Here is a 144,179-nt window from a genome sequence, read left to right as displayed (position 1 = left end):
CACCAGAGGGCAGAGAGCAGAAACAAGAAGAACTACAATCCTGCAGCCTGTGGAACAAAAACCACATTCACAGAAAGATAGACAAGATGAAAAGGCAAAGGGCTATGTACCAGATGAAGGAACAAGATAAAACCCCAGGAAAACAACTAAATGAAGTGGGGATAGGCAACCTTCCAGAAAAAGAATTCAGAATAATGATAGTGAAGATGATCCAGGACCTCAGAGAAAGAATGGAAGCAAAGATCGAGAAGATGCAAGAAATGTTTAACAAAGAACTAGAAGAATTAAAGAACAAACAAACAGAGATGAACAATACAATAGCTGAAATGAAAACTACACTAGAAGGAATCAATAGCAGAATAACTGAGGCAGAAGAACGGGTAAGAGACCTGGAAGACAGAATGGTGGAATTCACTGCTGCGGAACAGAATAAAGAAAAATGAATAAAAAGAAATGAAGACAGCCTAAGAGACCTCTGGGACAACATTAAATGCAACAACATTAGCATTATGGGGGAGCCAGAAGGAGAAGAGAGAGTGAAAGGACCTGAGAAAATATTTGAAGAGATTATAGTCGAAAACTTCCCTAACATGGGAAAGGAAATAGCCACCCAAGCCCAGGAAGCGCAGAGAGTCCCATACAGGATAAATCCAAGGAGAAACACGCAGAGACACATACTAATCAAATTGGCAAAAATTAAAGACAAAGAAAAATTACTGAAAGCAGCAAGGGAAAAATGACAAATAACATACAAGGGAACTCCCATAAGGTTAACAGCTGATTTCTCAGCAGAAACACTACAAGCCACACGGGAGTGGCATGATATATTTAAAGTGATAAAAGGGAAGAATCTACAACCAAGATTACTTTAGCTGGCAAGAATCTCATTCTGATTTGATGGAGAAATCAAAAGCTTTACAAACAAGCAAAAGCAAAGAGGATTCAGCATCACCAAACCAGCTCTACAACAAATACTAAAGGAACTTCTCTAAGTGGGAAACACAAGAGAAGAAAAGGACCTACAAAAACAAACCCAAAGCAATTAAGAAAATGGTAATAGGAACATACCAATCAATAATTACCTTAAACGCGAATGGATTAAATGCTCCGACCAAAAAGCACAGGCTCACTGAATGGATACAAAAACAAGACCCATATATATGCTGTCAACAAGAGACCCATTTCAGACCTAGGGACACATACAGACTGAAACTGAGGGGACGGAAAAAGATATTCCATGCAAATGGAAATCAAAAGGAAGCTAGAGTAGCAATACTCATATCAGAAAAAAATAGACTTTAAAATAAAAAATGTTACACGAGACAAGGAAGGACACTACATAATGATCAAGGGATCAATCCAAGGAGAAGATATAACAATTATAAATACATATGAACCCAACGTAGGAGCACCTCAATACATAAGGCAACTGCTAACAGCTATAAAAGGGGAAATCAACAGTAACACAATAATAGTGGGGGACATTAACACCTCACTTACACCAATGGACAGATCATCCAAACAAAAAATTAATAAGGAAACAGAAGCTTTAAATGACACAATAGACCAGATAGATTTAATTGATATTTATAGGACATTCCGTCCCAGAACAGCAGATTACACTTTCTTCTCAAGTGCGCATGGAACGTTCTCCAGGATAGATCACATCTTGGGTCACAAATGAAGCCTCAGTAAATTTAAGAAAAGTGAAATCATATCAAGTATCGTTTCTGACCACAATGCTATGAGATTAGAAATGAATTACTGGGGAAAAAATGTAAAAAACACAAACACATGGAGGCTAAACAATACTTCTAAATAACCAGAAGATCACTGAAGAAATCAAAGAGGAGATAAAAACATACCTAGAGACAAATGACAATGAAAACATGATGATCCAAACTTATGGGATGCACCAAAAGCAGTTATAAGAGGGAAGTTTATAGCAATGCAAGCCTACCTCAAGAAACAAAAAAATCTCAAATAAACAACCTAACCTTACACCTAAAGGAACTAGAGAAAGAAGAACAAACAAAACCCAAAGTTAGCAGAAGGAAGAAAATCATAAGATCAGAGCAGAAATAAATGAAATAGAAACAATGAAAACAATAGCAATGATCAATAAAACTAAAACTATCTTCTTTGAGAAGATAAACAAAACTGATAAATCATTAGCCAGACTCATCAAAAAAAAGAGAGGACTCAAATCAATAAAATTAGAAATGAAAAAGGAGAATTTGCAACAGACACTGCAGAAATACAAAGCATCCTAAGTGACTACTACAAGCAACTCTATGCCAATAAAATGGACAACCTGGAAGATATGGAAAATTCTTAGAAAGGTATAATCTTCCAACACTGAACCAGAAAGAAATAGACAATGTGAACAGACCAATCACAAGTAATGAAATTGGAACTGTGATTAAAAATCTTCCAACAAACAAAAGTCCAGGATCAGATGGCTTCACAGGTGAATTCTATCAAACGTTTAGAGAAGAGTCAACACCCATCCTTCTCAAACTCTTCCAAAAGATTGCAGAGGAAGGAACACTCCCAAACTCATTCTATGAGGTCTCCATCACCCTGATACCAAAACCAGACAAAGATGTCACAAAATAAGAAAACTACAGACCAATATCACTGATAAACATAGATGCAAAAATCCTCAACAAAATACTAGCAAACAGAATCCAACAGTACATTAAAAGGATCATACACCATGATCAAGTGAGGTTTATCCCAGGAATGTAAGGATTCTTCATTATGCACAAATCAATCAGTGTGATACACCATATTAACAACCTGAAGGATAAAAATCGTATGATAATCTCAATAGATGCAGAAAAAGCTGTTCACAAAATTTAACACCCATTTATGATTAAAACTCTCCAGAAAGTGGGTATAGAAGGAACCTACCTCAACATAATAAAGACCATATACGACAAGCCCACAGGCAACATTTTTCTCAATGGTAAAAAACTGAACACATTTCCTGTAAGATCAGGAATAAGACAAGGATGCCCACTCTCACCATTATTATTCAACATAGTTTTGGAAGTTTTAGCCACAGCAATCAGAGAAGAAAAAGAAATAAAAGGAATCCAAATTGGAAAAAAAAGAAGTAAAGTTGTCACTGTTTGAATATGACATGATATTATACATAGAGAATCCTAAAGATGCTACTAGAAAAATACTAGAGCTAATCAGTGAATTTGGTAGAGTAGCAGGATACAAAATTAATGTACAGAAATCTCTTGCATTCCTATACACTAATGATGAAAAATCTGAAAGAGAAATTAAGCAAACACTCCCATTTACCATTGCAACAAAAGGAATAAAATACCTGTGAATAAACCTACCTAGGGAGACAAAAGATCTGTATGCAGAAAAGTATAAGACACTGATGAAAGAAATTAAGGATGATACAAACAGATGGAGAGATATCCCATGTTCTTGGATTGGAAAAATCAATATTTTGAAAATAACTAAACTACCCAAAGCAATCTACAGATTCAATGCAATCCGTATCAAATTGCCAATGGCATTTTTTACAGAACTAGAACAAAAAATCTTAAAATTTGCATGGAGACATAACAGACTCTGAATTTCCAAAGCAGTCTTGAGGGAAAAAAACGGAGCTGGAGGAATCAGGCTCCCTGACTTCAGACTATACTACAAAGCTACAGTAATCAAGACAATATGGTACTAGCACAAAAACAGAAATAACGATCAGTGGAACAGGATTGAAATGCCAGAGATAAACCTACGCACCTATGGTCAACTAATCTATGGCAAAGGAGGCAAGAATATACAATGGACAAAAGACAGTCTCTTCAATAAGTGGTGCTGGAAAAACCAGACAGCTACATGTAAAAGAATGAAATTAGAACACTCCCTAACACCATATAGAAAAATAAAATCAAAATGGATTAGAGACCTAAATGTAAGACTGGACACTATAAAACTCTTAGAGGAAAACATAGGAAGAACACCTTTTGCCATAAATCACAGCAAGATCCTTTTTGTTCCACCTCTTAGAGTAATGGAAAAAAAACAAAAATGAAAAAATGGGACCTAAGGAAACTTAAAATCTTTTGCAAAGTAAAGGAAACTACAAACAAGATGAAAAGACAACCATCAGAATGGGAGAAAATATTTGCAAATGAATCCACGGACAAAGGATTAATCTCCAAAATACATAAAAAGCTCATGCAGCTCAATATTAAAAAAAAAACAACCCAATCCAAAAATGGGCAGAAGACCTCAATAGACATTTCTCCAAAGAAGACATAAAGAAGGCCAAGAAGCACATGAAAAGCTGCTCAACATCACTAATTATTAGAGAAATGCAAATCAAAACTACAATGAGGTATCACCTCTCACCAGTTAGAATTGGCATCAGCAGAAAATTTACAAACAACAAATGTTAGAGAGGGTGTGGAGAAAAGGGACCCCTCTTGCACTGTCAGTGTGAATGTAAATTGATATAGCCACTATGGAGAACAGTATGGAGGTTCCTTAAAACACTAAAAATAGCATTACCATATGACCCCACAATCCTACTACAGGGCATATATACCCAGAGAAAACCATAATTCAAAAAGACACCTGCACACCAATATTCACTGCAGCACCATTTACAATAGCCAGGTCATGGAAGCAACCTAAATGCATATCAACAGACGAATGGATAAAGAAGTGTGGTACATATACACAATGGAATATTACTCAGCCATAAAAAGGAACGAAATTGGCTCATTTGTAGAAACGTGGATGAATCTAGAGACTGTCATACAAAGTGAAGTAAGTCAGATAGAGAAAAACAAATATCGTATATTAACGCATATATGTGAAACCTCGAAAAATGGTACAGATGGACCAGTTTGCAGGGCAGAAATTGAGACACAGATGTAGAGGACAAACGTATGGACACCAAGGGGGAAAGTGGTGGGGAGGTGGGGGTGTGTGTGATCATTTGGGAGATTGGGATTGACATGTATACAATAATATGTATAAAATGGATAACTAATAATAATCTGCTGTATGAAAAAATAAATAATATTTAAAAAATAAATAAATTGTGCTTTCCAAGCTGATGTTTTATGGAATACCAGTTCTAACAGGTATTTAAGGGATCTCTGAGAAAAAGGTGTTCTGTGGTCAAATACATATGTGAAAAGCTGGCTTAAACAAAGCTTTAAAAATTTCAATGCAGGTCTTGTCAGTGACTTTTCTGTACTTAATGTGCTTTGTGTATGGAGAGTTCCCTAGCTGATTCAAACAACAGAATCTTTTTCTCATGAGTGCTTTCATGGAACACATGTGGTAAAATATGATTAAAAGAAACACAAAATTGTGCAAACAGCACAGTATCTTTCTCACTGAACTTTTTTTTATTGTGGTAGAATATATGTAACATAAATTTTATCATTTTTACCATTGTAACCATTTTTTAATATACAGTTCAGTGGCATTAAGTACATTCACATAGTTGTGCAACCATCACCAACCTCCATCTCCAGATGTATTTTCATATTTACATACTGAAACTCTGCACCCATTAAATAATGGCTTCTCATTCTCCCCTCCCCTGAGACGCTGGCAACCACCACTCTACTTTCTGTATCTGTGACTTTGACTACTCTATGGTGCCTCATGCATGTGAAATCATGCAGCATGTTTGTGACTGGCTATTTCACTTAGCATAATGTCTTCAAGTTTCATCCATGTTGTAGCCTGTATCAGAGTCTCCTTCCTTTTTAAGGCCAAACAATACTACATTTGTTTATCCATGCATCTGTCGATGGACACTTAGGCTACTTCTGCCTTTCGGCTATTGTGAATAACGCTGCTATAACTCATTAAGTTTTATTTACCTCAGATTTCACTCTGGTTCTATTTATGAAGTTGAAAAAACTTAGGCCAAAGCATTCCTTTCACCCACAAGATCCTTACTTATGAGTAAGGGTTTCTGGCCCTGGCTAAGGCTCTTAAAAGCTTTGGGTAATCTGGTGTCAAAATGTCTCACAGACACTCTGTTCCACTCTTTCAGGGGAAGCATTTGGCAGCAGCATAGAACCTTCCAGAGAGCACATGTTCCTACTCCTCCACTCAGCTTTGTCCCCTTCCATAACAAGAAGTCCCTGATACAAAGTGACTTCAAACCCAAATGCGAGTCCTTAGAAGACTCACGTGGGCACTAGGCAGTAAGCTGTGTGACTTATCCTTGAGGATCAGTTGTTTCTAATTGGAAGAAGATATATTCTTCTCAAGGGAAAGGGCCTTTCATCAAGTAGTTAAAACCCGCAGTTAACATATTTAGTGGGACAGAATTTTACTGATCTCCATCAAAGACCTTTTAAGACTTAGAGAAAAAAGAGGAAGTACTATTTGGTGCTATGGGCTTTTTAAAGCCTGAGAAGCACGAGTCAGTATGATCTCCTGTTGTGTATTAACACAATGGGAAGAAAGTACAGGGGTTATTTTAGGAATTAGCAGAAAACCGTGTTGGCCAGTCAGACAACATAGTGTAGGAGGAAACAAGTCTAGGAAATACTAGAAGAAAAGCTTCCCTCTCTGGCTTCCGGAAAGTTAAGTTATTAACATCTTCCAAGAGGTCAAGGGGAACTGTAAGAAGTTGAAATATCTGTTCCAAAGGCAAGACACAAGGGTCTACTTATGCTGTCTTGTACTTGACACCCTCCTCTTCTTTAAACCAAACCTTGTAGCTCCTGACTGCACTGACTCTGGGTGCCCTGTGCTTTCAAGCCCACCTAGATTGCCAGTCCTTTGAGATTTAAATAAAAATGGGTTGAACTTGATCCTGCATAGTATGAGCACACAGCACTCTCCTTCCACCATGATCACTGGGAATTCTTAGTGACATATATTCCAGTCATTGTGATACTGAGCAGGACCCTGTGGGGCTCCTGGGCACAAAAGCCTTTCTGTGTCTCCCATTTCTTGATTACAGGAAATAGGCTTCATTCAGCTTCCATGACCTTCCCTGAGTTCCAAGGGGCAGGTTTAAACAGTTGCTAATTAAGGAAGAGAGGGGATGTGGAGACAAGGGAGGAACAGTCAAAAGAAACAACAGTGCAGCCTTGTGGCAGGGTCCTGTTTCCCCCTCAAGGGACACACATAACAATATCTTTGAGATGTTTTGCAGATACTGAAGCCCCCACCAGGTGGGAGAAATTAATGGTATGCTGCCCGCAAACACATAGATCCCAGACCGTTGGAACCCGAAGGTTAATGATGTTGACTCCCACTTACCTCACCACCAACCAATCAGAAGAATGTCCATGAGCTGATCACGCCCTCTTTGAACCATTACTATAAAACTCCTCACTACCCCCTCCAGGTTGGGACACACAGTTTTGAGGGCATTTGCCCACTGTGTCCCCCTTGGCCTGGTAAAGCAACAAAGCTATTCTTTTCTACTTTACCCAAAACTCTGTCTCCGAGATTTAATCGGTGTTGGGGTACAGAGGCCAGATTTGGCTTCAAATGCTTAATCCACCTCCTCCTTTCACAGAATTCTCGTACTCTCTGCCATCTTCCCTCGTGGAGTGCTTTTTCTTCTCCATCTTGCAGCAACCCAAACCTGGAGCTCAGTCCCTTTCCCTTGTTTTTCCAAAGCAACACCACATAAGCAGTTATGAAGAGAAAGGTTTTATTAAGGATCTTGGGACACAGGGAGGTCGCAGCCCCTACAAATTCCCCAAGGTTGGGTACAGAACCTCCACCTGCCTCTCCTCAGCTGTGTGCATCTTGCTAAGTCCTCTCCCCAATACCCCCTCTCCCTTTTCCTTTGATTATTCCTTGTGCCTTTGGTGGAAGGAGGAAAATAAAGGGGACGGGGCTGTCCTCACCTTTTCCCTTCTTAGGTTGTCCCTGGACACTCAAAATTCTGCTTTCATGATTTTTGCAGAAATGGTTTTGTCTTCTTTGATTGATGCCAGCCAGTCCAGAAAATTCTTTGAGGGCTACTCTTTCATGTCAAAACATAGCTTATCAAGACGTTTTTCTAAATATAATCCTTTCTCTGAGAGTCCGAGTTTACTCTTCATTAATCAATATTAAGCCTACTCTTCTTGATGATAACTGACCTTTGCTCAGATCTTACATATTTTTCTAAAGATACTGGGAGTTAGACAGAAATTAGGGCAAAGTCCTGGTTGAGTCTTTTGCTGGCAGATTGCCTAGAGAGGTGCAATCTATGTTTACATTGCAATCTCCCCCTTGCCTGCCTGCACCTCCAAGTCCAATTGTAAGGGAGCAGGACCCTATGGGGCCTTCCCAGGATAGGCTCTTCCCCCATATCCTCTGCCTTAGCTCCTCTCTGAAGTACCTAGATAACAGTATTTGACGTACATTTCCTGAGTGGTTTTACAGATGTGAACCCTCCTCCCAAATGGAAGATGTTAACTACATGATGACCCTGAGCACATAGCCCCGACATGTCCTGGAGTCTAAGGACTAATAATGTTAACCCCCGTGACACTACCCTGTTCCCTCATTAGCCAATCAGAGACTTGTGCACGAGCTGATCACATACCCTGTGACTCCCCTCCCTCACCTGGCTTTTAAAAATGCTTTGCCAAAACCGTTCGGGGAGCTCAAGGATTTTTAGGGCATGAGCCACCTGTCTCCTTGCGTGGCCCTGCAATAAAACTTCCTCTGCTCCAAAGTCCAACGTTTCGGTTTGTTTGGCCTCACTGTGCTTCGGGCACACGGACTTGTGCTAACACTGTCTCTGTGTCAACACTTCTCAGCCCCCTCTTGGAAGCCCAGTTACATTTTCTCATTGAGCATGGACTTCTAAGGGCTGCTGATTGAGGGCCTTCACCTCTGTACCCAAGGCAAAGTTAAGATGCCAGAAAAAGTGCTAATGTTCATGTCTTCAAAATACATAAGGGTGACTTGAAGAAGAAGAGGTGCAGTGCCAAAAACCAAGTCTGGAAATTACAAAGAGAAATTCTATTCTTTTGGTGGAGGCTGTAGGATTAAAATCCCACAGGGTAATTTCCAAAAGAATTTTCTTACTGACTCATCTGGGCTCCTCTCCCTGCTTTCTGCAGTTCTTTCATATTTATGGTAAATTCCACCTGATTGGCAGGCAGTATGTATCAGCAGAGAGGAAATAGCCTCTGCTCCAATAGGACTTCGGCCATACTTGTTAGCACTGACCTCTTGATTTCAGGATGCTTTTGGACTGACTTATGACACCTGCGTGTACTTTTTGGTTGGACTCCCTGTATTCATCCGGTCTAGAGCTCTCAAACTTACTGCTTCTTCTCCACCTAGAACTTCTCTCATCTGCCTAGAACCCATAGGCAATGCTTAGATGCTCACTCAGAGCTTTGACAGTTCTTATTTGATATGCAATTCTGACAAGGCTTAGTACCTGATTTGTAACCTACAGGTAGGTCATGGTTGATAAAGACAGGCAAATTGGCAGTACCTAGAAGTAACAAAGTACCAATTATCTCTAAAGGAGGAGACTATAAATCCTAAGTAGGAGACATGGAACAAGAAAAACAAAGGAATGGAAGCCATCTGGCTTCGAAACAAGTTAATCTATATCCAAATGAACCCCAGAGAGTATCATTACATTAAAAGTAATGGCTGTTTATATTGATAACCAAAAGTCAATAAGAAAAAGCCAAGTTAAGTTTGGTATTCTTTCTTTAGGAAGGCAGATAAGTAAACAATGTATTCTCCAAGTATTTATATTAAGATATTTAATATTATTAAAGTTATGCTCAAATCTGGGAGAGGAAAAAAAGATCATAAAAAGAAAATTAATTTTATTAAATATGCAGCTATACGCCAGATATTACGGTAGGTATTTTGAATACATACACTGATTTTACTTAATTTAATCCTCACAACAATCTTGACAAGTATAGGCTTTGGGTAGTTTTTCTCTAAGACCTTGGAAATTGGAGAAGTAAGTTTATCTTATGAGATGTAAAACTGAGAATCCACTAATTATGAAATAGAATAGAGATATTCTTAGGCATTACCTAAGGAGCAGAATTCCTCCTAGGTCTTAGGATTTGTGATGTTTAGAATCAGGAGGAATTCTGGTCTGCCTTAAAAGCATGGAAAGGAGGACCTCAGGGACACCATTTTGGAGAGTCCCCTCCACGCACCGTCCAGGTGCCCGAGACCCATGGTTAGTCTGGCACAGGAGGCAACTCCCATCTCTGTGTGGCTCTTTCTTTGTTTCTATAGCCTGTTCACTGAGCAGCCTTTGATAATTTAAATTCCCATGTGTCTTGACCACAATTGACAGAGTTTCTAGTCAGGCTAAAACTTGCATCTGGTCTTCTTGGCAGTGCCTTTCTCATTATAAATGATTAAATCAGCATTCTGATTTCATAAATTCTCATCTTGAGAGATTTGTTAGCATGAGTCAGTGTCCAAGCCCCATCAATCCTAATATATCAGGTCCTAAGACGGTAAGCCAAAGGCCAGACCTGCACCTCAGTGTACTCTGCAAGGTAAATGCCATAGTATATTGTGAGTCTTCTTCATGCTGAACTGGTCTTTCCCAGGCAACACCCCTCATGCCTTTCTAAGGGTACCTTTCTCCAGTTCAGGAAATAGAAACTACTTTGAGAATTTTAAGCAAGAAAGGATTTGGTTCCTAAGATTAGGTTTTTTTCAAAATCATTGGAAGGGCTTAAGGATCAGGTTCCAGACTGGTCCTCTTGGAATAATCCCCAGAAATAGAGAACTGATCCACCAGGGGAGCTATTCCTCTGAGACTGTCACTGTAGCTATAGAAGCAAAAAGACACTGCCCTTCCAACTACTTCTCATGCTCAGAAAATTGGAGAATGGACAGCCCAATCTGTGATCAGGATTAGAAGTCATACCAAGAAGCTGTGGACACTACCACTCTTTCTCTATCCCCAGGAAACTGGAGACTTGACCCTGGAACCATCTGTAGGGATGTCGTGTGTTTCTACAAATTTTTTTCCCAGATAATGGCCTCCTTTTACCTCTAACTTTCTAAAAATCATACAAGTGTATCAAATTGGTAAAATCAAATTCATATTTTGAACTGAGAAATCTGAGAAATGTAATTTTTAGTCTTCCAGCCTCTCCAGTGAGAAGAATGCTAAAATGGAGACTGGGTGACCCAATCCAGAGCATCCAGCACAGATGCTTTTATGCCCATTTTACAGATGAATTTTCCAAAGAGGGAAAGTAACTTAAACAGGTCTAGTAAGTGGAAGAACTGGAGCTTAAAAACAGGTGTCTAATTCATATTCTTTTTACTCCACTGCTGTGATATTCACATATCTGGATAATTCACTTTTACAAAGGCTCTATTCCCTGAACACGAGGTGACTGCTGCAGTTCAGTTACCATCCTCTAATGGAGTCTTGCCTCTTGGTGGTACTACACTTGTGCAGGACCCAGGAATGCAGAGGAGGAATGAATAGACTGACCTCAATTGCTGTAACAATGCTGTGCCTCTTCGTGGACTCACCCACCTAATGCTAAACCCCGTACGTGTGTCTCTGACTTCGCCCTCTGATGTCTACTCTGTTCACCTCCTTCTGAGTCCCAACCCCTGGAAGTGTTCCCAGCCATCTCACTCCCTGCCTGTTCCCTCCCTCCTCCGTGAAATTTACATACTGATTTCAGCTTAAGGCTTTGGGTGTGTGTTATTTACATGCCTCTCCTTAGAATGGCTGACCTCCCATGCTCATGAGAATCTGATTGGCCCCTGTTTTTCCCTGCCTGAGGGTCACCTACTAGCCTGGATAATATCATTAGTATCTGATAAATGAGGTCAGAGATTAGATTTACCTACTCTGTGGGCCATGGTAAGAAGTTACATTTTATTCCAAAATAAATTCTGTGTGTGTGTTTAGGGGAATACAAAAATTAAAACATGGAGACCAGCAAAAAAAACTATTGCACTGATCCTGGTAAGAAATAATTGTGTATATAGTGGGTTGAATGGCATCTTCCCACCCCCACAAAAGATATGTCTACATTCTAACCCTTGGAACCTGTGAATGTGAACTTATTTGGAAAAAAAAGATATTTGCACACATAATTAAGTGAAGAATCTCGAGATGAGATCATCCTGGATTACTCAAATGGGCCCTAAATCTAATGACAAATGTTCTTATAAGAGACCGAAGAAAAGACATAGAGACAGAGAATACTGTCAAGTGAAGATGGAGGCAGAGGTTGGAGTGATGTAGCTACAAGCCCCCTCCTTGAAACAGCCATGACTGAAGGAAAGGGAAAAGCTGCAAACACACAGGGACCACCTGAGACTAGGACTTTTCAAGACCTAGAGGGGGCTGATGAGAACTTAGGCTTGACTACTTCTCTAGGGAAATGTGGCATGTCTTATGGCAAAGGTATGTATATATGCAGGGTGTGTGCATGTGTCATGTAAAAGGGATTAAGGGAAAGGGCAGCAAGAAAAGGGAAGAGGAGAGTTAAGAACCCCCTTCACATGGAACTCCACCACCCAATATTTCATAGACCTGGCAAGGAAACTAACCTCTTGCTCAGGATAAAACAGGGAAGCATGAGAGCAGAACCCATGACACAGTGCCTGGTTTCCTGCCACCACCATCAGCAGCCCCACCCTGTAAAACTTTACAGCACAGCCCTAAGCTTTTCTACAAAGATCTGCTCACTGCAGTATCAGGATCTACTGGTGAAAGACAGGTGAGAAAGACAGTGAGGTAGATCTTCTAAGTTTTCTGACCCCAGAGGGCTTGTGGAGGCTTGTTCTCTGTCAGAAAAATGAAGCCATTTACCCCATGAGTTACTCTGTTATTGCTTAATTATCTCTTCCCTCCCAGACTGTCAGCTCCAGGAGAGTAGGACTGCACCCGGTCAGCTCATCACTGCCTCTCCAGCGCCTTACGAGTGAATTTCAGAAATGCAGGAGCCTCAGTCAGCCAGAGGCCTTTAACCTCACAGCAACGCTATGAGACAGGGACTGTAATTAACTCCCATTTTACAGATGAGTAACCTGAGGCACAGAGAGGTTAATTTTTCAATATTGATTCAACTTCTTGAATGTTCCAGGAAAAAAAAAAATTAAAAGAGTGGTAAAAACCTATCTATAAGGGTGCACATTATTCCTTTGGCCCCAGGCACTGATGTGGCTTAGCATGGTGCTGGCTTTGATTAAGGAGGAAGAATGTGACTCAGCTTTGGCCCCCAGGACCCCTGGAGCAGAGACAGAGGGAGACACTCAAGAGGTCCCCAAAGTCACAGTTACCTCTTCATACAGCACTGAGTAGAAGCAGAGGAGGAGAGGGAGAAAGAGATGAAAATTACAGAGTAACTGAATGGACTGGACACCAGAGGTGGAGAGGGTGTTTTTCAGGAGGCTGATAGTCCAGTGTTGGAAATGAGAGCAAGAGCCAGCAACACCAGGTTTCACAGTGATGGGAGAATCAATTTTCCATATAAGACAGCAAGTAGGACAGGCCCACAGCCACCTAGTCAGGGTCTGGTTTCCTGCCAAATGTAGGTGGTGTGTTACCTTCAAAATAGATCATCTTCCTCTCAAATGTCCTGTTCTGCAGGTGGAAAAGGAACAGGATGGTTTAGCCTCAGCAGCTTTTTCTCCCAACCCTTTCTTTGTCACTTTTTCTGCCTACAAATTTCCACTGCTCCCAGATTCCTTCTGTTCTTTCATCATAACTCTTCTCCAGCATCCACATCTACATCTTTTATTCTATCCATGGGGAAAATGGCAATAGAGTGGGGGCCAGTGTATGCTCCCATTACTTAACCTTAATAAATATGCCCTGAAACTGGATCCTTAAAATTAATGTCCTCCTCCATCCACCTCCCTGCGGCTGCCCCGCTGGCCGAAAAATGTCTCCAGGTGCGGAATTCCGGACTTGGCAACTACCAGCACAGAGTGTGTTTGCCAGTCAGCAGCCAGCCTGCCTGATGGCTCGAAGACTAGCACCTAGTAGGATCTCATTATTTGGTAGCTCTTACAGGACTTAGCGTAGTTGCTTGCACACAGTGGATGCACATTTGAGGAGACAGTATGGCATAAGAGCGGCCTCTATGTGGACAGGGCAACTGATATGTCAGAAACTGAAGCAAGAAAGTACTCGGCAGAGGGCGGAGACAAGATGGCTGACTAGGAGGATGCAGAATTCATGTCTCTGCACAACTAGGGCACCTACCAGGCACCAGTGGGGGACCAGGGACCATGGACACCTAAAGGGACAGGAGGAACCCCAAGCCACCGACTTGTCGGATCTTGGTTCCCAGGCTGGAGGTCGGGCCCGAGTTCCTGTGGAGGGAGCTCTGAGTCCAAACCGCTGGACTAACAGAGAACCTCAGACCCCAGGGAATATTAATTGGAGAGAGGCCTCCTGGAGGTCCTAACCTCAGCACCAACACCAGGCTCTATCCAACTGCCTGCAAATTACAGTGCTACACGCCTCAGGCCAAACAACCAGTAAGACAGGAATACAGCCACACCCAGCAAAAAAAAAACAAAAAACAAAAAACAAAAAAATATGTTACAGATGAAGGAGCAAGGTAAAAACCTATAAGACCAAATAAATGAATATGGAATAGGCAACCTACCTCAAAAAGAATTCAGAGTAATGATAGTAAAGATGATCCAAAATCTTGGAAACAGAAAGGAGAAAATAAAAGAAACATCTAATAAGGATCTAGAAGGACTAAAGAGCAAACAAACAGTGATGAACAACACAATAACTGAAATTAAAAATACTCTAGAAGGAATCAATAGCACTATAACTGAGGCAGAAGAATGGATAAGTGAGCTGGGAGATAAAATGGTGGAAATAATGGCCAGGGAGCAGAATAAAGAAAAAAAAATGAAAAGAATTGAGGACAGTCTCTGGGACAACATTAAATGCACCAACATTCGAATTTTAGGGGTTCCAGAAGAAGAAGAGAAAAAGAAAGGTTCTGAGAAAATATTTAAAGAGATTATAGTTGAAAACTTACTTAACATGGGAAAGGAAATAGTCAATCAAGTCCAGGAAGTGCAGAGACTCCCATACAGGAAAGACAAAAAGAAAACATGCCAAGACACATATTAATCAAACTATCAAAAATTAAATACAAAGAAAACATATTAAAAGCAGCAACGGAAAATCAACTAATATACAAGGGAATTCCCATAAGCTTAACAGCTGATCTTTCAGCAGAAACTCAGCAAGCCAGAAGGGAGTGGCAGGACATATTTAAAGTGATGAAAGGGAAAAACCTACAACCAAGATTACTCTACCGGGCTTCCCTGGTGGTGCAGTGGTTGAGAGTCCCACTGCTGATGAAGGGGACATGGGTTCGTGCCCTGGTCTGGGAGGATCCCATATGCCACATGGAGCAGCTGGGCCCGTGAGCCATGGCCACTGAGCCTGCACGTCCGGAGCCTGTGCTCTGAAACGGGAGAGGCCACAACAGTGAGAGGCCCACGTACTGCAAAAAAAAAAAAAAAAGTAATCTACCCAGCAAGGACCTCATTCAGATTCGATGGAGAAATTAAAACCTTTACAGACAATCAAAAGTTAAGAGAATACAGCACCACATAATCAGCTTTACAACAAATGCTAAAGGAACTTCTCTGGGCAGGAAACACAAGAGAAGGAAAAGACCTACAATAACAAACCCAAAACAATTAAGAAAATGGTAATCGGAAAATACATATCGATAATTACTTAAATGTAAATGGAATAAATGCTATAAACAAAAGACATAGACTAGCTGAATGGATACAAAAACAAGACCCATATATATGCTGTCTACAAGAGACCCACTTCAGACCTAGGGACACATACAAACTGAAAGTGAGGGGATGGAAAAAGATACTCCATGCAAATGAAAATCAAAAGAAAGCTGGGGTAGCAATTCTCATATCAGACAAAATAGACTTTAAAATGAAGACTATTACAAGAGATGAAGAGGACAGGACATAATCATCAAGGGATCAAACCAAGAAGAAGATATAACAATTGTAAATATTTATGCACCCAACATAGGAGCACCTCAATACATAAGGCAAACGCTAACAGCTATAAAAGGGGAAATTGACAGTAACACAATCATAGTAGGGGGCTTTAACACTGCACTTTCACCAATGGACAGATCATCCAAAATGAAAATAAAATAAAGAAACACAAGCTTTAAATGACATATTAAACAAGATGGAATTAATTGATATTTATAGGACATTCCATCCAAAAGCACCAGAATACACTTTCTTCTCAAATGTTCATGGAACATTCTCCAGGAGAGACCATATCTTGGGTCACAAACCGCACCTTGGTAAATTTAACAAAATTGAAATCATATCAAGTATCTTTTCCGACCACAATGCTATGACACTAGATATCAATTACAGGAAAAAAAACTGTAAAAAATACAAACACATGGAAGCTAAATAATACGCTACTAAATAACCAAGAGATCACTGAACAAATCAAGAGGAAATCAAACAATACCCAGAAACAAATGGCAATGAAAACACGACAACCCAAAACCTATGGGATGTAGCAAAAGCAGTCCTAAGAGGGAAGTTTATAGCAATACAAGCCTACCTCGAGAAACAAGAAAAATCTCAAATAAACAACCTAACCTTACACCTAAAGCAACTGGAGAAAGAAGAACAAAAAAACCCCAAAGTTAGCAGAAGGAAAGAAATCATAAAGATCAGATCAGAAATAAATGAAAAAGAAATGAAAGAAACAGTAGCAAAGATCAATAAAACTGAAAGCTGGTTGTTTGAGAAGATAAGCAAAATTAATAAACCATTAGCCAGACTCAACAAGAAAAGACAACAGAAGACTCAAATCAACAGAATTAGAAAATAAAAAGGAGAAGTAACAACTGAGTCTGGAAATACAAAGGAGAATGAGAGATTACTACAAGCAGCTATATGCCAATAAAATGGACAATCTGGAAGAAATGGACAAATTCTTAGAAAAGTGTCACCTTCCAGGACTGAACTAGGAAGAAATAGAAAATATAAACAGACCAATCACAAGCACTGAAATTGAAACTGTGATTAAAAATCTTCCAACAAACAAAAGTCCAGGACCAGATGGCTTCACAGGCGAATTCAATCAAACGTTTAGAGAACAGCTAACACCTATCCTTCTCAAACTCTTCCAAAATACAGCAGAGGGAGGAACACTCCCAAACTCATTCTGTGAGGCCACCATCACCCTGATACCAAAACCAGATAAAGATGACACAAAGGAAGAAAACTACAGACCAATATCTGTGATGAACATAGATGCAAAAATCCTCAACAAAATACTAGCAAACAGAATCCAACAGCACATTAAAAGGATCATACACCATCATCAAGTGGGGTTTATCTCAGGAATGCAAGGATTCTCCATTATATGTAAATCAATCAATGTGATACACCATATTAACAAACTGAAGGATAAAAACCATATGATAATCTCAATAGATGCAGAAAAAGCTTTTGAAAGAATTCAACACGGATTTATGATAAAAAAAAACTCTCCAGAAAGTAGGCATAGAGGGAACCTACTTCAACATAATAAAGGCCATATATGACAAACCCACAGCAAACACTGTACTCAATGGTGAAAAATTGAAACCATTTCCTCTAAGATCAAGAACAAGACAAGGTTGCCCACTCTCACCATTATTATTCAACATAGTTTTGGAAGTTTTAGCCACAGCAATCAGAGAAGAAAAAGAAATAAAAGGAATCCAAATCATAAAAGAAGTAAAACTGTCACTGTTTATAGATGACATGATACTGTACATAGAGAATCAAAAAGATGCGACCAGAAAAATACTAGAGCTAATCAATGAATTTGGTAGAGTAGCAGGATACAAAATTAATGCACAGAAATCTCTTCCATTCCTATACACTAATGAGGAAAAATCTGAAAGAGAAATTAAGGAAACACTCCCATTTACCATTGCAACAAAAAGAATAAAACACCTAGGAATAAACCTACCTAAGGAGACAAAAGACCTGCATGCAGAAAACTATAAGACACTGATGAAAGAAATTAAAGATGATACAAACAGATGGAGAGATATACCAAGTTCTTACATTGGAGGAATCAACATTGTGAAAATGACTATACTATCCAAAGCAATCTACAGATTTAGTGCAATCCCTATCAATCAATGGCGTTTCTCACAGAACTAGAAAAAAATTTCACAATTTGTATGGAAACATAAAAGACCCCAAATAGACAAAACAATACTGAGAAAGAAAAACGGAGCTGGAGGAATCAAACTCCCTGACTTCAGACTATACTACAAAGCTAGAGTAATCAAGACAGTATGGTACTGGCACAAAAGCAGAAATGTAGATCAATGGAACAGGATAGAAAGCCCAGAGATAAACCCATGCACATATGGTCACCTTATGTTTGATAAAGGAGGCAAAAATATACAATGGAGAAAAAGGCAGCCTCTTCAATAAGTGGGACTGGGTAAACTGGACAGCTACATGTAAAAGAATGAAATTAGAACACTTCCTAACACCATACACAAAAATAAACTCAAAATGGATTAAAGACCTAAATGTAAGGCTAGACACTATAAAACTCTTAGAGAAAAACATAGACAAAACACTCTAGGACATAAATCACAGCAAGGTCCATTTTGACCCACCTCCTAAAGAAATGGAAATAAAAAGAAAAATAAATAAATGGGACCCAATGAAACAAAAGATTTTGCACAGCAAAGGAAACCATAAACAAGACAAAAAGACAACCCTCAGAATGGGAGAAAATATTTGCAAATGACACAACTGACAAAGGATTAATTGCCAAATATACAAGCAGCTTGTGCAGCTCAATATCAAAAAAACAACCCAATCCAAAAATGGGCAAAAGACCTAAATAGGCATTTCTCCAAAGAAGACATACAGATGGACAAGAATCACGTGAAAAGCTGCTCAACATCACTAATTCTTAGAGAAATGCAAATCAAAACTACAATGAGGTATCACCTCACACCAATTAGAATGGGCTTCATCAGAAAATCTACAAACGGCAAATGCTGGAGAAGGTGTGGAGAAAAGGGAACCCTCTTGCACTGGTGGTGGGAATGTTAACTGATACGGCCACTATGGAGAACAGTATGGAGGTTCCTTAAAACACTACAAATAGAACTACCATATGACCAGCAATCCCACTGCTGGGCATATACCCTGGGAAAACCATAATTCAAAAACAGTCATGTACCACAATGTTCACTGCAGCATTATTTACAATAGCCAAGACATGGAAACAACCTAAGTATCCATGGACAGATGAATGCATAAATAAGATGTGGCACATATATACAATGGAATATTACTCAGCCATAAAAAGAAACGAAATTGAGTTATTTGTAGTGAGGTGGGTGGACCTAGAGTATGTCATACAGAGTGAAGTAAGTCAGAAAGAGGAAAACAAATACCATATGCTAACATATATACATGGAAACTAAAAAAAAAAAAGGCTCTGATGAACCTATGGGCAGGACAGGAATATAGATGCAGATGTAGAGAATGGACTTGAGGACATGGAGAGAGGGAAGGGTAAGCTGTGATGAAGTGAGAGAGTAGCAGTGACATGCACACTACCAAATATGAAATAGATAGGTAGTGGGAAGCAGTCACATAGCACAGGGAGATCAGCTCAGTGCTTTGTGACCACCTAGAAGGGTGGGCTAGGGAGGGTGGGAGGGAGACGCAAGAGGGAAGGGATATGGAGATATATGTTTGTATATGGCTGATTCACTTTGTTGTTCAGCAGAAACTAGCACAACATTGTGAAGCAATTATACTCCAATAAAGATGTTAAAAAATAAATATATAAATAAAACAATGACACTATTTTTAAAAAAAGAAAGTACTCAGCGGTCTAAGTCAGTGTCAGTGACACTGTGACAATATGACTTACTGAGAAATTGAGGGAAAAACTAAAGGAAATGCTTTCTGAACAGGGCTAAGAAAAAGATAACTGTTTTTCGATCCACAAAATAATCTGTCTTAAAAATGTGAAATGTAATATTTAAAGATTCTCTTGAAAGTTTGTGGATAAATATATACATGTAATAAAATTTGAAGGATATGGTAAGCATGCATTTAGGAGTACTGTTTGTAATGAAGGAACTCAGCTACACTTTAAATAAACCTTTACATTATGAACACTTTTTATTTTCTTATTAAAAGTACTATAAATCAGTATTCTTAATGCATCTATAAAATGATGCTTTACACATCTGACATGGGACTTTTCTACACCTGCAGAGAGAAAGCACTATTTTTCCTAAACAGAAAGGCTGTTATTTACAGATCTACTCTACTGCTCTGAGTCATTGATGGTTACAGGCTTTTATATTTAACCTGAAATGCAAAGCATTTTTCTCCAAGGCCTAAAGTACAATCGTTTGGCAAAGTGCAAAAAAAACACAAAAATTTAATTTCCTAAACAAGACTTTCCATGTAGGCTTAGAAAAGCATTTGCATGGGGATGGCAGGTAGCAACTGTTACAGATAGTCTTCAGACTTCAAATTTAAAAGTAAGACTCGTATACACTCCCAAACGTAAAATAGATAGCTAGTGGGAAGCAGCCGCATAGCACAGGGAGATCAGCTCTGTGCTTTGTGACCACCTGGGTAGGGAGGTGGGATAGGGAGGGTGGGAGGGAAGGAGACATAAGAGGGAGGAGATATGGGAACATATGTATACGTATAACTGATTCACTTTGTTATAAAGCAGAAACTTACACACCATTGTGAAGCAATTATACTCCAATAAAGATGTATAAATAAATAAATACATACATACATACATACATACATAAATAAGACTCGTATTTGTAAAAACTGTCTGCAGGTAAAAAAGGTGGTGAGTTTTTACCAGCTTGGGGCATTAACTACCACACCCTTAACACATTCATGTTTCCTTCCTACATAAATATAATCCAAGAATCCTCTGAGAATTTCCTTGAGTTCAACAGAGGAGGAGGCCCCAGAAAGGGCAGATAAGACCTCAGCAGGAGGGTGGGATTAGATTTTGCCATCATAAATTAGATAATTTCCAAATAAGCTATTTGAAATGGGTGCTGATAGCAAACATTCAAAAGAAGACATGTATTTGCCCAATAAATAATAAACATCTATAAAGGCCTATGGCATTTGTCCAAGGGAGTAAAGTATTGAAGCTCTATAAAAGAGTCAAAGTATTTTTCCAGGAGAGTAAAATGGTGAAGATCTATATAAAAGTAAAAGCAACCAAGAGAATAAAACATTAAAGATACTGTGGTGATTGAGATTTTATCTTTAGAATCAACTGGGACTGGCCTGGGCAGACTGGAATGGAAGGTCATGCTACACATATGTCACATTTAATTGCATTAGTGACTCTGACTCATTGAGAAACCCACAAGGTTGCCTGATTCAAATTCAGCCAAGAGCAAGAGAAGCCTCTGCAATTAGTCCAATTAATGAAAGCTGCTTGGCCACTTGGGCCTGGTAACCCAGAAGATCGTGCGATGATCACAGTGTCTGCAGCAGGTAAGGATACTGAATGGAATTTCTGTCCAGCCCCAGTAGAGGTACAGAACCCTAAGGTTTTGAAGCAAAGCCATGTCCTCCTCTTCAAATGTCTATTCTCCTTTGAGAAACAGCTTCTGGCTTACTACTGAGCCCTAGTTGAGACTGAATGCCTGACCATGGAGCTCAAGGTACAATTCCATCATGGCTATTCATTATGATCTGGGTATTATCTTTTTTTTTTAACATCTTTATTGGAGTATAATTGCTTTACAATGGTGTGTTTGTTTCTGCTGTATAACAAAGTGAATCAGCTATACATATACATACATCCCCATATCTCCTCCCTCTTTCGTCTCCCTCCCACCCTCCCTATCCAACCCCTCTAGGTGGACACAAAGCAACAAGCTGATCTCCCTGTGCTATGTGGCTGCTTCCCACTAGCTATTAGTAGTGTATATATGTCTATGCCACTCTCTCACTTCGTCCCAGCTTACCCTTCCCCCTCTCTGTGTCCTCAAGTCCATTCTCTATGTCTGCATCTTTATTCCTGTCCTGCCCCCAGGTTCTTCAAACCATTTTTTTTTAGATTCCATGTGTGTGTGTGTGTGTGTGTGTGTGTGTGTGTGTGTGTTAGCATACAGTATTGGTTTTTCTCTTTCTGACTTACTTCACTCTGTATGACAGTCTCTAGGTCCATCCACCTCACTACAAATAACTCAATTTTGTTTCTTCTAATGGCTGAGTAATATTCGATTGTATATATGTGCCACATCTTTATCCATTCATCTGTTAATGGACACTTAGGTTGCTTCCATATCCTGGCTATTGTAAATAGAGCTGCAGTGAACATTGTGGTGCATGATTCTTTTTGAATTATGGTTTTCTCAGGGTATACGCCCAGAAGTCAGATTGCTGGGTCATATGGTAGTTCTATTTTTACTTTTTTTAGGAACCTCCATAGTGGCTGTATCAGTTTACATTCCCACCGCCAGTACAAGAGGGTTCCCTTTTCTCCACACCCGCTCCAGCATTTGTTGTTTGTAGATTTTATGATGAAGCCAATTCTGACTGGTGTGAGGTGATATCTCATTGTAGTTTTGATTTGCATTTCTCTAATGATTAGTGATGTTGAGCAGCTTTTCACGTGCTTCTTGGCCATCGGTATGTCTTCTTTGGAGAAAGGTCTATTTAGGTCTTCTGCCCATTTTTGGATTGGGTTGTTTGTTTTTTTAATATTGAGCTTCATGAGCTGTTTATATATTTTGGAGATTAATCCTTTGTCTGTTGATTAGTTTGCAAATATTTTCTCCCATTCTGTGGGTTGTCTTTTCATCTTCTTTATGGTTTCCTTTGCTGTTCAAAAGCTTTTAAGTTTCATTAGGTCGCATTTGTTTATTTTTGTTTTTATTTCTATTACTCTAGGAGGTGGATCAAAAAAGATCTTGCTGTGATTTATGTCAAAGAGTGCTCTTCCTGGGCTTCCCTGGTGGCGCAGTGGCTGAGAGTCCGCCTGCCGATGCAGGGGACACAGGTTCATGCCCCGGTCTGGGAAGATCCCACATGCCACGGAGCGGCTGGGCCTGTGACCCATGGCCGCTGAGCCTGCACGTCCGGAGCCTGTGCTCCACAATGGGAGAGGCCACAACAGTGAGAGGCCTGTGTACCGCAAAAAAAAAAAAAAAAAAAAAAAGTAAAAAAAAAAAAAAGAGTGCTCTTCCTATGTTTTCCTCTAAGAGTTTTATAGTGTCCAGTCTTAAATTTAGGCCTCTAATCCATTTTGAGTTTATTTTTGTGTATGGTGTTAGGGAGTGTTCTAATTTCACTCTTTTACTTTAGCTGTCCAGTTTTCCCAGCACCACTTACTGAAGAGACTGTCTTTTCTCCATTGTATATTCTTGCCTCCTTTGTCATAGATTAGTTGACCATAGGTGCATGGGTTTATCTCTGGGCTTTCTATCTTGTTCCATTGATCTATGTTTCTGTTTTTGTGCCAGTACCATATTGTCTTGATTACTGTAGCTTCGTAGTATAGTCTGAAGTCAGGGAGCCTGATTCCTCCAGCTTCGTTTTTTCCCCTCAGGACTGCTTTGGCTATTCGGGGTCTTTTGTGTCTCCATACAAATTTTAAGATTGTTCTAGTTCTGAAAAAAATGCCATTGGTATTTTGATAGGGGTTGCATTGAATCTGTAGATTGCTTTGGGTAGTAGAGTCATTTTCACAATATTGATTCTTCCAATCCAAGAACATGGTATATCTCTCTATCTGTTGGTATTATATTTAATTACTTTCATCAGTGTCTTACAGTTTTCTGCATACAGGTCTTTTGTCTCCTTAGGTAGGTTTATTCCTAGGTGTCGTATTCTCTTTGTTGCAATGGTAAATGGGAGTGTTTCCTTAATTTCTCTTTCAGATATTTCATCATTAGTGTATAGGAATGGAAGAGATTTCTGTGCATTAATTTTCTATCCTGCTACTTTACCAGATTCATTGATTAGCTCTAGTAGTTTTCTGGTGGCATCTTTAGGACTCTCTGTGTATAGTAACATGTCATCTGCAAACAATGACAGTTTTACTTCTTCTTTTCCAATTTGGATTCCTTTTATTTCTTTTTCTTCTCTTATTGCATGGCTACGACTTCCAAAACTATGTTGAACAGTAGCAGTGAGAGTGGACATCCTTGTCTTGTTCCTGATCTTAGAGGAAATGCTTTCAGTTTTTCACCATTGAGAATGATGTTGCCTGTGGGTTTGTCACATATGATCTTTATTACGTTGAGGTAGGTTCCCTCTTTGCCCACTTTCTGGAGAGTTTTTATCATAAATGCGTGTTGAATTTTGTCAAAAGCTTTTTCTGCATCTATTGAGATGGTCATATGGGTTTTCTTCAATTTTTTAATATGGTGTATCACATTGATTGATTTGTTTATATTGAAGAATCCTTGCATCCCTGGGATAAATCCCACTTGATCATGGTGTATGATCCTTTTAATGTGTTGTTGGATTCTGTTTGCTAGTATTTTGTTGAGGATTTTCGCATCCATATTCATCAGCGATATTGGTCTGTAATTTTCTTTTTTTATAGTATCTTTGTCTGGTTTTGGTGTCAGGGTGATGGTGGCCTCATAGAATGAGTTTGGGAGTATTCCTTCCTCCACAATTTTTTGTAAAAGTTTGAGAAGGATGGGTGTTAGCTCTTCTCTAAATGTTTGATAGAATTCACCTGTGAAGCCATCTGGCCCTGGACTTTTGTTTGTTAGAAGATTTTTAATCACAGTTTCAATTTCATTACTTGTGATTGGTCTGTTCATATTTTCTATTTCTTCCTGGTTCAGTCTTGGAAGGTTATACCTTTCTAAGAATTTCTCCATTTCTTTTTTTTTTTTTTTTTTTTTTTTTTTTTTGCGGTATGCAGGCCTCTCACTGTTGTGGCCTCTCCCATTGTGGAGCACAAGCTCCGGACGCGCAGGCTCAGCAGCCATGGGTCAGGGGCCCAGCTGCTCCATGGCATGTGAGATCTTCCCAGACTGGGGCACAAACCCATGTCACCTGCATCAGCAGGCGGACTCTCAACCACTGTGCCACCAGGGAAGCCCAGAATTTCTCCATTTCTTTCAGGTTGTCCATTGTATTGGCATAAACTTGTTTGTAGTAGTCTCTTAGGATGCTTTGTATTTCTGTGGTGTCTGTTGTAACTTCTCCTTTTCATTTCAAATTTTATTGATTTGCATCCTCTCCCTCTTTTTCTTGATGAGTCTGGCTAATTGTTTATCAATTTTGCTTATCTTCTCAAAGAACCAGCTTTTAGTTTTATTGATCTTTGCTATTGTTTTCTTTGTTTCTATTTCATTTATTTCTGCTCCGATCTTTATGATTTCTTTCCTTCTGCTAACTTTGGTTTTTGTTTGTTCTTCTTTCTCCAGTTCCTTTAGGTGTGAGGTTAGATTATTTATTTGAGATTTTTCTTGTTTCTTGAGGTAGGCTTGTAGAGCTATGAACTTCCCTTTAGAAGTGCTTTTGCTGCATCCCATAGGTTTTGGACTGTCGTGTTTTCATTGTCATTTGTCTCTAGGTATTTTTTGATTGCCTCTTTGATTTCTGTAGTGATCTCTTGGTTATTTAGTAACGTAGTGTTTACCCTCCATGTGTTTGTGTTTTTTACGTTTTTTCCCCTGTCATTCATTTCTAATCTCATAGTGTTGTGGTCAGAAAAGATGCTTGATATGATTTCAATTTTCTTAAATTTACTGAGGTTTGATTTGTGGCCCAAGATGTGATCTATCCTGGAGAATGTTCCATGTGCACTTAGAAGAAAGTGTAATCTGCTGTTTTTGGATAGAATGTCCTATAAATATCAATTAAATCTATCTGGTCTATTGTGTCATTTAAAGCTTCTGTTTCCTTATTTATTTTCATTTTGGATGATCTGTCCATTGGTGTAAGTGAGGTGTTAAAGTCCCCCACTATTATTGTGTTACTGTAGATTTCCTCTTTTACAGCTGTTAGCAGTTGCCTTATGTATTGAGTTGCTCCTATGTTGGGTGCATCTATAATTGTTATATCTTCTCCTTGAATTCATCCCTTGATCATTATGTTGTGTCCTTCCTTGTCTCTTGTAACATTCTTTATTTTAAAGTCTATTTTATCTGATATGAGTATAGCTACCCCAGCTTTCTTTTGATTTGCATTTGCATGGAATATCTTTTTCCATCTCCTCACTTTCAATCTATACGTGTTCCTAGGTCTGAAGTGGGTCTTTTGTAGACAGCATATATATGGGTCTTGTTTTTGTATCTATTCAGCAAGCCTATGTCATTTGGTTGGAGCACTATTCCATTCACGTTTAAGGTAATTATCGATATGTATGTTCCTATGACCATTTTCTTAATTGTTTTGGGTTTGTTTTTGTAGGTCCTTTTCTTCTCTTGTGTTTCCCACTTACAGAAGTTCCTTTAGCATTTGTTGTAGAGCAGGTTTGGTGGTGGTGAACTCTCTTAGCTTTTGCTTGTCTGTAAAGCTTTTGATTTCTCCATCGAATCTGAATGAGATCCTTGCCCAGTAGAGTAATCTTGGTTGTAGGTTCTTCCTTTTCATCACTTTAAGTGTATCATGCCACTCCCTCTGGCTTGTAGAGTTTCTGCCAAAAAATCAGCTGTTAACCTTATGGAAGTTCCCTTGTATGTTAGTTGTCATTTTTCCCTTGCTGCTTTCAATAGTTTTTCTTTGTCTTTACTTTTTGCCAATTTGATTACTATGTGTCTCGGCATGTTTCTTCTCGGGTTTACCCTGTATGGGGCTCGCTGTGCTTCCTGGACTTGGGTGGCTATTTCCTTTCCCATGTTAGGGAAGTTTTCAACTATAATCTCCTCAAATATTTCCTCTGGTCCTTTCTCTCTCTCTTCTCCTTCTGGGACCCTTTAATGTGAATGTTTTTGCATTTAATGTTGTCCCAGCGGTCTCTTAGGCTGTCTTCATTTCTTTTCATTCTTTTTTCGTTATTCTGTTCTGCAGCAGTGAATTCCACCATTCTGTCTTCCAGGTCACTTATCCGTTCTTCTGCCTCAGTTATTCTGCTATTGATTCCTTCTAGTGTAGTTTTCATTTCAGTTATTGTATTGTTCATCTCTGTTTGTTTGTTTTTTAATTCTTCTAGGTCTTTGTTAAACATTTCTTGCATCTTCTCCATCTTTGCTTCTATTGTTTCTCCGAGGTCTTGGATCATCTTCACTATCATTATTCTGATTTCTTTTTCTGGAATGTTGCCTATCTCTGCTTCATTTCATTGTTTTTCTGGGGTTTTATCTTGTTCCTTCATCTGGTATGTAGCCCTCTGCCTTTTCATCTTGTCTGTCTGTGGATGTTGTTTTTGTTCCACAGGCTGCAGGATTGCAGTTCTTCTTTCTTCTTCTGTCTGTCCTCTGGGGGATGAGGCTATCTAAGAGGCTTGTACAGGTTTCCTGATGGGCGGGACTGGTGGTGAGTAGAGCTGGGTGTTGCTCTGGTGGGCAGAGCTCAGTAAAACTTTAATCCGATTGACTGCTGATGGGTTGGGCTGGGTTCCCTCCCTGTTGGTTGTTTGGCCTGAGGCAACCCAACACTGGAGCCTACCTGTGCTCTTTGGTGGGGCTAATGGAAGACTCTGGGAGGGCTCATGCCAAGGAGTACTTCCCAGAACTTCTGCTGCCAGTGCCCTTGTCCCCACGGTGAGCCACAGCCACCCCCCTGCCTCTGCAGGAGACCCTCCAACACTAGCAGGTAGGTCTGGTTCAGTCTCCCCTGGGGTCACTGCTCCTTCCGCTGGGTCCCGATGCTCACACTACTTTGTTGTGCCCTCCAAGAGTGGAGTCTCTGTTTCCCCCAGTCCTGTCAAAGTCCTCCAATCAAATCTCAGTATCCTTCAAAGTCTGATTCTCTAGGAATTCCTTCTCCTGTTGCCAGACCCCCAGGTTGGGAAGCCTGACGTGGGGCTCAGAACCTTCACTCTAGTGGGTGGACTTCTGTAGTATAAATGTTCTCCAGTCTGTGAGTCACCCACCCAGCAGTTACGGGATTTGATTTTGCTGTGATTGAACCCCTCCTACCATCTCATTGTGGCTTCTCCTTTGTCTTTGGATGTGGGGTATCTTTTTTGGTGAGCTCCAGTGTCTTTCTGTCAATGACTGTCCAACAGCTAGTTGTGACTCTGGTGTTCTCACAGAGGGAGTGAAATCACATCCTTCTACTCCACCATCTTGGTTCAACCTCTCAAGAATTGTCTTTTCATCTTGTTTATGATTTCCTTTCATGTGCAAAAGCTTTTAAGTCTCATTAGGTCCCATTTGTTTATTTTTTGCTCTTATTTCCATTTCTCTAGGAGGTGGGTCAAAAAGGATCTTGCTGTTATTTATGTCAAAGAGTGTTCTGCCTATGTTTTCCTCTAAGAGTTTTATAGTTTCCGGCCTTACATTTAGGTCTTTAATCCATTTTGAGTTTATTTTTGTGTATGGTTTTAGGGAGTGTTCTAATTTCATTCTTTTACATGTGAGCTGGGTATTATCTGAATCCCAGTTTATAGCATTGGGCATGCATGACACCAAGCTGTAACTGAGTAGAAATGGTTCTAAAACATAAGCAAGTTTGATGATGGGTGGCTCAGTCTTCCATGGCACCTACTCCAGCTATATCACTGCTACAACTGGAACTACATCTGATTAACTTTCCAAAAATGTACAGTCATTCTCCAAGATGCATCTGCCTTATGGCCAGACCAGCATGCAAATTAAGTAAGGATATGGAAGGAATCACCATTTCTGCATCTTTCCAGCCTTTAATGGTAGTACCAACAATTGCAGTTCACCCAGGGATTAGTAGGGAGAGGAAGCCCCAGCATCTTCTGCTTGGATCTCCCTACTTTAATAACCCTCAGCCCATAAGTGAAGGAACGAACTTGGTGATTCTGCCAGTTACCAGTGTGTCTATTCCAATCATGCATTTGGGAACTTAGGAAATAACCTGAGGTAAATTCAGACTTTCTAGGCCCACTGTGAGGTCAATTTAGACTAAAACTCTGCTTATCACCCAACCTCCACAGGCCCCCACTCTGGCAGACTATGGATGCATTTCAGGTCCCCAGGGATTAACATTTATTCCAACTTATTGTCTACAATTCCTAAAGATATTGTTATTTTTCTTTCCTCAATTCACTATCATCATGCTATATGGATGCAGGTCCTTTGGGGGAAATCTTGGAGGAATATTTACACTCTATAACTCTGGTCGTGTCACGGGCTCCTTCCTCAAGGAGACTCCGTCCCTTCTTCATTCAAGAGGCTACAAGTCACTGAACTGGCTTGAGTCTGGGATCAGGGTGAGAGCACACTGTTCTACAAGATCTGTGTCCAGGTCTCAAATGTTTTTGATTAAATTTATTACTTTCGTTGAATGCCCATCTATCAGTCCTAAGGACACAGATCAAATTGTCACAATGGGTCACAATATTCACATTGCTGTCCCATCCCTACTGACCATTTCAGGACCTGGGCCCATGTTGTCTCAGGCAGTTAAGTGCTGGCACTTGGCCTCAGCCACTCTGGGGGTGTATTGTAAAGTGGCATCTATCACTTTCATGCCCAGGTAGCAAGAGACAGACAGTACAGAGCTTTACAAAATTATGGTGTTTCCCTCCTCAGTGCGTTTCTCAATGCTTTGGGTCTTCCTCGAGACACAGTGGAATATAGGAGGGTCACACCTGAAAAATGTATTCCAACTTTCTTCTCCCTAAGCTTTAGGATTTCTTCCTTTCTGTTTCACCAAAGAAGTTATAGCACCTCAGATTCATTGAATTAGGCCACTGTTGAGTCCAGGTTTCAGTCAACTAAACAAGCAAGCTGATAGCAATCACTCCAGCTGCTCATGATAACACAGAGTTTTCAAAATCTCTGGCAATTGTGCCTATAACACTAGATGCAGTTTGATCCAATATGAATGCCATCATCCTTGGTAGCAAATACTGTGTCCATCACGATTTATTCAGAAAAAATGGAAATCACCTTAGGTATTTTCAGCTCAAAGTGATTTAAGGCAGGAGATGTTGCTTAAAAGTGTTAAAAAGGACTAGAGAACCAAAGTGGGGAGAGGTGGGGAGAGGTACTGTCACCCAGAGATCAGGCACTACAAAAGTCACTACCATCTGTATTAGTCTGCTCCGGCTGCCATAATAAAGTTAGAAAGCTACTGTAATCATCAAGGGGAGTGATCATGGCAGCTGTGATTGGGGTGATAGCTGTGGCAGTGGTTAGAACATGGATTTGTTGATGAATTGGATGTGGAGTGTATAAGAGAGAAAAGTTCTCGATAGCTCCAAGATGGCTCAGTGGCAATTTTTACAACAAAAGCCAGAGTGCCCTTGATCCACAGACCTCTTCTCTGACCCCTCTACACTCACGTCCATAGTGATCACACCCAATCTCATGGATTTAAATGCCATATATTTCTGTATATACCTCCAGCCCTGATATCCAACTCATATACAGTATCTTCAGACGTGTGCATCCAACTGTCTTCCCAATAATTTCACTTGAATAACTACTAGATATATCAAAGTTATTCTACCCTAAACTGGACTCAATTCCTCTTCTACCTTTTTAAAAATGTTTCTCCTCAGATAGTCCCCCATCACAGTTTCAATCAATTGCGCAGGTCAAAAAACCCAAAAATCTTAGCATTATCCTTAACTTCTCTATTTGTCTCACACATTACATCCAACCCATCAGCCATGATATTGGCTCTACCTTTAAAATATAATGTAAATCCAAGCACTCCTCACTCTCTCCATCACTGCCACTCTGGTTCTTGCCACCACCCTATCTCACCTAGACAACTGCCCTAACCCCTGGCTGGTTTGCTTTGCTTTATATTTGAGTCCTTATTGTCTATTCTCCAAAAAGCAATCAGAGTCATTCTTTTAACACTTAAGTTTGCTCATGTCTGGCACCTGTCCACTTGAGCGCCTTAATGGATAGAACATACTGTGTTCTCCATTGCTCACCATTCACCTGAGGCTAAGTCAAGGAACCACAAAATTCTTCCAAACACTCCCAAACCATCAAAACGTAAGCCTAGGCATCAGGAGGTTTGCCAAATCTCCCTGTATTTGATTCTCAGCCTTTTAAATAAAATGATACTTCGTAGTCTTTCATCTTCACATTAGCCTTTTGAGCTCCACACCTCTCTTGCACCATCTTCTCAACAAATCCCTTAAGATTTGTTGAGAAGGGTCATAATCCTTCTCACCTTTTATTATTCTCCAGGTAGTAACAGAAAGAATACAGGTTTGGTAGTTAGCCAGTCTTTCAAACCTCATAGCTTTCATCAATATTATGGACATAATACCTACTTATCAGGGTTTTATGACATTAAATAGGATAAAATATACAAAATGCCTGGCTATAGTCAGTTCTTAATAAAGGTTTCCTTTCCCACTCCCTTCCCCCAATATCTACTTACTCTCCCTTTCTTCTTTTTTTATCCTGCTTTCTTCTTGAATAGAGTCAACTTTGTATACACTCAGCCAAAGGAGATCTGCCAAGATAAAAAGGAAATTGAAGCAGATGGCCAAGTTGCTTTGACGTTCTCAAACCCTACTTTTAATGATGGGAAGTAAGACTCCCAGGTTAAAGCAGCAAATGGTGCCATTTGAGACTAACTTAATTCTTTGGCTTCACTTGATTTGAGGAGACCAGGTTTTACTCCCCAACCTGTTCAACCTGAATTACTGTAAAAATAACCAGTTTCTTCTGTTGCCAAAAGTAGTAAGATCTCAGAAATATGGTGGCTCAGAGAGGGGAAGTCAATGTGGAGTTGATTTCATTTGATAGGATACTTAAATCTCAATGCCTGCCGAGAAACTCTATTTTGTTGAAATATGAGTGTATTTGGCTCACACCATATTTTTATTTATATAATATAGCTTAGTATAGTGATAAAGAGAAAAAGCTATTATATGCACACCCTCTCAAAGAAACCTATTCTTAAAATGTTTCCCCCGTTTTATGACAGGAAATGGGGGAGCAGTATATATACTGCTGCAGGGCCCTGAAAAAATTAGGTTCCTGAAGATCTTTATATGTGGAAAAAATATGATTGTAAATACAACCAGCAAACTGAAGGCAGACAAGGTGATTTGTGGCTCAGTTTAGCAGAGCAGAACCCTGATTACACCTGCAAAATGTTATCAGGGGACTGAAACAGATTAAACAGACCATCTATCACTTAGTAGCAGTTTTCTTTGTTTATAATCTATTCCTACATGTTATTTATCCCTGATTTAATAATATAATAAATTATTGTTTGGAGTTTTCAAAAGCATCATTTTGTTTCATTTATAAAAAACAGTTGTTCGGGCTCAGGTGTGGGCCCTGGAAAACCCTGTTACATGGAGCTGAGGTACTAACCCATAACCCAGTGTTTCCAAAGCCTGGCACAATCTCTTACCTGAAAGCACAGCTCAGGGAGGAGCTAAATCTCCAAAAAGTGTGAGCGACTGCCCCACTTCCTGGGCACTTGACTCCACACCCACTGGAATAAATCTGTGGCGTAAAAAAATGACACAGCTCCTATCAAAACAGATGACCTGGAGAGCTGTATTCAGCAACAACCCAAGCAACTCAAATAAGTGGGTCCAACTAAGAGAGCAGAAATCACTGAGCAAACTTGAGTGGCTCATTCATTGAGCTCAGGTGGGATCTTAACTACAGTCTTTGGACTAAGTATGCTCTATCACGCAGCTTATTTGCCATGTTTAATGAACAACATAATTAAAAACAGCAGGGGCAGAGAGCAGCTACCACAGATACTAAAAGGAACAAGTCTTCATTCATAGGAAACCTGGATTCATTTTCCGTCATTTAGAGGTTGAGCTGGAGCAATGGTAAATCCCACATTTCCTATACTAGTGCAATAGTATCTATATTCTTTGCACATGCAGTGAATAATTCTGCAAAAGCACCATCATGTTTCCACACAAATCTATGACACAACTTACTACAAGTTCTGTGCCAGTAATAATAATTTTTAAAAAGCAAAACATGTCAGGTATCTTGCTGGAGATCAATAGGCAGTAGTGGGGACCATGACAAACTGTACAGCATATTGGACGGTGTGTACTTAGAATAAAGGGGGTAGCTGCCAATCAGCTCCCACTTATTGTTGTCATGTGGAAATTCAGGTTTAAAGGGTAAATGAAAATCTGGATTTTTGTGATTTTTCATTTATTGTAAACACTATTTAGTTTAAACAAACAAAATATTCCTGAGGCTCCATAATTTGCAACCTCTGATTCAGCCAATCACTCTGACTTTGCAGAGACCCCTGATGTTGGGGAGCAGTTGAGGTCCCAGACCAGTCACTGATGGTGACCACAGGAAGACAAGGTATGAAAGGAAGATTAGGAGTTCAGCTTGGGGCCACTGAGTTTGGGGGAGGAAATCAGGGACCTGAGGGCATTTTCCTGGGAGCCCACCAAGACTTAGGAAGCAGGAGGAGGAGGAATGGAGACTGAGAATTAACCACACAAGAAGTGGAAAGAAAACCAAGGCAGGGGACAAACATCAAGAGAGAAGAGGGGGTTAAGGAGGGAATGGTCAGGTGAGAGAAATCATACATGGAGTAGAATCCCTTATTTGGTATCTTACTGAGTTTGAGCTTCTGTAACAAAAATGTCATAGTCTTGGTGGCTTAAACAACAGAAATGTATTTCTCACAGTTCTGGAGACTAGGAAGTCCAAGATTAAAATGCCAACCAATTTAGTTCCTTGTGAGAACACTCTTCCTGGTTATGTCCTCATACGGCAGAGAGAGAGGAAGCAAGCTCTCTCTCGTCTCTTTTTTTTTTTTTTTTTTTTTGCTGAACGTGGGTCTCTCACTGCTGTGGCCTCTCCCGTTGCGGAGCACAGGCTCCGGACGCGCAGGTTCAGCGGCCATGGCTCACGGGCCCAGCCGCTCCGCAGCATGTGGGGTCTTCCCAGACCGGGGCACGAACCCGCGTCCCCTGCATCGGCAGGCGGACTCGCAACCACTGCGCCACCAGGGAAGCCCTCTCGTCTCTTCTTATGAGGGCACTAATTCCATCATGAGGGCTCCATCCTCACGATATATTTACCTCCCAAAGGTCCCACCTCCTAATATTATCACAATGGGGATTAGGGCTTCAACATATGAATTTTGGAAGGACGCAAACATGCAGTCCATAGTACTTGAAAAGGACAGTTAAATGTCTGCTGTTTTGGGCCAGTAAGAGGTCCTTAATGGTGACCTTAGTGAGGGTGGTGAACAGACTGAAAGATGGACCCACTGATTCCACCTGCTGGTATTCACACCCTGTGTGGTCCCTCTCACATTGTGTCAGGTTGGTCTGTGCATCAGATGGAAGGATGAATTTCTGAGTAGATAAATGTGTGTTTGGACTGACTGACAGAAAGGAACTCTGGCAATTTTGTCTAACCTTGGAGCACCCCCATAAGCAGAATGTATTCCTTAGGATTATCTTACTTCATTTTTGCATACCTGTGGGGAACACATGAGACAATGGCATTAAAGATCATTTTCAGTTCTGACAGCTAGCTGTCACTCATTGGGAATTAGGTGAAGGTCATCCTGATAATAAGCATCTAATATCTCTGCAGTTCCAGTTCTTCGTTTCAGAGGCCCCCATGGCTGTGTGTTTTCCACTTCAAACCTGCCAAAATGAGAACAAGTCCCACAAATCGACTGCTGCAGAAGAGGCAAGAATCTGTCAGCATTCAGAGGCTTTCCTAGTCATCACAATTCGTTTTCATAGCTACTGTGTGAGATCAGTTAGGCAAGTGTTAATCCCATTACACAACAAAGCTTTGACTAAATTCCTTTCTGCCAAAAATACAGTAAGTCCTCTACATATGAACCTTCAAGTTGCCAGCTTTCAAAGATGCGAACATGCCCTTGTATGCTAGCTGTTGTACTGTACCACTGTACTTTTCAAGGTACTGTACTGTAAGATTAAAAATGTTTTGTTTTTGTTTGTTTTTTATGTATTATTTGTGTGAAAAGTATTATAAATATATTACAGTACAGTACTATATAGCTGATTGTGTTAGTTGGGTACCTAGGCTAACTTTGTTGGACTTAAGAACAAATTGGACTTACAAACATGCTCTCCAAATGGAACTCGTCGGTATGCATGGGACTTACTGTAGGTATATTCATTATGTTAGTAGCCTTTCACTTTTTTCAGGGACACAGTCACATGTGCTTATGGTGTTATTCTTATTTGAGCAGAGTTCCGCTTCTCCCTGCTTTAAAGTTGGGGGGGAAAGCAGGAGGTACATGGAAGGTCTCAGACAAAAAGGAAGGGAATGAAAATCTGCACTAATGTACGTGAGCCTACAGTTTATAGAATGTCTACCGTGCCAGACACTTGATGCGTATGTCACTTGGACCCTCATAACAACCCTGAAGGGCAAATATTGTGATCCTTGCTTTACAAACATGAAAATTTAACCACATTGCTCAAGGTTACATAGTTTAAAAGCAGCCCAGTTAGGATTTGAACCGGGTGGTCTTTCTCCAAAGGTTTACCATTTGCCACTACATCAAGCTACTGTATTTCCAGTTCATGGGTGTAAATAGAACCCCATTCCCTGTACTTTTATTACTGTGCAATATCTTCACCAAGTCTTTGAAATTTAGTCTTTTCAAAAACTGTCTCACACAATATAGTTTTCTCATTTACTTTTTATGATTAACGATTTTTAACATAGAGAATAACGCACAAGATTAATCTATGTACCCAGTGACAACTTTAACAAATTCTAACAATTTGCCACTTTTCCTCCCAATCTGTTTAAGAAAATAAAACGTTAATAATACAGTTGAAGTCTCTAATATAACTCTTCCTAAGCTCATTTTCCTCCTTCCATTCCCAGAGGCAATAATTATTCTGAAATTGGTTTGTATCATTCCTGTGTTTTTATACTTTCACTGTATATGTATATTCATAAACAGCATTTGTTATTTTTCTGTGGAGTTCTTAAAACATTAAATGAATGGTATCACACTTTATATAATATTCTATAACCTGTATTTTTTGCTTAATGTACTCTGCATAATATTCCATAACCCATGTTTCTGAGTTTTCTCCTTGCTTACATATGTAACTCTAATTTATTTATTTTAATTTTGTATAGAATTTCATTTCATGGGGACAAATTATTCATAGCCCTATTGATTAACATAGAGGTTGTTTCTAAATTTGTGACTGCAAACGATGCTGCTATAACCGTTCTTGTACGTGTCTTCTTGAGTAGATGTGTGAGAGTTTCCCTAGACCAGCGCTGTCTAGTAGAAATATAATGCAAGACACACATGTAATTTAAGATATTCCAGTAGCCACATTTTAAAAATTAAAACTAATAGTTTGAATTTTAATTCTAATACTATATTTTATTTAACCAATATATCCAAAGTATTATCATTCCAATAAATAATCAATATAAAATTATGAATCAGATACTACACATTCTTTTTCTTATACTAAGTCTTTTCAGTCTGATGCTTATTTTACACTTATATTACATCTTAATTTTTCAAGTGCTCAAATAGCTACATGTGGCTAGAGATTACTGTAACAGAGAGTGCAGCTATAGGGCACATGCCTAAAAGTAGAATTGTCGAATTGTAATGTAAGCAAAGTGACCTTACCAAGTATTGCAAATTGCTCTTCAAAGCGATTGTCCCAGTTTCACTCTCAACAGGAATGTACGAAAGTTTCCGTTTCTCCACATCCCTGCCAACAATTTATTATCGAAAGATTTTTTAATTTTGGGAAATTTGATGGGTGCAAAATATCTAATTTCTGTTTGTTTTTCCCTGATCAGTCATGAAGTTGAACTTCTAATCATATGTTAATTGTTAATTCAGATTTCTTCCTCCATGAATTGCCTATTCAAGTTCTTTGCCATTGGAGGATTATTAATTTGCGGAAGTTTTGTATACATTCTTGATTACTGTTCCTTATTGGATATATTTATTGCTAATATGTTTTTTCAGGCTATGGCTTATCTTTTTACCTTCTCTATGGTATCTTTATTCCACAGAAGTTGCGGGGTTTTTTAAAAAGTTAAGATGTTATCAACTGTTTTCTTTCTTGCACTTTTTTTGGTGATGTTTTTAAATAATTTTTTTTCTATTTCAAATTCATAAATATATCCTTCTATAATTTTTTTAAGAAGTACCTTTCACACATTTAGACCTTTAATCTATCTGTAATTTTTTTTGTATGAAGTGAGTTAGGAATCTAATTATTCTCCCAAATGAACAATTAGTCAATTATCCCAGAAAAGTATATATTTTAAAGAGCTCATCTTTCCCCCATTTATAGGAACTGCCATTTCTGATTTTATTTATATATATAAATATATAAAAACACTCATCATCACCACCACATTCATCTTCATCATCATCACCATCATCATCATCATCATTGTGAATTTATTTGTTTCAAGGTCCATATTCTAGGGCTTCCCTGGTGGCGCAGTGGTTGAGAGTCCGCCTGCCGATGCAGGGGACACGGGTTCGTGCCCCGGTCTGGGAAGATCCCACATGCCGCGGAGCGGCTGGGCCCGTGAGCCATGGCCACTGAGCCTGTGCTCCGGAGCCTGTGCTCCGCAAGGGGAGAGGCCACAACAGTGAGAGGCCCGCCTACCGCAAAAAAAAAAAAAAAAAAAAAAAAAGGTCCATATTCTATTCCAGTAGCCTAGTTGGTTCTCCCCAACTCTATTGCATGCTTACCTTAATACCTGTACCTTCAAAATAAGTTTTATTTCTGCTTAGAAAAGGCTCCTAAACTTGTTCTTTTTTTTTTTTTTTTTTTGCGGTACGTGGGCCTCTCACTGCTGTGGCCTCTCCCGTTGCGGAGCACAGGCTCCGGACGCGCAGGCTCAGCGGCCATGGCTCACGGGCCCAGCCGCTCCGCGGCATGTGGGATCTTCCCGGACCGGGGCACGAACCCGTGTCTCCTGCATCAGCAGGCGGACTCTCAACCACTGCGCCACCAGGGAAGCCCCTAAACTTGTTCTTCAAAATTGTCTTTGCTCATATTGGCCTTTGTTTCCTATGAATTTTAGAATCATCCCATCAAGTTCCATGAAACACCCCGTGTTTTTTACCAAAAATGAACTGAATTTATGAAGTGATATGTGGACATTTGACATGTTCATACTTTTTAGTCTTCTCATCTAGGAACACAGTATATCTTCCTGTCTATTCAGGTATAATTTGGCCTTCAATATGTTTTTTAATATTCTCTAAAAAGGGCTAATACACCTTTCATTTTTAATGAGAGTTATCCCTAAATGCCTTTTGGGTTTTGTTACTACTATGAATGGCGTTTTTTTCTATTAAATATTGATTATTCCTAGTGTAAAGGAAGGTCATTAATTTCTGTATGTAAATCTTTTAACCAAAAAATTTGCCTAATTCTCTTTATTTCTACTAACTGTATTTAAATTCTTTTAAATTCTATGTAAACAATAATATATCTGTAAATAAAGATGGTTTTGTGCATTCCATTTCAATTTATACCTTATTTTTTTCCTATCTTATGTTATTGTCTATAACCTCTAATACTATATTGAATTGTAAAAGTAAGCATACTTCCTGAATTTTAGCTCTTAAATGTGATGTTTTCTGTAGTATTTGAAAGGCATTGTTTGTCAAATTAAGAGAGGGGTTTCTTTTATTCTTAGTTTATTAAGAGTTTCTTTTTAATCATGAATGAGTATTGATTTCTCAAATGCCTTTTATGCACTTATTTGAATCATCATATAGCATTTCCTTTTATCTGTTAATGTGAAGAATTAAACTAATAGATTTTTTGATGGTGAACCATCCTTGTATATGTGGAAAAATCCCTTTTATTGTGATGTACGACATATATAAATATATGATATGCAAATATTTTATTTGAGATTTTTGTATCTATACTTATAGATATGATTTATAATTTTGATAGCAAGGTTACTCCAGCTTCATAAAATGAGCTGTGTAGCTTTCCATTTGATACAATTTGCATAAGATAGAAATCACCTGTCCCTTGAAAGTTCAAAAACCTGACTATAATTCTCTCTGGGTACATTTTGATTATGGCAATTTTCAACTAACAATTCATTTTAATAATGGTCACTGCTAGTGTGTGGACCCTGGCTATTACAAGCAATATACCTTTTTAATCACTGAGTCTCAATTTTACCATCTGTACCTACTCCTAAAGCTAGTTATTATTCATTTATTTAATCTTCCTTCTTCTTAAGACAATTCAAGTTTGTAATATTTTTAGAAAAAATAAATTGTTATACTTACTGGCATATAGATTTTGTTATCATTCGTCATACTGATTTTCTATCTGTAATTATGCCTCTCTTGAATTGTATATGTCTTCTTTTCTTCCCCACAGTCTTGCTTAAGGTTTGTCTAGTTTTTCTCTTCAAAGAACTAATTTTTAGTCTGTTGAGCCTATCTAAATTTTGTTTTCATAATTCATTACTTTTTATCTTTGTAATTTCCTTGCTTCTATGTCCACACAAGGACTCATACACAAATAATAGTATCAGCTTTATCTGTAGTAGCCAAAATCTGGAAATAATCCAATTGTCCATCAACAAGTGAATACACTATGGTGCATTCATTCAATAAAATATTACTCAATTAAGAAAACACTATTGATATACACAGCAGTATGGCTATAACTCAAGAACATCATGCTGATTGAAAAAGAGTAAATACATGATTCTATTCATATGAAATTTTAGAAAAAACAAACTAATCAATAGTGACAAAAACACTTCTGTGGTTGTCTGAAGTTGAGGTAAGAGTGGGATCATTATTGACTAGAAAGGCGTACGAGAGTGATGGAAACATACATATACATGCATATGTATATCAATATATATATACACACACATATATATCTTGGTTGTGGTGGTAGTTATATAGGTGCATAAATTTTCAAAACTCATTGGCTGTATACTTAAAACTATATATTACTGTGTGTAAATATACTGTCATAAGCTTTTTTTTTTTAGATACTATGAGATACCACTTCTAACCCACTGGAATGGCTACTATTAAAAAGATTTGAGAAAGTAGTGCTAAAAACTCATTGTGTGAGTGTAAAATGGTCCAAACTCTTTGGTAGTTTCTAATAAAGATAAACATACACCCACCTTTCCAAACATTCCACTTCTATGTATATAGCTAGGAGAAATGCAAATATATGTCCACAAAAGGTCTTTTCCTAATAGCAGCTTTTTTCACAATAGCCAAAAATGGAAACAACCCCCATGTCCATCAACAAGTGAAATAAGAAAAATAAATTGCAGTATATTCATACCATAAAATAATAGTCATTAAAAAATAATAAATTAATGATACACACAAAACTATAGGTGATTCTGCATATATAGCTGTATCCTATGTGAATCTGTGTCAGCAGGGTGTAAATGGTAGGTCACATGTTCACCAGCCTTGGATATCATCCCTCTATTTCTACCCATCTCTCTTGGGTTTTAGTATTCATTGTCTTGTGAGTGGTTTGGGCTGGTAAGATCACTCTGTTGTTTCCTCTTGTTTGGAAACCCCTTACTCTGTCCTCTGACCTGCTGGGAAATTTGGACACTAAGTAAGAAGGCACAAATAAATTGACTTAGGTGACCTCTGAACCAGACCTTAGCAGGAAAACCCCTTCCTCCTTTAGCCTTTAATGGGCTTTTTCTTGACTTTACATGTCTTAAACTTTCCTCACTGGGGAGGCTGAGAATAGGGAATGGCCCAGGACAAGGGATCAAAAGACCCCCTTACCTGCTTTTGATGTCAGTGTTAACCCACTCTGAAGCTGAGTAGTCAGCCAGCTCACCACGTATTTGAGGGAAAAACTGCAATAATACAGTGTTATTGCCTGGAGCTTTTCCTCTGTATAGATCCCTGCAGAACCTGTGCTGGCCATTGTGGCTAATCTTGGGGGATCCTGGGAGTTGGCAAACGGTCAGTTCAGTTGAACAAACAGCTACATAAGAATTAATTCTCATTCCCCAAACTCATGTTCACTTTTACAACAAAGTCACCATGTGGACAAAAACAGCATGGCAAGCATCTTTCTGCAATCCAATCTTCTTTTCCAAAGCACTTTCTTTCTTTTGCCCATCCCAGGAGACATCAGCTTAGGCAGCCTTTTGCCATTCAAAAGGCCCTGAATTGGCCCTTTTAGAAGAGGATCAATTAGCAAACCAGTATTAGACTATTCTCCTTTATTCCAGGCTGCAGCAGTATAAGGCACTCATTAATAAAAGAGTCACATTTAATATCCATTAATAAAATGGATAGAGTAAAAGGAAAGACCCATAGAATAAATTAGCTGTCATATTGATTATAATTTTTTTGCACAAACTGTGGACTCTGTTTCTGATAATGAAGACTCACTTAATAGAAAGAAGGTTGAGAGGGATTACATCAGATTTCCTTTTACCAGATCTCTTGGTTCCAGAGCACTTTGCTCTGCGTTTAAGCTTCAGATGTTTGTTTACTGGAGAAAAGCTTCAGTGAGCCATGAAGAGGCCTTTAAACATCAATTCCCTCTTTGTTGCAATGTTCTAAGCAGATGCAGCAGGCAAGTTACTTGGTACAGACATAAGCTTGAGGGGCAGGAGACCCAACAAGATTTTAGGTTCTCCTTGAAGGAGAAATAAAACAACTGATAGTTTAAAATAGAGACAACGTGTTAAGAGAACACACACCACCCTCCCCACTACTCCATCAGGTATATCTTTGGTCAGATACCTAAATTTCCAAGGAAGGAAAAGTTCTACTATTCATGCTCGTGGGAGGAAGATTGGGACTTGCTCTACCACAGGCATTAGATCTACACCTGGTGAGCTGAGAATTGTTTGCAGGAAAGTGTTCATAAACTTGCAAATCCCTTCAGGAAACTCCTTCAAACTCCAAGAGCACAACACATCTAAAGAATTCCAGGCAACAAATAAATTACCCCTAAAGGGCTTGCACATAGGCTCACTCAACAAAAACCAGTGCAAAAATACCAGATTGAAAAGCACATGAACTATAAGTGAAGGGAACCCACTTACTAATCTTGAAGCATCTGCCAAAAAGGCAGGAACCAGTTAGGACATTTCCCAGGGACTGAGTCTCTCCTGGGAGCCATTTATATGATCTCAGGCTACCTTGATAATACCAGCACTGGTGGACACCATTTTGGAATTCTCTATCTAACCTGTTAGCACCAATGGGTCTGCCCCATCAAGAGCCCCATCTACTCCTGCACATTGGCCAGGCCTCACAGCCAACTGAGCAATAGCCTCACCCACCAACACACCATGGCAGTTGCCACTGGGCCCTGCAGCCATTCCAGGAGCCAGCCCCACCCACCAATGTCCCAGTGGCAGCCATGGACCCACCACAACAGAAGGGCACACACAGCCCACATAGGGGACATGCCTTAAACACTTGGGTTTGGTGACGAGGGAGCCCCAGAGGATATCTGAGCCCCAAAGAACATCTCCTAAATAAGGCCACTCCTTCAAGGCTGGGAGAGAGAGCTGACTTACCTAATGCATAGGAACAAACACAGAGGGAAAAGGTAAATATATAATAAAGGTAGTAGATCCAATCACTTATAAAACAAGCATGAAGGTTAAAAGACAAAAGTAGTAAAAAAAATAATTAAAATTACAATAATTAGTTAAGGGATGCACATAGTAAAAAGATATAAATGTGTCATCAAAAGAATAAAAGGTGGGGGTGGCATAAAATGATAAAGCATTGGAATGCATTCAAATTTAAGTGCCTACCAACTTAAAACAGACTGCTACATACATAGGATGTCATAGGTGAACCTCATGGTAATCACAAGGGAAAAAATATAGTAAATACACAAAAGAAAAGCAGAGAGGAATCTAAATATAACAATGAAGAAAACCACCATAACACAAGGAATGAGAGAAAGAGAATAAGAAAGGAACAGAGAGGAACTACATAAAAAACCATATGAAATATGACATATCAAAATCTACAGGATGCAGCAACAGTGGTTCTAAGAGGGCAGTTTATAGCAATACAGGCCTACCTCAAGAAACAAGAAAAATCCCCAATAAACAATCTAACTTTACATCTAAAGGAACTAGAAAAAGAAGAACAAATGAAGCCTAAATTAGTAGAAGGAAGGAAATAATAAAGATCAGAGCAAGAATAAATGAGAGACTGAAAAAACTTTTTAAATCAATGAAACTAAGAGCTGGTTCTTTGAAAAGATAAACATAATCAACAAACCTTTGATTAGCCAAGAAAAAAAAGAAAGGACTCAAATAAATAAAATCAGGGATGAAAGAGGAGAAGCAGCAACTGATAACACAGAAATACAAAGGATCATAAGAGACTATTATGAACAATTATACGCCAAAAAAATGGACAACCTGGAAGAAATGCATAAATTCCTAGAAACACAATCTTCCAAGACTGAATCATGAAGAAACTGAAAATCTGAACAGACCAATTACTAGTAAGGACATTGAAACAGTTACCAAAATCTCCCAATAAACAAAAGCCCAGAACCAAATGGCTTCACTGGCAAATTCCACAAAACATTCAAAGAAGATTTAATACTTATCCTTCTCAAACTTTCCAAAAAAATTGAAAGGAGGGAATCCTTCCAAACACATTTTACAAAGCCAACATTACCCTGGTACCAAAACCAGACAAGGACACCACAAAAAAAGAAAGTTACAGGCCAATATCCTTGATGAACATGGGTACAAAATCTTTTTTTTTTTTTTTTACATCTTTATTGGAGTATAATTGCTTAACAATGGTGTGTTAGTTTCTGCTTTATAACAAAATGAATCAGTATACATATACATATGTTCCCATATCCCCTCCCTCTTGCGTCTCCCTCCCACCCTCCCTATCCCACCCCTCCAGGCGGTCACAAAGCACCGAGCTGATCTCCCTGTGCTATGCGGCTGCTTCCCACTAGCTATCTACCTTACGTTTGGTAGTGTATATATGTCCATGCCTCTCTTTCACTTTAGGTACAAAATCTTCAACAAAATATTAGGAAACAAATAAAACAATGAATTAAAAGGATTATACATCACAATCACATTGGATTTATTTCAGGGATGTAAGGATTGTTCAACCCCCACAAATAAATCAACACAATACATCACATTAACAAAACGAAGGATAAAAATCATATGATCATCTCAATAGATGCAGAAAAGGCTTTTGACAAAATTCAACATCCATGTATGATAAAACTTCTCAAAAAAGTGGGTCTAGAGGTACCTCAACATAATAAAGGCTATATATAACAAATCCACAGCTAACATTATACTCAAAGGTGAAAAGCTGAAAGTTTTTCCTTAAGATCAGGAACAAGGCAAGGAAGCCCTCTCTCACCACTTTCATGCAACATAGTATTGGAAGTCCTAGCTAGAGCAATTAGGCAGGAAAAATAATAAAAGGAATCCAAACTGGAAATGAAGAGGTAAAACTGTCACTATTTGCAGATGAGATGAATCTATATATAGAAAACCCTAAAGATTCCACCAAAAAACTCTCAGAACTAATAAATGAGTTCATTAAATTCCAGGATAAAAAATCAATATACAGAAATCTATGGTGTTTTTATACACTAATAATGAACTATCAGAAAGAGAAAACAATCCCGTTTAAAATCACATCAAAAAGAATAAAATATCTATGGATAAAGTTAACCAAGGTGGTGAAAGACCTGTGTACTGAAAACTATAAGACACTGATGAAAAAATAGAAGATACAAATAAATGGAAAGATATTCTGTGTTCATCAATTGGAATAATTAATATTATTAAAATATCCATATTACCCAAAGCAACCTACAGATTCAGTGGAATCCCATCAAAATTCCAATGGCATATTTCACAGAACTAGAACAAATAATTCTAAAATTTTATGGAATCACAAAAGATCACAAATAGCCAAAACAACCTTGAGAAAGAAGAAAAAATCTGGAGGTATCATTCCCTGATTTCAAACTATACTACAAACCTATAGTAATCAAAACAATATTGTACTGGCACAAAAACAGATACAGAGATCACTGGAACAGAACTGAGAGCCCATAAATAAACCCATACATATATACAATTCATGTATGACAAAGGAGCAAAGAACATACAATGGGGAAAGGATAATCTCTTCAATAAATGGTGTTGAGAAAATTGGACAGCAACATGCAAAAGAATGAAAGAAGACAACTATATTACACTATACACAAAAATTAATTCAAAATGGATAATGAACCTAAGACCCGAAACTACAAATTCTCAAAAGAAAATATAAGCAGTGACATTGGTCCCAGTGATGCTTTTGTGGATCTGACTTTAAAGGCAAGGAAAACAAAGCACAAATAAACAAATGGGACTACATCCAACTAAAAATTTCTGCACAGAGAAGGAAGTATTGTCAAAAAAAGAAAAAGTAACTTACTGAATGGGAGAAGATATTTGCAAATCATATATCCAATAGGGGTTAATATTCAAAATATATAAAGAACTTATACAACTCAACAAGATAAAAACAAACAACCAGATTAAAAAATGAGCAGAGGATCTGAATAGACACTTTTGCAAAGAAGACATACAGATGGCCAACAGGCACATGAAACTATGTTCAACATCACTAATTATTAGGGAAATACAAATCAAAACCGCAATGATATGTGACCTCTCACTTGTCAGAGTAGCTATTATCAAAAACACAAGAAATAACAATGTTGGATAGGATACGGAGAAAAGAGAACCCTCATAAACTGTTGGTTGTACTGTAAATTGGTGTAGCCACTATGGAAAACAGTATGGACGTTCCTCAAAAAATTAAGGATAGAGTTACCAGCTATTCCACTTCCGGGTATTTGTCTGAAGAACATGAAACCAGTAATTTGAAGAGATATATGAACCTCTATGTTCATTGCAGCATTATTTACAGTAGCCAAGATATGGAAACAACCTAAGTGTCCACCAATGAATGAATGGATAAAGAAAATGTGGTATACATATACAATGGACTACCACTCAGCCATAAAAAAGAATGAAATTCTGCCATTTGCAACAACATGAATAGACCTTGAAAGTACAATGCTAAGCAAAATAAATCAGACAAAGACAATACTGTATGACTTCGCTCATATGTGGAATCTAAAACAAACAAGTGAACAAACAAAATAGGATAAAAACAAAGATACAGAGAACAGGTTAGTGGTTACCAGGGGGTGAGGGGATTAGAGGGTGGGCAAAATGAGTGAAGGGGGTCAACTGTGTGGTGATCGATGGCAGCTAGGCTTGTGGTGGTGACCACTTTGTAGCATACACAGATGTCAAATTATAATGCTGTAACACCTGAAACTTAGAAAAAGAGAAGATCAAAGAGGCAAGGGAAGAAGAGTGAGTTGAGGGAATTCTGAAGCAACCTATCAAATCAGCAGCAGTTACTGAGCCCTGTATGCCTTCACACAATGCTTTGTGCTAAAAGTATATTGAAGTGTGAAACACGTGCTCTAGAACTCAGAGGGGACTAGACATGGATCCATAAAATGATCGAGAAACCATCCTAGGCAGGATGTAAATCATGACCAAGTTGTGTGGGACCACTGGGAAATTCATGAACTACAAATCAGCAGAGGGAGGGAGTCTGGGGAACTTGAAAGAAGAGAGTGACACTTGAGCAGGATTCTGAAGAAGAATTTGAATTAGCTGAGGAGAAGAAATGCAGTGGGGGAGACATTCCTAGTTTGGGTAGAAAAGGAACAAAAACTTGAAGGGGTAATTGAGTGAAGAATGTTCATGTGACAAGAAGGAAGTAAAGTATAGAAAGAGTGGATAAGGGGTTCATAATAGTCAAGCCATTGAAGATCTTGTAAGCTGATAGGTTTGTTTGATTTCATGTTTGGGGAAATACAAAGCCTTATTAGTAAATCTATCAATTTAGCTGCTATAAGGGCCAGGACTAGAATGAGGCAAGTGAGGTGAAAGAGGCATTTGCCTCTACTGCAAAATTTAAGAAGGCACAAAAAACTCAGTAATCAAATAATATTCTAATGCAGCATTTAAAAGACAAATCAATGTACAAAAAGTCCATGATGAGCAAAATATCAAGGGTTTTTTTGTTTTGTTTTGTTTATTTATTTATTTATGGCTGTGTTGGGTCTTCGTTTCTGTGCGAGGGCTTTCTCTAGTTGTGGCAAGCAGGGGCCACTCTTCATCGCGGTGTGCGGGCCTCTCACTATCGCGGCCTCTCTTGTTGAGGAGCACAGGCTCCAGACGCGCAGGCTCAGTAATTGTGGCTCACAGGCCCAGGTGCTCCGCGGCAATGTGGGATCCTCCCAGACCAGGGCTCGAACCCATGTCCCCTGCACTGGCAGGCAGATTCTCAACCACTGCGCCACCAGGGAAGCCCTCAAGGTTTTAAATAAAGGCAGAATCAGTAACAGTGGCACACTGAGCCATATTAAAGCCTTAGACAAAAGCAAAAATAAGTAATATCTTGTCCTCTTTTTGGAAACTCAGAACATGTATTAGCATATTAAAGGCTTTGAAAAATACTGCAGAAAAGAACCCTATTAAAGTTTGCTTAATCCTACAGATTCCGAACATATTTAACCACACAACATTTTTGCAAGCAACATCTCTTATCACTGTAGAATATTTTTCAGGGAAGGCCAGTATAGTCTAACTTTTTTTAAAACTGGTAATAAAACCGAGGCATTGAGAATCGGCAAGATCTTTCTAGTTAACTAGGAGTAAATCAATGAAAAATGTTATAGATGTATAAGTTCTTTTCTTCATTAATAAGTGTGGTATAATGAACAGTTTTTTAATTTTTCTTTAATTATTTTTTACAGACTTTAAGTCATTATACCTCTTGATTCATTGAGAACCATCTGTGAAATACGGCCGTATAAATCATGAGTGGTTGGGTTAAACCCATGCTGACTTCAAGGTAAAATATTACCTTTAGTTTCTGCTTACTGTATTGGTAAACGAACACCTAAAAACCTGATCTTGCTGCAAGTAAGAGTTATAAAATCTGGACAAAATATAAAAACAACTACCCGAGACTCTAGAGATGGAACAAAAGCAGGCAGTTTTTGGAGGAGAGTTGAAGTCTGCTGTATGGAAAACAATAACATCCCCTTCTTGTGGCTTTCTTCTGAAAGCAGTAACTTGAAGATGGATCAATAGAAAGTATACAGTCTAAACAACAGGAAAAAAAGTCAACACAACCTCTTGAATATATGGAACAATTTCAAAAGGTCTAACATATGTGTAAATGTAATTAAAGACAAAGAAGAGAGAGAAAAGGGAGCAGAAAAAATATTTGAAGAAATAATGTGCAAAAACTTCCAAAATTTGGTAAAGGATTTAAATTTACAAATTCTGTAGTTTCATGAACCCCAAACAGGATAAATTTGAAGAGGCACATGAGGTTCAAACAGTTGAAAAACAAAGATAAAGAGAAAATCATGAAGTATGATTTCCGAAAAAAATGACACATAACATTCAACAATTATTTGAATGATCACAACTTCTCATCGGAAACCAAGGAGGCCAGCATACAGTGAAACATCTTTACAGCACTGACAGGTTAAAAAAAAACTGTTGACTATGAATTTTGTGTCCCACAAAAAATACTTTTCAAGAATGAAGGTGAAATAAAGATACTTTCAAATAGTGGAAAACTAAGGGTACTACCACACTTGCACTATAAGAAATGTTGCAGTGAGTTCTTTAGGCTGAAGGAAAATAATACAAGAAAACTCAGGAAAGAGTAAATATAGAGATGTAGGTACAAGACTATTTCTTCTCTTAAATCCTTTATAATAAAGATGGCTATTTAAAGAAAAAATTTTAACATTGCCTTACAGAGTTTACTATGAATGTAGATGTAATACATATGACAACTACAACATAAAGCATGGTGGGGGCATAAATGAATGGACCTTTACAATTGCAAGGAATATAGATAGATAGATGAAGTGATATAAGGTTAACTCTAAGTTACTAAGTCTAAGATTAATTCTAGGACCATAAAAAGCTAAGGAGGTATATGTAATCCCTAAAACATTAACTAAAAATATAACACAAAGAAATATAACTAAAAATCCAATATATAACATTAAAATGGATTTCTAAAATGTATATAAACAAGGCAAAAAAAGGATAATAGAGGAACAGTGAACAGAGGGAACAAATCAAATAAATAATAAATGGGTAGACCTAAATCCAATCATAATAATAATTTCATTAAATGCTAATGGACTAAACATACCAAAAATTATCAGACTAGATTTTTTTAAAGGCAAGATTAAACCTATGTTGCCTACAAGAGGCATATATATATATATATATATATATATATTTTTTTTTTTTTTTTTTTTTTTTTTGCGGTACATAGGCCTCTCACTGTTGTGGCCTCTCCCATCGCGGAGCACAGGCTCCAGACGCGCAGGCTCAGCAGCCATGGCTCACAGGCCCAGCCGCTCCAAAGCACGTGGGATCTTCCCGGACCGGGGCACGAACCCATGTCCCCTGCATTGGCAGGCGGACTCTCAACCACTGCGCAAGAGGCATATTTTAAATATAAAGCCACAGAAAGACTGAAAGTAATACATGGGAAAAGATATAGCATGTAAAAGCCAGCTTAAGAAAGCTGGAATGGATATACTTAAATCAGATAAAACAGACTCTCAGATAAAGAGTAGAGTATTGTCAAATATAAAGAGATGCATTTCATAATGTTAATGTTACCTATTAGCTTTTTAGCTTAATTAATTAAGATATAACAATAAAACATACATATGTATACACACACACACACACACATACATACACGTGCCTCAAAATACAAGAAGCAGAAACTGATGGACTTAGAAATAAACAACCTCATAATTATAAAAGGAGAATTTAACAACATTCTCTCAGTAATTTATGGAATAACTAGTCCAAAAAATCATTTTAAAAAGTAGAACCTGATATTGATCATTTTCGTTTAATTTGTACTCGTAAAACACTATAGCCAACTATGGCAGAATACACATTCTTTTCAAGTGCACATGATCATTTACAAGCATAGAACATATGTTAGGTCATAACAGTTTTAATAAATTTAAAAGGATTCAATCCATACAAAGTATGTTCTTACCACAATGGAAGCAAATTAGAAATCAATAACTAAATAAAACATTTCTAAGCAGTCCAAGGCCAAAGAAGAAAACATAAAGGAAATAAAATATTTGAACTGAATGATAATGGATATACAACATACCAAAATTTGTGGGGATACAGTAAAGCAGTGCTTACAGGGAAATTTATAGCATTAAATACTTAGAAAATAAGAAATCTAAAATTCTACTTTTTAAAATTAGGAAAAGTAAATTAGAGTTCAAAACAGAATCCAGAAGTTATAAAACAGTGCCATTTACAATAGCATCCAAAAATGGACTACTTTGATATAAATTCTACAAAATATGTACAGGATTTGTATGCAGGAAACTACAAAACACTGATAAAAGAAATCAATTAAGATCTAAATAAATATTTATGGATTGAAAGCCTCAATCTTATTAAGATATCAATTCTCTCCAGATTGAGCTCTAGTTACAGTGAAATACAAATAAAAATATAAAAAAGGGTTTTTTGTAGAGAATAATAAGCTGATGCTAAAATTTATATGGAAAGGCAAGTGATTTACAATAGCCAGAATAATTTTGAAAAAGAAAACAAAGTTGGAGTATCCCACTGTTTGATATTGAAACTTATAAATCTAAAGTTATCAAGACAGTGTGGTATTAGTAAAAAGATAGACACACAGAACAGTGAAACAGAATAGAAAGTGCAGAAATAGAACCCACAAATACAGTCAACAGGTTCTTGGCAAATATACAAAACAAATCAATGGAGAAGAGAGCCTTTTCAACAAATGGTGTCTGAGCAATTTGATATTAATATGTGAAAGAGTTCACCTCAACTCATATCTCACATCTTACAAAAAATTAACTCAAAATGGATTATAGACCTACATGAAAAACATAAAACTACAAAATGTCTAGAAAGAAGTAATGATGCAGCCACTTTGGAAAAACAGTTTGGCAGTTTCTTCTTTTTCTAAAAAATAAAACCGTTTAAACTAAAAAAACAAAAACAAAAACCGTTCAGCCATTTCAGTTTCAGAATCAGTTTGGCAGTTTCCTGTAAACATATGCATATCATAATCCAACAATCCCTCTCCTATGCAGCTACCCAAGAGAAATTAAATTTGTGTTTGTACAAAAATCTATACATAAATGTTTATAACAGCTTTATTTATAATCACCCAAAACTAGCAACCGTTCAAATATCCATCAACGTGTGAAAGGATAAATAAAATGTATATATTTTGGCAAACTTAATGCAATATTACTTCGCAGTAATAGGGAATGAACTACTGATCCACACGGTAACACAGATGAGTCTCATGACTGCTGTGTTATGCCCAGTGAAGGAATCAACACATACTAGAGTATACACTGTATGATTCCATTTAGGTAAAATACAAACTAACCTGTAGTGAGGAAAATCACATCAGTGGTTGTCTGTGACTAGCGGTGAAGGGAAGAATGGGCTGCAAAGAAGCATAAGGAATCCTTTATGAGGATGAGGAAATATTCTGTATCTTGATTACAGTTGTAGTTTCACTGATGTATATGACTGTCAAACTCATCATATATACACTTGAAACAGATGCAATTTGTTGTAAATAAATTATTTCTTATCAAGTTGATAAGGAAAAGACATCTTTACTATCATTTTGCTTTCTTATGTTCTTCTTTCTCCTAAAAATGAATGAAAAAGAAAAGAGGTTGTCTAATAAAGTGATTTACATAATCAAGTCACTGATATATCATCTTTCTAGAGCCTCTTCTCCTCTATCACAGTTTCTCCATCTTTTTTCCTTCACTAGTTCCCTTGAATGCAAGTAGTACAGGTGTTTTGGAGCACCAACCCCACTTCTGTAGACAGAAGTTCTGTAGCTGTTGTCCAGAATCTGGTGCTCCAGGAGGTACAACTTTCCCTGGAACTGAGCTAAACTTCTTGAGTCCTGCATTTTTCCATCCACACACATCCAGGTGTTACTGGTCAGACTCAGAACCCGATGCAACTGAATTACTGATGCCTTGAGAGATCCTAGGCAGGGCTGGATTGATTTCCATAAACCAATTGGAACTGTAGGCCAGGTTGGCCCAGGAAAACTTGTCAACCAGGAATTTTGTCAATGCCTAGGACTTAGAGTCAGAAACTTTGAAGGGCCTAGAGAACACTAGTCTAAACCCTGGCTTCCATTCAACCTGACCTTCCCCAAGTCATCTTCCAGCCTCTTTTTTCTTTTTTTAATTTTTATTTATTTAACAACTTTATTGGAGTATAATTGCTTTACAATGGTGTGTTAGTTTCTGCTTTATAACAAAGTGAATCAGCGATACATATACATATATCCCCATATCTCCTCCCTCTTGTGTCTCCCTCCCAACTTCCCTATCCTATCCCTCTAGGTGGTCACAAAGCACCGAGCTGATCTCCCTGTGTTATTCAGCTGCTTCCCACTAGTTATCTATTTACATTTGGTAGTGTATATATGTCCATGCTACTCTCTCACTTTCCCAGCTTACCCTTCCCCCTCCCCGTGTCCTCAACTCCATTCTCTATGTCAGCATCTTTATTCCTGTCCTGCCCCTAGGTTCTTCAGAACCATTTTTTTTAGATTCCATGTATATGTGTTAGCATACGGTATTTATTTTTCTCTTTCTGACTTACTTCACTCTGTATGACAGTCTCTAGGTCCATCCACCTCACTACAAATAACTCAATTTCGTTTCTTTTTATGGCTGAGTAATATTCCATTGTATATATGTGCCACATCTTCTTTATCCATTCATCTGTCGATGGACACTTAGGTTGCTTCCATGTCCTGGCTATTGTAAATAGAGCTGCAATGAACATTGTGGTACATGACTCTTTTTGAATTATGGCTTTCTCAGGGAATATGCCCAGTAGTGGGATTGCTGGTCGTATGGTAGTTCTGTTTTTAGTTTTCTAAGGAACCTCCATACCGTTCTCCATAGTCCAGCCTCTTCTTTAACGTTCCAGTGATGGGTAATTCACAGCCAGGTTCTTTGTCTTCCTTATAGTTAATCAAATCTCTCTCCCTTGAGGTTTACCCCTTGTTTCATTTCTGGCCTCTCTCCCCCAGTCCATGGGGTGCCCATAATTCTCATCCCAACCCCCAGTTGTCCACAGTCCCTGCTGCACGTCTAAACAATCCCCACCAGAGGGCACTCCAAGCACTGCCCAGTCTCTCCCCTCTGTCGGCTCCTCCTCTGCTTCCAATTCTTTGCCCTGCTGCAGGCCGACCCTGTGACAAAGGGTCAACCAAAGTAACCCCTGCCAAGAGATATTTAACCGAGTGTCATTTCAGGTCACTTGGTGCTTTAACCCAACTAGAAGAAGGTAAATACCTAGACTCACTGGGTTATAGGGTAACCTAAGTTTAATATTTTCAGGAACATTTCAGGAACTGCCAAACTGTTTTCCAAAGATGCTGCACCATTTTGTATCCCTACCAGCTATGTATTAGGGTTCTGATTTCTTCACATCCTCATCAACCCTCATTATTATCTGTCTTTTTGATTATAGCCATTCCAGTGTGTGCGAAACGGCATCTAATTGTGGTTTTGATCTGCATTTCCCTAATGACTAATAATGTTGAGCATCTTTTTATATCCTTATTGGACATTTGTATATCTTTTTTAAAGAAATGTTTATTCATATCCTTTGTCCATTTTTAATTGGGTTATCTGTCTTTTTATTATTGAGTTGTAAGAGTTCTTTATATATTCTGGATATAAGTCCATTATCAGGTATGATTGGCAAATATTTTATCCCAGTCTGTGGGTTGCCTTTTTACTTCCTTGGTGGTGCCCTTTGAGGTACAAAAGGTTTTAATTTGGGGGCTTCCCTGTTGGCGCAGTGGTTTAGAGTCTGCCTGCCGATGCAGGGGACACGGGTTCGTGCCCTGGTCCAGGAAGATCCCACATGCCGCAGAGCGGCTGGGCCCGTGAGCCATGGCCGCTGAGCCTGCGCGTCTGGAGCCTATGCTCCGCAACGGAGGAGCATACCGCAAAAAAAAAAAAAAAAAAAAAGGTTTTAATTTTGATAAAGTTCAACTTGCCAATCTTCTCTTCTATTGCTTGTGCTTTTGGCATCATGTCTAAGAAATCATTGCCTAATCCAACATCATAAAGATTTATTCCTATGTTTGCTTCATTGGGTTTTATAATTTAAGCTCTTACATTTAGCTTTATGACTCACTGTGAGTTAATTTTTGTTCATTGTGTAAGATAGGGACTCAAATCCATTCTCCTGCATGTGGATATCCAATTATCTCAATATAAATTAGCTTAATGAATGAAAAATTTGATATGACGTTTCTTCAGCAATCACCAGACATCTGGGTTTTTCTTACAGTTCTTATAGGCTAAAGGAAAATGATGAATCTATCAAACTAGTACAGGGCAGAACAAATCTGCTTTTACCTAACATATTTCTATGGCTTTTAGGGTGGGGGAGAGTGCATTAGAACTGTTGATAAAGTGTGGTGGTGTTTCAGCTACATGAGGCTCTGCTTATAATTCTGCTAGTGGCCAAGTGGGGGATGGAGAGGGTTAGAGCATTCCTAGCACCTATAAATTTGGGAAGAGTAATGCCTCATATGTCAGGGAAGAGTAGACTTCAGTTGGATTGAGAAGACCAGATAAGGATTAGATAGAGCCCCCAGAGTCCAAATGACTACTGTATAGAAGGCTACAGGGCTCATTTTCATTCCTTAAATTTTTCTATCTCAAATTTTCAATAAAATATATTGAGAGTTTTGTCCATATTTAAAATTCATCTCTAGTTTCATAATGGACATAATGAGGGCCCAGTTTATGTGGCTGCCCCTGTGAACCCTTCCCAGACTCCTCACAAATACCATCTCACTATTTTCTATTCTCTCCTTCTGGGTTTTTGGTTTTTTTTTTTTTAATTTCTTCTGCTTTTACTGCACTATTTTGGGATTGAGTAGTTTTTTGTGATTGTTTTTCTTTTCCACTATTAGTTAATTATTTATATCTCTTTTTTAAATTGTTGCCCTAGAGTTTGTACAATATATATCTTTACTTTAACATGATTTACATTTATATTTATACCTCTCTCTGTGTAGTGTAAGAATCTTACATTATTGAAAATGAATTAATGCATTAATGAATTGATTAACAAAATTTAATGGATTTTTATGGTATTTGCTTTCTAGTCAGTGCTGAAAAATGCACCCCAAAAGAATCCTCTTCTCTGAGGCCTCTGGAGTAATGGAAAACAAAGACCATGACAAGGGAAAACCCTGATGGATGTTGACTCCTCCGGCTGCTCTCCCTCCCCACTGGCCTCACGGAACTTGGATGCTGCCATACGCTTCTCAGAACAATTCCTTGACCTCTTTTTCACAAGTGTCACTTCTGCACAGACTTAAAACCATCTTTATGAGGTGAGCGGACAGAAATACAATTAAATTATTTATCGTGAGGCACAGGCATATGGCTTGTGTTTAAAGAAACTCAGCTTCTTCCCTTATAAAAAAGAAGCTCCAAGAAGAGCTTATTTTCTCTCTCAGAGGGATTTTTTTTCCCTGCAAGGATAAGGAAAGGATCTGGCTTATGCAGACCTGGACACAAGGGAAAGAGAAGAAACCACTCTGCCACGAGAGGCCACCCTCTCCCAAGGCCCTTTGCCTCACTTCACTGCAGACCTTCCGCCACCGCAGCCCATTCCTCCCACGTAAGTCTCCACCTTCCTCCACTTTCTCTCTCTGTTCCCCTCCCCCTCCCAGCCAGGCTGCCACGTGGGAGAGGACACCGTATATCCTTCACTTAGACTCTGACTACAGTGAGCAAAGCCAAGCCCTGCACCCACAAAGGTTAGAACAAAAGGAACTAACACAGCTTAGTACATACTTTAACCTTCCCCAAAAACATATTTCACTCATCCAAATCCCAAGCTATGGTTAGTGGGAAGAAATAAGACACAAGTAACACAGAACCTCTTAAGATCAAGCCTCAGTGGACTTATAGAGAGAAAAAGCAAATCTCTTATTTAGAAATTAAATCCATTCAATGGCTATTAAATCATCCAAGCACCCACATTACCAGGTGGCACCATGCCTCTTTCTTTTATCATGAGATAGTATAGATGCTATAAAACAATCAGCAGCCTTCTCTAGAAGGTTTTGCCTTACATTTATTGTTACCCTGCTTATTTGCCATGCCCGGACCTCAGCCCACAGCCTATTAGAGAATCAAAAAGGCAGGCAAGAACGGAAACGACTCTTCACAAGTCCATTCTTTCACATGCCAAGAGCTTTCTCTTGGTGAGATTGCCATGAGGTTACCACAAGAAGTCAAGATGGCTAATTGCAAAACTATAGGACAGTAAAATCATAGGTTTATTTACTGGCTTTTGAAAGAGTTTAAAGCACCTAAGTCACTATTTAATTGCAAATTTCTCATTAGCAGTCTTTCCTCCTTCTGAACATGATAGAACCAACGTTGCTCTGTATGAAGATAAGTGTTTGGGATGAGGGGAAGTCGTGACTTAACATCTTTTCCATGCTGAACAAAAATGTCATCTCTACTACACCTTCATTTTATCAAATAGGTTCAAGATAAGGGTATCAGCCAGATCCTCCCCCACAGAGTGAAAAAAAAGTTTCCACCCAATGCCCAGGATAATCAGTGTGCATCTGAATTGTGACACAGCACTTAAGCTCTGGCTATTTTTCTCCAGCATGAGTTCTTCAGAAATCCAAATGGCAGCCCCTAAATGGCAAAAGTCATGTCTAATTCAACAATATCCTCCCACCCCTTACCATTTTTCATATCATAAATACTCAAAAATGATTGCTGAGTGAATGATCATGTGCAGGCCTTAAATTCACACCTATCTGGGTAGGCTCTGCTGGGTCTCTCTTGTAAAAGTCTGCTGTGTGAGACAGGGGGAAGATGGCGGAAGAGTACGACGCGGAGATCACCTTCCTCCCCACAGATACATCAGAAATACATCTACACGTGGAACAACTCCTACAGAACACCCACTGAACCCTGGCAAAAGACCTCAGACCTCCCAAAAGGCAAGAAACTCCCCACGTACCTGGGTAGGACAAAAGAAAAAAGAATAAACAGAGACAAAAGAATAGGGACAGTACCTGCACCAGTGGGAGGGAGCCGTGAAGGAGGAAAGGTTTCCACACACTAGAAGCTCCTTCGCGGGTGGAGATTGCGGGTGGCGGAGGGGGGAGCTTCGGAGCCGCGGAGGAGAGCGCAGCAACAGGAGTGTGGAGGGCAAAGCAGAGAGATTCCCGCACAGAGGATCCGTGCCGACCAGCACTCACCAGCCCGAGAGGCTTCTCTGCTCACCCCCCGGGACGGGCGGGGGCTGGGAGCTGAGGATTGGGCTTCGGTTGGAGCGCAGGGAGAGGACTGGCGTCGTGAACACAGCCTGAAGGGGCTAGTGCGCCAGGGCTAGCCAGGAGGGAGTCTGGGAAGACATCTGGAGCTGCCGAAGAGGCAAGAGATTTTTTCTTTCCTCTTTGTTTCCCGGTGCGCGAGGAGAGGGGATGAAGAGCGCTGCTTAAAGGAGCTCCAGAGACGGGCGCGAGCTGCGGCTAACAGCGCGGACGCCAGAGACGGGCATGAGACGCTAAGGCTGCTGCTGCCGCCACCAAGAAGCCTGTGTGCGAGCACAAGTCACTCTCCACACCTCCCTTCCGGGGAGCCTGTGCAGCCCGCCACTGCCAGGGTCCCGAGATCCAGGGACAACTTCCCCGGGAGAACGCACGGCGCGTCTCAGGCTCGTGCAACGTCACGCCGGCCTCTGCCGCCGCAAGCTCGCCCCGCCTCTGTGCCCCTCCCTCCCCCCGGGCTGAGTGAGCCACAGCCCCTGAATCAGCGGCTCCTTTAACCCTGTCCTGTCTGAGTGGGGAACAGATGCCCTCCAGCGACCTACACGCAGAGGCGGGGCCAAACCCAAAGCTGAACCCCGGGAGTTGTGAGGACAAAGGAGAGAAAGGGAAATCTCTCCCAGCAGCCTCAGGAGCAGCGGAGTAAATCTCCACAATCAACTTGATGTACCCTGCATCTGTGGAATACCTGAATAGACAACGAATCATCCCAAATTGAGGAGGTGGACTTTGAGAGCAAGATATATTATTTTTTTCCCCTTTTCCTCTTTTTGTGAGTGTGTATGTGTATGCTTCTGTGGGAGATTTTGTCTGTATAGCTTTGCTTTCACCATTTGTCCTAGCGTTCTATCCATCCTTTTTTTTAACTTAAAAAATTTTTTAATAATTATTTTTTTATTTTAATAACTTTATTTTATTTTACCTTACTTTATTTTTTTTTCTTTTATCCTCTTTCTTTCTTTCTACTTTTTCTCCCTTTTATTCTGAGACGTGTGGATGAAAGACTCTTGGTGCTGCAGCCAGGAGTCAGTGCTGTGCCTCTGAGGTGGGAGAGCCAACTTCAGGACACTGGTCCACAAGGGACCTCCCAGCTCCATGTAATATCAAACGGCGAAAATTTCCCAGAGATCTCCATCTCAACACCAACACCCAGCTTCACTCAACGACCAGCAAGCTACAGTGCTGGACACCCTATGCCAAACAACTAGCAAAAGAGGAACACAACACCATCCATTAGCAGAGAGGCTGCCTAAAATCATAATAAGTCCACAGACACACCAAAACACACCACCACACGTGGACCTACCCACCAGAAAGACAAGATTCAGCCTCATCCACCAGAACACAGGCACTAGTCCCCTCCACCAGGAAGCTTACACAACCCACTGAACCAACTTTAGCCACTGGGGACAGACACCAAAAACAACGGGAACTACGAACCTGCAGCCTGCAAAAAGGAGACCCCAAACACAGTAACATAAGCAAAATGAGAAGACAGAAAAACAAACAGCAGATGAAGGAGCAAGATGAAAACCCAGCAGACCTAACAAATGAAGAGGAAATAGGCAGTCTACGTGAAAAAGAATTCAGAATAATGATAGTAAAGATGATCCAAAATCTTGGAAATAGAATAGAGAAAATGCAAAAAACATTTAACAAGGACCTAGAAGAACTAAAGATAAAACAAGCAACGATGAACAACACAATAAATGAAATTAAAAATACTCTAGAAGGGATCAATAGCAGAATAACTGAGGCAGAAGAACGGATAAGTTACCTGGAAGATAAAGTAGTGGAAATAACTACTGCAGAGCAGAATAAAGAAAAAAGAATGAAAAGAACTGAGGACAGTCTAAGAGACCTCTGGGACAACATTAAATGCACCAACATTCGAATTATAGGAGTCCCAGAAGAAGAAGAGAAAAAGAAAGGGACTGAGAAACTATTTGAAGAGATTATAGTTGAAAACTTACCTAATATGGGAGAGGAAATAGTTAATCAAGTCCAGGAAGAGCAGAGAGTACGATACAGGATAAATCCAAGGAGAAACACGCCAAGACACATATTAATCAACCTGTCAAAAATTAAATACAAAGAAAACATATTAAAAGCAGCAAGGGAAAAACAACAAATAACACACAAGGGAATCCCCATCAGGTTAACAGCTGATCTTTCAGCAGAAACTCTACAAGCCAGGAAGGAGTGGCAGGACATATTTACAGTGATGAAGAAGAAAAACCTACAACCTAGATTACCCAGCAAGGATCTCATTCAGATTTGATGGAGAAATTAAAACCTTTACAGACCAGGAAAAGCTGAGAGAGTTCAGCACCACCAAACCAGCTTTACAACAAATGATAAAGGATCTTCTCTAGGAAACAAACACAAGAGAAGGAAAAGAACTATAATAACAAACCCAAAACAATTAAGAAAATGGGAATAGGAACATACATATCAATAATTACCTTAAATGTAAATGGATTAAATGCTCCCACCAAAAGATACACACTGGCTGAATGGATACAACAACAAGACCCATATATATGCTGTCTACAAGAGACCCACTTCAGACCTAGAGACACATACAGACTGAAAGTGGGGGGATGGGAAAAGATATTCCATGCAAATGGAAATCAAAACAAAGCTGGAGTAGCAATTCTCATACCACACAAAATAGACTTTAAAAATAAAGACTATTAGAAGAGACAAAGAAGGACACTACATAATGATCAAGGGATCGATCCAAGAAGAAGATATAACAATTGTAAATATTTATGCACCCAACATAGGAGCACCTCAATACATAAGGCAAATACTAACAGCCATAAAAGGGGAAATCGACAGCAACACATTCATAGTAGGGGACTTTAACACCCCACTTTCACCAATGGACAGATCATCCAAAATGAAAATAAATTAGGAAACACAAGCTCTAATTGATACATTAAACAACATGGACTTAATTGATATTTATAGGACATTCCATCCAAAAACAACAGAATACACATTTTTCTCAAGTGCTCATGGAACATTCTCCAGGATAGATCATATCTTGGGTCACAAATCAAGCCTTGGTATATTTAAGAAAATTGAAATTGTATCAAGTATCTTTTCCAACAACAATGCTATGAGACTAGATATCAATTACAGGAAAAGATCTGTAAAAAATACAAACACATGGAGGCTAAATAATACACTACTTAAGAATGAAGTGATCACTGTAGAAATCAAAGAGGAAATCAAAAAATACCTAGAAACAAATGACAATGGAGACACTATGACCCAAAACCTATGGGATGCAGCAAAAGCAGTTCTAAGAGGGAAGTTTATAGCAATACAATCCTACCTTAAGAAACAGGAAACATCTCGAATAAACAACTTAACCTTGCACCTAAAGCAATTAGAGAAAGAAGAACAAAAAAAACTCAAAGTTAGCAGAAGGAAAGAAATCATAAAGATCAGAACAGAAATAAATGAAAAAGAAATGAAGGAATCAATAGAAAAGATCAATAAAACTAAAAGCTGGTTCTTTGAGAAGATAAACAAAATTGATAAACCATTAGCCAGACTCATCAAGAAAAAAAGGGAGAAGACTCAAATCAATAGAATTAGAAATGAAAAAGAAGAAGTAACAACTGGTACTGCAGAAATACAAAGTGTCATGAGAGATTACTACAAGCAACTCTATGCCAATAAAATGGACAACCTGGAAGAAATGGACAAATTCTTAGAAATGCACGACCTTCCAAGACTGAAGCAGGAAGAAATAGAAAATATAAACAAACCAATCACAAGCACTGAAATTGAAACTGTGATTAAAAATCTTCCAACAAACAAAAGCCCAGGACCAGATGGCTTCACAGGCGAATTCTATCAAACATTTAGAGAAGAGCTAACACCTATCCTTCTCAAACTCTTGCAAAATATAGCAGAGGGAGGAACACTCCCAAACTCATTCTACGAGGCCACCATCACCCTGATACCAAAACCAGACAAGGATGTCACAAAGAAACAAAACTACAGGCCAATATCACTGATGAACATAGATGCAAAAATCCTCAACAAAATACTAGCAAACAGAATCCAATAGCACATTAAAAGGATCATACACCATCATCAAGTGGGGTTTATCTCAGGAATGCAAGGATTCTTCAATATATGCAAATCAATCAATGTGATACACCATATTAACAAATTGAAGGAGAAAAACCATATGGTCATCTCAATAGATGCAGAGAAAGCTTTCAATAAAATTCAACACCCATTTATGATAAAAACCCTGCAGAAAGTAGGCATAGAGGGAACTTTCCTCAACATAATAAAGGCCATATATGACAAACCCACAGCCAACATCTTCCTCAATGGTGAAAAACTGAAACCATTTCCACTAAGATCAGGAACAAGACAAGGTTGCCCACTCTCATCACTCTTATTTAACATAGTTTTGGAAGTTTTAGCCACAGCAATCAGAGAAGAAAAGGGAAAAAAAGGAATCCAAATCAGAAAAGAAGAAGTAAAGCTGTCATTGTTTGCAGATGACATGATGCTATAAATAGAGAATCCTAAAGATGCTACCAGAAAACTACTAGAGCTAATCAATGAATTTGGTAAAGTAGCAATATACAAAATTAATGCACAGAAATCTCTGGCATTCCTATACACTAATGATAAAAATCTGAAAGTGAAATCAAGAAAACACTCCCATTTACCATTGCAACAAAAAGAATAAAATATCTAGGAATAAGCCTACCTAAGGAGACAAAAGACATGTATGCAGAAAATTATGACACTGATGAAATAAATTGAGGATGATACAGATACATGGAGAGATATACCATGTTCTTGGATTGGAAGAATCAACATTGTGAAAATGACTCTACTACCCAAAGCAATCTACAGATTCACTGCAATCCCTATCAAACTACCACTGGCATTTTTCACAGAACTAGAACAAAAAATTTCACAATTTGTATGGAAACACAAAAGACTCTGAATAGCCAAAGCAAGCTTGAGAACGAAAAACGGAGCTCCCTGACTTCAGACTATACTACAAAGCTACAGTAATCAAGACAGTATGGTACTGGCACAAAAACAGAAATATAGATCAATGGAACAGGATAGAAAGCCCAGAGATAAACCCACACACATATGGTCACCTTACCTTTGATAAAAGAGGCAGGAATGTACAGTGGAGAAAGGACAGTCTCTTCAATAAGTGGTGCTGGGAAAACTGGACAGGTACATGTAAAAGTATGAGATTAGATCACTCCCTAACACCATACACAAAAATAAGCTCAAAATGGATTAAAGACCTAAATATAAGGCCAGAAACTATCAAACTCTTAGAGGGAAACATAGGCAGAACACTCTATGACATAAATCACAGCAAGATCCTTTTTGACCCACCTCCTAGAGAAATGGAAATAAAAACAAAAATAAACAAATGCAACCTAATGAAACTTCAAAGCTTTTGCACAGCAAAGGAAACCAAAAACAAGACCAAAAGACAACCCTCAGAATGGGAGAAAATTTTGCAAATGAAGCAACTGACAAAGGATTAATCTCCAAAATTTACAAGCAGCTCATGCAGCTCAATAACAAAAAAACAAACAACCCAATCCAAAAATGGGCAGAAGACCTAAATACATTCCTCCAAAGAAGATATACAGACTGCCAACAAACACATGAAAGAATACTCAACATCATTAATCATTAGAGAAATGCAAATCAAAGCTACAATGAGATATCATCTCATACCAGTCAGAATGGCCATCATCAAAAAATCTAGAAACAATAAATGCTGAGAGGGTGTGGAGAAAAGGGGACACTCTTGCACTGCTGGTGGGAATGTGAATTGGTACAGCCACTATGGAGAACAGTATGGAGGTTCCTTAAAAAACTACAAATAGAACTACCATAGGACCCAGCAATCCCACTACTGGGCATATACCCTGAGAAAACCATAATTCAAAAAGAGTCATGTACCAAAATGTTCATTGCAGCTCTATTTACAATAGCCAGGAGATGGAAACAACCTAAGTGTCCATCATCGGATGAATGGATAAAGAAGATGTGGCACATATATACAGTGGAATATTACTCAGCCATAAAAAGAAACGAAATTGAGCTATTTGTAATGAGGTGGATGGACCTAGAGTCTGTCATACAGAGTGAAGTAAGTCAGAAAGAGAAAGACAAATACCGTATGCTAACACATATATATGGAATTTATGTAAAAAAATGTCAAGAAGAACCTACGGGTTAAACAGGAATAAAGACACAGACCTACTAGAGAATGGACTTGAGGATATGGGGAAGGGGAAGGGGAAGCTGTGACAAAGTGAGCGAGTGGCATGGACATATATACACTACCAAATGTAAAATAGATAGCTAGTGGGAAGCAGCCGCATAGCACAGGGAGATCAGCTCGGTGCTTTGTGACCACCTAGAGGTGTGGGATAGGGAGGGTGGGAGGGAGGGAGATACAAGAGGGAAGAGATATGGGAACATATGTATATGTATAACTGATTCACTTTGTTATAAAGCAGAAACTAACACACCATTGTAAAGCAATTATACTCCAATAAAGATGTAAAAAAAAAAAGTCTGCTGTGCTTTACAAAGAAAAAAGGACTTCTGATCCTAAAAGGGACAAGTTAAGACCAGCTATGCAACACCTTGGAAGGCATTTAACACTGGGTCTTAGTGTCTGCATCTGTGATACAAAGGGGTGGACCTAGCTGATGTCTTTTTGTTTAACTATTTTGTTTTGTTTAGATTGTTTTATTTTACATTTTTTGCTTGTTTTTATCTTTTATTTTATTTAATTTTATTATTTTTTAATTTTTATTGGAGTATAGTTGATTTACAATGTTGTGTTAGTTTCAGGCATACAGCAAAGTCAGTCAGTTATACATGTACATATATCCACTCTTTTTTAGATTCTTTTCCCATATAGGCCATTACAGAGTATTGAGTAGAGTTCCCTGTGCTATACAGTAGGTCCTTATTAATTATCTATTTTATATGTAGTAGTGTGTATATGTCAATCCCAATCTTAGCTGATGTCTTAAATGTGCTTTGGCTCTTTAATTCTGAAAACAAAACATTACAGCACCTCCTACAGGCCAGTAGGAAAACATTCCCACCAGGAAAAGCCACTGTCATATTTTAGCCCCTAATTTCAAAACCACTCCACAGAAGCCTAAATTAACCATATTTTTCTTGCACTCCAGTTTTAGGAGAAAGGGGAAATACGTTTAGGGATGAGCAAGGCTCCAGACCTTTACTGTATTCCTTCTGCATACATATTCTAGACCTAAACAGAGTAATCGACTTGAATAGCCCTACAGCAGAGAATACCTCAGTTATCAAAAAAATATTTAAAATTACATAAAAGTTATTCTACCCTATTTTTAAATTAAGGAGGTCCACGATCATGTTAACTTGAAATGACAGTAGAATTTCTTAAATTTCCAGACATGCATTTCCTAAGTACATCAGGGTTGGCCTAAATAAAATTCTAGAGAGCACCCTCTAGTGGCAAAAAATGCAATTGCTGAATAGCAGTTTCGTCCTGAGATTGCACACACTGGGCAAATAGTAGCTATCATTTGTTGAGCACTTATTACATTTCAAGGACTGGCCTGGATGTTTTACACGGTAATAAGATAAAGGATTTAATAAAGGCAGTTTTCAATGTCACGGAGAGAACAGAGAGTCTTTTATTTCACAGAGGCCAAGCTACACTTTAAGATTTATTTCAGAGTGTGTTTCTCCCACTCCCCCGTGTATGCCTGAACACTAGGAGGGGCATCCAGCCTTAGCACATTCTCCTGCGCCTTTATTGCACCTGCTTGGAGTTCTTAGCTGTGTGACAAGCTCTATAAGTCATATTTCTCTTTTATTTTCAGCTCAGAGCCCTGAATTTCAAGTTGGCAAAATGAAGAGAGAAGAGAAAAAAAAGGAAGCAACACTTGGAGGAAAAAAAAAAAGAATAAAGGGGGAACAAACACAGCTCAACACTTTAGGAAAATCTTCATGAGTCTGGGGATCTTTTAATTCAAAAAAGTTACTTTACATGATTTGAGAGGTATTTAAACAGCAAAACATGTATCTATATGATTACAATTTATATTTTTCAGTAATCTACATCATCTTCAGATCTTTTGAGTGTCCTGTGTGATTTATCCTAGTGAATTTCTGCACTTAGCACTACATCTGATAAAACTGGTGCTCAAAGGGGTTTGCTAAATATTACCAATGCTGACTACAAACCTAGACCTACATAGACAAATATCATCATACATTCTAATTATGAATGTTCAGCCCCTTCCTTAAAGAGCCCAAAGTCTCAGCACCAATGCAAGGGTGACCTCTCCACCGAGGTTGCAAACTCTGATGTCTACCAGTTGATCAGTCCCAGCTCTTAGCTGGCTCCATGGGTCCAGATCCTCCAACTTTTTAAAGGACACTAGAGAATGCAGACACCTCCTAATCTTTAAAATTTGGAAACTTTGAATGTAAACAAAAAAAGAAAACCAGACTATGTGAGAAACACTGTCGGAGCCAAACAAAGCAGGTTTTCTGCCTAGAGGCATCCTTCCGGTTGCAATTTTCAGCCTCTGCTCCCAGGACTGTTGAGAACTGATGTTCAAGGCACCCGTAGGGAACACCTTCTTGATCAGATCCTACTGACTGTGATGCAGAAACTCCAGAAGGGAAGAGTTGTTGGGTGCTTCTGAGATGCTTTACCATCATTGTACATGTCTTGTCCTGGCAAACAACATGTGCTCTTATTCGGTGACTTCCTTATCTGACACTCATTATTTGGATATTCCCACCAGTTTATAAGAATATAAGAATTTGCGGTCTATTGTAAAACACTTTTTTGCTCTTTGTAGTCAACCAGAGTCATCTCTTCTTCTTTGTGGTCATTAACATCTGACCTTAAATAAAACCCACACCAGTTTTCTGGATTAGTCTATGATATCTCTAACAGGGACTGTGGACTCTTCAGGAAGACAGAGGCACTAAGACAATGCACAAATTTGAAATGGGGTCAATGCGTTGTTGCATTTTCAGCAATATGAAGGCAGAGCTCCCCTATTAAAAGTCTACATAATCATTTCACATTTTTCACAGTTAACTAAGGAAAACCCACGTTGAGTGGGTTTTCATTTGGAAGAAAAATTGCTCTGGGTCCGTGAAGCTTCAGAATTTAAATTGCTGCGGATCTGTATATGTGTCAAATGTGCACCTTTAATAAATTCTATAAGCACTGCCCTCAACTCAAAATTTTCTCAACTACCGAGCTGTCTTACACTGATACAGAGCAGGTATAAAGCCACCTGTACTTGGGTCTTTCAAAGAAAGAAATACATAGGGAACCTTGCACTTTCTAGGAGAAATAGCTAAGTAGATGTCTTTGCGTTAAAAAAAAAGGGCCTTGTTGAAGCTTCAGTAGGAGATCAGGACAGGGAGGATGGGAGGAAACACTAAGGGAGCCCATGCAGAATCCTCAGGCCAGCTGCCAGAACACCAGAGGCCTACTATTACATATACACGATGGGACTTTAAAAAGTTATAGGTTCAGCAGCTTGATGGTTTTCAACAGGATTGTGGGAGCTTTGTTCCCTTTTTATTTGGTTTCTTTAAAAGATGACTGGAATGAGGGCTTTCCGAGACTTGGGGTAGTCCTCAAACATCTTGAGGTAGAATCTAAAAGACAAGAGAGGAATAATTATAAATACAACCAAGCAGTGGTCAACGACTGAGGTTTGATCTGTTTGGAATCCCTGTTACAAATCAACCTGCAGTTGTTCAGGGCCTGACTCTTTCAGATAGCCATCTATCTTCTTCCTCCCTCCTGCATCCTATCTCTTGTAGATGTTGAAGCTTCTCATGTTGAGAAATAAAAAGTAATAGCCAGGGCTTCCCTGGTGGCACAGTGGTTGGGAGTCCGCCTGCCGATGCAGGCGACATGGGTTCGTGCCCCGGTCCAGGAGGATCCCACGTGCCGCGGAGCGGCTGGGCCCGTGAGCCATGGCTGCTGAGCCTGCGCGTCCGGAGCCTGTGCTCCGCAACGGGAAAGGCCACAACAGTGAGAGGCCCGCATACTGCAAAAAAAAAAAAAAAAAGTAATAGCCAGAGGACAGCAGTGGTGGCTGAACAATATGATGAGTGTACCTGATGCCACTGGATTATACACTTAAAATTGTTAAAATGGTAAATTTCATGTTATGTATAGTTTACCCAATAAAAAATACATCATAGCCAGAAAGAAGTACTCAGTGGATTCAACTGAGAAATACAGGGAACCAGAGACCCCAAAGAGCATGGGCAACGTTAACCCTAGAGAACTGGTCATGTTCCCAGGAAAAATATCCGTTCATGAGGCCTGGGAACGCCAAGAAAATGTTACCTTGTATTATGGGTTGAATTGTGTTCCCCCCAAATATATGCTGAAGTTCTAACCCCCAGTTCCTGAGAATGTGACCTTATTTTGGAAATAGGGTCACCGCAAATATAATTTATTAAGATGAGGTCATACTGGAGCAGGGTGGGCCCTTAATCCAATATGAGTGGTGTCCTCATGAGAAGGGGAAGAAGAGACACAGAGACACACACACATGGGAGAAGGCCACGTGAAGACAGAGGCAGGGATTAGAGTGACGCCGCTATAAGCCATGAACACCAAAGACTGCTGGCCACTGCCAGAAGCTAGGAAGAGACAAGGAAGGATTCTTCCCTCAAGCCTTCAGAGAGAGCCTGGCCCTGCCCACACCTTGATTTCAGACTTCTGCCTTCAGAACTGTGAGAGAATAAATTTCTGTTCTTTAAGCCACTCGGTTTGTGGTCATCTGTTTCAGCAGCCCAGGGAGACTAATACATCTTGTAAAAAGGCTTTCCCTTTAAGTGACCAGGCTGTTCTCTTACCCAGTTGAAGCTGGCAGCTCTCAAGTTATAATTAAGATGATACACTCTGTGCAAGTCCCATAGTTTGAACTGAGGGACAAATAGTATTAATATGTTACAGGAGGTGGCTCGTTTTCCGTGCTGTGATTTGAGGTCTGCTGAGCTGCCTCCCACAAACCCCAGTGAGCCCTATGAAAAGATGCCCTCCGCCCTTCCCTCTGAAGCAGGCTGACATAATAGGACAGGGCCTCAGTTTGGATTCTGCTGTTGTACTAGCTTGAACCCTCTGGTGGGATTGCTATCCCTCCCCTGACCAAGCCCAGCACAGGCCACCCTTCTCAGGGCCCCTCCAACTGCTGGCTGATGCCCTGTCCTCTCCCCCGCCCCTCTGACTCTGGTGGGCAACAGGCCTACCTGAATGAGGGAGAACTATTACATTGACCCCCTTCCAGGCTGGGGACCCTCTGGCGCCCTTCCCCACTAAGCAAAGGAGGGGGGAAGAATAGGTCATGAGGAGTTGCTGTTTCATTCATTTCTCACAGGTCTCTGCATAAATTCCACTCCAAGGAAAAGAACACATTCTTATTTAAACCTTCAAAACTGTGAAATTAATCATTAGTGGGACTAAAACACCTATGCAGGAGTATAAGGGGTTCCTTCAGGGTCCTGGTTCCAAGCCCATTCTCTCTTTGGGCATCCATTCCCTCTGTTACCAGTAACCACAGGCTTTCTCTTTCCTCCATCCCCATTTCAGCGAAGGGATCTGACATTTGCCTTTACAGCCTGATAGCAACTTAGTATGTAACCCTTTCCCTTCCAGTGATACTTTTCCTTAACTCTTTTGTCCCTACCCCATCCCAGGCTCAGGGATTGGGAGGGAGGGAGGAGTTAGTAAAGCTTTAGGCTAGACCTACAGGGGAATGGGTCTAAACCCCTGCAATTCCCAGCATTCCCCAACAGATGGCACAGTCCTGAAACTGCACCACACAAGTACATAATTGTTGACCCTATCTTCCCAGGAAGCCAGCAATGACCTTGGTAATGATTTATGGAGGATGGAGGTAGAGGAAGGAGGAGAGTACCAAAATAAGCCCTGGTATCACACAGATTCCAAGAAAATAATCCTAGAGTTTCCAGGGCTCTGTGATTACCTGAACAGTTAGCACCAAACCCAGAATTAAAAATAGTAGGCACACTAGGTACAGGGCTAGTACTTTTCCCCAGTGGTTATCCATCCTGGCTGTACCTCAGAATTACCTGTGAAGCTTTGGAAAGTGCAACCTGGGCTCCCACCTATGGAACACACTTGAAGAGATGTGGCGGAAGTGAATTGAAGCACGGAAATGGAATCTACGTCTTGTACCTCCTCTTACCTGTTGTCCACTGCCAAACAGCAGCCATTGCCAGATAAGCCTGATAGAAGGGCACAGAGCCTGGGTCAACTAACTCATGTGGACACTGAGTGCTTCTCTCTGGGAAGCCTTCTTCAACAAGGAGGCATGTGGCTTCCCAAGTCACTTTGGTGCTCCTGTCTACCTGGGTTTGTTTTTGCTCACAGGAAGAAAAAAAATTGTTACTGTTACAGTCATCCAGCTAAATTTCAACTTCAGTGAAAATCCAAACAGTCAGAATTTATCCGTCTGGATAATTGTATCAACCTTACCTTGTAAAAAAAAAAAAATCTCTTCGGTGTCTATATCTGACTCCGTGTGTTAATAAAAGCCTATTTGGAGAAGAAAGCTATGTGGATGCTGCCACCTTGATTGAAAAGTTTACCTATGGTGGTGAAAAGCTCGCAGCCCAAGGAAACAAAGTGAGAAAAATGCAAATGCAAGTGCTGGGAGGGACCAAGTGGCCAGGGCATAGCCGATCCATTCAATGATCTCGCCAAGGAAATTGGCTCCAGAAACGTACGTGAACAAGCCACCTGCGTGCAGAAGAATCAACAAGTCAACCATCAGTGCTAGATCATTGCCGCATTAAAACCCCTGTGTTTTGTTCCAAAATACATAAGGGAACCTAGGATGAATGTGGGGCTGGAGACTGCCTTCAGAGTAATGGGAGTTTGGTGGAATCCTCTTGGGGAGAAGGGAAAACAGCATCAGCATCCTGTAGCCCTCAGAACATCCTGGAATTGTGAGGAGTGGCCCCAACTGCTGGATGGGCTCCATCTAAATCTCCAACAACTGCTGGACTACTGGCTCTGGACAGGACAAGGATGCGGTGCAGGAGGTTGGGGATGGTTTCGTTCTATTAAGTAACATTTCCAGCTACCACTCACCTTCTCACTCCTTCCCTGGACACCCACACAGCACGTCCACCACACACAAGTTAAAACAACACACCACGTGAAAACAATAAAAACCTGAACTGATGTGAGAATTAGTCAGATTCTCCTTTGGCATTTGCCCTCCCACTTCTGCAAAGCAGTACACTCCGTTCGAGTTTAAAGTACAGAGTGGGAGCTGCAAGGGTTTTGCCCTACTGGAGGCTGGTGAAGTCTGTTTCTATTGATTTTAAAGATTTCCTTTTCTACCCAACCTCTATTTCTGACCTCAAAACTGTATCTAGAAATCAACACATTTATAATGTTAGGAAATATATCCACACTCAATATTTCTGCCCCACACTAAACTGGGCAAGTTTCACCCCAAACAATTTTTTTTTTCCATACTTATACAAAGAATATTTTGTTTTTAAGTCACTATCTAACATAACTTAATAGTTGGAGACTAACCTTGGCAATTTCACTTTTAAGAGCTTTCTCTGCTCTTCTCTATTTGTCTAGTTACTGAATGAAGACTTAAAAAATCAAAGCCCCTTAAAGCTATCTTCCTGAAGGATGATATTGCATCAGCAGTTCCTGACCTGTAACTCCCCAGGAGTTAACACTGGCCTACCGCAAAGGGTCTATAAATAGTCTGTGAATAGAGCAAATGGTGTATCTCAACCTACAGTATTATTTTTGTTTGATGTAGGTACTGAAAGGATGTTAGCAACATTCAAATTCATTTAAGTGTTACCAAATTCCAAGTAGCTTTGTCATTATTTTTTTTAATCAGTGGATATTAGCCTGTGCTAACATCACGTCATAATTCAGTAATTTTTAAATGTAAATAAAGAGTTGTATTTACATCAAAAAGGGTGAGAGCCATTGACCTACACAAATACCCACCTAAAAATGTTGAAGGGTGACTTGGACGAATTCACTCCCACCTGCTTATACTTGTCAACCTCACACCTTGGTTACTTGGGAACAGTTAGGACTTCAAATATTCTGCACCTTTATCTCTGAAAATGCACTTGTACTTGTTAGACTTCCCATCCTAATTTTTGATTAAGTAAATATGGTTCTCTACACCTTTTAGAACATACGAGTGGCAGGAAATAAACAAATACTACCCCCTGACTACTCACTAGGTAAGTCTAGTGAGACTTACTGAAGAGGACACATTTGTTGGTCATGCATGATTAGGCTTCATTTGCTAACCTAGGAAGGATCGACACTCCGTACATATGATTAATTTTTTGTGTCAAGTTGACTGGCCATGGGGTGCCCAGATATTTGGTTGACCGTTATTTCTGGGTGTGCCCGTGACGGTGTTTCTGGATAAGATTAACATTTGAATCAACAGACTGAGTAAAGCAGATTGTCCTCCCCAGGGCTGATGGTTATCCAATCCACTGGAGGCCTGAATAGAACAAAAAACAGGGTAAGGGAGAATTCACTCTCTGTTTTTGAGCTGGGACATTGGTCTTCTCCTGCATTCAGACTGGAACTTACACGGAAGCTCTCCCAGTTCTCAGGCCTTGGGACTCAGACTGGAAATTACACTGCCTACTCTCTGCGGGCTCCACCCTGTAGATGGAAGATCATGGGATTTCTCAGCCTCCATAGTCATGTGAGCCAATTCCTCATAATAATCCCTTTATTTATCAATGTCTAAATCTATATTCTATTGGTTCTATTTCTCTGGAGAACCCCAGTACAGCACATAATAATCTTACCTACTGCAACTAAGAGGCAGCCTACTTTCACCCTACACCAAACCCCTCCCTCCCCCCACCTGCAGGGTATTGTGATCAGGAACCTTCCTGGGGGCTCTTCTCTTGAACTTCCAGGTTCAGATGAGGACTGCAAATGTGCTGTGGGGTAGGATGGGATGTGGAGGAGAAGTCAGGGACATATTGGGATATATTGTGTCATCTGGGCCCTCTCTGCCCCCTGTCCCTTTGTTACTCATAGTGTAATTCCTGAGACAGGCTCTCAAGGAGGAGTGGGAATCTGGAGGGCAGGGGAGACATTACCTTGTGGAATCCTATAGATGATTTCTCCAGGCTTCCTGAGCTGGCGCAATATATAGTCACTGTGAATGTTGATTCCCATTCCCAAAATAAATAAGAAGACACCTTGGCAAAGAAGAGAGGGAGAAGTTAAAAATATATCCTGTTTTTGGTGTTTTTCTCACAATCTAAAGTTTTTGTTGTTGCTATTGTTTTTCTAAAAATGAAGGGAAGGGCATTTGACTTCAAATTTTAAGAATGAAACTAAGGCAAAAAAGTGGGGGAGGGGGCAACTAACCCTGGTCCTAAACTTGAATGAAGGGGCTGTGCTCTTTCATAAACCAAAGGGCTGAAAATGCACAGTGTCACGTGATAGAGACAAGTGGGAAAGGAGAGAGGGAGGCCCTACCATCATGCAATACTTAAATAAGTAAATAAACAAATAAATGAATGAATAAATAGCAAGCTTTCGGCCCATTCACAGATAATCAAACCATGGTCGGCAAACTCAATAGCCAACTCTAATCCCTTCTCCTTTGCCACCCCCACTACAGAGGCTGAGAGACGGTCTTGTGACCTAGTTCTGCCAAGAGGATGTAAAAGGAAGTCTTCTGGAGGTTTCCTTGGAAATCTTTTGCTTTTCTGATAAAGGGGGCTAAATGGGACCAGTGCCTCTATGGCCTCCCTCTTCCTTTGTTGCCAGATGCGATGCCTTGAGCTACAGGAAATGTCTTGCAACCATGAAGTGACTGTGATGAGGACTAGAAGTAAATATTCTCACAACAGTGGAGCAGAAAGTGCCTGGGGTCTTAATGACACCAGCAAGCAGCTGAAGGAATGCAGAAGCCACCTACCCTTGGACAGTCTTGTTATGTAAGAAATATAAATTCTTAATTATTTAAGTCACTAAGAGTTGGGTTTCTGTGACTTATTGCTGAGAGCACTACTGATTGATATACCCACGTTCATGGAAGTAGTCGGAGAGCTTGGCACCTAGCAAACTGGTTTCCACCATGGCCAGTTCACACACACACTCCCCTTCCCCATTCACAGGTACAGAAAGGACCCTGGTCTGAGATGAGCTCGGGTCAGGGATGCTATGTATTACATCCCAATGGGCCCAGAATCACTCACTGCGCCACATAGACGCCCAACCCCAGCTCTCAGCCAAGTGTATTTGTGCTGATCAAAATACATCAGGCAGGGGACTTCCCTGGTGGTGCAGTGGTTAAGAATCTGCCTGCTAGTGCAGGGGACATGGGTTCGATCCCTGGTCTGGGAAGATCCAACATGCTGTGGAGCAACTAAGCCCGCAAGCCACAACTACTGAGCCCGCTCACCACAACTACTGAAGTCTGTGTGCCCCAGAGCCCATGCGCTGCAACTACTGAGCCCACATGCTGCAACTACTGAAGCCTGCACACCTAGAGCCCGTGCTCTGCAACAAGAGAAGCCACCACAATGAGAAGCAAGTGGACCGCAACAAAGAGTAGCCCCCGTCTGCCGCAACTAGAGAAAGCACACATGCAGCAAAAAAGACCCAACGCAGCCAAAACTAAAAATAAAATAAATTTAAAAGAACAAACATCAGGCAAAAAGCAAGAACAGCTGAATTAAAAACAGTCACATCTACTCTCACCTCATTTGCTATGAAATGAAACAATGATTGTTAATGTTGTCTTGTCAAAAGATTATTAGCCTGGAAGAAAGGAAACCTGGGAAGGGACACCAGTGGAGGGAGGACAAGGGGGTGGGAAAGGGAGGGGAGATAGCATGCACAACAGTGGAAAAGCAGGCACCTTAGATCCGATGTCTGTGTGTCCTTGGACAAGTCACTTAACCTCTCTCAGCCTCAGTGTTCTTATCTGTAAAATGTAGATTCTAACAGTACCTATCTTACAAGGATGGTATGAGACTCATTCATGTGTTGATTCTTTCATTAACTTATTCAGATAACATGTGTTGAGGTCTTACTAAGTACCAAGCACTGTCCTAAACACCAGGGATATAGTAGTGAGAAAAACAGTCAAGGTGTCTGTTCTCATAGAGCTTACATTTCAGTGGAGAAACACAGAAATGAATTAAAATAATGAAAAATTTTAAATCACATAATATCACTACAAAGCAGAAAATCAAGGTAGGATAAGGAGATAAAGAGTGAATTGGGGTGGGGAGGAAGTGTCTCTACTTTAGATGAGGTCAATAGGGAAAGCTTTTCTGAAGATCTGGCATCTGTCCTATGATTTGAATAATGAGAATACAAAGATCTGAGGAAGAGCATTCTGGTAGAGGAACTAACAGATGCAAAGGTCCTGAGGCTAGTATAGGTTTAGCATGTCTAAGAAACAGAAGGAAGGTGCTACAGTTAATGCTTTAAGATAGATGGTGGGGGGCAGGGGGTGGTGGTAATGAGGAGATGAGAAGAGGATGGAACTTTCAAAATCCCATCAAGCTCTACAGGATATGGTGAGGAGTGTGGATTTTTAACTGCAACAGGAAGCCGATGGCAGGTTTTAAGCTGGGGAGAATAGGATCTGATGTCAGTTTATTATCATTATAAAAGAAGTATATATGTTTTGTGGAAGATGAAATGCTAATTAGCAGAAATAAGAAAACCAAGACACTTTGTTCCTACCACCCAGGAACTACCACCATTAAACACTTTGGTGCATGTCCTTCCAGATCTTCATCTTATGTAACATCTAGGCATATTCCAATTTCCTCAAATGTCCCCAGAATACCACTTCTAGCTGGTTCGTGTAAACCAAAGTCCAATATAGGGCCACACCTGACATCTGGTCATTACATCCTTTAAGGACATTTTCATCTAGCCCAGACCCCTGTCTTTTTTTTTTTTTAGGACACTGACTTCTTAAAAAGACCAGACAGTGGTCCCTCAGAAAGCCCCCCTTTTTAGATAAGACTGGCTTATTTCCTCATGGTGGCATCTAACTTATTTTATTCTTTGTATTTCCTGTAAACTGGCATAAATCATTTTCTTGTGTGGTTATGGGATCAGTTTAATAACTATACAGTTAGGTACATTTATTTATCTCTTCTCAGTGTTGAGCAACTTTCATTTGGATTTTTAATTAAGTTATGAAGTTTCATGACTCCAAGGACAAAACTGTATTAAAAGAAAATTTCTGCCCACCATCCCATTCTCTTTTCCCCAAACTCTACAGATAACCTTTTTAAAAAGTTTCTTTTTTATCAATCCAATAGTTCCTCCTTCAATTTTTTACACAAAAAGCAGCACACTATACACACTGTGCACACTTTATTTAACCACATGTTCTAGAGATGTCTCCAAATGAGCACAGAGACATTTCTTGCTTTTGTTTTGCTTTGTTTGGTTGCTTTTGTGGCTCCAGAATACTCATTGGGTGCATGTATCAGCATTCGTACAACTAATCCTCTGGCCATTCGTGTGTTCAAATGTTCCCTCTGACCTCTGTGTGGAGAAGGAGCTACTGAAGGTCAGGACTGGAAGTAGGACATTTAGCTTGAAGGTCACCATGGCAGTCCAGGCAAGAGGTCATCCTGGCTCAGACCAGGATGAAGTTAGTGCAGTCATGGAGAGCTGAGCTCAGTCGGCACAAGTTTTAGAACTAGAGGCAGCTGTACTAAGCTGATGGAGAGAACGTGATATGTGATGTAAAGAGAGGGATTAAGGATAACCTCTGCCTTTTTCCTTTGAGCCAAAAGAATGTACAAACAGTTGAACCTTTACTTTAGTAAAGAACTTTAGTTCCTCTTGCAGATAATGAAAAAAATTCAATGATCAGTGTTTTCTACTATTCTGGATAGGTGGTCAGGAAAAGTCTCTCTGAGGAGGTGTGAATTAATAGACACCTAAATAAAGGGAGGGAGCAAGCTCCCCGAGTATACAGGGACTGAGCATTCTACACAGAGGCTGTAGTCTGTACGACAGCTCTGGAGCAGGACAAACTTGAGTATTCCAGGTCCAGCAGGAAAGCCACTGAGGCTACAGCGCAGTGAGATGGATGGAGATAGGAAATGAAGTCAGGAAATGGGGCAGGACAAAGAACATTTCTGATTCATAGGCAGTGGTAAGAAATTTGTATTTTATCCTGAGAGTAACAGAAATGCATTGGAGGGTTTTGAGATGGGTAATGACACAATGTTTTTCAAAGATCTCTCACGCTGCTATACAGAGAAAAGACCAGGGTGGAGGTGGTCGTGGGGTGGGGGGTGGGGGGAATGGAATCCTTGGAAGGTTATTGCAGTAGGATAGGGAGAGGTAATGGTGATTTAGCCTGTGGGAAGGGGTGTTAACTGGGGTATGGGTGAGAAGCAGTCAGATTCACTTACCCAAGCTAAACCGTATGTCTGTGTACCACTCAGCAGGGTATTCAGCACAGTAAACCAGATAGTAGCCTTGGAGGAGTCCATTTCCCATGCAGAAGACAAAGCCTCTGAAAAGGAATACAACTGGAAACGGCCTCCCTCTAGTGAGCAGTGAGTAAACGAATGTCCTAGGGTATATGGGGGAGAAAGGTCAGGATCCATTGTTAAAAAAAAAAAAATCAATCAATGAGGTGAAGCAACAGGCAATCACATCAAACCTATTTTTAAAAACCATTTTCCTTAAATGTATGCAATGAAAGAACATTATTATCTGGTTCTAGAGCAATCATTTAGGCTATTATTTGTCTTGTTTCATTAAAATGCATAGTAGCTACCATGCATTTCAAGCCACAACAGCCTTGAAAGGTAAATTTCATCCTTATAAATTAAGTTAATAAATTCAATCCTATAAACACAGGACTGGAGATCAGCTTTACATGGATCCAGAAGTGAAATCCAGATTACACTGGAAGAAAGATAAAGCCAGGCTTATCCCACGTAGCAGTGGAATGGAATTGTGATAGGAGTCGTTCAGACATATGTGGCTTTCCATATGTCTCTCTAATATGATTTCATTACTGATATTGTAGCATTCCCTAGAAAGTGGGCTGCAGAACCCCTTGAGAAAAGTGAGAGATTCCTTTAAATGCTAGGAACTATGAATCTAGAGGAATCTAGGAAGACGTTAAAAAATATAAATAATGTCAAAATTAAAATTTGCCCAAGATATAATGCTAAATACTAGACAGCAAACTATGTCCTGTTTTTGATTTTTCTTCTTTTATGGTGCAATATAACCATCATACAGGAAAGTTCATAAACCTATGTGAATAGTTTAATGAATTACTATCAAATAAACACCCATAAAGTCACTAACCCAAGTCAAGAAATGGAATATTGCCATCACCTGGAAGCCTCCTATGCGTCCCTCCTGTTCATAGTACCACCATTACCCCAGAGGTAACCACCATTCTGATTCCTGTAATAATCATTTCCTTTTGCTTCTTTACAATTTTACCTCATTTGTATGCATCCCTAAAAATATAGTTTATTTTGCTCATATTTAATTCCATATGAAAGGAAACTCATCATTATGTTTCTAAGACTTAATCATGTTGTTGTGGATGGCTATAGTTCATTTATTTTCATTGTTGTATATTATTGTCATGTATGAATATACCACATGTGCTTATGTATTTTACTTTGATGAATATTTGAGTTCCTTCCATAGTGTTCTACTTACTCAAAGATAATTTTCCCAACCCACACACATATGGTCGCCTTATTTTTGATAAAGGAGGCAAGAATATACAATGGAGAAAAGACAGTCTCTTCAATAAGTGGTGCTGGGAAAACTGGACAGCTACATGTAAAAGAATGGAATTAGAACACTCTCTAACACCACACACAAAAATAAACTCAAAATGGATTAAAGACCTAAATGTAAGGCCAGACACTATCAAATTCTTAGAGGAAAACATAGGCAGAACATTCTATGACATAAATCACAGAAAGATCCTTTTTGACCCACCTCCTAGAGAAATGGAAATAAAAAATAAATAAACAAATGCGACCTAATGAAACTTCAAAGCTTTTGCACAGCAAAGGAAAACATAAACAAGACCAAAAGACAACACTCAGAATGGAAATGAAGCAACTGACAAAGGATTAATCTCCAAATTTTACAAGCAGCTCATGCAGCTCAATATCAAAAAAACAAACAACCCAATCCAAAAATGGGCAGAAGACCTAAACAGACATTTCTCCAAAGAAGATATACAGATTGCCAACAAACACATGAAAGGATGCTCAACATCACTAATCATTAGAGAAATGCAAGTCAAAACTACAATGAGGTATCACCTCACACCAGTTAGAATGGGCATGATCAGAAAATCTATAAACACCCAATTCTAGAGAGGGTGTGGAGAAAAGGGAACCCTCTTGCACTGCTGGTGGGAATGTAAATTGATACAGCCACTATGGAGAACAGTATGAAGGTTCCTTAAAAAACTAAAAATAGGACTAACATATGATCCAGCAATCCCACTACTCAGCATATACCCACAGAAAACCATAATTCAAAAAGACACATGCACCCCAATGTTCATTGCAGCACTCTTTACAATAGCCAGGTCATGGAAACCACCTAAGTGTCCATCGACCGACAAACAGATAAAGAAGACGTGGTAAATATATACAATGGAATATTACTCAGCCATAAACAGGAACGAAATTGGGTCATTTGTAGAGACATGGATGGACCTGAGACTGTCATACGGAGTGAAGTAAGTCAGAAAGAGAAAAACAAATACCGTATGCTAACTCATATATGTGTAATCCAGAAAAGTGGAACAGTTGAACTCGTTTGCAAGGCAGAAATAAAGACACAGATGCAGAGAACAAATGTATGGACACCAATGGGGAAAACGGGTGTGTGGGGGGTGTGTGTGGGATGAATTGGAAGTTTGGGGTTGATACATATATACTAATATGGATAAAATAGATAACTAATAAGAACCCGCTGTGTAAAAAAATAATAATAAATAAAATAAAATTCAAAAAAAGCTAAGGAGAAAAAAATAGATATATTGGACTTCATCAAAATTAAGAGCTTTTGTTCAGCAAAGAACATTATTAAGAAAGTAAATTGACAACCTACAGAATGGGAGAAAATGTTTCCAAAGCAATATCTGATTATACTTTTATATCCAGATATATAAAGAACTACAACACAACAACAAAGACAAACAACTCAATTAAAAGGGCAACGGATTTGAATAGACATTACTCCGAAAAAGATAAACAAATGTTCAATAAGCACATGAAAGGATGCTCAACACCTTTAGAGATTAGGAAAATGTCAACCAAAACCATAATGATATACCACTTTAAGGCAACTAGGAGGGCTACAATTTAAACAAAAAAGAAAAGAACAAGTGTTGGTGAGGAGAAATTAGAACTATTATACATTGTTGGTGGGAATGTAAAATGGTGTAGCCACTTCAAAAAAAACAGCCTGACAGTGCCTCAGAAAGTTAAACAGAGTTACCATATGACCCAGAATTTCCACTCCTAGGTATCTACCCTAAATAAATGAAAATGTATGTTAACACATAACTTGTACACAAATGTTCATAGCAGCATTATTCATAGTAGCCAAAAAATAGAAACAATGTCCATCAACTGATGAATAAACAAAAATGTTATAAATCCATACTGATGGCATATTATTAAACTATAAACCACATGGATGAACCTTGAAAACAGTATCTTAGGTGAAAGAAGCTAGCACAAAAGCAACATATTTTATGATTCCATTTATATGAAATATCCAGAATAGGCAAGTCCTTAGAGACAGAAAGTAGATTGAAGGTTGGCAGGAGATGGGGAATTAAGGAACGGGGAGTGACTGTTACCAGGTACAGGACTTCCTTTTGGGGTGATGAAAATATTCTGGAATTAGATAGTGGTAATGATTGCACAATATTTTGGATATACTAAAAACCAGTGAATTGTACATTTAACATGGTGCATTTTATGATACGTGAGTTACATCTCCATTTTTTAGGTTAAGTAAGAGAAAATTCTGGCAGTGGAGCCCAGAGGTTAAATTGTAGGGCTTCTTCCACTTACCAGATGGATGACCCTGTCACTTAACTTCACTATGTCTGTTTCCTCCTCTGCTCATTTCATAGCATTGTAAAGGTTAAGTGAATTAATATACTCAAAGTGCTTAGAACAGGATAAATAATAAAAGCTGATTAAATATGTTGTTTTTGTAAACATTATCTTTATTAGGTTGTTGTTGACATTACTCTTCTATTCAGGTACAGGATGTTCCTTTCCACATATTTGGGTCTTTTTTTGTGCATCCCTCAGTAGGTTTTACAGTTTTTTCATATATATTTTGCATATTTTTAATGTTTAAATCCAAGGGTTTTTTAAAAGGGTTTTAAAAAGGTTTTATTCTTTTTTAAATTGTGTTACTGTAAATAGGATTTTCCATTTACATCTGTAATTGTTTTACATATACAAGAAGGCCTTTGATTTTTTAACATTAATTTTGTTCCCAGCCACATCCTGAACTCCCTTATTATTTATAATAGTTTTTCAGTATATTTTCCAGGTCTATCAGCATTTGCAAATAATGTTACACTCCTCTCTTTAAAAAGAATCTGGAAGCATTTGTTCCTTGACCATGCTCTGGAATGACATAAATAGCACCAGAATTACCCATATTTAAATATTTGGCAGAAGCCCTTTGTGAAATCTACCTTGGACTGTATTATTGGGAGGAGGAGTTGTTAATATTATTGATCACATTTCTATTTCTCTCATGGTAATCGGTTTGTTTAGATTATCTATGCTTTCTGGGGCATCCTAATAAATTCTGGAAAATTTATATTTTCATGGAAAATCATGCATATTATTCAAGTTTTTGAATGCATCTGTAAAAAACTAAGATAGTATTTTATGACACTTTTAAACTTCAGTATATTTGCTTATTACTCCATCACCACAAGGATTCTACATACTGTCTTTTCATCACCACAGATGTATGCCTACCCTCTTCCAACCCCTGGTAACCACTAATCTGTTATCCCTTTCCATAGTTTTATCATTTCAAGATATTATGTAAATGGACTCATACATATGTAACCTTTGAAATCAGCTTTCTTCACTCAGGATATCTCTCTCGAGATTCATCCAAGCCCTAAGACATATTTGTTAGTGAAAAAAGAAAGCTGTAAAATAGTATCTAAAATTTGCCACCTTTTCATAATCAAGAAAGGGAAATAAGAATATATATACATATTTGCTTATTTTTATAAAAGCTTTATTGAGATAAAATTAACATACCTAAAATTCACCCTTTTAAAGTGCACAATTCAGTGTTTTTTAGTATATTCACAAAGGTGTGCAGCCATCACCACTATCTAATTCCAGAACATCTTCATTACCACAAAAAGAGACTCCATACCTAGTGGCAGTCAATCCCAATTTCCCCCACTCCCTAGCCCCTGGAAACCAGCAATCTATTGCTAATATCTGTCTGAAAGGATTAGCCTGTTCTGAATATTTCATATAAATGGAATCATATAATATGTGGTCTTTTGTGACTGACTTCTTTCATTTAGCATAATGTTTTCAAGGGTCACCCACGTTGTATCACTACTTAATTTCATTTTTATAGCCAAATAATAGTTAATTGTATGGATATATGACATTTTGTTTACCCATTTGTCAGCTGATAGAAATTTGGGTTGTTTCCACTTTTTTTTTTTAACATCTTTATCGGAGTATAATTGCTTTACAATGTTGTGTTACTTTCTGCTGTATAATAAAGTGAATCAGCTATATGTATACATATACCCCCATATCCCCTCCCTCTTGCATCTCCCTCCTACCCTCCCTATCCCACCCCTCTAGGTGGTCACTAAGCACAGAGCTGATCTCCCTGTGCTGTGCAGCTGCTTCCCACTAGCTATCTATTTTACATTTGGTAGTGTATATATGTCTATGCTACTCTCTCACTTTGTCCCAGCTTACCTTTAGCCCTCCCCGTGTCCTCAAGTGCATTCTCTACATCTGCTTCTTTATTCCTGTCCTGCCCCTAAGTTCATCAGAATCTTTTTCTTTTTTTTTTTTAGATTCCATATATATATGTGTTAGCATACGGTATTTGTTTTCTCTTTCTGACTTACTTCACTGTGTATGACACACTCTAGGTCCATCCACCTCACTACAAATAACTCAATTTCATTTCTTTTTATGGTTGAGTAATATTCCATTGTATATATATGTCACATCTTCTTTATCCATTCACTTGTCAATGGACACTTAGGTTGATTCCATGTCCTGGCTATTGTAAATAGTGCTGCAGTGAACATTGTGGTACATGTCTCTTTTTGAATTATGGTTTTCTCAGGGTATATGCCTAGTAGTGGAAATTTTTGATGATGGCCATTCTGACTGGTGTGAGGTGATACCTCATTGTAGTTGGGCTTATTTATTTTTGGGTTTTTTTTTTTTTTAGGTACAAGGGCCTCTCACTGTTGTGGCCTCTCCCGTTGCATAGCACAGGCTCCGGACATGCAGGCTCAGCGGCCATGGCTCACGGGCCCAGCCGCTCTGCAGCATGTGGGATCTTCCCAGACCGGGGCACGAACCCGTGTCCCCTGCATCGGCAGGCGGACTCTCAACCAATGCGCCACCAGGGAAGCCCCTCATTGTAGTTTTGATTTGCATTTCTCTAATGATTACTGATGTTGAGCATCCTTTCATGTGTTTCTTGGCAATCTGTATATCTTCTTTGGAGAAATTACTTTTTAGGTCTTCTGCCTGTTTTCGGATTGGGTTGTCTGTTTTTTTGATATTAGGCTGCATGAGCTGCTTGTATATTTTGGAGATTAATCCTCTGTCAGTTGCTCCATTTGGAAATATCTTCTCCCATTCTGAGCATTGTCGTTTCATCTTGTTTATGGTTTTCTTTGCTGTGCAAAAGCTTTTAAGTTTCATTAGGCCCCATTTATTTTTATTTCCATTTCTCTAGGAGGTGGGTCAAAAAGTATCTTGCTGTCATTTATGTCAGAGTGTTATGCCTATGTTTACCTCTAAGAGTTTTATAGTGTCTGGCCTTACATTAAAGGTCTTTAATCCATTTTGAGTTTATTTTTGTCTATGGTGTTAGGAAGCATTCTAATTTCATTCTTTTACATGTAGCTGTCCACTTTTCCCAGCACCACTTATTGAAGAGGCTGTCTTTTCTCCATTGTATATTCTTGCCTCCTTTATCAAAGATAAGGTGACCATATGTGCATGGGTTTATCTCTGGGCTTTCTATCCTGTTCCATTGATCTCTATTTCTATTGTTGTGCCAGGACCATACTGTCATGAATACTGTTGCTTTGTAGTATATTCTGAAGTCAGGGAGCCTGATTCTTCCAGCTCCGTTTTTTTCCCTCAAGACTGCTTTGGCTATTTGGGGACTTTTGTGTTTCCATATGAATTGTGAAATTTTTTGTTCTACTTCTGTGAAAAATGCCAGTGGTAGTTTGATAGGGATTGCATTGTATCTGTAGATTGCTTTGGGTAGTAATTTTCAAAATACTGATTCTTCTTCCAATCCAAGAACATGGTATATATCTCCATCAGTTTGTATCATTTTTAATTTCTTTCATCAGTGTCTTATAGTTTTCTGCATACATGTCTTTTGTCTCCTTAGGTAGGTTTATTCCTAGGTATTTTATTCTTTTTGTTGCAATGATAAATGGGAATCTTTCCTTAATTTCTCTTTCAGATTTTTCGTCATTAGTGTATAGGAATGCAAGAGATTTCTGTGCATTAATTTTGTATCCTGCTACTTTACCGAATTCATTGATTAGCTCAAGTAGTTATCTGGTAGCATTTTTAGGATTCTCTATGTATAGTATCATGTCATCTGCAAACAGGGACAGTTTTACTTCTTTTCTGGTTTTTTTTTTTTTTTTTTTTTTTTTTTTTTTTTTGCGGTACGTGGGCCTCTCACTGTTGTGGCCTCTCCCATTGTGGAGCACAGGTTCCAGACACGCAGGCTCAGCGGCCATGGCTCATGGGCCTAGCTGCTCCGCGGCATGCGGGATCCTCCCGGACCAGGGCACGAACCCATGTCCCCTGCATCGGCAGGCGGACTCTCAACCACTGTGCCACCAGGAAAGCCCAGTTTTACTTCTTTTCTGATTTGGATTCCTTTGATTTCTTTTTCTTCTCTGATTGCTGTGGCTAAAACTTCCAGAATTATGCTGAATAATAGTAGTGAGAGTGCGCAACCTTGTCTTGTTCCTGTTCTTAGAGGAAATGGTTTCAGTTTTTCACTGCTGAGAATGACATTGGCTGTGAGTTTGTCATATATGGCCTTTACGATGTTGAGGTATGTTCCCCCTATGCCTACTTTCTAGAGAGTTTTTATCATAAATGGGTGTTGAATTTTGTCGAAAACTTTTTCTGCATCTATTGAGATTATCATATGGTTTTTATCCTTCAATATGTCAATATGGTGTATCACATTGATGATTTGTGTATACTGAAGAATCCTTGCATTCCTGGGATAAACCCCACTTGATCATGGTGTATGATCCTTTTAACATGCTGTTGGATTCTGTTTGCTAATATTTTGTTGAGAATTGTTGCATCTATGTTCATCAGTGATATTAGCCTGTACTTTTCCTTTTTGGGACATCTTTGTCTGGTTTTGGTATCAGGGTGATGGTGGCCTCGTAGAATGAGTTTGGGAGTGTTCCTCCCTCTGCTAATTTTGCAAGAGTTTGAGAAGGATAGGTGTTAGCTCTTCTCTAAATGTTTGATAGAATTCGCCCACGAAGTCATCTCGTCCTGGGCTTTTGTTTTTTGAAAGATTTTTAATTACAGTTTCAATTTCAGTGCTTGTGATTGGTCTGTTTATATTTTGTATTTCTTCCTGGTTCAGTCTTGGAAGGTTGTGCTTTTCTAAGAATTTGTCCATTTCTTCCAGGTTGTCCATTTTATTGGCATATAGTTGCTTGTAGTCATCTCTCATGATCCTTTTATTTCTGCAGTGTCAGTTGTTACTCCTCCTTTTTCCTTTCTAATTCTATTGATTTGAGTCTTCTCCCTTTTTTTTTTGATGAGTCTGGTCAATGGTTTATCAATTTTGTTTATCTTCTCAAAGAACCAGCTTTTAGTTTTATTGATCTTTGTTACTGTTTCCTTCATTTCTTTTTCATTTATTTCTGATCTGATGTTTATGATTTCTTTCCTTCTGCTTATTTTGGGGTTTTTTTGTTCTTCTTCTCTAATCTCTTTAGGTGTAAGATTAGGTTGTTTATTTGAGATGTTTCTTGTTCCTTGAGGTAGGATTGTATTGCTATAAAGTTCCCACTTAGAATTCCTTTTGCTACATCCCTTTGGTTTTGGGCCATTGTGCTTTCATTGTCATTTGTTTCTAGGTACTTTTTGATTTCCTCTTTTATTTTTTCAGTGATTTCTTAGTTATTTAGTAGTGTATTGTTTAGGCTTCATGTGTGTGTGTGTGTTTGTGTTTTTTTTACAGTTTTTTTCCTGTAATTGATATCTAGTGTCAAAGCGTTGTGGTCGGAAAAGATACTTGATATGATTTCAATTTTCTTAAATTTACCAAGGCTTGATTTGTGACCCTAGACATGACCTATCCTGGAGAATGTTCCATAAGCACCTGAGAAGAAAGTGTATTCTGTTGTTTTTGGGTGGAATGTCCTATAAATATCAATTAAGTCCATCTTGTCTAATGTGTCATTTAAAGCTCGTGTTTCCTTATGTATTTTCACTGTGGATGATCTGTTCATTGGTAAAAGTAGGGTATTAAAGCCCCCTACTATTATTGTGTTACTGTCGATTTGCCTTTTATGGCTGTTAGCATTTGCCTTATGTATTGAGGTGCTCTGTGTTGGGTACATAAATGTTTACAATTGTTATATCTTCTTGGATTGATCCCTTTATCATTATGTAGTGTCCTTTCTTGTTTCTTGTAACATTCTTTATTTTAAAGTCTATTTTATCTGATATGAGAATTACTACTCCAGCTTTTTTTAATTTCCATTTGCATGGAATATCTTTTTTCCATCCCCTCACTTTCAGTCTGTATGTGTCCCTAAGTCTGAAGTGGGTCTCTTGTAGACAGACAGCATACATACGGTCTTGTTTTTGTATCCATTCAGCCAGTCTATGTCTCTTGGCAGGAGCATTTAATCCATTTATATTTAAGGTAACTATCCATCGATATACATGTTCCTATTATCATTTTCTTAATTGTTTTGGGTTCGTTTCTGTATGTCTTTTCCTTCTCTTGTGTTTCATGCCTAGAGAAGTTCCTTTAGCATTTGTTGTAAAACAGGTTTGGTGGTGCTGATTTCTCTTAACTTTTGCTTGTCTGTAAAGTTTTTAATTTCTGCATTGAATCTGAATGAGATCCATGCTGGGTAATCTTGGTTGAAGGTTTTTCCCTTTCCTCACTTTAAATATGTCCTGCCACTCCCTTCTGGCTTGCAGAGTTTCTGCTGAAAGATCAGTTGTTAATCTTATGGGGTTCTTTTGTATGTTATTTGTTGCTTTCCCCTTGCTGATTTTAGTATTTTTTCTTTGTATTTAATTTTTGATAGTTTGATTAATATGTGTCTTGGCATGTTTCTCCTTGAATTTATTCTGTATGGGAGTCTCTGAACTTCCTGGACTTGATTGACTATTTCCTTTCCCATGTTAGGGGAGTTTTCAAGTATAATCTCTTCCAATATTTTCTCAGACCCATTCTTTTCCTCTTCTTCTGGGACCCCTATAATTCGAATGTTGCTGCATTTAATGTTGTCCCAGAAGTCTCTGAGACCTTCCTAAATTACTTTCATTCTTTTTTCTTTATTCTGCTCTATGGTAGTTATTTCCACTCTTTTATTCTCAAGGTCACTTATCCATTCTTCTGCCTCAGTTATTGTTATTGATTCCTTTCAGATAATTTTTAATTTCATTTATTTTGTTGTTCATTATTGTTTGTTTGCTCTTTAGTCCTTTTAGGTCCTTGTTAAATGTTTCTTGTATTTTCTCCATTCTGTTTCCGAGATTTTGGATCATCTTTACTATCATTATGCTGAATTGTTTTTCAGGTAGACTGCCTATTTCCTCTTCATTTGTTTGCTCTGGTGGGTTTTTATTTTGCTCCTTCATCTGCTGCATATTTCTCTGTCTTCTCATTTTCTTTAACTTACTGTTTGGGGTCTCCTTTTTGCAGGCTGCAGGTTCATAGTTCCTGTTGTTTTTTTGTGCCTACCCCCAGTGGGTAAGGTTGGTTCAGTGGCTTGTGTAGGCTTCCTGGTGGAAGGGATTGGTGCCTGTGGTCTGGTGGGTGGGGCTGGATCTTGTCTTTCTGTTGGGCAGGGCCACATCCGGTGGTGTGTTTTGGGATGTCTGTGAACTTAGTATGATTTTAGGAAGCCTATCTGCCAATGGGTGAGGTTGTGTTTCTGTCTTGTTAGTTGTTTGGCATGGGGCATCCAGCACTGGAGCTTGCTGGCTGTTGGGCGAAGCCGGGTCTTAGTGTTTAGGTGGAGATCTCTGGGAGAGCGCTTGCCAATTGATATTACATGGGACTGGGAGGTCTCTGGTCGTCCAATGTCCTGAACTCAGATCTCCCACCTTGGAGGCTCAGGCCTGACACCAGGCCAGAGCACCAAGACTCTGTCAGCCACATGGCTCAGAGGAAAGGGAGGAAAAAAAAAAGGAAAAAAATAAAATTAAAATTAAATAATTATTAAAATAAAAAAATTAAATTAAAAAAAAATGGGAACCAAACCAATAAACAAATCCACCAATGATAACAAGTTCTAAAAAGTAAACTAAGAGGGCTTCCCTGGTGGCGCAGTGGTTGAGAGTCCGCCTGCCGATGCAGGGGACACGGGTTCGTGCCCCGGTCTGGGAAGATCCCACATGCCGCGGAGCGGCTGGGCTCGTGAGCCATGGCCGCTGAGCCTGTGCGTCCGGAGCCTGTGCTCCACAATGGGAGAGGCCACAACAGAGAGAGGCCCACGTACAGCAAAAAAAAAAAAAAAAAAAAAAGAGTAAACTAAGATAAGCATGAAAATCAGAAACAAATCAGTAGCAGTTGCTCTCAAAGTCCACCACCTCAATTTTGGGACAATTCTTTGTCTATTCAGGTATTCCACAGATGCAGGGCTCAAGTTGACTGTGGGGATTTAATCCCTGCTCCTGAGGCTGCACGGAGAAATTTCCCTTTCTCTTCTTTGTTCGCACAGCTCCTGGTGTTCAGTTTTGGTTTTGGTCCCACCTCTGCGTGTAGGTCTCCCTCAGGCATCTGTTCCCCACCCAGACAGGAGGGGGTTAAAGCAGCAGCTGATTATGGTGCTCTTGCTCACTCAGGCCATGGAGAGGGAGGGGTATGGTAGTCTTAATTGGAACGTGGGGCAAGCCTGCAGCATCAGAGGCTGGCATGACATTGCAACCGCCTGAGGCATGCCGTGTGTTCTCCCAGGGTAGTTGTCTCTAGATCGTGGGACCCTGGGAGTGGCGGGCTGCATGGGCTCCAGGGGGGTGTGGATAGTGACCTGTGCTTGCACACAGGATTCTTGGTGGCAGCAGCAGCAGCGTTAGCATTTCATGCCCGTCTCTGGGGTCCAAGCCGATAGTCACGGCTCACGCCCATCTCTGGAGCTTGCTTAGGCAGTGCTCTGCCTTCTGTGGGCACATGGAGAAGGAATCCTCTCTCCTCGTGCACCCCAAAACCATGGTCTCTTGCCTCTTTGGCAGGTCCAGACTCCCTCCTGGCTAGCTGTGGTGCACTAGCCCCCTCAGGCTGTCTTCACACAGCCAACCCCAGTCCTCTCCCTGGAGTCTGATCTCCGAAGCCCAAGCCTCAGCTCCCAGCCTGCACCCATCCCGAAGGGTGAGCAGACAAGCCTCTCGGGCTGGTGAGTGCTGGTTGGCACTGATCCTCTGTGCGGGAATCTCTCCGCTTTGCCCTCTGCACCCCTGTTGTTGTGCTCTCTTCTGTGGCTCCAAAGCTTCCCCCACCCACCCACCCCCCATCTCTGCCCGTGAAGGGGCTTCCTAGTGTGTGGAAACTTTTCCTCCTTCACAGCTCCCTCCCCGAGGTGCAGGTCCCTTCCCTATTCTTTTGTCTCTGTTTTTTCTTTTTTCTTTTGCCCTACCCAGGTACATGGGACGTTTCTTGCCTTTTGGGAAGTCTGAGGTCTTCTGCCATTGTTCAGTAGGTGTTCTGTAGGAGTTGTTCCACATGTAAATGTATTTTTGATTTATTTGTGGGGAGGAAGGTGATCTCCATGTCTTGCTCCTCTGCTATCTTGAAGGTCCCTCCCTGTTTCCACTTTTTAACTGCTATGAATAATGCTGCTATGAATATTCACATCTAAGTTTTATGTGTATGTATGTTTTCATTTTTCTCAGATAGATACCTAGGAGTGGAATTTTGGGGTCTTATGGTTAACATTTTGAGGAATTGACAGAATGTTTACCAAAGTGACCATATTTGCTTACTTCCCCCCCAAAAAAACCCCTAAAAGGATAAATGAGAAAGTAATTTAAAAAGATACTTACCTATAAAGGGCAGAAGGATGGGAGGGGATAAAGAGTGGAAGGGATTGACATGAAGTGAAACATTGCTGAATTTACCTTCTTCATATAGTTTTGAACTTTTGACCATGTAAATGCCTTTAAATACAAAAAATGATATCAAATATCAAAAAGTGAAGAAAGCAAATTGTAAAACTGAAAACAAACCAAAATATCGATATGAACCCAATTGTATATAAAACCAGTAACACACACACAAAAAAGAATAATTTCAAGTGACATGTGAACATAGTGCTCTGACCATATAGCCTTAGTGGGCTATATTCATTCTAAGCATGGAAAGAATGGCAAATATATAATAAGTTTTAATTTATTCTATTTTTACCAATAATAATGGTATTGTAGCTTATAAATTATTTTATGAATATTGTCAGATAGAGAAAAAAAGGAAATATGCTATGTAACTAAGAACTAAGATTTTCAGTGTAGAAGACACAAATATAAAATTAAATGAAAAGTTGTAATGTTAAATTTGAATTGAAAATATCAGTATGGATCCATGGCTTTTAAAACTGGCCCACTCGAAGATCTAGGAGAAATGGCACAACAGCAACAAAAACACACTAAGCAACTGGGTCTTCATTTGTAAATACCATTACTTAAAGGAAGCAGGGCACCACGGAGAAGTAGCTCATTCTAGATCAAAGTCAGGAAAAGTACAAGGTTGAGTCAGAAATTTTCTTTGTGTTGGAAAATAAGGAAACAATTGAAGATTAAACGGGAGACAGGAGTTGTCAAAATTACATAGATGCCAACTGGAAAGGAGTTCCACTGGCCAAATTTGTGACCAACTGGGTATCAAAAAGAATAATGACCATAGTTGATTATAAACATCTGTAAATGGAGGTTAATCATTACTACCTCACTGGATTCTTATAAAAATTAAATAAGATGGTGTAAGAAAAATTGCCTGACACAGGATAATTGCTAAACAATTTGTTTCTCCTCCTATTTATATAGGTTATGAAGCTTTGAGGGTGTGAGGGTGGCTTAAGTTCTTAGAGGAAAAGGGTTTTAGAAGGCTGAAGAAAGCCTATTAAAAGATAGCTGTTGGCCTCCCAATGTGGCCCTGTCAGTGCCAACAATGCCCTCAAAACAAGTCCAAAGGCAAAGTCCTTGCCTTTTGAAAACCCAGGACATAGTGCATGTAGTCATTTTCCAAATTAAATCATGTATCCATCCAACCTCTACCTTCTGGACCTTATAAGTTGTTTTGGGGTTTTTTTTTTTTTTTGTAATTCTTTTTAATTAATTAATTAATTATTTTAATAGAACTTTAGTTGCGGCATGTGGAATCTAGTTCTCTGACCAGGGATCAAACCCTGGCCCCCTGCATTTGGAGCGCAGAGCCTTAGCCACTGGATCACGAGGAAAGTCCCCAGACTGTCTAAGTTTGAATGCAAAGTCAGTACTCAATCACTTCTCATCCAAAGAGTATGTTCATCAAGACAGGCTCGCTACTATAATAAACAACTCCAGAGAGTTTCCATGTAATAAAAGCTCATTTCTTGCTTGTGTCAAGAACAGTACAATGCTGTTCAGGGGTGATGCTCTGCTCTATAATCATTGAGGATCCAGGCTCTTTCAGTGCATCTTCCTCCTCTGGCCAACAGACAAAGACAGCGTGGAGGATTGTGTAAAGGTTTTCTTAAGGGCCAGGCTGCGGACTAGAAGTAGCACATATAACTCCTACTTTCATTCCTTTGGCGCCACCCAACTGCAACAGCGACTGGGAAATGCAGCCTAGCTGCACAGGCAAAAGACTCCGGAAAGCCAGGAGTCCTGGAGAACAAATAAGACTCTTCTGTTCGGAAAAACTTTGCTATTGGAAAACTGGGAGCCATTTAAAATAAGTGTTTCCGTGTAGAAAGTGATAAAAACAATGGAGAGGAAGGGGAGGAGAGTCCACCCAAGAGGCTAAGAACCATTAGTGCTGTGGGGCTTTGCAGGTGAGCTTCACCTTCAGATCCCAATATGGCCTGAGACTCAGTTTCCCTGGGGTTTGGGTTTGGAACCACTTCCCTTTAATTCCCTCCTACACGTCTAATGTACATTTTCATTCTTTTGTGTTTGTTCTGATACAGAGCCTGATAAGCACTATGTAAATATAAAGTTTTCTATCACAGCTAAGTAAATATTCATTTGGGGGGATGTTTATTGGAAAGGGTTAACTGAAATTGCAAATCCAAATTAAACTAAAGGAAAAACCTTTAAAATTACACATCTTGTGTAGACTATCTCATATTTAACTAAGTCTTCTTCAAATATAAATGCTATTGCTGAGATTATCAAGCCTATTGAAGACTTCTCACTATATTAAATTTTAGACTTCATTGTCAATCAAAATAAATTCAAGTTCTATATATAAATACAAGGCTTCCATGTATACATTTACTTGTTATGTACAGTAATAACTCCTTCCTCAACCCCATCTCCCCCTTCATCCACTACCTCATTTTTCTGCTTTCCTTTACAGCAGAACTCCTCCAGAGAGTTGTCTATACTTTCCATCTGTGTCTTTTCCTCCTTATTTCCTCCCTCCCCACCAATAGACACTGATCTTGGCGAGACCACCACAGACCTCCACATTTCCAAATCCAAGAGCCAATTTTCAGCCCTCTTATTTGATAAGTTAATCACTCCATCCTTCTGGAAACACTGTCTTTACTCAGCTTCCAGCACACCACTTTCTCTTGATTCTTCTCCTTCCTCACTGATTTCTCTTCATTTTTGATTGCTGGTTTCTCTTCATCTCCTTGACCTCTAAATATGGGAGTACCCCAGGGCTCAGGACTCTTTCTTTCTTATTTACAGCCATTGTAGATGTGATCACATCTAGTCTCATACCTTTTAATATCATCTGTAGAATGACAACTCCCAAATTTATGCCTCCAGGCAGGATGTCTGCTGTCCTTGAACTCAGACTCATGTAGCCAACTTCCTACTAGACATCTAATTGAAAGGACATCTCAGACTTAATACATCCAAACCCAAACCCCTGATTCCCTACTCTTCCCAAAACCTGCACCTCCCTGAGTCTGCCCCATCTCAGTTCATTCTTCTGCTTGCTCAGACTGAGGACTTGAACCCTCACTGACTTCTCCCTCTCTTCTCTTCTTCTTCTTCTCCTTCTCCTTCTTCTCCTTCTCTCTCTCTCTCTCTCTCCCTCCCTCCCTCCCTCTCTCTCTCTCTCTCTCTCCCATAATCCACATAGAATCTGTTAGCAAATCCTGTCAGCTCTACCTTCAAAATATTTCCAGAATCTGGCCACCTCTCACTATATCAATCAGACAGAAAGATGACAAGAAAATCTGCAAAACTTGGAAACTTAACATCACACTTCCAAATAATTTACGTTTCAAAGAGGAAGCCTCAAGGGAAATTTTAAAACTATATTGAACTCAATGAAAATGAAAAATACAATATACCAAAATTCGTGGGACACAGCTAAATCAGTGCTCATAGAAAATTTTGTAGCACTAAATACATACAATAGAAAATAGGAAGGGTCTCAAAACCTTTACCTTAAGAACCTAGGAAAAAAAAGAGAGAGAATAATAAATCCAAAGGAGGCAATAAAAAAGATAAGAGCAAAAAATCAATAAAATTCAAAATAGTAAAACAATAATAAAACTAATTCTTTGAAAAGATTAATAAAATTTACCTTTAATGAGACTAATAAAGAAAAAAAGAGAAAACATAATCAGGAAAGAAACAGGGGATAACATTACAGAACCTGCAAATAACAGAAGGATATTAATGAAATACTATGAACAACTATACATGCATAAATTTGACAGTTTAGATGAAATGGACTAATTCCTTGAAAAGCACAAGCAATCATAACTCATCCTAATGAAACAGATCATTTAACTAGCCTTATAACTATTAAGGAAATTTAATTCCTAATTTTAAAACTCAAAAATGAAATCTCTAGGTCCAGATGGTTTCACTGGAGAATTCTACCTAACATTTAAAGAAGAATTAACACTAATTCTGCACAATCTCTTCACTTCATAAAGCTAATATTACTCTGACACAAAAACCAGACAAACACAGTACAAAGAAAAAAAACTACAAGCCACTAACGCCAATGATTATAGACACAAAAATTTTTAACAAACTGTTAACAAATAGAATTCAGCAATATATAAAAAGAATTATACAGCATGACCAAGTGAGGTTTATTCCAGGGCTGCAAGACTGGGTCAATATTCAAAAATCAATCAATGCAACCCAACATTTTAACAGAATAAAAAAAGAAATATTATGATCATATCAATCATTGTAAAAAAATATGATGAAATTCAACCCTATTAATGATAAAAGTTCTGAGAAAACAGGAATAAAGGAAAACTTTCTGAACTTGATAAAGCACATCTACAGCTAACATTATACTTAATGGTCAATGACTGAATGTTTTCCCTCTAAGATCATGAGCAAGACAAGATGTCTTTTCTCACCACTCTCACTTAACAAAGTGCTGGAAATTCTAGTCAGTGCAACAAGGTAAGAAAAAAATTAAAAGCATACAGATAAGAAATAAGAAATAAAACTGTTCCTGTTTGAAAACGACATGATTATCTCTATAGAAAATCCCAAAGAACCATCCATAAAAGGAAAAATTCATAAATTGGACTTAACCAAAATTTTTTAAACTTTTGCTTTTTGTAAGACCCTGTTAAGAGAATGAAAAGACAAGCTACACATTGGGGAAAATATCTGGAAACCACATATCTTACAAAGAACTAGAAGTTTAGAATGCATAAAGATCTCTCTTAACTCTCTCTTAGGTACCATCTTTTCAAGGAAATCATATCAAAAAATATTTTTAACTATCACAATGACCTTGGCAACTTAACTCCTCTGAACCTCAGTTTTCCATTGGTAAAGGAGGAGAAAAATAACCAACCTCAGAAGGTTGTTGAAAGAATTAAATGGCATTATTAATGTAACTGGCACATATTAAAACTTAATGACTAAGTGTTTCTTTCCCCAACCAAGGAAATATATCATTAGAGTTTCTCTGTATAAAGGAGAGGGTCAGCCTAAGACCAATGGTGAAAATGGTCTTTGTGCCCTAGTATTTGGGTCTTCTCAGATCATATCCCCAGTGGGGCTCTCTCCCACTGCTTCCCTCTTTTTCCTAGGTTCTCAGGATCCCAGACATGCCTGACACAGACATGCATGACCGTTCCCCAAAATGTTTATTTTTCCTGGAAATTTCCCAATCTTCAAATCTTTTCTTTCCAGTTCCTTTATTGAAACCTACCATTCCTTTGTCCTAATCCCTCAGGATGCTCTACTACCTATTATCTTCTAAGCAACACCTAAAACCTATGGGCAATAATCTCCCAGAAGTGGAGTTAGCACCTGCTATAAGCATATTTGTAACTGACCTTTGGTGACTAGGAAAGAGACCTAAGTATCCTTCTCAAAAACTCTTACACCAGGGCTTCCCTGGTGGCGCAGTGGTTAAGAATCTGCCTGCCAATGCAGGGGACATGGGTTCGAGCCCTGGTCTGGGAAGATCCCACATGCCGCGGAGCAACTAAGCCCGTGCACCACAACTACTGAGCCTGCACTCTAGAGCCTGTGAGCCACAACTACTGAAGCCCGCGCACCTGGAGCCCATGCTCTGCAACAAGAGAAGCCAGCACAATGAGAAGCTCACTCGCTGCAACAAAGAGTAGCCCCTGCTCACTGCAACTAGAAAAAGCCCGCGCACAACAACGAAGACCCAACGCAGCCAAAAATAAATAAAATAAATTAATTTTAAAAAAAACCCTCTTATGCCAAAATAGAAGATTGAAGATGTTTATCCCCTGAAAGAAAGTTGAGCCTGTCCCTCATTCATGCTTTGCATAAATACTTTAATCAAATAGTAATCAGATGGCACTCACCCTACCTAACATCAGCTCCAGTGTGAAAATGAGAATTGTGATTATGGAGAAGAGAGTCATTTCACAACTAGAGACACTTGGGGAAAGGAGAACACTAGACAGAGTTCTTCCTTGTGGAGGTTCCCTATGGCTTTGGGTATCGCTAGGGAAGATGAAGGCCCTGCCTGAGTGAAAGGAGAAACAGTGAGAGAAGAATCCTAAAATAGATGAGGAAGGAAGAGAAAGCATTTTTCTCCAGGTCTTAATTGTTGCCTTGCATGTGGCAATAAAAATCATCTCACAAGGTGACTTCCTCTGGCTCATCCCCTCCAAGACGGCAGATAAAGAGTAGTCAGTGATGCAAGATTTCCCGTTACCTCTCCTTGGGGGTTTTTTGCATTTTTTACCTGGCTCCCTGGAGACACATTGCTTTAAACCAAAGAAAACACTTGAGTGGTAGGAATTTCAGACATGTTTCAGGGCCACAGAAAAGAGTTGTAGGGGCAGATGGTTTTTTGGTACCGATCAGATTGTGTTCAGGTAGGCTTATTCTGTTTATGCACCCTGCTGTCCTGCTAAGAAGGCATCTATCCTGAGTGTGTGTGTGCGTGTGCGTGTGTGTGTTACTACTACTGGGCCAGTGAAGAATATGAAACTCACAGAGGTGTGGTAATTTTCCTAGGGCCACACAGCTACAAAGGGGCAGCAGAGATGAGATTTAAATGAGGGTCTCCTGCTTCAAAACAACTCACTCATTTCCAGTTGGAAAGGAAAATTCACATCAAAACATACAATTGGAAAAAAAAATCTCACATGCCCTTCCAAAGAATCCATGTTTGGTTTTCAGTCATTTTAGTCTAAGGATCTTGTTGCATCTCTGGTAGTCATTTGTTGTATTTGCTACCCAGCATTCTTTCTTCCTTTTTATGGTAACCACCCTGGTTCTCCACTCCCTTTCCATCTTAGCCCATGAGAGGGTTCATCCTCAGTCAATCAGAACAGTGACAGCCCTATTACACTGGTTGTTTCAGAGATGGGCATATGACCCAACAAACCCCTTATGTTTTTATCTAGAACTGTTTTTTGCCACATGCCTTGGATCTGAGAGTACATACACTCTTAGATGTTACAGTCGTCTTGCCACCGCCAAAGGACAGCCTTTCTGAAAACAGAGCCAGTAAAAGAAGTAGGGCCAAGAGCTGGAGAGAGAAACCAGGTCTTATGGTATCTTTGGAACCACTACCTCAATCTGGACCTTAAGTTAGAATTTTCCAGTCATGAGAGTTAATAAATTCAGGTTTTACTTAAACCTACTTGAACTTTCTGTCACTTGGAACTGAAAGAGTCCTGATTAATGCACCACCACACTGTTCTCTTTTGAAATACGCATCAAACTTTTCCAAGTTTGAAACCAGATTTGGTGAAGGTTTTGAGTGCATTTAATCATAAAACAGAGTTTCCCCAAAATTATTTTCTTGGAGCAGAGCTCACCAAGAGGTCTTTCCCTGTTGGAGCCTCTATGTATATGCCAAAGGGCATTAGGCCAACCCGTCCTCTGGGCCCTTGGCCCACTTCCCCAAGTCCTTCCCAAGAAGTAACACACAGTGACAATGAACAGTCATTTGTCTATATACTCAGATGATACCTGTCATTGTAAATAACGGTTTTGGACATATTAGAAAGCGGGAAGTGCAGGCCAAATGCAAAGGTGACTAAATACAGAATGAGTCAGTGGTGCATCCCATCCAAGTTTATGCTTTACTATGGACCTTGTGTTGTTGTTTGAATGGTGGCCCCCAGAATATGTTTATGCCCTAATCCCCAGAACTTGTGAATACTACTTCATTATAGCAAAAGAGTGAATATTCTTACATGGCAAAAGATGAGTTTAAATGAAGGATCTTGAGAAGATGGTGTTATCCTGGATAATCTGGATAGACCCCAAATGCAATCACACGTATCCTTATACAAGAAAGGAGCAGAAGAAAAGAAAGATACACAGAGAAAAAGGCAATGTGAAGACAGAGCATAGAGATGTAACCACAAGCCAAGGAATGCAGACAGCTACCAGAAGCTGGATGAGGCAAGGAACAGATCTTCCTTTAGAGCTTCCACAGGGAGCCCTGCTGGCACCTTCTGGCCTCCAGAATGACGAGAGAAAAAATTTCAGACTTCTGGTCTCCAGCATGATGAGAGAAAAAATTTCTGTAGTTTTAAGCCACCCCATTTGTGGTAATTTATTATAGCAGCTACTGGGAACTAATATACCTTGCTAGAGTAATATTAGGTCATTGAAATTAATTTCAGTTCAGACATCTGGTAAGGGAACTGCCAGCAAAGGACCACATACAGCTAATATTTACACGTTGCTTACTATGCTCCAGGTAATGTTCTAAGTACTTTGCATGTATTAACTCATTTAATCTTTATAGTAACCCTAGGAGATAGGTAATATTGTTATTATCCCCATTATACAGATAAGGAAACTGAGGCACAGTGAGATTAAATTGGCCCAAGTTGACACAGCTATGAAATGTCACAGCTGGGATCCAAGTCCAGGTGGAGCTGTTTCCAGAGTTTATGCTCTTGAGCACTTTGCTCTATTGCAGTCACTGTGTGAAAAACATCAGTTTCATGAGCATTTGTTTAAATCAGAGGTTCTCACCTCTGGTTCCATATTCAAATCACCTAAGGGGCTTTAGGAACGCTAAAGGGGAAGAGGCACACTGAGGACAAATTAATCAGAATCTTAGGCATAGGATCCTGAGCATCAGTAGCACTTACAAGTCCCCCCAGATGACTCTAATGTGCAGACAGGGTTAAAAACCACTAACAGCATAAACTTCAATGGCAAATTTAACTTTTTCAAATTGGAAGTGACCAGATGTTTTGGTTTCTCCAAAGACTATGTACACACAGAGAAATTAGACTGCCAAATCTAGTTTTTTTATAAGGGACCTAATTCAATAAAACTACATTTCTTTTTCTTGCAATAGAGTGGTTGATCATTTTCTACTAAGGGTGATACCATGGGAAAAATTCAATACAAAGTTTTCCCCAAAGCTCCTGAGACATCTTCTTATCTTGCTCTGATGCCCTGGAAGTGAGGACAGACAGGCCCCATTGTCAACCCCTTGCAGATGTCATCCAGTGTGAATTACCTGGTGGTCATGATCCAGTAGATATATTAAAATTATGAAAAGCATTGAGATGATTAGCGCATGAAGACCTAAAATACAGTACACCATTTTTAAGTTTCCTGTTTATATTATTTCTTAATATTTGTGTCCTGGTAGTATTGGGAGACCCTGGGACTGCTCACTCACTCAATTTTCCTCTTTCTTCCCACCTCTACATCAAAGCAGAAGTTCAGTCTGAACATCCAATGAATTACTAAGGTTTTAAGAAATTTTGAGGATCTTCTGAATGATGGAGAGAGTAATCATCGAGGTTACAACCTCCTACAAGAGACAGGCTACAGACCACTGACCCTATTTATTTATTTGTTTGTTTGCTTGCTTCCTTATTTATTTATACCCTAGAAGATAAAAATCTTAGTGCACAAATAGAACCAGATCAATCTCTTGGCCTGAGTAACTAATCAATTAATTTGAATAACTAGTTTACCTTTTCTTTTTCTTTAAGTTGATTGATTTGGTGTGGGTTTTGGCATTGTGTAGACACATCTCCTCAGCCACTCATGCGAACTGGTCATGACCAAGTTAATAAATTATAAATTGTGACATGGGGTGGTCTTCAGCTTGAAGTACAAAGTTCAGCAAGGCTACTAAGGTAAGATAAGGACAAGACACATTCACTGTTGGACACAAATACATCATTTCTCTAAGCTGTAATTTTGTCTCCTTTATTTTTCATTATTTGCAAAAATGATGCTGTGGTTTTCTAATTCTAGTTGTTTGGTTTATACTGCAGCCAAGCTTTATAGGGATTCTGATGTCATTTGGAATGGGCCAGGAATAGAACCCATTCCCACCAGCCGGACTGAAAAACTCACAATACATGGGACATTGGGTAGAGTACTCAGAAAGCTTAGCTCAGAGGAGGGGATTAATTAGCCCTTGCACTAGCACTCTTCTAGAACCACCTAATAAATCACATTAAGACCTGAAAGGGCCAAATTACTTCCAAGTAATTTAACTGTACCCCAGAACAAAGCTCAAGAATATTTATAGGAATACAAAAATATCCAACAGCCAGCAAAGTACAATGTCTGACCATCCAATCAAAGATTACCAGGCATGCAAAGAAGCAGGAAAACATTGCCCATAATGAGAAGAATAATCAATCAAAATATCACAGAAATGACACAGATGTTAGAATTAGCAGACAATAACATTAAAACAGCTATTATAATTGTATTTCGTATATATGTAAAATTAAGTAGAGACACAGAAGATAGCAGAAATACCAAAATCAAACTTCTAGAAATGAAAACTAAAATGTCTGAGATGAAAACACCCCAGATAGCATTAACAATACATTAGGCATCACAGAAAAAAAGACTGTAAACTTGAAGACTCAGCAATAGAAACTATCCAAAAGAAACACACTGAAAAAAAGAGAATTTTAAATAATGAAAAAAGCATCAGTGATCTGCAAGACAGTTTCATATATACATGGGCCTCAAAGGTATGTAATTGAAGATCCTGAATAATGGGGGAGAGAAAGGGGGAAAATTAAGTATAATGTACAAAAGATGCCCAAATTTAATGAAAACCTTAAGCCCACAGATCCAAGAAGTTTAAATAATCCTGGCATAAAAAAACATGAAGAAAACTACACCAAGGAATATAATGATGAAATTGCTCAAAACCAGTGACAAGAAGAAAGTATTAAAAGCAGCCAGAGATCAAAGACATATGTACAGAGGAACCAAGATAAGGAGAACGACAGGTTTGTTTTTGGAAACAATGCAAGCTAGATAACAGTGGAGCGACACCTTTAAAGTACTGAAAGAAAATAACTGTCAATCTGAATGCTATATCTAGAATTATATACCTTCAGAAACAAAGGAGACATAAAGACATTTTCAGATATTCAAAATACAAAAAAACTGTTCTAAAAAAATTAAATTCTTCAGACAAAAGCAAAAATAATATCAGATTGAAGTATAGATCAACCTCCAAAAGTAAAGAGCATCAGAAATGGCAAATACATGGGCAAATAAATGTTTTTTATTATTTGAATCTCTTTAAAAGATAATTGTTTAAACAAAAATAACAGCAGTATGTTGAAGCTTCTTATGGCATGTGTATAAGTAAAACAAATAACAACAATAGCATAAAGGTCAAGAGGGAAGAAAGGGAAGTATATTATTCAACATTCTTACACTACACATGAAGTGGTATGATATCACTTGAAAATAAATAGTGATAAATTTAAGATACGTGCTTTAAAGCTTTAATCAAACTAACAAAAGAAAGAATTATAGCTAATAATCCAACAAAAGCTATAAAATGGAATAAAATAACACAATTCAAATGATGGAAGATAAAGGGAAAATGAAAACAAATAACAGAGAGACAAAAAGACACAAACAGCAATGTGATAGATTTAAACCAAACTACATAAATAATCCCATTAGCTATAAACATTCTAAAAGTCCCAATTAAAAAGCAGAGATTGTCAGTATTGAGCAAAAAGCAAGACTTGACCATATACTGCCTTCAAGAAACATACAGTGAATTTAAACAGAGACAGATTGAAAGTAAAATGTTGAAAAAATACGCCATGCCAACCCTCATAAAAAGAAAGCCATAGTGACTACATTAATATTAGATAAAAGTAGATTTCAGAGCAAAGAATATTATCAGGAATAAGGGTAATGATAACGAAGTAGTGATAATAAAGGAATAATGATAAAAAGGATCAATTCATCAAGGACATAGCAATCTAAATGCTCATGCATCTAATAACAGAGCTTCAAAATACATGAAAAAAAACTGATAGAACTTTGAGGAGAAATAGGGAAGTCCTATTTTAATCAGACATAAATCAATACTCCTCTCTCAGTACTTATTGAAAAAGTAGACAGAAAATCAGCAGGATATAGAAGATCTGAAAAGCACTTTCAATCAAATTAACCTATGGACATTTTTAGAACACTCCTCCTTACAGCAGAATACCTATTCTTTTCAACTTTAAAGAGCACATTTACCAAGACAGACCAAATTCTGGGCCATAAAACAAGTTTTAATTCAACAAGTAAAAGGCTTTAAGTCATATAAAGTATGTTCTCTGTCCATGATGAAATTATATTAGAAATTGATAACAGAATATATCTGGAAAATCCCTAAACATTTGGAAACTAAATAGTACCGTTCCAAATAACCCATGGATCAGAGAAGAAATCAAAAGAGAAATATCAGTATTTTGAAATGAAGTAAACCAAAAACAACATATTAGAATTTATGAGGTGCCATAAGCAGTATTTTGTGATTTTCATAGCAATATATGCCAAATTAGAAAAAGGAGGTCTCAAAGTATAACCTCAGCTTCTGCCTTAAAAAACTAGAAAAAGGAGAGCAAACTAAACCCAGAAGAAGGAAGGAAATAATAAAGATCAAATCAGAAAACAAATAGGAAACATAAAAATCAATAGAGAAACTCAACGAAACCAAAATCTGGTTCCTTGAAAATATCAATAAAGTTGATAAAACTCTAGCTAGACAGAGTAGGGGAAAAAGTGAGAAGACATATATTACCATTATCAAGAATCAGACAGGTGACATCCCCATGTATTCTATACATATTAAAAGGATATTTGTGTATTGATACTTTACCAGGTAACATGACTGCCTTTTAAGGGATCTTCAACATCCTAACTCAAAGGATTAATATGAAAGATGACAATTTCAGAAGTTAGTGATGTCATAGTGGCTTAGTGGGAGAGATCTTACACATTAATGGTGACTTTTCCCTCAAGGCAATGCTTATTTGTAGAAATGTCTTGATCTCTATTGGCATTTAATTGCATGCTCAGTTTGCGAGGTAATTCTTAAAATCTTGTAATGTCAGTATTATTTCTTCTATTAGGTATAGTGAGAGTTATGCCATTAAACACTTTGAAAATATTACATAAAAATCTAGAAACCAGGGATTTCCCTGGTGGCACAGTGGTTAAGAATCTGCCTGCCAATGCAGGGGACACGGGTTCGAGCCCTGGTCCTGGAAGATCCCACATGCTGCAGAGCAACTAAGCCCGTGCGCCACAACTACTGAGCCTGCGCTCTAGAGCCCATGAGCCACACTACTGAGCCCACGAGCCGCAACAACTGAAGCCTGCATGCCTAGAGCCCGTGCTCTGCAACAAGAGAAGCCACTGCAATGAGAAGCAGCACGTGCACCACAGTGAAGAGTAGTCCCCGCTTGCTGCAATAAGAGAAAGCTCGCTCGCAGCAATGAAGACCCAACGCAGACAAAAAAAATTTTTTTAATTTATTTAAAAAAATCTATAAACCAAAAGTATCAGCTATTCACATCACTTTATATTCTAATAATTATCTATATTAATTCATATGCGTTGATGTGGACTTATTTAGAGCATACTCATTGTGTGTTATTTTTTCACTAAATGACTTTATATTCTTATTTCCATCACAGATATAGATCCAAGAAGGTAATATTTTTGAATTATATGTAATATTCAATCATACTGATTACAATGAGCCCTTAATAGTAGAGCATTTAAGTAACTACCAGTGTTCTACAGTTGTGGATAGTAACACTATAACTTTGTGTAAATTGATTTCTTTCTTTTGGACTATTGCCCTTGAGTATTCTCCCTAAGTGAATTCCTGGGGGAAAAAAGTGAACTGCTTTTCAGCTATTGTTAAACATTGCCAGATTAGCTTCACAGAAAGTTTGAACAATTCTCAGCGACACAGGGCCACACATACAACAATTTTTTCAAAGGCCTACCTATAGTTTTTTTAAAATAATCTTTACTGAGGTATAATTAACAATCAACTGCATGTATTTAAAGTATGCGATTTGATAAATTTTAAAACCATCATATCAAAATAATGAACATATCCATCTCCACCAAAATTTTGCTCGTACTCTTCATGATCTCATCCTTCTGTCTCTCCCTTTGTCCCCAGGAAACTACTGATGTACTTCATGTACCATAGATTAGTTTGAATTTCATAGAATTTTATACAAATGGAGTCATAAAGCATGTACTGGGCTTCCCTGGTGGTGCAGTGGTTAAGAATCCACCTGTCAATGCAGGGGACACCTGTTCGAGCCCTGGTCCAGGAAGATCCCAAATGCCGCAGAGCAACTAAGCCCATGTGCCACAACTACTGAGCCTGTGCTCTAGAGCCCACAAGCCACAACAACTGAGGCTGCGTGCCAAAACTACTGAAGCCCACACGCCTAGAGCCTGTGCTCTGCAACAAGAGAAGCCACCACAATGAGAAGACTACACACTGCAACGAAGAGTAGCCCCTGCTTGCTGCAACTAGAGAAAGCCCGTGTGCAGCAATGAAGACACAATGCAGCCAAAAATAAATAAATTTATTAAAAAAAAAAAAACGCATGCACTATTTTTTTTGCTTGGCTTCTTTACCCAGAATAATTATTTTTACTTTCATCTTAGTGTAGTTCACATCAGTAGTTCACTCATTTTTACTGCTGAGTAGTATTCTATTATATGGTTATACCATAATTTGTTTACTCATTCAGTTTTTGATGGACATTTGGGTTGTTTCTGGTTTTTGGCTGCTACAAATAAACCTGCTAAAAACATCTGTATAGAAGTCTTTGTGTTGACATGTGCTTTTATTTTGCTTGGAAAAGAGCTAGCAATGGAATGGGTAGCTCACATGGAATGTTTATGTTTAACTTTTTAAGAGACTTCAAAATGTTTTCCAAAGTGGTCATCATTTTACATTCCTATCAACAATGTATAAGAATTCTAGTCTTCCACATCCTCAGTAGCACTTGGTATGTTCAGTCTTTTTATTCTAGCCATTCTAATGGAGGCGTAGTAGTATCCCACTGTGGTTTAATTAGCATTTCCCTAATGACTAATGATGTTGAGCATCTTTCCCCGTTTTTATTTGCCATTCATATGTTTTCTTTAGCAAAGTTATCTGTTCATATCATGAGGTGCAGGAGCAATTTCATTAGAGAAAGAAAAGTATTTTCAACAAATGGTACTGGAAAAATTGGCTATCTATAGGCAAAAGAAAGAACTTTGATTCATATTTCTAACCCTATATAAGAATTAACTCAAAATAGATCATAGACATAAATGTAAAACCTAAAATAATAAACCTTTTATAAGAAAACATAAGAAAAAAACCCATGTGACTTTAGACTAGGCAAAGATTTCTTAGATTTAATTGCATGAGAACAAATAGAAAAACTGGACTTCATCAAAATTAAAAACCTCTGCGGGCCTCCCTGGTGGCGCAGTGGTTGAGAGTCCGCCTGCCGATGCAGGGGATACGGGTTCGTGCCCCGGTCTGGGAGGATCCCATATGCCGCGGAGCGGCTGGGCCCGTGAGCCATGGCCGCTGAGCCTGCGCATCCGGAGCCTGTGCTCCGCAACGGGAGAGGCCACAACAGTGAGAGGCCCGCGTACCGCAAAAAAAAAAAAAAAAAAAAAAAAAAAAAAAAAAAAAAAAAAAAAAACTCTGCTTTTCAAAAGATATGGTTAAAAGAATAAAAAAGACAAGCCATACAGAGTAGGAGAAATTATTTGCAAAGTATATATCTGGTAAAGAATTTGTATCTAGAATATATAAAGAACTTTCAAAACTCAATAATAAGAAAACAAAGGACCCAAAACACTAGTATTTAGATTTGTTTATCAGATAGGTAACTTTGGGTAAGTAAAGAACATTCACCGGGAGACTGAAGTGAGACCAAGTACTGCTGTTGAAAGAGGACAGATAGAGGCAGAAGAGAGAAACAGAGACTGTACACAGAAAGGGAGCTGGGGATTTTTCATGGTCAAATAGGAAAAATGTCAAAAGCAAATTGCCTTATTTTCTTCACAGTAACTTTTAGGATCAGCCTTGACAACATGAAGCAAGTAAATGGAAGAATTTTGAAAATGGCCCAGACCTGATTTAAGGCTTGGATAGTAGGATCCGATATTATGGCATAGATACAAAAGATAATTGGTATTGTGGGAAGCAGCCGCATAGCACAGGGAGATCAGCTCCGTGCTTTGTAACCATCTAGAGGGGTGGGATAGGGAGGGTGAGAGGGAGGAGATATGGGGACATATGTATATGTATAGCTGATTCACTTTGCTATAAAGCAGAAACTAACACACAATTGTAAAGCAATTTTACTCCAATAAAGATGTTAAAAGAAACAAAAGATATTTGGTATTAAAAAGGTATTCTAAGACAGAGTACATATGGCGCAGAGGGCAATTTTAAGTCATAGGTCACCAAACAGACCCCTTTTCCTGACTGAACATCTCATTCCCACCCACACAGACCATCTTTCGAGGACCAGCTGAGTGCTTACTCATCACTCCCACCAATCACTGCAATCAGAGTGCAGTTATTTGTGAAATTGCATTAATAACAGCGATTGTCTCAAGGATAAAATGAGATAACTGATGTAAAACACGTAACATAATTCCTGGAACACCCGGAGCTCCATAACCAAATGGAAGGCAAATTGCACTGTTGGCCCTGGTTCAGAGGGTTTTAAAATTTAGAGCTCCTATGATGAGTCTCCTTAAAGGCTGCTGGGTTGAGCACAGCAACTTTTTAAACATCTTGAGTCCAGCCTTTAATGTCTCCATTGCCATATGTGGCAAGGAGTCAAAAAGCAGAAAGGGAAGTGCCCCAGGTTCCAGAACCAAGTTGCCAGGCTCTGGCAAAAATCAACATGTAGACAACTTTCATATTCTATCTTGTAACAGAAAACATTAATGTCCTCCCTCCTGCTGGCCGAGGACCTTTCATTTGAGTATACCTCCTTGCCTTTCCACTCTCCCTCACTCACTGCTCCTCAGGAAAGGAGAAGTAAATTACCCATTGGTAAATTTGAAAGCAGGACCTCTCAAGGGGTGTGTGCAGCTCAGCCCTTCTTCCGTTCTGCTGTCTTTCCAGAACAGGCACCACTGGGTAAGGCCCGTGGTAGTCAGCCATCATTGTTGCTGAGTTTTTCTGAGGGACAGTGTTAGGATACAAAATGGAAGCCATGTTGCCCCAAACCAGCTTTACCACTAATAAGGGTAGTAATTTGTCTCTAGTTGCCTAATTCCTGGATCTGTCTCTCAGTTGATTATGAACTTGGGTGGGGAAGCAGGGTGCCATTTATTGGGTTCCCTCAAAACCCACCCACCCATCTGCTCACTATTCCATGCACACTCAAACACAGACAGGCACCAGAGACCTCAGCATGTTCAGTGGCATGACCATGGTTCCCCTTGTGGACCATGGTCCACATGTCCCTCAATTTGCATTTTCCCACCTGTCCTGAGCCTCTCACACTGACATTACCACCACCAAACTTTCACACCAGAAAGAGTGTCAGACACACTATGATGCGTTTTCCTGCCTTTCTCCTGGAGGGCAAGCACCAGCTTTGTGTTTCTTTTGTGTGCTCCCCTAGGACCCAGCACAGATCTGAGCATGTGGAACTCGGATAAAGAATTAGGACTCCTAAGTTCAAGCCCCACTCTGCCCCTTCCTCACCAAGTAACTTCATACACGTCACTCAACCAGCTTGGATCACTGTTTCCTTATCTTGCTTGTTAAGTGACATTAAATTAGATTTAAAATGAGCAAGAAGTTGGACCTTTCTTCAATGTGGTAAACGTGGTCAAGATCTCTAAATCTTGTTTACATTTTTGGCAAACATAGCAGTACATGTTTTAGATGGGCTTATGATGTCATCCCATTTAGAATGTAAACTACAAGAGTCCTACTATTTCCCACAAAGGTTCAAATAAAGGACTTGCAACCCAGGAATTCATAGAAAATGAGATTTACTACCTAATTCCTACTTAAATGTACCAGAAATTTTCTAGACTATGCCCAATACTTTGCTATAGGATTTAACAAGATTTTATAATAGAATTACCAGGGCACTGAATGTAAAGCTATGCCACACATGGTTTTCTTAAGGAGAGGCTAGCAAACTATGACCCACAGGCCAAATACAGCCCACTACCTGTTTTTGTAAATAAAGTTTTATTGGAACATTACCTCACTCATTTGTCTACATATTGTCTGTGCGGTTTTCATGCTACAAGAGCAGAGTTGAGGAGTTGTGACAGAGATTGTATTACTGCAAAGCCTAAAACAGCTACTATCTGGCTTTTCTACAGAAAAAGTTTGCTGACCCCCATTTTAATTGATCCAAATTATGCCTCATGAATGTCCTTAACACATGAATAAGTGACCACAAGAATTCAGTTTATTCTGCCTGGGACTTCCTTCTCAGTGTGTAAGAGGAGAGATTTTTCTAGGTGGTTTCCAATGTCCATATTAATCATCACCCTGATTCTCAGCCAATGAGTAATTTCCTTCCTGAGGTTGGATTACTTCTGAATATTTGACACATCTGCAGGTCTTATGAGATTGGAGAAGCGTTGACAGGGCACATGGTGAGACTCAGGTTCCAGTGCCCTCTTTGCCCCTAATTGTCTTAACTTTGTGGTGCTCGGCTTCTATAAAATGAGGAGGCTGGACATATGTGACATTTCCTTAAAATAGAGAATTATGACCCAGTGTGTGAAGTGCCTCATGGAAGGCCACACTGGCTGCTATGAAAACCACACCTTGACTTACAAAAGGAGAAAGGACACAGAGAAGCCTTCTTGGAGGAAGTGATGCCCGATCTGAGTCTTGAAGGATGGGGAAGAATTCATGCTGCTGGAGAATGAACTGAGCAATCGAGCAAAAAGGCCTCTTATTGAGAGACTGGTTCAAGATGGCGGAGTAGAAGGACGAACATGCACTCGCTCTTGGAAGAGCACTGGAATCACAACTAACTTCTGAACAATCATCAACAGGAAGACACTGGAAATCACCAAAAAAGATAACTCACATCCAAAGACAAAGGAGAAGCCACAATGAGACGGTAGGAGGGGCGCAATCACAATAAAATCAAATCCCATAAAGGCTGAGTGGGTGACTCACAAACTTAAGAACACTTATACCACAGAAGTCCACACACTGGAGTAAAGGTTCTGAGCCCCACATCAGGCGTCGCAACCTGGGGGTCCAGCAATGGGAGGAGGAATTCCTAGAGAATCAGACTTTGAAGGCTAGTGGGATTTGATTGGAGGACTTTGACAGGACTGGGGGAAACAGAGACTCCACTCTTGGAGGACACACACAAAGCAGTGTGTACAGTGGGACCCAGGGGAAGGAGCAGTGACCCCATAGGAGACTGAACCAGACCTACCTGCGAGTGTTGGAGGGTCTCCTGCAGAGGTGGGGGGTGGCTGTGGCTCACCGTGGGGACAACGACACTGGCAGCAGAAGTTCTGGGAAGTACTCCTTGGAGTGAGCCCTCGCAGAGTCTGCCATTAGCCCCACCAAAGAGCACAGGTAGGCTCCAGTGTTGGGTTGCCTCAGGCCAAACAACCAACAGGGAGGGAACCCAGCCCCACCCATCAGCAGTCAAGAAGATTAAAGTTTTCCTGAGCTCTGCCCACCAGAGCAACACCCAGCTCTACCCACCACCAGTCCCTCCCATCAGGAAACCTGCACAAGCCTCTTAGATAGCCTCATCCACCAGAGGACAGACAGCAGAAGCAAGAAGAACTACAATCCTGCAGCCTGTGGAACAAAAACCACATTCACAGAAAGATAGACAAGATGAAAAGGCAGAGGGCTATGCACCACATGAAGGAACAAGATAAAACCCCAGAAAAACAATGAAATGAAGTAGAGATAGGCAACCTTCCAGAAAAAAAATTCAGAATGATAGTGAAGATGATCCAGGACCTCGGAAAAACAATAGAGGCAAAGATGGAGAAGATGCAAGAAATGTTTAACAAAGACCTAGAAGAATTAAAGAACAAACAGAGATGAACAATACAATAACTGAAATGAAAACTACACTAGAAGGAATCAATAGCAGAATAACTGAGGCAGAAGAACGGATAAGTGACCTGGAAGACAGAATGGTGGAATTCACTGCTGCAGAACAGAATAAAGAAAAAAGAATGAAAAGAAATGAAGACAGCCTAAGAGACCTCTGCACCAACATTAAATGCAAAAACATTCGCATTATAGGGGTCCCAGAAGGAGAAGAGAGAGAGAAAGGGCCCGAGAAAAAATATGAAGAGATTATAGTCGAAAACTTCCCTAACATGGGAAAGGAAATAGCCACCCAAGTCCAGGAAGCGCAGTGAGTCCCACACAGGATAAACCCAAGGAGAAACACACCAAGACACATAGTAACCAAATTGGCAAAAATTAAAGACAAAGAAAAATTATTGAAAGCAGCAAGGGAAAAATGAAAAATAACATACAAGGGAACTCCCATAAGGTTAAAAGCTGATTTCTCAGCAGAAACTCTACAAGCCAGAAGGGAGTGACATGATACACTTAAAGTGATGAAAGGGAAGAACCTACAACCAAGATTACTCTACCCGGCAAGGATCTCATTCAGATTCGATGGAGAAATCAACAAGCAAAAGTTAAGAGAAATCACCACCACCAAACCAGCTCTACAACAAAGGCTAAAGGAACTTCTCTAAGTGGGAAACACAAGGGAAGAAAAGGACCTACAAAAACAAACCCAAAACAATTAAGAAAATGGTCATAGGAACATACATATTGATAATTACCTTAAACATGAATGGAACAATGCTCCAACCCAATGACACAGGCTTGCTGAATGGATACAAAAACAAGACCCATATATATGCTGTCTACAAGAGACCCACTTCAGATCTAGGGACACATACAGACTGAAAGTGAGGGGATAGAAAAAGATATTCCATGCAAATGGAAATCAAAAGAAAGCTGGAGTAGCAATACTCATATCAGATAAAATAGACTTTAAAATAAAGAATGTTACAAGAGACAAGGAAGGACACTACATAATGATCAAGGGATCAATCCAAAAAGAAGGTATAACAATTGTAAATATATGTGCACCCAACATAGGAGCACATCAATACATAAGGCAACTGCTAACAGCTATAAAAGAAGAAATTGACAGTAACACAATAATAGTGGGGGACTTTAACACTTCACTTACACCAATGGACAGATCATCCAAAATGAAAATAAATAAGAAAACAGAAGCTTTAAATGACACAATAGGCCAGATAGATTTGATATTTATATGACATTCCATCCAAAAACAGCAGATTACACTTTCTTCTCAAGTGTGCACGGAACATTCTCCAGGATTGATCACATCTTGGTTCACAAATCAAGCCTCAGTAAATTGAAGAAAATTGAAATCATATCAAGCATCTTTTCTGACCACAATGCTATGAGATTAGAAATGAATGACAGGGGAAAAAACGTAAAAAACACAAACACATGGAGGCTAAACACTACATTACTAAATAACCAAGAGATCACTACAGAAATCAAAGAGGAAATCAAAAAATACCTAAAGACAAATGACCATGAAAACACGACAATCCAAAACCTATGGGATGCAGCAAAAGCAGTTCTAAAGGGAAGTTTATAGCTCTACAAGCCTACCTCAAGAAACAAGAAAAATCTCAAATAAATAATCTAAACTTACACCTAAAGGAACTAGAGAAAGAAGAACAAAGAAAACCCAAAGTTAGCAGAAGGAAAGAAATCATAAAGATCAGAGCAGAAATAAATGAAATAGAAACAAAGAAAACAATAGCAAAGATCAATAAAACTAAAAGCTGGTTCATTGAGAAGACAAACAAAATTGATAATCCATTAGCCAGACTCATCAAGAAAAAGAGGGAGAGGATGCAAATCAATAAAATTAGAAATGAAAAAGGAGAAGTTACAACAGACACCGCAGAAATACAAAGCATCCTAAGAGACTACTACAAGCAACTCTATGCCAATAAAATGGACAACCTGGAAGAAATGGACAAATTCTTAGAAAGGTATAACTTTCCAAGACTGAACCAGGAAGAAATACAATTTATGAACAGACCAATCACGAGTAATGAAACTCAAACTGATTAAGAATCTGCCAAAAAACAAAAGTCCAGGACCAGATGGCTTCACAGGTGAATTCTATCAAACATTTAGAGGAGAGCTAACACCCATCCTTCTCAAACTCTTCCAAAAAATTGCAGAGGAACACTCCCAAACTCATTCTACGAGGCCACCATCACCCTGATACCAAAACCAGACAAAGATACCACAAAAAAAAGAAAATTACAAACCAATATCACAGCCTGATGAATATAGATGCAAAAATCCTCAACGAAATACTAGCAAACAGAATCCAACAACATGTTAAAAGGATCATACACCATGATTAAGTGAGATTTATGCTGGGGATGCAAGGATTCTGCAATATACTCAAATCAATCAATGTGATACACCATATTAACAAATTGAAAAATAAAAACCATATGATCACCTCAATAGATGCAGAAAAAGCTTTTGACAAAATTCAACACCCATTTATGATAAAAACTCTCCAGAGAGTGGGCATAGAGGGAAACTACTTCAACATAATAAAGGCCATATACGACAAACCCACAACAAAAATCATTCTCAATGGTGAAAAACTGAAAGCATTTCCTCTAAGATCAGGAACAAGACAAGGATGTGCACTCTTGCCACTATTATTCAACATAGTTTTGGAAGTCCTAGCCATGGCAATCAGAGAAGAAAAATAAAAGTAATACAAATTGAAAAAGAAGTAAAACTGTCAATGTTTGCAGATGACATGATACTATACATAGAGAATCCTAACGATGCTATCAGAAAACTACTAGAGCTAATCAATGAATTTGGTAAAGTTGCAGGATACAAAATTAATGCACAGAAATCCCTTGCATTCCTATACACTAATAATGAAAAATCTGAAAGAGATATTAAGGAAACACTCCCATTTACCATTGCAACAAAAAGAATAAAATACCTAGGAACAAACCTACCTAGGGAGACAGAATACCTGTATGCAGAAAACTATAAGACACTGTTGAAAGAAATTAAAGATAATAGAAACAGATGGAGAGATATACCATGTTCTTGGATTGGAAGAATCAATATTGTGAAAATGACTATACTACCCAAAACAATCTACAGAGTCAATGCAATCCCTATCAAATTACCAATGGCATTTTTTACAGAACCAGAACAAAAAAATCTTAAAATTTGTATGTAGACACAAAAGACCCCGAATAGCCAATGCAGTCTTGAGAGAAAAAAAAAACGGAGCTGGAGGAATCAGACTCCCTGACTTCTGACTATACTACAAAGCTACAGTAATCAAGACAATATGGTACACAACACAAAAAACAGAAATATAGATCAATGGAACAGGATAGAAAGCCCAGAGATAAACCCACGCACCTATGGTCAACTAATCTATGACAAAGGAGGAAAGGATATACAATGGACAAAAGACAGTCTCTTCAATAAGTGGTGCAGGGAAAACTGGACAGCTACATGTAAAAGAATGAAATTAGAACACTCCCTAACACCATACACAGAAATAAACTCAAAATGGATTAGAGACCTAAATGTAAGACCAGACACTATACAACTCTTAGAGGAAAATATAGGAAGAGAACTCTGACATAAATCACAGCAAGATCTTTTTTGATCCACCTCCTAGAGTAATGGAAATAAAAACAAAAATAAACAAATGGGACCTAATGAAACTTAAAAGCTTTTGTAAAGCAAAGGAAACTACAAACAAGACGAAAAGACAACCCTCAGAAAGGGAGAAAATATTTGCAAATGAATCTTCAGACAAAGGATTAATCTCCAAAATATATAAACAGCTCATGCAGCTCAATATTAAGAAAAAAAAAACCCAATCAAAAAATGGGCAGAAGACCTAAACAGACATTTCTCCAAAGAAGACATACAGATGGTCAAGAAGCACATGAAACGCTGCTCAATATCACTAATTATTAGAGAAATGCAAATCAAAACTACGAGTTTTCACCTCACACCAGTTAGAATGGGCGTCATCAGAAAGTTTAGAAACAACAAATACTGGAGAGGATGTGGATAAAAGGGAACCCTCTTGTACTGTTGGCAGGCATGTAAAATTGATACAGCCAGTATGTAGAACAGTATGGATGTTCCTTAAATAACTAAAAATAGAAGTACCATATCACCCAGCAAACCCACTACTGGGCATATACTCAGAGAAAACCATAATTCAAAAAGACACATGCACACCAATATTCACTGCAGCACCATGTACAATAGCCAGGTCATGGAAGCAACCTAAATGTTCATCAACGGACAAATGGATAAAGAAGATGTGGTACATATATACAATGGAATATTACTCAGCCATAAAAAGGAACGAAATTGGCTCATTTGTAGAGACGTGGATGGATCTAGAGACTGTCATACAGAGTGAAGTATGTCAGAAAGAGAAAAACAAATATCGTATATTAACGCATATATGCGGAACCTAGAAAAATGGTACAGATGAACCTGTTTCCAGGGCAGAAAGAGAGACACAGATGTAGAGAACAAACGTATGGACTCAAAGGGGGGAAAGTGGTGGGGGGCAGGTTGTGGTGTGATGAACTGGGAGATTGCGATTGACATATATACACTGATATGTATAAAATGGATAACTAATAATAACCTGCTGTATAAAAAAATAAATAAAATAAAATTCAAAATTCAAAGAAAGAAAAAAAAGGCCGCCCATTTAAGCCATCATTTTATTTGGCTGAATAGAAAATGTCATTATTTTCAGCATCTAAACCCCAGGAAAGTTCTTGCCAAATTCAAACAGACTCTAATGTGTGCATTGCCCTCTGCTTCTGCATGTGCATCAAGGAAGGTCACACTGCCAGCAACTTTTTACAGAATAGTCACCTTTATTTGAAAACAGTTTTCTTTTTCATCTAAATACCAAGGTCACACCCAAGTCTTGAAAAAACTTAAGCTTCCACAGGCATAGGTGTTGTGATGACCATTGCGTGAGACACCAAGGCATCTCGAGAAAATGATGAATCAGAGAGTGGGGGCAAAGGATCATTCCAGGCCACTGTCAAGGTCAACAAGAGGTGAGATGACTGTGACTTCAAACAACTCTAGATGTGGGATTAGGCAACATGCTTACACAGCAGTCATTCTCATGTAGCTAAACCAACCAAATATCCACAACAATAGATTCTGAAGGGAAGAGAATGATCTGAGTTGACCTAGCCATGCAATCTCAGCAATGATTCCTAAGTAATTGCTAGCCCTCCCACAATTCTGACTGCCTGTACTGATGTCAGAAGTAGAGTTCATTCATGCATTCAACAAATTTTAGTGAGCACCAAATATGTACTGGCACTTTTCTATACACTGAGGATACAGCCATGAACAAATGAGATAAAAATCCTTGCCCTTGTGGGACTCACATTCTAGCATATCACCCTTGTATGGAGAAAAGTGCAAAGAGTTTCACCTTCTATCCAATGGGACATATTGCCTTTCTGAATAGCCCCCAAGGGACATTTTGCAAAAGAGTCTAAGCCACAGCTGAACCAGCTTTCTCCTGAATCCCTGTTCCTCCATCGTATTCTCTGTGTCATAGCTACGCACAGCACAGGGTAAAGCCAAGGCAGCCTGGAGCTTTTTCCTTAATGTGCCCTCACTATCAAGCCTAATGACTCCTAAAACCTCAAGGCAAAAATGCTCATAACTTTGAACCACTTCTGGGAATCCTGGCTAAGAGAATAGTGATGACTTCTGAAAAAAATGTAAGTGCAAAAATGTACATCACAACCTTATTTAGCCAAAATAAAAAGACAAATTAAATGTCCAATTTAAATTATATTTTTAAAATATTAAAATTATCAAAAAACTATAGATTAATGGATAAATTATTGTTTTTAGATGAAATAACAAGCAGTCACTAAGATGACATTTACAAAGATTCTATGATAATGTGGGAAAATATTTATTATACACAGTAATCAAGCAGAACTAAAACCTACATATATTCAATATAGCAAGCATGTATAAAAATTGACCAAGAAAAATTAGAACCTTGATGGAAATGTTCCAAAACATTAACAATTAATGTACTTAAGTGTTGAAATTATGGGAATTTTTCTACTTTTGTACTTTTCATTTTTTTCTTTAGTAAACATTCATTATTTTTATAATTAAAAAATAATTTTAAGCCTAAATATAGTTTTTAAAAGGCAAGAACAAGGCAGCAAGAACAAATATAAAACAGTTTATCATGGTAGCTAAGAGCCTGAGATCTGGATTCAGATTCCCTGGGTCTGAACCCTGGCTCCCTGGTTACTTTGTGACCTTGGGCAAGTTATTTAAGCTTTTCTCGCCCCAGTTTCCCACCTGCAAAACGGGGGGTGATAACAGTGCTTCCTCAATGGACTGGTATGAGGATTAGTAGATAACTCACATAGTGTTTAGCACAGTGCGTAACCCCTTGTAAGCACTCAAAATGATAAAAGATTCAACAGTCCAGTGGCCACAAAGAAACAGTTCACACAAAGGGAATGGTGGACAAACATAACATCTTCATTCCTTAGGGACAACTCACTCACCCTGAGTTGTGTTTTCTGTGGGGAATTTTCCCTCAGGCAGAATCAATCCCCAAATCCTCTAAATTTTACATTTTAAATTTTCCCCTGAAGAAGGTGAACAGTGTGTTGATATTCATTTTATGAGTAATAACTTCCTTGGTTTTTTAAATGTACTTGTCATAATTTATTAAGGCAAAGTACCTTTTGGCTTTAAAAACAAGTCTAAAACTTATGTTAATAGGATTGTCAGAAAGCACTAATCAATACTGTTAAGATGAAATGAACTCATAAAAATATTGTTTATGGTGTTAACAGACAGTAGTTAATTAGAAGTTAAAAGTAATTGCCTGATAAAATCACATTTTTCTGTCAAATGTCTTTTCCAAAAACAGTGAAATCAAAAGCTGGTCTCTTATCTCCTACACCCAACATCCTTCTTTCTGTGCAAATTAAACCACCTAAATCTAGATAAAATAAAATGGTTAGTAAATATCTCCAGAAAGGACACCCATTTATGAAATGGTTGCTTGGCAATAATTATTAAAGGAGTGAGAATCCAGTTAAAATTGCATAAATATTAAATCTTGACCAATAAAAAAGATCCAGAGGATAAGAAGGGATTATATGGAAAGAGAGGTTAAAACTTGTTTCTCTACACTCCTTTTCCCAAAATGAGGCATCACTTTTCCCTTATGATCTTTATGAGAGAGGATCATGCCTTTCAGCTTCCAGAGTAATTCTTTACCCTAATTTCTAATCTAGATTTCCTTGATTTTTTTTACCCCATAATTCTCTACGCAAAATAAGGCTGTGCCTCTGTTCCAGTTCTTGATTTGGTTTGGCAACTTTTCTCTGTCCATGGATTCTGTTTTCTCCTTGCAGAGTATCCGCCTGCTTAACATGGTGAAAAGGTCTTAAACCATGGAGTTTCACAGGCTTAGATTTGAATTTGGCTGGGCACTAGCTGTATCATCTTCATTCAGTCACTTAACCTTACACAGCCTCAGTTCCTTTGTCTATAAAGTGGGCACAGTAAATACATATCTCACAAGGTTACAATGGGGCTACATGTGATGACAGAAAGTAAATGACTAGGCATGGTAGGCAACTGAATCTTGAGCTCTTCTCTTCCCCTATGAGTCTCTTTTGAACATCTAATCTCCGAATCCTGAAAGCCCTTGGTTTCTTTCCTGTGTTTCCTTCTCAGAGCAGAAGGTAAAGTTCTCCTGAATTTGGGATTTTTAATTCAGAAGAACATTTGAGCTCTAAGTTAACTTCAACCCATCCACACTTTAGTGCCAGGGGAACTTGAAACGAGTTGGTGGTGAGCGCAGTCCCTTTTCGGTGGGTCCTGAGAAGTGGGACTCTTGCTCAGGTTAGTGGGTTCCCATCACGTTCTCTTTCTCACCGTTAAGTCCAGGGTCTGGGTCTGCACATCTCCCTGCGGAGATACGTTGATCCAGTCCCTCTGAGCCGAGTTTCCTTCGGGAGATGCCAATACTTAGACTTCCTCAAGATCTCAGAACCAGCCCGCCCCCACCCTGCAAAGGAAAGGTGAAGGGAGAACGAGAAGGGGTGGTGGGCAAGACGCCACAGGTGACGCGGGACGGCGCGGAGTTGGAGAGGTAACTGTCTGAGCCAAGAGCTCTGCCCAGCTTGAGCTTTCCAGCTTGCCTCCCGCCCCGCTCCATCGCTTTCCCCGGAGCAGTGCGGACCCGAGACGCGCGCGGGGCCGTGGAGAGTGAAGGCGGCGTCTCCCCGCGATCGCTCCTCCACTAGCCCGCGTCTGGCCCGCAGCCCCGGCCCAGCCAGGTGCTCCCCTCGCGCCGCACTCCGCGTTCCTTGCAGCGGCTCGCGCCGCGCGCTGCGCTCCTGGACGCCGGGAGCCTGGCAGCGCGCTGCGCTGCAAACCCTCAAGGGAAAACGCTACGCTACCTGTGGAAGTAATGTGCGCAGAAGAGGCCCAGAAGCACAGTCGCAGGCTGGCCGAAGAGAGAGCGGGGCTGCCCGGCGAGGATCCCCGCGGGCACCGCGAAGGAGGGCAGCTCCTGCAGGAACCAGGCGGCGCGGGCGGACAGGCGGGTAGCCACGGGCATACGGCTCTCCGTGTACTTCCCGTAGCCGGCGGGCTCCGCAAGGCACAGAACCAGTGCCCCCAGGACGGCCAAAGTGGCGCTGCCTGCCAGCACCGGACTCTCCTGGCATTGAACGGACATTGCGCCCTGTTCCCCGCTGGTGGCCGCTGCCAGCGCAGAAGAGAGCGCGGCCCCCGCCGCCCCTTTATGGAAAGTTAGACGCCACCCCGTGTCCGCCCCTTCGGCCTTGGCTCCCGCCCCTCCATCCTACCTCCCATCTCAGAGCGGCCAGCCCTGGCTAGGCTCAGCAGCGATGCCCCTTTCGCAGGGCTGGCACTTCGGAAAGCAGCCAGGCGGAGAGTGGATGAAGGATTTCGCGGAGCCAACTTCGTGTCCTGCGCCCTTCCTTTAGCCCATATTCGCGCCTTCGCCCGCGCGCCCGCCCTCTCCACATCCTGCCACTGTTCTCTCCTTCTAACTACCCTTCGAAGATTTGTTTTTCACCCATCAACCTCTGATGCTGCAATTTCTGGGACTAGGAAATAGAAAACTACAGGTACGACTTAGCCAGGGTAGTTCTCCCGCCCTAACACACACCCTCTGTGTGGTCGCCACGCGGTCCCCACCCTCTGACCATCCGCAGCCAGAATCTCCCCAACCCCTCCGGTTCCCTGTGCTCCTTCACTCTCCGCCAGCTTCCACTCAACCCTGAATCCTTCCTTCGACTCTGGGCCCAGCCTCCAGCCACTTCCCGCGTCCCCCAGGCCTTCTGCGCTGGGGCGCCACTCTTCTTGGCCACTTCCGGCATTAGTGGCCCCTCCACACCACCTCGCCCCCAGGCAGGTACCAGCCTCTCCCCATCCTTATTTCCTCTGCTTTCTCTCTGCTTTGAAGAGACGAGTCGACTGAGCGTGGGCGTGGAAGCACGGATTTCGACCCTGAGTAGTGATCCTGTCTGTCTACCCTAGCCTCTCCTCTTCCCCGGGACTTCCCGAGCTGGTCCAGATTCAGGCTCATGTCTAGGGCTTCAGCTGCGGGACGCCCTCTCCCATCTCCTGGAGCGGATGAATCGAGTTCCATATGATGTTGCCCTTCGAAGTGCAGCTGGGATCTAGAACACCTAAGACGCGGTTCTTTCTCTCTCCCTTCTATTTGCTGCCCTCCTGTCATTCTTCACCCCCTCGTTCATTATCTGTTTCCTCTTCCCTTCTCTGATTCAGTATCCAGACTTCCTTAACTGCCTTCTTCATATATTTTGTACCCTTTTTCCTTTTCTTTCTTTAATCCAGTTTCCTCCTCCCAGGTTGGCCTCCTCTTCCCACCTGTTGTTTGCCTCCTTGTCTTCTTGTCCCACCTCCCTTGATTGCTTCATCCCTGTTAATTTTCTTCTCTTGTCCCTATTTCAGGCTCCACCCATCTTTCCCTTGCTCTCCCTCCCCTTTCTTGGGTGCTTTCTTCATCCTTCGCCCTTTGCTCCCAGTAACTGCCGCTCAGGAGCCCCACTCAGTATTACTCCATTCACTCCTGCCCTGTCCTACCTGCTATTCCAATGAAAGGTACATAGTGTTTCATCTGCCCAGTTTGAGGTTGTTTCCTGATTCCTGGGACACGGTGGTGTATGGTGATGCCCTCTGCTTGCTGAAGAGGTATTCACCACTTTCCTGTTGGGTTAAAAATTAAATTGTAAATAGGCTTCAGTTTTCAGTTGATCACCCAGTAGGAACCACCCATATTGGCTGAAGCACTCTCCATGGAGTGGCCAGGCTCAGCTCTCACAGCTACCTAGAGCTGTATTTGCACTGGCTTTCCAGATCCAGTCCCAGATTCCTTATTTACTACTTGCTAGTTGAGAACACCCAAATCTAGACCTCCAGCAAAGACTGGAGCTTCTCATCTGTGTTTCCTCCCTGCTGGACAACTCTACTTGGATGTCCCTCAGAGACCTCAAATTCAACCCTACCCAAAACTAAACCCATTTATCTTCCCCTCCACTCTCCTCCACCCACACCCAGATCCTCCCTGTGTGTTCTTGGTTACCTCTTCTCCGTCCAAAATAGCCATAGCCTCCCTGGGAGGCTGGCTTGCAGACTCAGGAAATTCTAGATTTCTTTTTTTTTTTTAAGATTTTTTTGATGTGGACCATTTCTAAAGTTTTTACTGAACTTGTTACAATATTGCTTCTTTTATTTTATGTTTTGATTTTTGGCCATGAGGCATGTGGGATCTTAGCTCCCAGACCAGGGATCGAACCCACACCCCCTGCATTGGAAGATGAAGTCTTAACCACTGGATTGCCAGGGAAGTCTCTATATTTCTTGATAACATACAGTATCAGGATAATAGGCAGTGTGACATTTCAAACCCAACTTGATGGAATACTTTTTTTTTAATGAAATTTCTCCTGTCCCAATTCTCTCCTCTCATATCTTACAACTTTGTCCAATTTTGGTCCTCATCATCTTTTTTCCACTATTGTATCAGTTAGCTTTTGCTGCATAGCAAACTACCCTAAAAGTCAGTTATCTTCAGATTATGCATCTGTGAGTCAGCTGGAGGTCAGCTGTCCTAGGCTAGGCTTGGCTGATGTTGCCTATGCTCACTCATTCATCTGTTGAGCAACTGAGAGGCCTGCTCCAGGCTGGGTTTGGATGGAGAACCTTAGCTGAGACAGCTCAGTTCCACATGGCTCTGGTCCTAGCATAAGTGAGCTAGCCCCACCATATCTATACAGTCTCAATAACAGAAGTACAAGAGGACAAGAAACACAAAAGACCTCTTGAGGTTCAGGCCAAGAACTAGTACACTCTTATTTTGTACTTTTTCCGTTGTCCATATCAAGTCACATCGTGGATTCCAGAGTCAGAATAGGAAAGTATTGCAAAGTTACATGGCAAAGGACAGGGATACAGGGAGAGGTAGAGAATTGGAACCAGTAATGCAACTGCTCTGAATTACATGCATAAAGAAAGTGCTCAGATTGGAAATATACAACTTGATTGATTTGCACAACCTGAACACATTCTTGCAACCAGCACCTAAGTCAAGAAACTGATTGCTAGCGTACCCCTCAGGCCTCCTTACATCCTCCCCTCAGGCCTCCTTACATCCCCACCAGAATAACCACCACCCTGACTTCTGACATCATAATTAGTTATGCCAGCTTTTGAACTTTACATAATATAATCATATGGTATTTACTTTTTGTGTGTGTTTTAACGGTACTGGAAATTTATTTTAATCAGTATGGTGAGGCATGCAGACATGGAAATGACCATCATGAAGGAAGTTTATACTCACAGAACCCCAGAAACAGGAGACACAGCAAGCCACACAAGACCACACAGGGAAGAATCAGGATCAGTCAGTAGGCAGAGGGAGTGACAGGAAATCATGGACAAGAGCTTTATTGTGGTTTCTACAGGAAGGAATGGACAAGATAAGGTAAGCAGACTTAGGATTGGCTAGTTTGAATATTTTCAGTGGGCTGTTGGTTGTAGGGGCTATTTCTAGTTTGCTGGTACCTGGCACTGGGGTGATTAAGTCAGGCGAATAGTGGTCCAGAGTATAAGAGCTTGATGTAAGACATGATTGGGGTATGGCTGGTGTGTGTGTGTGTGTGTGTGTGTGTGTGTGTGTGTGTGTCAGAGAGAGAAAGAGATCACCTGGGAACTTCAGTAGTGATCCCAGAAGGTCATGCTTTAGTGGTAGGAAGAATTTATTTTTAGAGTGAAGACTACCTTCCTAACAAAATGTTCAATCAATCTCCCCAAAAGATCAAGATGATTCACAAGTAATTTAACAATGTCCAACCCTCTTTAAAGGAAGACAATTACATACAGACAAGTAACAATGTAGCCTTCACAATATCCAACATCTCCCAAGTTACTAGACATGTTGTGTTGACTTCTGACACCAACTACTCAAGTTGAGCCAAACTTCAGAGGTTTAGGACACAGTCCTCCACAAGACTGCCCTCACTTCAGATACAAGTAACTTCAGGGGTCTCCAGGCCACACATAGTTCTGAACAGCTCACTACAAATATGAGGGTTCCCACTAAACCTTCAGGTTCAATAATTCTCTAGAGCAACTCACAGAACTCAGGAAAGTAATATATTGATGATTACAGCTTTACTATAGCAAAAAGACATAAATCGGAGCTAGCCAAAAGAAGAGATTAGGTCGGGGGTGTGTGTCCCAAACATGAAGTTTTCCTGTCCTCTCCCCATGGAGTCAGGATCCACTACCTTCTCAGCACATCAATGTGTGACAATTGCAGTGGCTTGCCTACCAGGAAAGCTCATCCAAGCTTCAGTGTCCATATTTTTTTATTAAGGTTTCATTCACAATTGATTGATCACCGGCTATGTGACTGAACTCAATCTCCAGCCCTGCTCTGCTCCTCAGAGGTCAGGCTGATATCACGTGGCTCAAATCCCAACCCTCTAATCACATAGTTGGTCATTCTGGCATGGCCAGCCCCCATTCTGAGCCATCTACTTAGTATAAATTATCAGGGCCCCCATGGACAGCAAAGATACTTCTATCACTAAGGAGATTCCAAGGATTTAGGGGCTACTTCCCAGAACTGGGGAAAGGGCCAACCAAATTCTTTATCCCAAGGGTTTAGAGGCTATCCCCAAGGAACTGGCACAAAGACCAGACCTCTCTTTGGATAAATTTAATTCTTCACTACACATGTCAAGAAGCAAAAAAATGTGTCACATAACCAAGAGGAAAATCGGTCAATAGAAACAGACCTAGAAATGACAGAGATGCTGGATTAACAGACAAATACTCTAAAATACCTATTTTAAGTATACTCAATATGCTTAAGGATTTTTAAAAATTAACATAATGAGATAAATGCAAAATATCAGAATGGAACTTACAACAATGAAAAAGTTTGAAGTGAAAAATTCCCTGGATGTGATTAATAATAGGTTAGACATTTCACAAGAAAATATTAGTAAATTTGAAGACATCATAATAAAAATAATCTAAAAGAATTATGAGATTTCTCACAGAGAAAAATGAGATTGGGGTTGTAGGGGGAGGAGGAAATGAATGGAGACTCAGTGACCTGTTGGACAATATCAGAAAGTCTAACAATAGATAGAATCCCAGAAAAAAAGGAAGAGTGACAGAAAAAAAATGAGAAATAATATTTGAAGACTTTCCAGATTTGATGAGAACCCCATCTTACAAATTCAAGAACCCTGATAAACCTCAAGCAAGATAAACACACACACTCAAATCACACCAAGGTATTTCATAACCAAATTGCTGAGAACCAGTGATAAAAGGGAAAATCTTAAGTAGCCAGAAAAAAAAGATGTAGAGAAACAAAGGCAATAAGTACAACAGATTTCTCAGAAAATATGTAAGCCAGAGGATGATGAAATATTTAAAATGCTGAAGGAAAAAGTTTTTTCAACCAAGAATTTCATATCCATTGAAAATATCCTTCATTTTTATGAAGGTAAGGAAATTTGCTACCAGGTATCATGATGGACTAATATTCTGCCAGACACACAAACACACACACACGCCAGAAAGCAATGATAAAACCTAAGAGCAGGATTTCCCTGGCGGCGCAGTGGTTGGGAATCTGCCTGCCAATGCAGGGGACATGGGTTCGAGCCCTGGTCCGGGAAGATCCCACATGCCATGGAGCAACTAAGCCTGTGTGCCACAATTTCTGAGCCTGCGCTCTAGAGCCTGCGAGCCACAACTACTGAAGCCCACACACCTAGAGCCCATGCTCCTCAACAAGAGAAGCCACTGCAATGAGAAGCCCACGCACGGCAACAGAGAGTAGCCCCCACTCGCCGCAACTAGAGAAAGCCCACGTGCAGCAACGAAGACCCAACGCAGCCAAAAAATAAATAAAATAAATAAATAAGTAAATAAAAGAAAAAAAAACTAAGAGGAAGAAAACCTACCTAAAGGTACTGGAGAATAAGCAGCAGCAGACAGATACTGATGGGGAGTTTATGTTCACATGGAAGGGGGATGTGGACAGCTATAGGCATAAGTTCCTCTTTTCTGAGACTCTTAGTCTGGCCTAAGTGCAGTCTGAATCGTCTACACAGCAGCAACATAGACACATGGGGGAAAACCTATCATATTCCTGGAAAGGAAAGAGCCAGAGAGGGAATCCCCAAATTCTGTCTACCCGCATCTGCACACATGCAGAACAGACTCAAAGCAATTCAGCTTAAGACAAAAGTTCTGAACAAAACAAAAGAAAGTTTGAAGTTCAAGACCAGCCAGGGAAATTACCATCTAAAACAAAGGAAATAATATTCATGAGAGAAAAATAATACAACCCATAATCTATACAACTTAACGGACAAGGACAAGAGACACAGATTGGGGCATTAAAAGTATGCGAAGAAATAATGGCTGAAATATTCCCAAATTGATAAAAAAGACAGAAATTGACAGATTCAAGGTATTCAATAAGCAACAAGCAGAAAAACACAAAGAAGCCCATGCTGAAGCAAATCATATTTAACTTATTAAGGTCAAAAATAAAGAACAAATAATGAAAGCAGCAATATAAAAACAACGTTATAGAGAGGAGAGCAACAATCTGATTAACAGCTAACTTCTCATCAGAAAACATGTAAATCAGAAGAGGTCTTTAAAATGCTGAAAGAAAATATCTGCCCAGAATACTATATCCAGCAAAAATATTATTCAATAATGAGGGTAAAATATTTTCAGATAAACAAAAACTATGAAGATTCATAACTTCACTACAATAAATGGTAAAGAAAGTTCTTTTGGCTGAAGGGAAAACATACTTGATTAAAATATGGATCTTCAGAAAAAAATGTAGAGCATCAGAAATGGACATCTATACAACATTGTAAATCAACTATACTCCAATAAAAATTAATTTAAAAAAAGGAAACTGAATGAAAACAAAGACATCTGTGATGAATACATGATTGTGTGTTAATCAGGAGGGTAAATGTAATTTTCTGAAATGCATGTTTGGGAAACCATAATTCCTCCAATGTTTGAACCAGTGAACCATTTATCACTGCTTCCTTGACTAACACAACCTGATTTCTAGCTGTGGATTAAGAGAGATTCATTCTGGACAAATAAAAGTGCCTTTCTTATGTGAACTGATACTTGCCCTGGTGATAAATTCCTGTTCTCTTTGCCCAACCTGAGCTTTATTTTTCCACAGCAATAAACACATCACTGATTAAAAAAAAAGAAAGAAAGAAACAGACATCTGGATAAATGTAACAAAAAAAACCTATTTTTGCCTTTTTCTTCTTAGCATTCTTTTTTTGTTTGTTTGTTTGTTTGTTTTGTTTTTTTGCGGTACGCGGGCCTCCCACTGTTGTGGCCCCTCCCGCTGCGGAGCACAGGCTCCGGACGCGCAGGCTCAGCGGCCGTGGCTCACGGGCCCAGCCGCTCCGCGGCATATGGGATCCTCCCGGACCGGGGCACGAACCCGTATCCCCTGCATCGGCAGGCGGACTCTCAACCACTGCGCCACCAGGGAGGCCCTTCTTAGTATTCTTTAATCCATATAACTGTTTAAAAGCTAAAAGTATTACACTATTTTATGAAGTTTTAATGTATGTTGTTATACCACATATAACAATCATAACATAAAGGGTAAAGAGATATGAGTTTATAAGTTTGCAAGATTTCTTTTTTTAATTTTTTTATTGAAGTATATAGTTGATTTACAATGTTGTGTTAGTTTCTGGTGTATAGCAAAGTGATTCAGTTTTATATATATATATATATATATATATATATATATATATATATATATATATATATGTATATTCTTTTTCATATTCTTCTCCATTATGGTTTATTACAGGATATTAAATATAGTTCCCTGTGCAGCACAGGGAACTATATTCAATAAGTTATCTATAATATTTCTATCTTTTAAGCGAAGCATATAACTATAAATGTACTATAGTTCTATATAACCATATGTAGTTCTAGAACTATAACTGTACTGTGAAAATTATGAATGTAATTGAAGTCCACAGGGCAACCCTATAAAAATGCAATAAAGATTAACTACTATATATGGGCATGGATGTTAACTAGACTTATTGTGGTGACCATTTCACAATATATACAAATATCAAATCACTATGTTGTATACCTGAGACTAATATAATGTTATATGTCAACTCTACCTCAATTTTAAAAAAGCTATAAATTCAACAGGAAAATTAAAATAAAATCTTTAAAAAATCAAATAATTCTGAAGGAAGGGAACAGGAAAGGAATGACAAGAACAAAACACAGAAGAGTTAGGTGGTGGGAACAGTTTGGAAAGAAAGAAGTAAAACTATATTCACAAATGACATGATCTTATATATATAAATGATAAGCAATCTACTAAAAACTATTAGATCAAATAAGTGAGTTCAGCAAGGTTGCAGGATACAGGATCAGTATACAAAAATAAATTATATTTCTATATACTAGCAATGAAAACCTGAAATGAAATTACTAAAACAATTCTTTTACAATAGCACCAAAAAAAATACTAAGGTAAAATTTTAACAAAAGGACTTGTACACTGAAAACTACAAACATTGTTGAAAGATATTAAAGAACATTTAAATAAATGGAAAGATATATCAAGTTCATGCATTGAAAGACTTAACATTATTTAGATGTCATGCTCTCTGCTATAGAGTAAATTGTGCTTTCACAAAATTCATATGTTGAAACCCTAACCCCCAATGTGATTGTATGTGAAGATAGGGTCTTTAGGAGGTGATAAGGTTAAATAAGGTCATAAGTATGGAGCTCTCATCAGATATAGGACTGTGACCTTTTGAGAAGAAGAAGATCTCTCAGTCACACTCTCTCTCTCTCTCTCTCTCTCTCTCTCTCTCTCTCTCTCTCCCCTCTCTCTCTCCCCACTACAACCCTATGTGAGGACACATTGAGAAGGCAGTCATCTGCAACCCAGGGAGAGATGTCTTGCCAGACAAAAACGCTGCTAGTACCTTCATCTTTGCTGTCTAATCTTCATAACTGTGAAAACAAATTCCTGTTTAAGACATCCAGTCAACGATATTTTGTTATGGCAACCTGAGCAGACTAATACACTCTCTAAACTGATCTACATATTTGGCTCAATTCCTATCAAAATCTTAACTGATTTTTTCAGAAATGGTAAAGTTAAGCCCAAAATCCACGTGGAAATGCAAGGGACCCAGAATAGACAAAACAATCTTTAAAAAGAAGAAAAAAATGGAAGAACTAGTATTTCCCAACTTCAAAACTTACTACCAAGAAACAATTATCAACACAATGTGGTACCAGCATAATAACATATAGACATAGACCAATGGAATAGAACTGAGAGTCCAAATATCAGTTTGTACCCTCTATGGTCAATTGATTTTCAACAAGAGTGCCAAGATCATTCAATGGGAAAGGAGTAGCCTTTTCAACTGGTCTTGGTGCAAATGGATATCTACATGCAAAAGAATGAAATTGGACCCCTACCTCACACCATATACAAAAATTAACTCAAAATTGATCAAACACATAAAATGAGAGTTAAAACTATAAAACTCTTAGAAGAAAACAGAGGTGTAAATCTTCATGACCTTATATTAGACAATGATTTCTTAGCTATGACACAAAGTACAAGTGACAAAAGAAAAATAGATAAACTGGCTTCATTGAGACTAAAACCTTTTCTGTAAGTAATACTATCAAGAAAGGGAAAAGATAAGTCACTATGTTGTGCATTAGATCTCCAGAACTATTTATTTACTAGTTGTACATTTGTACCCTTTAACACCTTCTCCCCGATTCCCCCACACCCCAGACCCTGGTAACCACCATTCTACTCTCCATTCCTATGAGTTCAGCTTTTTACATTTCACATATAAGTGATATCATGCAACATTTGTCTTTCTCTGTCTCAGTTATCTTACTCAGCATAATACCCTCAAGGTCCATCCATGTTGTCACAAGTGGCAGAATAATATTCTATTGTATATGTATATTTCATCTTCCTAATCTATTCATCCACTGATAGAAACTTAGGTTGTTTTCATATCTTGGCTACTGTAAAATAATGCTGCAATAAACACAGGAGTGCAGATATCTTTTTGATATCCTGTTTCCATACTCTTTGGATATATATCCAAAAGCTGGATCTTATAGTAGTTCTATTTTTAATTTTTTGAGGAACTTCTATATAGTTTTCCATAGTGGCTAAACTAATTTACATTCCCACCAACAGTGCACAAGTGTTCCCTTTGCTCCACATCTTTATTATCTCTTCTTTTCTTTCTTTTTTTTTTAACATCTTTATTAGAGTGTAATTGCTTTACAATGGTGTGTTAGTTTCTGCTTTATAACAAAGTGAATCAGTTATACACATATATATGTCCCCATATTTCTTCCCTCTTGCATCTCCCTCCCTCCCACCCTCCCTATCCCACTCCTCTAGGTGGTCACAAAGCACCGAGCTGATCTCCTTCTTCTATGCAGCTGCTTCCCACTAGCTATCTATTTCACATTTGGTAGTGTATATATGTCCATGCCACTCTCTCACTTTGTCCCAGCTTACCCCTCCCCCTCCCCGTATCCTCAAGTCCATTCTCTAGTAGGTCTGCATCTTTATTCCCGTCTTGCCCCTAGGTTCTTCTGACCTTTTTTTTTTTTTTTAGATTCCATATACGGTATTTGTTTTTCTCTTTCTGACTTACTTCACTCTGTATGACAGTCTCTAGGTCCATCCACCTCACTACAAATAACTCAGTTTCATTCCTTTTTATGGCTGAGTAATATTCCATTGTATATATGTGCCACATCTTGTTTATCCATTCATCTGTTGATGGACATTTAGGTTGCTTCCATGTCCTGGCTATTGTAAACAGAGCTGCAGTGAACATTTTGGTACATGACTCTTTTTGAATTATGGTTTTCTCAGGGTTCTTCTTTTCTTGATGATAGCCATTCTAGCAGATGTGAGGTTATATCTCATCATGGTTTTGATTTGCATTTCCCTGATGATTAGTGATGTTGAGCATTTTCTCATGTACCTATTGGCCATTTGTATTTCTTCTTTGGAAAAATATCTATCCAGTTCCTCTGCCCATTCTTTATTTGGGTTGTTTGTTGGTGTTGTTGTTGTTAAGTTGTATGAATTCTTCATATATTTTTGATATTAATCTCTTATCCAATATATGATTTGCAAATATTTTCTCCATTCCATATATTGCATTCATTTTGTTGATTGTTCCTTTTGCTGTGCAGAAGCTTTATAGTTTGATGTAGCCTCACTTGCTAATTTTTTCCTTTGTTGCTTGTGCTTTGGATATCATACCAAAAAGATAATTGCCAATACTGATATCAAGAAGTTTCCTCCCTATTTTCTTTTAGGAATTATGGTATCAGGTCTTATGTTAAAGTCTTTAATCCACTGCGAGTTAATTTTTGTGAGCAGTATAAGGTAGGAGTCCAATTTTATTTTTCTGCATATCCAGCTTTACCAGCAAGGTTTATTAAAGAGACTGTCCTTTCCCAATTGAGTGTTCTGGCACACTTGTCAAATATTAGTTGACTGTATATGCAGGGGATTATTTCTGGGTTATCTGTTCCATTTGATTGGTCTATTTGTCTATTCTAATGCCAGTACCATACTTTTTGAATTACTGTAGATTTGTAGTATGTTTGATTTTCAACAGAAGTTGCCAAAGCTATCCAATGGAGAAAAAAAATGGTGCTGGAAAAATTAGATCTCTCTATGGAAAAAAATAAACCCCAACTCTTCCATTACATACAAAATCAACTTTAAAAATAGATCATAGATCTAAATGTATGAGTTAAAACTATTAAAATTATAGAAGAGAACATAGCATAAAATCTTTGTGACATTGAGTTAGATAAAGATTTCTTAAACAAGACATTCTAAAGAACAAAGTATAAAAGAAAAAATGATAAATATCAACTTCATCAAGATTAAAAACTTTTTTCTTTTTCCAAAGACACACTTAAGAAGACTAAATGGTGGGCTTCCCTGGTGGTGCAGTGGTTAAGAATCCGCCTGCCAATGCAGGGGACATGGGTTCGAGCCCTGGTCCAGGAAGATCCCACATGCATGGAGCAACTAAGCCTGTGCACCACAATTACTGAGCCTGCACTCTAGAGCCCATGAGCCACAACTACTGAGCCCATGCACCACAACTACTAAAGCCCATGTGACTACAGCCTGTGCTCTGCAACTGCAACAAGAGTAGACATCACAATGAGAAGACCACGCACCGCAATGACAAGTAGCCCCTGCTCACTGCAACTAGAGAAAGTCCAGGCAGAGCAACGAAGACCCAACACAGCCAAAAATAAATTAATTAAATAAATAAAATTTTTTAAAAAGACTAAATGGCAATCCATACATTTGGAAAACATTTTTGCCACACATATATTCAACAAAGGAATTGTATCCAGAATATGTAAATAACTTTTACAATTCAATAATTAGATGACCTACAACCAAATCAAAATGGGCAAAATATTTTAATAGACATTTCACAAAGAAGATCTACAAATAGCCAATAAGCACATAAAAATATGCTCCACATTATTAGTCATCAGAAAAATGTAAGCTAAAACACAATGTGATACTACTACATACCCAAAAGAGTGGTTAAAATTTAAAAGAGTGAAAATTCTAGATGTTGACAAGGATGTGTAACAACTTGAAATTTTGTAACTTGAGATGTAAAATTGTACAACCAATTTGGAAAACAGTATGCAGTACCTTATAAACCCACATTTACCATGTGATCCAGTAATTCTTCTCATCTGAGTATTTATCCAAGAAGAAAGGAAGCGTGTGTCCACACAAAACAGGAAACTGAATGTTCAAAGCAACATTATTCATAATAGCCCCAAACTGGAAGCAACCCAAATGTTCACCAAGAGGTGAGTGGGTAAAAAAATTGTGGTATAACTATACCATGGACCACTACTCATCAATACAAACAAACAAAATACATAAAATAACATGGGTGAATCTCAAAAACATTATGATAAGAAGTCAAGCACAAAATATTAGGTAACACATATCAGTAGCATACACACATCCAGTTGTGACAACCAAAAATATGTCCAGATATTACCAGATGTCCCCTGAGGAGACAAAATTGCTCCCAGTTGAGAATCAGTAGTTTAGACATATTTGAGTTTTTCGTACTTAACATATATATATAAACACTTAATATTGTCTCTATAAGCTTGCTCCATTTAATTAAGGAGATATTATAATCTGAATATTTGATCCCCTTTGGTGAAAGATAAGTTACATCAATTTATTTGCTGATGGATGGATGGATGGATAGATGATTGACTGATATGTAGGTAGATCGATAGATTTTATCAACTCTTGTGCAAACCAGAAGAGCAAGTTGTGATAAAACAGCAGTGTCTAAAGTAGAAATAGAGAGGCAGTATCTATAAAGAATATTAATCAGTTAAAGAAACAAAACATATTTTAAGCAACTCTAGGTCTCTCAAAGGAGAATCATTATAAAATCTGAGTTTTTAAAATTTTCCTTCTGAATTTAGCAGGAAAATCAGTTTTGTTTTTTCAGTGCCCAAATCCCTTACAATAATGACAACCTTCTTTCTTTGGCCTTAATTAGAAATTTCTAAAGAAACATTAATCTGGAATTATTCATGTTAGTAGCTTCACCAATAAAATTTTTAGTCAGTTTCTGTTGCTTGCATCCAAAGATCCCTAAATGACAATGTATCATATTGAAAACAACTGTTCATGAGTTCCCCTCAGAACAACATCTTATTCACCTTTTAAACTCTCAAATTTAGAATAACTTCTGGCCCATAAGACATGCTCTATAGAAGTTTCCTAGACAGAGACATGTATATAGCACAGATTTGATTTTGTTCTCTCTGGGTCTTCCCTGCTACTTCATTTCTCATGAAACTTTAGAAACATTACTCATACCCCTCATTAACTAATCTCTATTTTTGAACATTCCAGGCTAGGAAGAAAAATTTTCTTTCTCTCCCTAAATTTCTATTTTAGTCCATAAAATATAAAGTTTTAGGAAGTATAGAGAAGAGAGAAGAGAGCTTCTTTCCTCTGCCTTCACTCATTCTCCCTACAGGGTAGGTGCATAAAGTGTGTGTGTGTCGGGGGGTGATATGTCTGATGGGGAGATTTGGAGAAGGATAAATGCATATGCAGCCTTGGGTCCCCTCTCTTGTTTTCAGAGCAGCCCTCACAGTGATGCTAGCTGTCTTCTCTCTTCTAAGTGTTGCTTATAGAAATAGGCTCTGGCACTGTAGTTGAACGAGGGGAAGACGAGGTATTTTAGCTCCTCCATCTTAGTTTGTGTAAGCCAATTCAATTCAAGAGAAAAGTATTAGTCTAATAGGTCAAGGTTGTGTTCTCCAAGGAAACTTCACCAATGAAACTAATGTTTTGATTTTTTGTTGTTATTATTGTTATTTGGGTATTTATGAGAGAGGGATTTTTTAAAGGCAGATTACACCAATAGATGAATGGCATAAATATCTAAATTTTTAGATTCAGGGATTCTTATTTATATAACACCAAAATTCATCGTATCTGCTTGGAAAACTCCTAAGCATTCTTTAAAACCTAGCTCACATTGACCTCTCCTATGAATCTTTCCCATAAGGAATTGATTACTCTATGTTCCATGTGTTCATGGTACTTTCTGCATCCCTGTACTATATCACTTGCCACAGTTCTCACAAGTTTCTGTTCACATAGCCATTTCTTCTGTTAGAATGTGAGCTCCTTAAAAGCTGTATAGAATAACTATTAAGATAATAGGCGGTGGAGAGGGGGAAGATGGCGAAAGAGTAAGACGCAGAGATCACCTTCCTCCCCACAGATACATCAGAAATACATCTACACGTGGAACAACTCCTACAGAACACCTACTGAACGCTGGCAGAAGACCTCAGACCTCCCAAAAGGCAAGAAACTCCCCACGCACCTGGGTAGGGCAAAAGAAAAAAGAATAAACAGAGACAAAAACTAGGGACGGGACCTGCACCAGTGGGAGGGAGCTGTGAAGGAGGAAAGGTTTCCACACACTAGGAAGCTCCTTCGCGGGCGGAGTCTGCGGGTGGCGGAGGGGAGAAGCTTCGGAGCCACGGAGGAGAGCGCAGCAACAGGGGTGCGGAGGGCAAAGCGGAGAGGTTCCCGCACAGAGGATCCATGCCGACCGGTACTCACCAGCCCGAGAGGCTTGTCTGCTCGCCCGCTGGGGCGGGCGGGGCTGGGAGCTGAGGCTCAGGCTTTGGTCGGAGTGCAGGGAGAGGACTGGGATTGGCAGCGTGAACACAGCCTGAAGGGGTTAGTGCACCACAACTAGCCGGGAGGGAGTCCGGGGAAAAGTCTGGACCTACCGAAGAGGCAAGACACTTTTTCTTCCCTCTTTGTTTCCTGGTGCATGAGGAGAGGGGATTAAGAGCGCTGCTTAATGGAGCTCCAGAGATGGGCGCGAGCCGCGGCTAACAGCGCGGACCCCAGAGACGGGAATGGGACGCTAAGGCTGCTGCTGCCGCCACCAAGAAGCCTGTGTGCGAGCACAGGTCACTATCCACACCTCCCCTCCCGGGAGCCTGTGCAGCCCGCCACTGCCAGGGTCCCGGGATCCAGGGACAACTTCCCTGGGAGAACAGGCGGTGCGCCTCAGGCTGGTGCAACGTCACGCCAGCCTCTGCCGACGCAGGCTCGCCCCACATCCGTACGCTTCCCTCCCCCTGGGCTGAGTGAGCCAGAGCCGCCGAATCAGCGGCTCCTTTAACCCCGTCCTGGCTGAGCGAAGAACACCCACCCTCTGGCGACTACACGCAGAGGCGGGGCCAAATCCAAAGCTGAACCCCGGGAGATGTGCGAACAAAGAAGAGAAAGGGAAATTTCTCCCTGCAGCCTCAGTAGCAGCGGATTAAATCTCCACAATCAACTTGATGTATCCTGCATCGGTGGAATACCTGAATAGACAACGAATCATCCCAAATTGAGGAGGTGGACTTTGAGAGCAAGATATATTATTTTCTCAACTTTTCCTCTTTTTGTGAGTGTGTATGTGTACGCTTCTGTGTGAGATACTGTCTGTATAGCTTTGCTTTCACCATTTGTCCTAGGGTTCTGTCGGTCCATTTTGTTTGTTTGTTGGTGGGGGGTTTTATTTTGTTTTTTTTTCACTTAAAAATTTTTTTTTCTTAATAATTATTTATTATTTTAATAACTTTATTTTATTTTATTTTGTCCTCTTTGTTTCTTTCTTTCTATTTTTTCTCCCTTTTATTCTGAGCCGTGTGGATGAAAGGCTCTTGGTGCTGCAGCCAGGAGTCAGTGCTGTGCCTCTGAGGTGGGAGAGCCAACTTCAGGACACTGGTCCACAAGGGACCTCCCAGCTCCATGTAATATCAAACGGCATAAATCACCCAGAGATCTCCATCTCAACACCAACACCCAGCTTCACTCAACGACCAGCAAGCTACAGTGCAGAACACCCTATGCCAAACAACTAGCAAAAGAGGAACACAACCCCTCCCCATTAGAGAGGCTGCCTAAAATCATAATAAGGCCACAGGCACCCCAAAACACACCACCAGACGTGGACCTGCCCACCAGAAAGACAAGATCCAGCCTCATCCACCAGAACACAGGCACTAGTCCGCTCCATCAGGAAGCCTACACAACCAATTGAACCAACTTTAGCCACTGGGGACAGACACCAAAAACAACGTGAACTACAAACCTGCAGCCTGCAAAAAGGAGACCCCAAACACAGTTCGATAAGCAAAATGAGAAGGCAGAAAAACAAACAGCAGATGAAGGGGCAAGATAAAAACCCACCAGACCTAACAAATGAAGAGGAAATAGGCAGTCTACCTGAAAAAGAATTCAGAATAATGATAGCAAAGATGATCCAAAACCTTGGAAATAGAATAGAGAAAATGCAAGAAACATTTAACAAAGACCTAGAAGAAATAAAGAGGAAACAAGCAACGATGCACACTAAAATAAATGAAATTTAAAATACTCTACAAGGGATCAATAGCAGAATAACTGAGGCAGAAGAACGGATAAGTGACCAGGAAGATAAAATAGTGGAAATAATTACTTTATTCTGCAGAGCAGAATAAAGAAAAAAGAATGAAAAGAACTGAGGACAGTCTCAGAGACCTCTGGGACAACATTAAATGCACCAATATTCAAATTATACGGGTCCCAGAAGAAGAAGAGAAAAAGAAAGGGACTGAGAAAATATTTGAAGAGATTATAGTTGAAAACTCCCCTAATATGGGAAAGGAAATAGTTAATCAAGTCCAGGAAGCACAGAGAATCCCATACAGGATAAATCCAAGGAGAAACACACCAAGACACATATTAATCAAACTGTCAAAAATTAAATAAAAAGAAAACATATTAAAAGCAGCAAGAGAAAAACAACAAATAACACACAAGGGAATCCCCATCAGGTTAACAGCTTATCTTTCAGCAGAAACTCTACAAGCCAGAAGGGAGTGACAGGACATACTTAAAGTGATGAAGGAGGAGAACCTGCAACCAGGATTACTCTACCCAGCAAGGATCTCTTTCAGATTTGATGGAGAAATTAAAACCTTTACAGACCAGGAAAAGCTGAGAGAGTTCAGCACCACCAAACCAGCTTTACAACAAATGCTAAAGGAACATCTCTAGGCAAGAAACACAACAGAAGGAAAAGATCTACAATAATGAACCCAAAACAATTAAGAAAATGGGAATAGGAACATACATATAGATAATTACCTTAAATGTAAATGGACTAAATGCTCCCACCAAAAGACACAGACTGGCTGAATGGATACAAAAACAAGACCCATATATATGCTGTCTACAAGAGACCCACTTCAGACCTAGAGACACATACAGATTGAAAGTAAGGGGATGGAAAAAGATATTCCATGCAAATAGAAATCAAAAGAAAGCTGGAGTAGCAATTCTCATATCAGACAAAATAGACTTTAAAATAAAGACTATTAGAAGAGACAAAGAAGGACACTACATAATGATCAAGGGATCGATCCAAGAAGAAGATATAACAATTGTAAATATTTATGCACCCAACATAGGAGCACCTCAATATATAAGGCAAATACTAACAGCCATAAAAGGGGAAATCGACAGTAACACACTCATAGTAGGAGACTTCAACACCCCACTTTCACCAATGGACAGATCATCCAAAATGAAAATAAATTAGGAAAAACAAGCTTTAATTGATAGATTAAACAAGATGCACTTAATTGATATTTATAGGACATTCCATCCAAAAACAAGAGAATACACATTTTTCTCAAGTGCTCATAGAACATTCTCCAGGATAGATCATATCTTGGGTCACAAATCAAGCCTTGGTAAATTTAAGAAAATTGAAATTGTATCAAGTATCTTTTCCGACCACAATGCTATGAGACTAGATATCAATTACAGGAAAAGATCTGTAAAAAATACAAACACATGGAGGCTAAACAATACACTACTTAATAACGAAGTGATCACTGAAGAAATCAAAGAGTAAATAAAAAAATACCTAGAAACAAATGACAATGGAGACACAAGGACCCAAAACCTAAGGGATGCAGCAAAAGCAGTTCTAAGAGGGAAGTTTATAGCAATACAATCCTACCTTAAGAAACAGGAAACATCTCGAGTAAACAACCTGACCATGCACCTAAAGCAATTAGAGAAAGAAGAACAAAAAACCCCCAAAGTTAGCAGAAGGAAAGAAATCATAAAGATCAGATCAGAAATAAATGAAAAAGAAATGAAGGAAACGATAGCAAAGATGAATAAAACTAAAAGCTGGTTCTTTGAGAAAATAAACAAAATTGATAACCATTAGCCAGACTCATCAAGAAAAAAAGGGAGAAGACTCAAATCAATAGAATTAGAAATGAAAAAGGAGAAGTAACAACTGACTCTGCAGAAATACAAAAGATCATGAGAGATTACTACAAGCAACTCTATGCCAATAAAATGGACAACCTGGAAGAAATGGACAAATTCTTAGAAATGCACGACCTTCCAAGACTGAAGCAGGAAGAAATAGAAAATATAAACAAACCAATCACAAGCACTGAAATTGAAACTGTGATTAAAAATCTTCCAACAAACAAAAGCCCAGGACCAGATGGCTTCACAGGCGAATTCTATCAAACATTTAGAGAAGAGCTAACACCCATCCTTCTCAAACTCTTCCAAAATATAGCAGAGGGAGGAACACTCCCAAACTCATTCTACAAGGCCACCATCACCCTGATACCAAAACCAGACAAGGATGTCACAAAGAAAGAAAACTACAGGCCAATCACTGATGAACATAGATGCAAAAATCCTCAACAAAGTACTAGCAAACAGAATCCAACAGCACATTAAAAGGATCATACCCCATGATCAAGTGGGGTTTATTCCAAGAATGTAAGGATTCCTCAATATATGCAAATCAATCAACGTGATACACCATATTAACAAATTGAAGGAGAAAAACCATATGATCATCTCAATAGATGCAGAGAAAGCTTTCAAAAAAATTCAACACCCATTTATGATAAAAACCCTGCAGAAAGTAGGCATAGAGGGAACCTTCCTCAACATAATAAAGGCCATATATGACAAACCCACAGCGAACATTGCCCTTAATGGTAAAAAACTGAAACCATTTCCACTAAGATCAGGAACAAGACAAGGCTGCCCACTCTCACTACTCTTATTCAACATAGTTTTGGAAGTTTTAGCCACAGCAATCAGAGAAGAAAAGAAAATAAAAGGAATCCAAATAGGAAAAGAAGATGTTTGCAGATGACATGATATTATACATAGAGAATCCTAAAGATGCTACCAGAAAACTACTAGAGCTAATCAATGAATTTGGTAAAGTAGCAGGATACAAAATTAATGCACAGAAATCTCTGGCATTCCTGTACACTAATGATAAAAATCTGAAAGTGAAATCAAGAAAACACTCCCATTTACCACTGCAACAAACAAAATAAAATATCTAGGAATAAACCTACCTAAGGAGACAAAAGACATGTATGCAGAAAATTATAAGACACTGATGAAAGAAATTAAAGATGATACAAATAGATGGAGAGATATACCATGTTCCTGGATTGGAAGAATCAATACTGTGAAAATGACTCTACTACCCAAAGCAATCTACAGATTCAATGCAATCCCTATCAAACTACCACTGGCATTTTTCACAGAACTAGAACAAAAAATTTCACAATTTGTTTAGAAACACAAAAGACCCGAAATAGCCAAAGCAATCTTGAGAATGAAAAACAGAGCTGGAGGAATCAGGCCCCCTGACTTCAGACTATACTACAAAGCTACAGTAATCAAGACAGCATGGTACTGGCACAAAAACAGAAAGATATATCAATGGAACAGGATAGAAAGCCCAGAGATAAACCCACGCACATATGGTCACCTTATCTTTGATAAAGGAGGCAGGAATGTACAGTGGAGAAAGGAGAGCCTCTTCATTAAGTGGTGCTGGGAACACTGGACAGGTACATGTAATAAAAGTATGAGATTAGATCACTCCCTAACACCATACACAAAAATAAGCTCAAAATGGATTAAAGACCTAAATGTAAGGCCAGAAACTATCAAACTCTTAGAGGAAAACATAGGCAGAACACTCTATGACATAAATCACAGCAAGATCCTTTTTGACCCACCTCCTAGAGAAATGGAAATAAAAACAAAAATAAACAAATGGGACCTAATGAAACTTAAAAGCTTTTGCACAGCAAAGGAAACCATAAATAAGACCAAAAGACAACCCTCAGAATGGGAGAAAATATTTGCAAATGAAGCAACTGACAAAGGATTAATCTCCAAAATTTATAAGCAGCTCATGCAGCTCAATAGCAAAAAAACAAACAACCCAATCCAAAAATGGGCAGAAGACCTAAATAGACATTTCTCCAAAGAAGATATACAGACTGCCAACAAACACATGAAAGAATGCTCAACATCATTAATCATTAGAGAAATGCAAATCAAAACTACAATAAGATACCATCTCACACCAGTCAGAATGGCCACCATCAAAAAATCTAGAAACAATAAATGCTGGAGAGGGTGTGGAGAAAAGGGAACACTCTTGCACTGCTGGTGGGAATGTGAATTGGTACAGCCACTATGGAGAACGGTATGGAGGTTCCTTAAAATCTACAAATAGAACTACCATATGACCCAGCAATCCCACTACTGGGCATATACCCTGAGAAAACCATAATTCAAAAAGAGACATGTACCAAAATGTTCATTGCAGCTCTATTTACAATAGCCCGGAGATGCAAACAACCTAAGTGCCCATCATCGGATGAATGGATAAACAAGATGTGGCACATATATACAATGGAATATTACTCAGCCATAAAAAGAAACAAAATTGAGCTATTTGTAATGAGGTGGATAGACCTAGAGTGTGTCATACAGAGTGAAGTAAGTCAGAAAGAGAAAGACAAATACCGTATGCTAACACATATATATGGAATTTAAGAAAAAAAATCTCATGAAGAACCTAGGGGTAAAACAGGAATAAAGACACAGACCTACTTGAGAATGGACTTGAGGATATGGGGAAGGGGAAGGGTAAGCTGTGACAAAGAGACAGAGAGGCATGGACATATATACACTACCAAACGTAAGGTAGATAGCTAGTGGGAAGCAGCCACATAGCACAGGGAGATCAGCTTGGCGCTTTGTGACCGCCTGGAGGGGTGGGATAGGGAGGGTGTGAGGGTGGGATAGGGAGGGTGGGAGGGAGGGAGACGCAAGAGGGAAGGGTTATGGGAACAGATGTATATGTATAACTGATTCACTTTGTTATAAAGCAGAAACTAATAAAAAAAAGAAAAAGAAAAAGAAAAAAGAATTCTCCTGCCAATGCACAACACAGGTTCGAGCCCTGGTCTGGGAAGATCCCATATGCCATGGAGCAACTAAGCCCATGTGCCACAACTACTGAGCCTGCACTCTAGAGCCTACGAGCCACAACTACTGAGCCCATGTGCTACAACTACTGAAGCCCGCGCACCCTAGAGCCTGTGCTCCACAACGAAGAGTAACCCCCACTTGCCACAACTAGAGAAAGCCCTTGCATAGCAATGAAGGCCCAATGCAGCAAAAAAAAAAAAAAAAAAAGAATGGCCATCATCAAAAAATCTACAAACAATAAATGCTGGAGAGGGTGTGGAAAAAAGGGAACCCTCCCACACTGATGATGGGAATGTAAATTGCTACACCCACTATGGAGAACAGTATGGAAGTTACTTAAGAAACTAAAAATAGAGCTACCATATGATCCAGCAATTTCACTCTTGGGCATATAGCCAGAGAAAAACATGGTTGGAAAGGATACACACACTCCAGTGTTCATTGCAGCACTGTTAACAATAGCCAAGACATGGAAGCAACCTAAATGTCCATCGATAGAGGAATGGATAGAGAAGATATGGTACATATATACAATGGAATATTACTCAGCCATTAAAAAGAATGAAATAATGTCATTTGTGGCACCATGCATGGACCTGGAGATTATCATACTAAGTGAAGTAAGTCAGAGAAAGACAAATATCATATGATATCACTTATATGCAGAATCTAAAAAAATTGGTACAAATGAACATATTTACAAAACAGAAACAGACTCACTGACTTACAGAATGAACTAATGGTTCTCACGGGGAAAGGTGGAGGGGAGGGATAGATTAGGAGTTTGGGATTATGTACACAATGCTATATTTAAAATAGATAACCAACAAGAACCTATCGTATAACACAGGGAATGCTGCTCAATATTCTGCAGTAACCTAAACAGGAAAAGAATTTGAAAGAAAATAGATACATATATATGTATAAATGAATCACTTTGCTGTGCACCTGAAACTTGCACAATATTGTTAATCAACTATGCTCCAATATAAAATTAAATTTTTTTAAATAAAAATAAAAGAATTTAAAATACAAATAGGTTAAAAATTAAAAGATGAAAAAGATATACCATGGAAACACAAATCAAAAGAAAAGCTGGATTGACTATATTGATATCCAACAAAGTAGACATCTTAACAAGGAATATTATCATTGATATAGAGGGATATAATACAATTATAAAAAGTTCAATCCACAAAGAAAGTTTAATAATCCAAAATGTATACTCACCTAACAACAGCACTTCAAAATACATGAAGCAAAAACTGAAAGAACTGAAAGGAAAAATAGACAAATCCACAACTATATTTGGGTAATTCAACATTTCTCTCTTAATAATCAGTAGAACAACTTGACAGAAAGTCAGTAATGATACAGAAGACTGAACATCATCAATCAACTTGACCTAATTGACATTTATAGAACACCCCACTAACAGGAGATGAGTACTCCTTCTTTTCAATGTACCTGGAACATTCAATAAAATAGAACATATTCTGAACCTTACACCAAATCTCAAGAAAATCAAAAGAACTGAAATCATACATAGTATGTTTCCTGACCAAGTTAGAATTAAATTAAAATCAATAATAAAAAGGTATTGAAAAATTCCTATTTAAAATTAAAATCACAGTTCTAAAAACTGATAGATCAAAGAGGAAATCACAAGATAAAATAGAAAATATTTTTAATTAAAAGAAAATTTAAACATATCGAATTTTGTAGATAGATGCAGTAAAGCACCTAGACACATCACACTTCCTGATTTCAAACTATGTTACAAAGCTATGGTATCAGCATAAAAACAGACACACAGGTCAGTGGAACAGAACAGGAGGCCCAGAAGTAAACCCACACATATATGGTCAGTTAATTTATGACAAAGGAGCAAAGAATATACAATAGAGGAAAAGACAGTTTCTTCAATAAATGGTGTTGGGAAAACTGGGCAGGCACATGGAAAAGAATGAAACTGGTCCACTCTCTCACACCATACCCAAAACTAACTCAAAATGAGTTTAAGACTTGATGTAAGATCTGAAACCATTAAACTCCTAGAATTAAACATAGCCAATAAGCTCCTTGACAGTCTTGCTGGTGATGACTTTTTGGGTTTGACACCAAAGCAAAGGCAACAAAAGCAAAAATAACCAAGTGGGACTACATCAAACTAAAAAGCTTCTGCACAGCAAAGGAAATCATCAACAAAATGAAAAGGTAACCAACCAAGTGGGAGAAAATATTTGCAAATCATATAACTGATAAGGGGCTAATATCCAAAATACATAAAGAACTCATACAACTTAAGGGCAAAAACAAAACAAAACAAAAAATGGGCAGAGGATCTGAACAGAGATATTTCTGAAGAAGACATACAGATGGTCAGCAGTTATGTGAAAATGTACTCAACATCACTAATCATCCGGAAAATGCAAATTAAAACCACAATGAAATTATCACCTCACATCAGTTAGAACAATTATTTTTAAAAAAAAGAAAGACAAGAAGTAACAAGTGCTAGAGAGATGTAGAAAAAAGGGAATGCTTGTGCACTGTTGGTGGGAATGTAAACTGTGCAGCCACTATGGAAAACAGTACAAAGGTTCCTCAAAAAATCAAAAATAGAACTACCATATGATACTCCTTCTGGGTATTTATCTGAAGAAAACTAAAGCACTAACTTGAAAAGATATGAGCACCAGATGTTCATTGCAGTATTATTTAAAACAGCCAAGATATGGAAACAACCTAAATGCCCACTGATGGATGAATGGGTAAAGAAAATGTGGTATACATATACAATGGAATATTATTCAGCCATAAAAAGAAGGAAATCTTGCAATAACATGGATGGACCTTGAAAGCATAATGCTAAGTGAAATAAGTCAAACAGAGAAAGACAAATACCATATAATCTCACTATATATGGAATTTAAAAAAAAGAATTCATGGATACAGAGAATAGACTGGTGATTGCCAAAAGCTAGGGGTGTGGGGTTGGCAAAATGGGTGAAGGGGTCAAAAGGCCCAAACTTCCAGTTATAAATAAATCCTGAGAATGTAATGTTCAGCATGGTGACTATAGTTAATACCATATTATATATTTGGAAGTTGCTA

General features: G+C 39.2%; 1 protein-coding gene across 1 annotated transcript; it reads right to left on the bottom strand.

Annotated features, from left to right (window-relative positions):
- Window positions 1–67,334: 67,334 nt before the first annotated feature.
- SRD5A2 (steroid 5 alpha-reductase 2) lies at window positions 67,335–119,159 on the bottom strand (the record flags this gene model as incomplete). The annotated part of the gene is made up of 5 exons (XM_079720961.1): window positions 67,335–67,401; window positions 70,375–70,525; window positions 72,907–73,008; window positions 77,218–77,381; window positions 118,879–119,159. 5 exons carry the CDS (start codon window positions 119,157–119,159, stop codon window positions 67,335–67,337), a joined length of 765 nt encoding a protein of 254 aa, XP_079577087.1.
- Between the last annotated feature and the right edge of the window lie 25,020 nt (window positions 119,160–144,179).

Source organism: Hyperoodon ampullatus (assembly GCF_949752795.1).
Source record: "Hyperoodon ampullatus genome assembly, chromosome: 15".
Lineage (NCBI taxonomy): Eukaryota > Metazoa > Chordata > Mammalia > Artiodactyla > Ziphiidae > Hyperoodon > Hyperoodon ampullatus.
This window is presented reverse-complemented; position numbering and strand designations above follow the sequence as displayed.